Source organism: Telopea speciosissima, chromosome 10 (genome assembly GCF_018873765.1).
Source record: "Telopea speciosissima isolate NSW1024214 ecotype Mountain lineage chromosome 10, Tspe_v1, whole genome shotgun sequence".
Lineage (NCBI taxonomy): Eukaryota > Viridiplantae > Streptophyta > Magnoliopsida > Proteales > Proteaceae > Telopea > Telopea speciosissima.
The window spans coordinates 11,146,720-11,272,240 of NC_057925.1; the positions used below are offsets into that span (position 1 = coordinate 11,146,720).

Here is a 125,521-nt window from a genome sequence, read left to right on the forward strand (position 1 = left end):
CAAGATCAGTGAAATCACTCTCAAGAAGTGCAACCAAAAGGAGCAAGTGCCCATGGTAGGAAGGTGCATTGTTAATTGATTCTACCATGGTTGAGAATCTCTTCATTTACGATGATTTGATGCTATGATTAGACTCCTTGAACAATGAGTATCACCATTAAATTCAGTCAAAAAAATTTAGGCAAAAAGTTTTCCTTCACCGGTGGGAGAGGAAAAATCCCCATCTCACTGACATGCGACCATCATGGTTTTAAGATTCCGTATCAAATATGAAATTGATCTCTACCGATATTGTTGCAATACTAATCCAAATCAGACTGTATCAGATATATTTACCTCTAGTTTTCAATAAAAATCATTTTTACCATTCTAGCCTTGTCCATATCAATCCATCGATATAGGATTACCCTAGAATTGATATCGCTAAATTAGGGAGAATTTCCTAGATCTACTAGATTAAAAAAAGATTTACAAAACTAGTAGTAGTAAATTATGTTTTACATTCATAAGTTACTTGAGTTAAAAAGATTTATCAAAACCCCATTAAGTAAAAAAAGTTAAATGAATAACCCAAAATGCCCCAACATCCTTCTCTCTCCTTCTTCTTCTCTCGACGGAACCAACCACTCTCTCCTGCAACCACTCCCTTGATCCCCCTCCCCTACAATCCTAGCCTCGAAATCTTTGAGCGGCGATATCGTAGGCTTTAGCTGCTTCTTCTTCTTCATTGAAAGTTCCAAGCCAAACTCGTTGGTGTTTCTCGTATATCTGAGCTCCCCATCGACCGTTTGGTTGAAGAACAACACCTTTCTATTGAGAGGAAGGAAGCTTCGTGATTTGGCTTCGATTCCGCTTTCTGAGTCTTGAACGACGCTTGCTCCGCTTTCGACTCGGCACAGTTTCTCCGGTGGTGAAGGTAGTACCGTTGTCGGTGACACAGATGCTGAAACAGCAAAAGCTGAATCACTTATGGTCTCATCTATGCAACTGCTATCCATTTTTTTGGATTCTCCAAACCGATGTGATGATCAGTTGAGATTAAGGAAAGAAAGAGAGTCAAGAGAGAGGGAAAAGTGAGGAGAGAATGAGGTAAAGATCTCTAATGGTTAACACGGAAAGGATTGAATAAAGGTTTAATATATATATATAGGAGGAACAGGTGAACCCAATTGGAATTAATTTTTGTTTTTGAATTTCTTGATTTTTATTGGCATATATGGGGCAACTCTGATGTGGGTCAACTCATGAGATGGGGTGAGAGAGGAAGGAAGATTCAATGCAAGAGAGAGAAAAAGAGAGAAGTGTTGTGGGAAGTGCCGCTGGTATATGGGAGAGAGAAGGGTTGGGGGTTGGGGGTTGGGGGTTGTGTGTGGGTGGGGTGGGATTGCAGGGGAGGGGGATCAAGGGAGTGGTTGGTTCCGTCAGGAGAAGAAGAAGAAGGAGAGAGAAGGATGTTGGGGCATTTTGGGTTATTCATTTAACTTTTTTTACTCAATGGGGGTTTGATAAATTTTTTTAACTTAAGTAACTTATGAATGTAAAACATAATTTACCGTTACTAGTTTTGTAAATCTTTTTTTAATCTAGTAGATCTAGAAAATTCTCCGTTAATGTTAATTGCCGATGCCGATACAGAAACGAAAGCGGACGATTCCGACGTTTCAAAAATTCAATGTCGATCCCAATTCCCAAACAGTGGCGATGATTCGATACCGGACGAATTTGAAAATGGTCAAGTACCGATTGTCATGTGGAATACCATTTTACCCCCGAGAGACAGAGTTGCTATAAAATCTGCAAAATTGTGCCGTTCTGCTTAATTCGAAGGTCAAATTCCATTCTGTATCTCATCGCTCAGTAGAGAGAGTGAGAAAGAGTAGAGGAAGAAAATAGTAACAGAAACCCTTTATGGCCATGGAAGGTGACACTCTGAATCTATTGTATAATCTCGAGCAATGGCGAGAACCGCAAACCCAAGGAGACGAAGAAGAAATCCAAGACACCCCTTCTCCATCTCTTGCTTCTTCTTCCTCAGAGACTTACATGGTCGGCTTTGTTATTGCCAACATCGTCGGACTCCAATACTATACAGGTAGAATCAGCGGCAGGGAAATGGTGGGTCTGGTTCGAGAACCACTAAACCCTTACGACGGCAATGCCATTAAAGTCCTCAACACACGAAGCGTTCAAGTTGGTCACATTGAAAGGTCCTGTGCTGCCGTTCTTTCTCCTCTAATCGATGTTAATCTCATCGCCGTTGAAGGTATCGTTCCAAACACTCCTTCAAAGGGTGCTCGGTATAAGCTTCCCTGTCAAATTCATATATTTGCTCGGATTGAAGCGTTCCCAACTGTTAAATCGGCGATTTCGCGAGGTGGGTTGTATTTGATATCCGATTTTGATCATTCTTTTGGCCTCTCTGAGTCTGTCATTGTTAAAGAGAAGAAAGCCAACAAAGAAATTACGAATGTGGATGAGATTTTCAAGTTGGTTGCAGAAGAGGACACAAAGGGTGTAAGGGAAGTATTGGAGCCGTCCAAGGAGATTATCAAGTCAGAACTGTTTCTGCATCAGAAGGAAGGGTTAGGGTGGTTGGTCCACAGGGAAAACTCACTTGACTTGCCACCATTTTGGAAGGAGAAAGATGGGCAATATGTTAATGTGTTGACGAACTATGAGACTGATAAGAGGCCAGAGCCATTGAGGGGTGGAATCTTTGCTGATGACATGGGATTAGGTAAGACCCTCACTTTACTTTCTTTAATTGCTACTAATAAACTTAGCAGCACTGTTCCTTCTTCACTTGACACTAGCAGTGGAAGTAAATTGAACAATTTAGAAGAGGAGGAGGAAGAGGACGAGATTTGGCCAGCTTCAGCTGGCAAGAGGTCTAAGAGGGGGAAATCTGGTAAAAAAGTTGCAGCAGGTTCGTGTAAAAAACGGAAAATGAATGATAACACTTTGGTTAACAAAGGAAAGGGACAGTTGAAGGGTGCTAAGGATGATGGTTCATGTGTTTTGGGTGTGAAAACGACATTAATAGTCTGCCCTCCATCAGTATTTTCATCATGGATTACACAATTAGGAGAGCACACTAGATCTGGGAGCTTTAAGGTGTACATGTATTATAGGGAACGGACAAGTGATGTTGAAGAGCTTCAGAAGTTTGACATTGTGTTGACAACTTATAGTACACTGGCTGCTGAAGCCAATTGGGCTGGTTCGCCTATTAAGCAGATAGAGTGGTGGCGAGTTATATTGGATGAAGCACATTTGATTAAAAATGTGGCAGCCCAACAGAGTGAAGCGGTGATTAATCTGAAGGCTAAGAGGAGATGGGTTGTCACTGGGACACCTATTCAAAATGGTTCCTCTGATTTGTTTTCTCTCATGGCATTCTTAAAGTTTGAGCCATTTTCAATCAAGAGCTATTGGCAAAGCTTGGTGCAACGCCCTCTAGGTCAGGGAAATGAAAGTGGGCTTTCACGTTTGCAGGTAAGCTCATGTTACACAATTTTCCTTTTCTGTTATTAAGAGATATTTACACTCTCTCCTTTGAGGAGGTTGGACAATGGTTCATGCTATATGTTCTAATTTGGGCATATTATACTCGTGTGGTTATGGTCTTGGAATTTTGAATGGGTTCTTTTTCTTTTGCTTTTGGAATTTACAAAGTTTTTTCTTTTCATCCAAATATTTCCTTCCTGAATAAGCATTTTTGGCTCTTCTATTAATCTGGTAGCTCAAGGGCTGGACATATGTAATTTGTTACTGGTTTAATAAACAACTGAAAATGAATGCACTACTAAGTTTCTTAATAAAGATAACATAAGAAAGACGGGCCTTGCAATTCTACAACCCCACTGAACATTTTCTGAATATTTTTTCATTGAATGATGATTAGGAAATTTTCCAGAAATGATGGTTAGGGAATTTGCCAAATTTGTAGTAATATGTTTTTTGCAAGATAAATTGTACATGCAACTCGAGTTACTTGTTGTGTGTAATTTTGTAGTGGAATTTGATTTGTATACACAAAGAAGTCAAAGTGCATTATGAACCCAATTTCGATGCTCAATTAATGTACCCAAACTGTTTTTTTTTTTGTGGTTCATTTCATTGGGCTGGGACTCTCTGACTTTGTCATCTGAGATTTTGGATCCAAGCTTTATTTTTATCTTCATGTTGGCAACATGTATTTTTATTCAGACAACTGCTTCTGCTGCCCAATCAAAGACCCATAGAATTTTTTGGGTTAGGTCAGTATTTGGTCTGAGTTTTATCCTTGCCCTAATGCATAAATTAAAATACAAATATGGCAAAATGAGAAGTGGTTTAATTCTTCATCACCGCATCTGGCATAGTGTTACTAACTAACTCCTGTCTGATTAAAATCTACACTATCCTCTGTGAAACACGTGATACTTTCAGTGTACAGGATTATATGAGCAAATAAAGAACCTATGCACAATATTTTCTTCAGGCTTCAGCTGTGACTAACTGCTCTAACACTGCACACACAGTCTGCCATGTATGGGGCATTGTAACAATTTGAGTCAAAAGTCCTGACAGAAATTATTTTGTTATCTGCTGATGATATAAACACATTGAGAGATGAAATTACAATTACAACTGTTTAGTGCACATATATGAGCCTGCTCAACTCTGGAAATAATGGAAGCTAAGTCTTAGGTATCTGGACTGTGTCGACTTGATTGGAGGAATCAGCTTGGGTTCAGCTGTGTCTAATCCAGCCAATTCCCGGGTTTTTCCTTTCAATTAGGAATAGGCCAAACTCAGGTAAATCTGCCAAGCCAACTTGAGATCATTTTAAATCCTTGACTGGAACTTTTAAGTTTCTTTTTGATATATCTTTTCATTCTTCCCCCGTTTCTGGTCAAGATGCAATTGTGTGAAGAGGTTCTCTGAGACACTTTCCTGATCGAACCTGAAGTCCTCATGTAAAACCAATCTTTTGTTTTGTTACGCCTTCTTTTACCATTACTGAAATAAAGAAGTAGAAGCAAAGGTTTTCAAGACAGGCGTCTTGATTGGCTTAGCATGACATGTGGTTTGATTTGAGCCATATGGAAGACTTTATTGGCCGCCCTGTAGTTGAATGATAGAGGACCCTTTGCATTTGCCACATTTAAATTTAATGACCCTCCTCAACTGTGAGCCTACTGTAACAGTTGAGATCTAGAACAATCAATAGCAAGGAATAAAACTGTAGAGAAGAAAGAGATTAGGGCAGCAACAAGAGAGCACTACCGATTGGAGAGAATAGAATGAATAACAGGTATAACCTCAATGTATCACACATTTGTACACCTACTTAATGTACCATTCACATGACTTAATGAACTAAGCCTTAAGGGTATGCCAAGTATACCTATCCTTGTAGTACAACATCATAAACTACTTAACAGTCCCCCTCAAGCTGGAGCATAAATATCACCCATGCCCAGCTTGGAGCATCCTTCAAGAAAAGAGGTCGAAATAGTGGCTTAGTAAACAATCACTCAGTTGATTCCCAGAATTGATAAACAGAGTAGAAATCAATTCTCATTATGACATCCTTCACAAAATGACAGTCCACCTCAATGTGTTTTGTCTGCTTATGGAAAACAGGATTATTGGCAGTAGAAATAGCTGTCTGGTTATTACAAAATATATCAATAGGTTTGGTGATACGAAACCCAAGCTCTTGAAGAAAAGACTTCATCCACATCAATTCTGCTGTAGTATGAGCCATATCTCTGTACTCAGCTTCAACACTAGACCACACAAATGTGGTCTGTTTCGTACTCCTCCAAGTAACAAAACTAACACCAACAAAGGTACAATATCCAGTATTGGATCACTTATCACCTTGAGAACCAACCCAATTAGCATATGGGTAGTTGGGTACCTAACAAGATCAATATTTTGATTAGTTTTGTATATATCTTTCTTGGAGCCTCTTCCAGCTTTCTTCTTGTTCAGTTTTCCCCTTGAGATGGTCTGCCTCATGTAATGATTTTTCAATTATTTGGAATCTTCTTGTTGATCTGCCATTTGGTATAGTGTTTGTTCAGCTCCCATATCAGCGGTTGTTGGTATCTCTGGACTTTGGGCCTTTAAGGTATTGCAAACTTTGACAAGTTGCCTTCCAATGGGCCCGTTTGGGCGTCTCCATAAATGGACTAGTAACTCCTATTGCAAAGAAATATCTAGCCTTAGTAAATCCACACCGAGTAACAACCATGCTCTAGGAAAATACTTTTAGAGCTTAAATTGCTTTATGAAGTTTGTAAACTTTGCTTGCACTCTCCCCCTGAGCAACATTGATGCAGGCTAGCACAACCAAATTAATTCCCCTAATCCTAACCGGCCTCTCTTAGACCTAGCCCAACCAGCCCAACCCTCCTAGCTAGCAACAAGTGGACCCCACCAATGACTTAGCATCCACCCCTTCACTTTTCAAAGTCTTCTCTTAGTGGGTAAAGATGTGGAGAGTCTTAATTGCATGTCCTTTTAATTACCCTTGTGGAAAAATGGGGAAGCAAAGAAGATGATGTGAACTCTGTCAAATTTAAAGTGCTTGATGATTTGGCAGCCATCTACACATATATTCTCTTGAAGAACTAAAGTCTTCCCTTGAAACAAGAATTAGTGCATTGAAACAAGAACCAAGGTCTTGGAGAATTAATAAAGACATAGAAGAAAGAATCAAGGCATTGAAGTAAGGACTAAGACATGGGAACTAGAATCTATGTGATGGCATATAGTGTTGGTTCAACCCACTAGATAGTGGATTTTCTTTATTTGAAAAGTCATTTTCTTTTCTTAGCAAATTGTGTAGTGATTTAATCTCAACCCTTGAATCTCATTGTAAATGGATGATCAAGATATCGTAAGAGCTTTTAGGGTTTAGCTATGTTTTTTTTGCCTATAAAAGGCCTACCTATTTGTTTGTTAAAAAAGTTGAATTTTGATGAATGAAAATCATTGTTGCTCCATTAAGTGCACACTTGAACTATGATGAGTTCTCTGTAGAAACCAACCTGAGTTTCTCCCTTCCTTGAAGAGTTGGCCTTTCATTCAGCCTTGAGGAGCTGTACACCTTTCAACCTGGAAGAGTTGAAGTCATCACCTTAAAGATTCAACCTTTAAGTGTTGAAACTTGAAGACAATTTCATTCTTTTTATCTTTTTCTTTTATCATTAACCTCAATCTCAGAAACCTTTATCCCTAAACACAAACCCATTTCACCCCATCTTCATTTCCCACAAGTTGCTTTATTTAATCACAACCAAACCCTTCCCAAATTCGGACATATGCAGGAACAGTCCCTCAACGCCTTGACGGCCCATTTTTTACCCTCTTCATTGTAGAATTGGAGAAAATCCTATTTCACAAAAGTTATAGGCTTATAGTCCCGTTTCTTGACTTTAAAACCTAATTTGAATCATTTCAGTTCGATATTTGAGCAGAGAGATATCCCCAATTTATTGACTGAAGGTCTTTCTACCATAAATATGTGTTAATTTAAAAGTGCAAGTACTCTCCCGGTCCGAGTTTAAGCGATCCTATAAGGGTGATTGCATAATTACTGATGTACTAAGGGTTGGGTTTGTAATCTTGATTATACTTGTAATCTCTATCAAGTGGGTGCTTGGTAGTTTTTTGGATTGTAGCCCTTAGGGTTCCTTGTGGGTGTAAGAAGTAAGAACCATTGTAACGGGAGTTGGTGCTCCTAGGTCGTTGTAGCGACTAAAGTGTGGTAGCGTATTGAGTAGTATACAACCCTGCTTTAGGCATTGCCGAACCACGTAAAGACTTTGTGTCGTGGTTGTACTTGCTAATCGTTTTGCATATTGGGAGTTTGTTTGTTGCAGAATGGGTGTGCGCACATGGTAGACCTTATTGTGGTAAAAAGGTCAGCATCAACCAATTTGCTCGTCTGTTAATTGAGAAAGGGCCATAGTAAGGAAAAATTTTTGAGAGTCATTGATTCACGCCCTCTTAGTGATGCACTGGGATTGTTAAGGATAAATCTAGGGTTGTGTGAAGAGAAGGATACGAAAGGAAGAGGAGATCGTCATTGATTGGAGATGTCTGAGCTACAGCATCTCCGAAGGTTATTCAACGACATAGGTAACCAGTGTGTGAAATCCCCATTCGTTTTGCATCTAACAATAGGCTAGGTGTGTGGGAAATTTCCTTAGTTAGTATTTGCATTATATTGGGAGGGATCTACATATGTATTGAGTTTGTAACTAGGGCAAATTATATAAGCCCATTTCTTATCTATGTTTAGGTGTCCTGTGGGTGTTGGACAGAGAGGGGTTGTAGCTCCTTGACGGTTGTGACCGCCTAAAGCTAGGTGCGGTTGCACATTCACAGTTGTGGCTGTGTAAACAGGGGTTGTGGCTCTTTGGTCGTAGTGGCAATCAAAATTGTGATTGAGTATTGAGCAATATACGAAGCCTAGTGAGGACATTGCTCCGTGGATGTAGGCACACTTCCGAACCACGTTACATCTGGTGTTATATGGTTGTGTGGATGCATGGATATATTGGAGTGTCTTGTCTGCAGAATGGGTGTACACACTGGGTAGATCTTGCCATAGAGTTGTGTGAGTGCCTGTGGTTGAGAGGCAAGGTGTGTTACATGATTGTGTGTGTGTGTGTGTGTGTGAATAAGTATGCATGCCTGTGTGGTTGAGTAACTGTGACGTCGACGAACGAGTGAGTTGAGATTGAATTTTTTATGGTCACCGATTTACCCCCCTCTGAGTGATATGTTGGGACCAACAAATAATATCGGAGCGAGAGCTCTGTAGATAGCTTAATAGCTCAGAGTGATCTAATTGGTTTGGAGATGACATAAGGTGAATGTCCCATCCTTTCTTCTACAGGAGCACTAGTATTCAATGGGTCCAACTATATATTTTGGAGAATAAAGATGGAGACCTATTTGAAGTCTCTTGACTACAATGTATGGATAGTTGTTGCCAGTGGTTGTGGAGGTTCTAAGAAGAATTCCAAGTTTGACTCAAAAGTGAGAAAGGCGATTTTGGATAGCTTAATAGCTCAGAGTGATCTAGTTGGTTTGTAGATGACATAAGGTGAACGTCCCATCCTTTCTTCTACGGGAGCACTAGTATTCAATGGGCCCAACTATATATTTTGGAGAATAAAGATGGAGACATACTTGAAGTCTCTTGGCTACAATGTATGGATGGTTGTTGCCAATGGTTGTGGAGGTTCTAAGAAGAATTCAAGTTTGACTCGAAGGTGAGAAAGGTTATTTTTAGATGGACTAGTTCACATTGTGAGTTTCAAGGTCAGTGCATGCAAGTCGGCAACGGATTTGTGGGACAGACTATATAATCTTTATGAAGTGGGTCATGCATCAAGGTTGGGCAGTCAACAAAGATTAATTCTACATCAGAGACATGTGTCAGATCTTCAGATGGGAGTTCCTGCAGTGATTCTGAAAATGGAAGTAATGATCTGTTAGCTATGATGTCCAATGAAGAGGATGAACAAGTGATAGATACACTTTATGAGGAGTTTGATGATGAAGATGTGGAGGCACAGGTTGACTTGGAAGGAGAATTTCAGCTCTGGATGGTTTGAACTTAGAGTGGAAGAGACTCAAAGTGACCTCCATAGATCTCAGAGAGGCAAATGAGACTATTCATGGTCTGAGAGCTCTAGTGAAAGGGTCTGAATTCATCATCGAAGAAATTGAAGCTCATGTCATCAGAAGAGATTAAAGGTTCTGCAACCTTGAGGAAGAGACCATTGTTCTAGAGCGCACAACTGTCAGAACTTAAGCAGGCCAGTACCTTGCATGTGGCAGATGAGTGATGTGAGCTCCATGATGTAGAAGCACTTGAAGCTCAACTCAGAAAGAAGAGTGAGGACTACTGCCAGTTGGAAGATGAAATAAAAACTTTGAGGTTACAGGTCTCGAACTTAAATCAAGAGTTATGCAATCCTCGTGTATTTGAAGAGAGACCTAGTGTGACAGGTATGACTGAGGATTATCCGAGACATGTTATTATTAGTACTGGGTTAGTCACAGAAAAGGGAGAACTTTAAGCCATACAACAACAACTCAGCCTTATCCCAACTAAATTGGGTCGGCTAAGCCATAAGTAGTCTAAATGTATAGCCTGACTTCTTGAGGGTCAGGGTCTATAAGAGTCTAATACAAGATTACAAGACAAATTGATGCTATGGATATATTAAGACCAGCAGTTTTAGTGCTTGCTTCCTATGCTGGATAGTCTTTGCTAAATTGATGAGGCACCTGTATGAATCTTTATGGACAGTTTAGTCGATGCAGAGTTGTTCTTGGGTGTGGAAAAATTTATTGAAAGCATAGAAACAAGGTGAAGCCATTTGTGAAGTTTCTTATTGTAGTGGTCTCAAGGCTTGCCTTTGGCTTATCCATGGGCATCTCTTTGAAGTCCTAATTAATAGATAAGAGTGATCATATTCGATATGTTGTCGGGTCAGATAGGATGGCTCTTGTCAATTCGGTTATCAGAGATGGGGAGTTGGACCCATGGCCATTGATGCAGGACAATTTCAATGGATTGATCCGAACCTGTTTGTGAACCCAGACCAAGATGAACTAGACCAGATTTGGGTCTTTCAGATTTAATAGTATTTTAGGAATTTATTTTATTTAGCAAGATAATATCTTTTATTTTATTTTATGTTATTTTAGGAGATTGGGTGGATCACGTATTATCTGGGTAATTTTAGATTTGATATATTTCCTAGGATATTTAGTTTTCCATTTTTAGTTGGGTTTCTATTTTCATATAAGGAAGTTTTCTTCTTTATAAGCATGTAATACAGGAGAGATTGGAATTAATGAATGCAAGAATGAATTAAAAAAGTGAGTTTGGGCGTGTGCACACCCCCTCCCCCCTTTTCTTCTTCTTCTCACGGCTCCTTCTTCCCCTTTCTTCTGTGTGATTTCTCCCCTCCCCCTCTGGTTTCTTCTTCTACCTCCTTCAATCTTCTCGATTTCTGTCCCGCATTATCTGGTATCAGTCCTCTGGTTTCTTCTTCTACCTCCTTCAATCTTCTTCTCGATTTCTGTCCCGCATTATCTGGTATCAGTGCCGAAGGATCCCATCTTCTTCCTTCGCTTGTGATCTCTTTTCCTGACTCTATTCTTCTTCTTTCTCCTTTTTAATATATTCTAAGACCTCCTCTGTTCTGCGCTAAAATTTGCATCAGATTAGCGTCAAAAGAGAGCCTCGCTGACTGATAAAGCCTGGTCAATTGGCTCCAAAATCTGGATCGAAGGAAGCCCATCTACTGACGATTGTAGCCCCTGAATCTTGGCCCCATATACTTCTCCCTTTGAAAGCCTTGAAGTCTGGTTCATACTGGGTTCTGTTTTACCGCCAGATCTGGTTTCAGGTCTCTTCGGTTCCCCTGCTGCTACTTTATTCCCGCTGGTTGCTGGTTGCTGGTGCAATTGATAGGCCTTGGGGTGTAGTTGCTACTCTCAAAATTTCAGAACGAAAGACCTCTAGATGTGAGAGATCTCAGAAGAATCGTGAAGCCCTGCTCCGCCTGGTTCTGTTTCTCAAGGTTGAAGACAGCCAAAATCAGATCGTGGGTTGTTTCAACCCTTATTTCTTAAGTTTTTTTTAAAGGTACCCTTCCCTTCTTATTATATTCCTCTTGTCCAAAATTTTTATGTCCTTCCAAGTATTCCCCTCCCTCTCACGGTTCCTTCCTTTTATTGCTTCTCCATTTTCCCATATTACCCCCACTTTAGTCCTTTAGTTTATTTCAGTCCTTTCTTATTTTAATTGCCCCCCCATCTCTCACGTGTCATTCAGAATTTTAATTGACTCTCCTTAATTACAAATCTGCCATCCATTTAGCAATTTCAGTTTAATTACAATTCTGCCATTGATATCATAAATCTCATTGTATTTACAATTGTGTCATCAATGCTCTATACTTCACCATATTTACGGGAATTGACCAATAGTAGGACTCAGATACAATGCAACTGAATTCTCTTGGTTACAATCCATCACCTATTATATCCTGTAACAGTGGAAGCACTGCAGTAGGTATTTTCTCCTTATGGATTTGTGGAAAAGATCAGGACAATATTTCATAAATCTGATAGTTCTCAAGCCCTTATCCAGTATCAATCACTCCTGAGTGCCGTTTCAACAAGGAATATTCTTCAAGGCCGTAATATTTATGATGACTGTTGTGCACTTTACATCCAATTTTCATGCCTAAGTGAGTTACAAGTGAACTGCAATACTGAATAGTCATGGGATTTCACGAACAAATCAACATAGGATGAAGAGCTCTCGAGACTTGAACGGTTGGATCGTTTGTTTCAACAGATTGGAGAGGTCTTGAAAACCCTTCCAGTTATCCATGAAATGCAAATGGCTGCCCCGCTTGCTAATAGGACAGTCCCTGAAGAGCCTGACATTGAAGCAATGCTAATTGAGAATGTAGAAGTATCAGTAATTTCTGTCTTCAAGGAAGATCCAGCCTGCGAAGTTCCTGCTGCCGAGACTCATGTGGAAGACGTCGAAAGCAAGATGGTCACATTAGTGGACAATGAGGTCGAGACCAAGGAACTTGGCCCTTTATCAACTGTGATGATCTTGACCAGCCAAGATGATCCTAAGGAGCTTGAGATTGAAACTATGGAGGTCAAGAACACAATGGAAGGTGACACATATGGCCCTATGAATATGTCCGACGATGTTAAGGTTGGGCACATAGAATTCGTCATCCCCTTGAAGTACTTTGAGGAGTGTCATCCTTGTCTTTACGCTTACACCCATACGTTCACCCCATCCAAGCTGTTGATCGAGTGGTGTTGATCCTCTCCTTTTTTAAAACTCGTGGACGAGTTTTTCTCAACATCGGGAGAGTTGATGCACAACAATTTCGATGGATTGACCCGAACCTGTTTGTGAACCCAGATCAAGATGAACTGGACCAGACTTGGGTCTTTTAGATTTAGTAGTATTTTAGGAATTTATTTTAGTTAGCAAGGGTTTCTATTTTCATGTAAGGAAGTTTTCTTCTTTATAAGCATGTAATACAGGAGAGATTGGAATTAATGAATGCAAGAATGAATTAAAAAAGTGAGTTTGTGCGTGTGCACACCCCCCCCCCCCCTTTTCTTCTTCTTCTCACGGCTCCTTCTTCCCCTTTCTTCTGTGTGATTTCTCCCCTCCCCCTCTGTTTTCATCTTCTACCTCCTTCAATCTTCTTCTTGATTTCTGTCCCGCATTACCTATAGATTCAGATCTCATTGAAATATGGGCTGCCCTTCCAACTAGAAGGAGATTAAGCTTGGCAGATCTTGATAGAGTTATCTGGAAGGCTTCCCAGTCAGGGATGTTCTCTTATAAGTCGGCATGGGACTCAATTTGTCGGTTTGCTCCCGTAGTGGGATGTGCTAAAGCCAAGCGATTCCGTCTCAATATCCATCGGCAGCCCTTTACATCTTGGAGATGCATTGTTTGATGCTCTTCCAATGACTGACCAGATTATCAAAAGGAAGATTCAGGTCGTCCCATTTTGTTGCTTCTGCTGGCTAGGTTTGGAATCTCGAAATCACTTCTTCTTAGAGTGTTTTTTGTACTAGCCACATATGGACAGATATTTGTAGTCTCTGCTCCCCTTCCCACAGCTTTAATTCCAATATTGTTTTGGAAGTTTAATGGGTGCAAAGGAGTTTGTTGGAGATCTCATTGGTTCCATTGGAAGGATGACTTTACATTATTTTTATATGAATTCTGATCTTGTGCTATGTTGTTCTGTTACATATATGAGGAAGCACAAATCTAGAAACCATATGATTGATAGGTTACAATGCATGAGAAGGGGAGAGAAGGTAGGGTTCTATCCTAATCTAACTATAATGAGGGAACCTATCCTAATCTAATTGTTGTTACATGGCACCTGTATGGGACAAATTCTTGGTTTCCAGCACTCTAGACTCTGGTGTGACAGTCTAGGTTTACTTTCGTTTTGTTTTGTCTTTCTATTTTTTATTATTCTTATTTTCATTTTTCACAGCCTAATATTTGTATCTAGTAGACAATATTTCTTCCCCATTTTCCTGTAGGGACTCCATTTGTTAAAGGTAACATTTTTGTGTTTGCTTTGTCCTTCACTATATGCATATGACAACTTATAAGGAGAGGAAAAATGCTAAGTTTTTAGCTTCTTTTTTTCTTTCTTTTGGGGGGGTGGGGGTGGTTGAAATTGAGTTATGAGCTCAAATCCTGTCTGTGGTGCAACCCTTCATATACCATCTACAGCTGGGCTTTTGGGCTGGTTTATCCAATTTCACCCAAGCCCAATCTTGTGAACACTTGTGTTTCATTTTGATTTTTTGCATGGAACTAAATCTCAGTCAAAATTGACTGAAATCTCCGAGTTGTCTTGGTTTCAAACCTGTGGCCAAAACGAAACCCAGGGCCGAAACCTCGAAATGAGATCCAACATATCTCGGCTTCGGGCCTGATTCAAACCAGGTCCAAAACTCAGATCTCGATCCTTGATTTTTTGGGTATTGGGCTGCTAGGCTTAGATTTAATTAGTTGAGGAATGAGCTATGTTTTCGATCCACACACATGGGCATTACAAAACAGATAATCCTTTGCATACTAATATACTATATACTGTATGGAAGGCAATAGTAAAAAAAGAAGTGTTAAAAGGTCATAGTTCTTTCTTTTCTAATTTTGTTATTTACCAAAAAAATCCATGTTAAACAGTACATTAACATATACGAAATAGGAAAAGATTATTAAGTTACCACCTCAAGCTAAAAGCATATGCAAAATAATCTACCCTTGTAACAAGGGGAAACAACATTTATACAACAACAACAAATTCAGCCTTATCCCAACTTAATGGGGTCGGCTTCATGGATCCAAGCAAAACAACATTTATACAACAAGGACCATAATATCAAGTTATACTTCAGGTTAAAGAGCATATGTAAGATGGTCAAGTGATGATGTTGCACTTGTCAATGACCAGTTTGTTTGTGTCGCTTGACCAGCCACTACACCCGACTAGTACCTAATTCAGTTGATTAGTTGCTTATTATTTACACTAGTATTAGCCCTATATGATGACATGGAAGGTCTATTTAATGCTAATTTTAATTGATCATATACAGCCACTATTGTCCTCATATATATAATATTGTTCCTTTTCTTATTCTTTGGCTAACAATTGAATGCTTTGCTTGCCTAATACTATAAGGCTGAAAAGCCCATCCAAGCCCAACAGAAGAGAGGAAGGGGGGGGATGCAACCTGTGAAAAAGACTCAGTTTGGCTGTGGGCCTGAAATATTTTGCTTGGGTTGGGCTCAGGCTGGCTAGTAAAAACTCATAGTTAGTTTTGGTTTGGGCTTTTGTTTGCTTGTTCTTAGGTTGAGGTCTAACTATTCTCTGCCCAGCACGCCCAACCCCACTGATGCTCACCTTCATACCATTTTAAAAAGTTGGGAACATTGTTGCTAATCATATTTTCCATTTATTAAAATATGTAATGCTTGTAATGTTATGTAATTATTTATTTTCATCTACATAGATGTACTTCAACTCCAATTTGACACCCCTTCCCTTCTCTTGTTAGGTTTTGCCAATTCATACACTCAGTACCTGTTATATTTTGGCAATTGCAGCCCTACTGTTGCAATGAAGCTTGCTTTTGAATCTTGTGCTAGTGCCAAATGGAAAGTTAGACTATAATGAAGCAGTACTTTTTCTTATTACTGATAAGAACTTCATTGTAGGGAAAGAAAAGGATGCTAGAAAGAAACAGTAGAGTATAGAAGAATACTTATGTCACAGTAAGGGCTATGAAGGAGCCGAGCTTTGCTTGAGATCATTACTTCTTTATTATGCTCAGGCTCAGCTAGTCAGCTCTGATTGTTAAGCCCATTGCAAGGTCCACTTATTGAATTTGTTCCTCCGATATCTAGTAAACTTTCCGTCTCCTGGCCCCGAACACCCCCCCCCCCCCCCCAAATAAAATATTGAACACCTCAACCCTAATTGCAGACAGCAAAACCCAGAGCTGGATTCCTTCCAAAATATAGAAAAAAAAAAGAACCAAAAAATTGGAAGGGGAAAAAGAAGGAAAATTTCACACAAAAACAAGAGTGAAGAAGATGGGATTAAGTGGCTACTTGAGAGCAAACAGAAAATATTTGCAGTCACAAGGGTTTAAGAGAATCAGAAGTGATTTCAGTCAATGAGTTTACAGTGCAAAGGAGATGAGAAAATGAGAATGCCAAGTAGAATGCAGAGCCATTTCCTCTTTATAGACAACCTAGATCTTAAACTGGAGTTTTAAAGGTGAGGTCAGATGAGAGAGGAATGAGTTTCAATTGTGACTACTGATTCCATGCTTACTGTATTGCAAATTAGAGGGTTATATTTACTCTAGAGGTAGAATAAAAGAGGGCTATAACCTTAAATTTCCCAGATCAAAGAACTTTAGTTTCATAGTTTGTTTTTTTAAATACCTTACATGCTCAATCTTGTATTTGTTTATAAATTAAGGTTTCCTAGATCAGACAGCTTCTATTTATTTAATATATCCCATAGACTTAAAATTGCCTTGCGTTATGTAATTCAATAGTTAATAGCATTGTTCAACCAAGCCAAGTTTGACCTAGCTTGCTTTCACTCAGACTGACTATACATCTCAGGCGGAGCTGCATGGTTAGTTTGGGGTTGGCTCAAGTGAAGCCGAGTTGTCAGCTTGCTAATAGCCGTAGCTGCAGCACACTAAACTTTTTTTTTTGGAAAGTGAGTCGATTATTGTTATTGATCATGGATTGCGATAGAGTGACATGTTTGTAAAAGCCATCAAGAATTGGAGCCTCCAAGCACCTTTTCTAAAGTTTGATTCACTATTTTCTTCTCGTCACCATTAATCACAAGCTTGTGTACCTTGTGTACTTTAAGTGTTTCAGAAAATTCTGATCATTGATGAATTGAAAAGAAAATTTTTCCCTCTTTGTTCAATGGGAGTTTAAAAAGATAAAATGTGACTTGGGAGTTAACAGATGTGTGTCTATCATAATCTCTGAAAGGCCATTGATGTTTTAAATTCTTGTTCAAATAAGAGACATATTTCAGTCATTATAATCTCTGAATGGTCATTGATATTTTAAAATTCTTGTTTCAAATCATAGGCATATTTGAAACTAATTCATTCCTATGCCATTTGGGTTCCTGTGTTATATTGTCATTCTTCTTACAGCTGATTGACATGCTATTGTCACTAATTTTTTACTTCCTTTTTTTTTTATTAATTATTTTAGATCTTAATGGCAACCATTTCATTGCGAAGAACAAAGGACAAGGGTTTGATTGAACTGCCATCTAAAACTTTTGAGACATGTTTTGTGGAGCTCTCCCCTGAAGAACGTGAACAGTATGACCAGATAGAAGCAGTCGCCAAGAAAGTGGTCGGGGAGTATATTCACATTGATAATGTCATGCACAACTATTCAACTGTACTCAGTATTATTTTACGACTTCGTCAAATCTGTGTTGATGTGGCCCTGTGTCCTCCTGATATGAAATCTTTGCTTTCGTCTAACAGCTTTGAAGGTAATGTACTTGCAATCAACATTCTTTCACTTAATTCATAAAAAGCTTCCTTGCATTTTCCAATGGTGAGGTGTTTATTTATGCTTATTATCTTCTATTTTGTCTCTAGAAAACTGGAATCACCTGGTATTTAAGATCTTATTCGAGTTGCTATTTGTTGGAATGTTGATAAGAACCAAAGTGTGCAATTTTCATTTCAAGATAGTGTCTAAGCATGACTTAATGTAGAGTTGACTCAAAAATGGTGAATCTGGGTTTGTCTAGCTGAACCCATTTAGTTGAGATAAGGCTTAGGCTATCCGTGGCATAGTTTATATTTATATTTATGACCTATTTATGAATAATCAATTATGATAATTGGTTATGGACTATAAACAATAATCATTTGGTTACTACTAGACATGATAGATAATATAATGAAAAATAGGTTTGCTATGCTTAAGTGAAGAATATAATATGTATTCTGGTGGGGGCAGGGTGGGGTTGGAGAGAGAGAGAGAGGGGCAAAAGAAAGGCTTTGTTCTAATTTTTGTTAATTTTACCAATTTACCCTCACTTAAGCATAGTTATTAAGGCGTCGCCTTGGGCGTCCTGGCGGTTTTGAAGAGTCAAGGCGTTTGGGCGCCTTGGTGGAAAGGCGCTACTTCATTATTTTATTAATTTTTTTACATTTTATTCTTTTTTCTATGTTCTTATTGGTTATGTGTATATGATTTTCTTACATTGCGATACACCGAATCATTTAAAAACAAAACAAAATTAAAATATGTAAAGTTTTATTCTATTTCTTATATTTTCATAGGCTTGTATACATTATTTCTGTATATTGTGTTACATGGAATCACCTAAGCCAAACAAAAACGAAAAAAAAAAACCAAAGTCCTCCTCACTCCTCACCGTCTCACCCATAACCAAAAGAGAAGAAAGAAAACCTGCGAAAGAGAAAAAAGAGAAAAAGGAACAGCGGCGAAGGCGACTGTCGTGACTCTCTCAGACCTCACTCCTCCCTCTCAGTCCCCATTTTCGACCGACATCCGATGAGGCGACGACATCTCCAACCTTGTAAGTATTTTGCTTTTTTTTTTTTCTTCTTTTTTCCTTCAAAAATCTGAACCCCTTCTAACTTCTTCACTCTCCACTCTCCACCGACATCTCCATCTCCAGCCTCAACCTCCACCGGCGTCCGGCGACATCTCCAGCCTTGAAGGTAAGTATTGTGCTTTATTTTTTTTCTTTTCCCTTCTAAACCTCTATCTTCTAAAGTCTAAACCCTTTCTCTAACCATCTCCAGCCTCCACCCCCACCGGCGACATCTCCATTACCCTGTCAACAGTCTCCACCCCCACCGGCGACATCTCCAGCTTCCACAGGAAGTGTTGTGCCGTTTTTTTTCTTCTTCTAAAGTCTAAACCCTTCTTCTAACCTTCTCTATGTTTCTTCCTTTTGCAGCGGTGACCTTTTACATCTTCTGGCACCGCTGTCTTCCTTTACTCAGGCATTCCGGCAGCATCTTCCGGCCAGCAGCAAGTGTCCTTTTTTTTCGGTTTCAGTTCTTCTCTTCTTCCGGCCAGCAGCACTTCTTCACTTCTTCAGGCCACTGGCCGGTGGCTTTGGCAGCTGCATTTTTTCCTTTTATTCTTCTAGCTTCTTCCTCTTCTTTGTTCCATGTCTGACCATCTATTTTTTTTATTTTTCTTATTCTCTTATACCTTATTCTTCTGTGGCTGGCTTCTACTAGTGATGGCCGGTGGCTTTGGCTGCTGCCGGAGTGGCTGTTGCTGTAATTTTTGCAATTCAATGTAAATTGTGCATTCCTTAGTATAATTTATGAAATGCATGTGTTATTGTAAGTTATGCAATCTGTGGTTATGTAACTATTTATTCGGTGATTATGTGAGTTTATAATTCTAACATCATGTGAGTGAGTAATTATGTGATTCATTGATTTTGTAATTCTATGATTATGCTATTTTGCAATTCCTTGATTATATACTTCAATTCTTTCATATTTATTTAGTATATAAGTAGAATTATATAAAAATTAATATGCTATTTGTGCCTAATAAAATGGTTATATAAAAAAAGAACACTAAAACGCCTTGTTCGTCAAGGCGACGCCTTACGGCCGCCCTATCGCCAAGGCACTTATGAAGGCCCTCAAACGCCATGGTCGCCTTGCCGCCTTGATAACTATGCACTTAAGTAGCAATTGTGCACATGTTCATTAGTGGTACCCACATAAACAAACATTAACAATTTATGGGGATAAATCATAAACAACTCTCGAGCTGTTTATGAATTTATGCTTATATTGATTTATTTTAATGAGAAATAGGGATCATAAATCATACCAAACACATCTATTTATGTTCATGTGTCAGATAAACATAAATTTAAACTATACCAAAGAGAGCCTTAGTTGAACAGATACCGTCTAAAATTCTTCTTAGCTTTACAATTTTAGGATTGCTGAAATTTTTTGTTGACACTTTCCTTGAAATTTAGTTGCTTTTCCATTTCTTTTGGTAAGGTCAGCATGAAGAAAAAAGACCTCTCCCACACCTGCCACTACCCCAACCCCCTCCCCCTTTCTCCAACCCACCCTTCCCCCCCTTGAAAAAAATAGCGATGGAACGACCCCTCCCCCCTCTTCTCCCCCCCACCCCCCATAAAACAAAAAAGAAGCTGTGGAAAGAATTGTTTTTTATTTTTACTAGGAATTCTTGATATTTCTTATGTCGGTCTCTTTTTCCCCTGTAAGATAAGTCCTTGTGGACAAAGATCAATATGTCTGCCCCATTTCTTTTGAATACTTGACTGTTAATATTTTTTTGCTTCAAGTTCCATTGGAAATTGTTATTTATTGAATTTAGAGAGCTTTGCAGGCAGGAAATCTTCCCATCTTTCCATCATGACTTGAGTACTTGTGAAATAGGTTTGAAAAATATACATTTCCTTCATGAGAACCAAAAGCATCCTCCTATCAATTGCATTGTCTAAAACATCAGAATCCAAATTGTATGGCACATCTACTTCTGGATACAGTTGAGGATTTTAGTTCTTCTTGTGCATTTTCAGAACGTCTTGGTAACTGTAATGAGGGTCATATTACACATCTAATTTTCTCTAATCCCAACTCCTGGGTTTCTTCTGAACGAGATAGCTTTGGTCAGGCAACTAGCTTGGAAATGCTCACGTTGCATTATTTTTTGTCTAATTTTTGTTCTCTTTTTATTTTTTGTCTAATTTTTGTTCTCTTTTCTACTTTTCTCTGTTAAGGCAGGACATCACAAGCCATGTTGTGGATGAATTTGCTATATTGATTGAGAACTACTCATCATAAGAAGCATTTCAATCGGGTGTCTCTGCAACTGCCCCTCTTTGAGAAGCTATTTGACTGACATTTGATCTTCTATAACTTTTTTTGATCAATCACAATGTAGTTCTTTCACTGATTATGGTAGTACAGTACCTTGTATTATGCTGTGTTGTGTGAATGTAAAAGCGTCTGATGCTTCGTTATTTAAAGTCAATTATCGTTAATGGTGGTTACTTATATTCGAATGATATATATGCACCTAATGTAGATTTCTAGTGAGGAGGGAACTGATACTATCTCATGGTAAGGTCACCCCTATATTCTAACATATATTCCTCAATAATTATAGGATGACTGGTCTTATTCCTAGTAGATTGTGTTTAAAATCCTAATGTTCTCTTGCCTTTGTTGCTTTCACTTGGTTGGATTATTACTAATGCATTATAATAATCATTCAGATGTATCAAATAACCCAGAATTGTTGAAAAAGATGGTCACTTTGCTACAAGATGGAGATGACTTCGACTGCCCAATTTGCATTTCTCCACCGATCCATACCATCATCACACGCTGTGCTCACATCTTTTGTCGGGCATGCATACTTAGAACTCTCAAACACCCGAATGCCAGCTGTCCTCTCTGCCGCCGCCCACTAACAGAGGCAGACCTCTTTTCAGCTCCACCAGATCTTTCTGACAGCGACAACCTGGGGAGTTCTTCTGGGGGAACCCTCTCGTCGAAAGTCTCTGCCCTGTTGAAACTCTTGGTGGCATCTAGAGCTGAAAATCCTAATACGAAGTCAGTGGTGTTCTCACAGTTCAGAAAGATGTTGATCTTACTTGAAGAGCCACTAAAAAAAGCTGGTTTTAACATCTTGCGATTGGATGGATCAATGGCTGCAAAGAAGAGAGCACAAGTGATCCAAGAGTTTGGAGACAGCAGTCCAGGGTCACCCACTGTACTTCTTGCAAGCCTTAAAGCTTCAGGTGCAGGAATAAATCTGACAGTAGCATCAAGAGTATACTTAATGGAGCCATGGTGGAACCCAGCAGTTGAAGAGCAGGCCATGGACCGAGTGCACCGCATTGGACAAAAGGAAGATGTGACAATAGTGAGGCTGATCACGAGGAATAGCATTGAAGAGAAAATATTGGAGTTGCAGGAGAGGAAGAAGAAGTTGGCACGAGAGGCTTTTGGGAAAAAAGGTGTCAAGGATCGAAAACAAATATGCGTCGATGACCTTCGCAAGCTTATGTCATTGTGAGCTTTTCTATCATTTCGATTTTTTGCATGGCCTCATGTAGGGTACCTATACTTACATGTACATATTTTGTATATCGTTAGATACATGTATGGGAGAGCGCCAATTAGCGACGGTGGAGTGTATTGTAGTCTAGTAACCCTTGGGCCATAGAGCTTGAGTTGGATCTAGGGCCCCCTAATATGTTATCTACATTTGCTTCAAGTTGGAAGTTTCTAATATGAGATTTGGTTTACCATCCAAAAAAATACAGAAATATATGGTTGGGATTAGCATATAGAGCTGAAACTTCCTTGGTTAATATGTTAGGTATAGCTTACTTTTGAATAGTAATCTGTTAATTGTGGCCCACCTATAATTGGGTTTAGATACATTCTTTTTTGAGGTATATAGGTTTTTTTCATGTGAAGATAGAATTCCTCTGAACTATGAATACTGCCCTCTCTACTAATAGCAAGTGGTACTGTGGAGATTATGATTTTTAATCGGGAGAGTTATATATGTTGTCCGTTTATCTTGATATCTTACACGTCAAGCCAAAAGTAGGAAGCAAAAATATATATTCAATGAGATGGGAGAAGAGGACATTATTATCCTAATTCCTAAAGTGTGGCAGTACGGCAGTGCTAGGTGGAGATGTTGACACTTGGCAGCTATTGCATTCAACGGTCCATATTGTGTCGATATCTCCACCTAGCACTGCCACACTACCCCACTTAAAGAAATTGGAGAGGATAAATTTCTTTCCCCTTTTTTATTAGGTTATGTTTGGAACCGGAAAAACCAATAGGGAAAAGGTTCTTTGCGCTGCTAGGGCAGGGCATACTGACCTCTTTCTCTCCTTCACACATGAACTGGCTTCTTTGACCTCTTTGCTTATAATGGGCCGGACAGCTTCTAGCTACTCACACAAAAATCAGTCAGTCCATCAATTGTGCTAGAATGACTTCTAGACTTTTATGTGTGTGAAAACCACATTAATTCTAAAAAGTAAGAAATTTAATTTTAAAAAATCTACCTTATACTACTCTTAGGCAAAGCATAACGTGACTTTTGTAAATGTAACTATTCTTAGTGACACTTAAGCAGTTGATGACTAGCCATGTATGTGGTAAGACCGTAGGACATGAGTAGGGATGTAAATGGATATCCAAAAATCCGAATCTGATCCGCATTTGTATCCATTTATAGGGACATTTGTATTCGTTTAGAGATATCTAGAAAAATATCCAAATACTTCGATAAAAATTTGTCCGGAAAAAAAAATCTAAATACTTAATAATAAAAAATTAAGTAAATAATAATCTTGAGGGTTTTTGAAGATTCAAAAGGCTCTAGAATATGAGGAAAAAGGAATTATGATCTAAGAGATATGGATTGAGAGTGAATTAAGGGTGTCAATTGGGACGGTTCCCAGTATTTGGGACGGGACGGTACCAGTACTGGTACCAAAAGTGTCAATCCCAGTACCGTCCCATTTAGTTAACATGACCAAATCTAGATCCCAGTCCCGATTACTAGCGGGACGGGATGGTACTGGTTCTTAAACGGTTCTAGGCACTGTAGAAAAAGGACGAAGAAGTTTAATTGTTTCTAACGAGACGGGTTTATTAGTGTTGTGGAATTTTTTCACTATCATGAAATCTAAGTTGTCTACTGCTTTTAATAAAACAACTTAAATTATGAAATCTTAAAACTTCAAACTCCCTAAGATCACTATTACCAAAAAAAAACTCCCTAAGATCACATGTAATAAGCTTCTCATTTTTTTAAATCTAGAGAAGTCCTACAAAATGGACGAATCCCGTTGTGCAAAAAGGAAGAACCTGGTAAATGTAGTTAGTCGAGGGAGTAACACTGTAGCAGGTTCTGTGAAGATAGACTTCAAGCTACGGTTGTTGACCTGTTATTCCTCTTCGTATTCAAAAGGCAATTAGTGAAACCTTAATGAGTCGTAATTCTTATACCCTTTTTTTTTTTTTTTCAAAAAAAAGATCTTATAAACTCTTTTCTTTTTAAACGGTACTAGTAGTTTCGGTACCATCCGGTACCTAATTGGTATTTCGGTACTGGTCCCATTGGGAATCCCATCCCAAAACCGTTCTGTCCCACTTATCATTCGGTACCAAAATCAGATACCAGTACCGTCCCATTAGTAAATGGGACGGTCCGGTACCGGGTTTTAGCGGGACGGTATTGGGACAGTTCCCGGTTCCGATCCCAAATTGACACCCCTAGAGTGAATTGTATCCGCTAGGGGGAGGAAGGTCCGGGTTACTCAAGGCAGAGATATAAACGGATGGTTTAAAATCCAAATTCGATCCGTATTTGAATCCATCCGAATTCGTTTAGCGGTAACTGTATTCAGTTAGGGAATATCCGAATCTGATCACATCCAATCTATATCCGAACTGAATCCGATCCATTTACATCCCTAGACATGAGTGGATCCATTTGATATACGATTCTATACCATCATACTAATAAAATTTCTCTGGCTGTGGTTCTACACTTTGCCAACGGGAGAGAGGAGAGACGGACTGCTGGCATATTCTATGCCGGTAGCTGAGAGAGACTTTTCCAAGAAAAATGACTATAAAAACACAAAGTAACATTTTTGCAGTTTTGAGATGCTCCTTACTCATTTTGGCTGAAATATAACACTAATAATTATGCTAAGTAATCCTCTATCCCATATACCCACTCATGTCATGTCATGTGAAATTCTATACGTCATAAGGAATAAGGACATTCAGTTTTTCATTACGAAAGGGAATGAAATTAGCATCCCACCATTTTTACAATGTCTTTAATTGATAACAAAACTTTTCTACTATGCCTCTTGTTTTCTAAGTAAGTTAGATAAAAGAAGTGATTGAATGACATCTCTAAAGGTCTATTTAGAAATTGATATCTTTTAATTGTCCATTGTATTATTCAGAAAAATTCTTACAGAGCAAAGAATAAAAGGGTTTTCAAAAATAAGTTAAATGTGACATCATTATGCTATTAAGAATATGTGCCGTTGTCATGCACATTTTTTGAGTACACATGTGAAATTATACTATTATTTTCATTGAAAAAAATGTATAACATTCTAAAAAAAAAATAATAATAAAGATACAAATTATTTGACTCCTTAAGGGATGTGAATAAAAAAATCCCTTAGATAAATGACAAATTATCTGGGTAGTTGATTGTCTATTTTTGTTGTTTACTTGACACATTAAATTTTGAGGTGATTTTCTTTCACCCACATTGGATGACGTATTCTTTTACTGTGAACCCTGATGCTCATAGAATAAAGGTAAAAGAGTAGAGATCTTTGCATAATTTAATCAAGGTCAAATATTCTCTGTGCCGGGGGTGTAGGCTGCGTCCAGACACATGAGGGTGATCGAAATGACCATCCTACCCCCCTTGAATGGCAGGCTCATGTGTCTGAACGCAGGCTGCTTTGCGGCACAGAGAACGTCAACCCTTTAATCAATAGAGAAGTAATAATGAACCTAGATTTGTGAGTTTTTCTTCCGTGGTAGAAGAAAAACTCTCCTTAAATTTTATGCACTTTCCATGTTCATTTGAGGTTAAAACTTACCATTAAGATAGATATAAACAGGGATATCCATCCATGAATTGGTATGATAGGCTCAAAAAAACAAAAAACAAAACAAAACAAAACTTGACATGTGAATTCCAAAAATATTGACCCCACCTTTTCAATCACTTTTAGAGCATATACAAATGCAAAGGAGAGGGCGTAAGTTTTATTTTTTATTTTTAAAAAAAAAATCGACATTATTAGTATTGGATCGATCGATTTGTATCAGTATCGATCTGTATCAATACCGTTCATATGAACCAAAAGTAAAGATTAAAAAAATATAATTATTTGAAGAATACAAAGGTAAATCTGTCTGATCCAAACCAATAGAGAATGGATCATCTGCATGTACCGATAGGTGAATGTACATCTCAAAGTCAATCATATTTTAATTTTGTTTCCATAAAAACCCCTCCTCCCCCTTGTAAATGACAAAAATAGGACCGGTGGTTGGCTCTCACATACACGTTCACCTGTTGGTACGTGCAGAGGAACCAAACTCAACCAATACGTATTGATCCAAATCAATATCAGATTAGTATCAGCTGAGAAGCCCAAGACTGATACTGATTATTAAAAACTTTCGCTACATTACCACATGCACAAAATGGTTCTTTAAAAATAATAATAATAAATAAAGAAAGGGGCGCTATTCTCTGTGCCGCAGTGCAAACTGCACCTAAGCACATGGGGGTGGGCGCAATGACCACCCTATCCCCTGAGTGGCAGACGATGTGCCTCGACAGAGCCTGTGTTACGGTACAAAGAACATTCTCCCATACATAAATAAATAAATAAAACCAAGGTGTATTCCTCGCTTCCTTTCCATTGCCCTTTATCTTTTCTGACCTTTTCATCTTTCTTGTCTTTTTCAAACACTAAGTCCAATTAAGAAAAGAAAGTTATATTCCTAGCGGATCTTATAGTCTATCCATGCCGATAAGGTTTTGATACCATGGATTTGACTCTCAGTCTTGAACGTGTCTCTTACAAAGATTTTGTTGGATCTTTTCTTACATAAGAATGGATTCTTCGTGATCTTGTCTTAAAGGACATTTCAACACCGAAACCAACATCTTTTCCTTACACCTTCTTCCTCTCTCTCTCTCCCCTTTGGTCATCAGGTTTTGTTTCACTTTGACTTATTTTTTAAATATCCTACCAAAAACAAAAAAATAAAAAAAGATTTTTTTTAAATAATCTATTGTGAGATAGCGAGATAGCGAGATAGCGAGATAGCGAGATATCTTGGGAATAATTCGATACCTAAATTTTATTATTATTTTTTATGATAAACAATTTTAGAGTCAATGCTTTTTATGCCACAGTTCAGACTGCGTTCAAACACATGGAGGCAGCATTTCCATCATTTATGGGGGGTGGGGCACTCATTTTGTCCATCACAATGTATTTTGTATTTGGGCGCAGTCTGTACCTTGAGAATATTTTCCCACAATTTTATTACTCTTTTACCATTGGTTTTGTGCAAGGGAAACTAAAATAAAGGAAAATGAAAATTTTAAATCTTTTTTTTTATTTTAATTATTACGTATTTCCCCCAATTTCCTCCGATCTGGAGATCATTTTTAGATGAAGAAACTATTAAGAAATTGTTGCAGGCGAAGATGGATTCTACCATTGCCTTGGTAATCCAAGGACTTTTAAAAAATGAAAATTGCAATGGAAGAAAAAGATGAAGATAGAAAGATATTGATATTGATTTAGAAAAAAAAAAAAAAAAAACAAAAAAAAATGGTAGATCAACATTCCATTTTTGGCTTGCTGATGTTGATAACATGATGCTAATGACCTGCTGATATTGAACATGATGTCCAGTGTTTCAAACCTACTAATGTTGATAACATGATGCCTCTGGCCTACAGATGTTGGTAGATCACATGGTTGCCTTGGCCTACTGATGCTATAATATGATGTCTTTGTTTCTGGCCTGCAGATGTCAATATGATGTCAAGTAGCCTGCTGATGTTAAGAACATGATGCCTCTTTGAAATGTTCAATCCCCCTCAAGTAAAAGATGAAAATCTTATATATAGATTAAACTTGCATAGTATTGAGTTGTGGGTAGTTCCAACAATTTCTACTTTTCATTTTGAATTTGAATTTGAACTCTTTAAGTGGTTACATAACTGTTCATAACCTCTTACACCACCTTCCCACTTTGTTGTGTTTTTTTTCAAATTCAAAGGAATCCATTTCATGGCATACCAAGTAGTTTCACAACTACCCACTTCTTTGAGAGTTGGTTGTAACCACCCTGTTGACCGTTTACCGGTCACTAACCGTTCGTCAGTCGCTGACCGTTTATTGATCATTAACCGTTTTTGGTCATTGACCGTTTCTGATTGAACTGACCGTTTGCGGTCATTGACCATTTTTGGTCAGACCGTTTCTGACTGTTTTCAGTCACTGACCGTTTTTCAATCACTTACTAACAATTCAGTCTTGACATAAATAGATTTCGATCTATTTGTCTATTGACCGAAATAGACCGAAAATAGGGTGTAGACATTACATATTTGTTCATAAAAATCCACTTTACTTTGCATTTAAATCTCTTGGATTTGAAAAATAAAATAAATAGATAAATATCATGTGCACGGCCAAATAATAAATGCTATGTGTACGGCCGTGCAAGATGCACGGTCAAGCACAAAATCGTTGGATGAGTACGACTGTGTGCAATACATGATCGTTCAACCTCATCCAACGAAGTTTGTGTACCATGCACGGTCGTGCACAAAACTTCTCTCCAAATAAATATTACATCTAAAAAGCATCATAACTAAATATGATACAAAAATTTATGTAGTTTATAAATTTATATTGATTATTGATTACTAACATTTCCTTTTTTGGTTTACAAATCTTTACTTCCTTTCTCTTTAATTTTCTTTGCAACCAACTAAAGCTTTTTTTGATAAATCATAATTAAGGTACTTAATAAAAAAATTACGTTTAGGGTATGCAAGAACAAATGGTATTAAAAAAATGCAAACCTATGATGATGCAATGCCCAAAATGTCCTAAGATTCTACATTTATCAAAAAGATTTTAATTAAAAGGATTCGGTTAACATCACATTTTTATAATTTTTTACTATTGATTTAGATCATGGTCATTTATATATAAACCATGGAAAACATCGTGGTACAGTCTGATTTAAGTTCATACCCTCAATAACTTCAAAAAGATTCTAATTGGAATGATAAGATTCATCTATAATGTTTTAATATTTATAAAAGGATAAGGTTCTCTGTGCAAATAGTTAAGGAGAGTGCATCATTAAGGTGCAACAAAACGGTATCGTATATTGAAGGCCAAAATGGTCATTCATGTAAGGAGGAGAGAGAGATAAAGAGGTGTTAGTGTACCCTGTCCCAACAGCTTAGAGAACTTTTTCGCTTTTCGTATATTTAATTTGGATCGTGACTCTTCAATTAGCATTTTAAATCATTACATACAAACTTGATCTAAAATCAGACCATCATAAAATTTAAAAAAATCCTAATTAGAATGATACAATTCAACCATTCAGCCATGATGACTCCCAAATCAAGTGAGCAGTAGAGAGGGAAAATAGGAACATACTATCATGGAGCATCGCCATTGGTTGTGCTCTTTAAAAAATCTGATATTTCATCGGATTATTAAAAACATCCAAACATATAATTAAAAATACTAAACTAACAATCAATGATGCAAATCAAAGGTCCAAAAATGTCAAAATAGAATTATTAAATATATATTTCTAATTAGAATCTTTTTAAAATTTATGATCGTCTGATCTTAGACCAGACTATACAATTGTATTTTATCACAATTTAAAATATTAATTAAACGATCATGACCCAAATAAAAATTTTAAAAATATTAATTTTTTTGGTTGAATCTATTTTTTCTAATTAGAATCTTTTGAAGTCATTAATGGTACGATCTTAAATCAGATTGTACCATGATTTTTGTCATGATTTAAACTACTATATGAATTTTCACCAAAAAAAGACTACTATATGAAAATGGTCATTGCCTAAATCCAAATATTTAAAAGGGAAAAAGAATGCTACTTGGTCGTATAGCCACTGTGCCAGCGGCTGGGCTAATGGCAACGCACACATGAGCATCAACTAGTAGGTATGGGATGGTCTTTTTCACATGCCCATGTGAGAGGGCGTAGGGGGCACGACCAAGTAGCATTCTTTTCCCCTATTTAAATTTATAAGAATTAGAAGTTGTAATATATCCTTCTAATTGAAATCTTTTTATGGGTATAGGAACTTATGACATATTGATCGTTTCATTATATGTTTACACCTCCTTAACATAATTCATGTTTGGGTACCTTAGACTTAGCTTTATTACGCTAGGTATCTTAAACATATTTTCCTTAAACATTGGGTTCTTCATGTGTAATTTATTTTTTTGGGTGGAGATCATCAATTTCGATATACTAAAAGAGCATGACTTGTCCTTATCATAAATGGGCTAGTGAATCTCTATATTATAATAATAATTTAAAAGATACAAGGGCTTGTGACATTTAAAGCAAGACCAACTATGTAGATTAGTGTGAGACCGAATTAGGATGGGTCTCCTTGATACAATTTTAACCCGAAATGACCAAAGGAAGTGGCTCAATATTGAATATCCAAATTCATTTCTTTCTCATGGTTATTCATAATTTTCCTTGGACTGAGTTTTCCTTAAGCAACAGTGAAGAAGGAATTCCTTCATCGATGGCCATCATTACGCTAGGATAGGTACCTAGGAATATTGAAGGGTATTTTAAACCTCTAACAAACGGAGTTATGCCTTAAGTCACAGTGAAGGAAGAGGAAGAATTCCTTCACCGATGGCTATCATTATGCTATGATAGGTAATTGAGAATAGTGACGAATATTATAAACCTCCAACAAATAAGAGAGTAATGTTTATAGTAGATTTATGGGTGAATCTTTCACCATGGTGAAGAAAAACTTTCCCCATTTTTACAAACTTAATTTTATTTGAGCAATAGGCCTAAAGGGTATCTCTAGATTGACATCAAACTCCGTCACCTGGAAAGGTTGTCACCTGGAAAGGTGATGTGTCAATGGTAAATCTGAAAATAGTCTAAACTTACCACATGTTATTTTTTGTTTACTATAACAATATGTTAAATTTCAAGAGTAGATTTAATCCTATACCCTTTCATGATTTGCATGTTCTTTTATGCATGGGATTTTCTTCCTAAAACGTCATAAGGTATTAAATAATTTGTAACTTTACTTTTTTTGCTCCTTTAATATGATACACATTTTTTTAATGAGGGTAGTAGTATTATTTCACATGTATACTTGAAAAATATGAATGACAATGACACCTTTGGATAATTACTTGTTTTTTATGAGAACACCTTTTGATAATGACACAATGATATGTCACATTCAAATTATTTATGAAAACCCTTTTATACCTTTATCTTAAAGATTTTTTATGAATATGACAGGGTAATTAAAAGAAGGGAAAAAAATCTCTATCCTGGAGTATGGCCTACGCTAGCATTCCCATGAGTGTATCTCTCTCCTCCCCATGTGAATGTGTCAAGTTCTACATACACCTATAGTGGTGTCATTCAAACACTCCCTTTATGTATAGATAAGTTTCGTTTTTTCGTTGAATTATTAAAACTTTATTTTCTATTTCAACAATCAAAGTGTAAACCTGTTAAACTAAAAAACTTCTCCACAAACTTTAGCATTTTCTTGGGAATATGCTAAGTCAAGGTTCTTGGATGACAACTCGTATCCTAGTTGGTCTCTCCAATTAACAACTTAAGTTTTTGGATTGGATAATTCAATATTCCTAGGCATGCTGCAAATATGACCCCATTTTTGCACTTAAAGTTTTGTTGATTTAGTTCAAGTTGGATGGGGGACACTAAGAAAATAAATAAAAGATGACTTTGTTTTTGATATTTTTTAATTAGTGGATAGGAAGATACTTTGAATCAGGATCATGAGAAATTACTTCTTAATCATTTCTACACTTCAAGCTCTATTGAAATTCCATTTATGTAATTCCAACTTACAATATCTTTATTACTGGTCTTTTGTGTACCTTGGTGTTCTTAACCGTCCACTCTTCTATGTTTGATCCTTGATATAGTAATACATGCAATATTAAAAACTCTATACATTTGATCTTTTCCACCCTTGATCAACGATTAACTGAGCAACTTACCCTGAAATAAAGACGCTTATAAATTGAAAATGAAGTTTCATAAGAATGTTACTTCATTGTAATAGAATCTTGTGGTATTTTAATTTTTTTTTTTAAATATTTGAGTCATTTTACCTGCCCGGTCCATTTTCCCAAGTTCTTCTAATGGGTTCTCATGACCCAAATCAGCCAATCCACCCGTTCGTATTCCCGATATTCTATTATAAAAAAACAAAACAAAACAAAACAAAAAAAAGAAGAAAAAAAACCCCAACAAATGGGCCAGGTAAGGTTTAACATTCAACTTGGGCCTTATCAGTTTGCTCAAACCCAACAAATTTCAGCCTAAGTACCAGATTAGGGTGTGTCTTCAACTCGATTGATGGATAGGTGATACCTTTTGTGGGACCATTAAGTTGCAGATAATTATGAACCAGTTTGAATGGAGTTGCTAGTGTTGTGATTTTGGAAGGGAGTATGTCACTACATGATGAATAAACGTCATGATCCACATTAATAGTTTAAAATGTTCATACAAGGAATTATGATAGTATTAATATTAAGAGATTGAGTTATTTATATTGCAATATGATGTTTAAATTCAGAATTATGTTGAGATTACTATGGTTATATGGTTTAAGTGGAAGATTGTAAGAATTAATTTTATTTAATTAATTAAATATCCCACATGACCAATTACTTGTTGGCCAAGTACATCTCAATATATACTTGGATTTGTATTAGTAAACACAATCCTTATTAAGGGGATGGAGTCCTTCACACCTTGATGGGAGGATGCATTGAGATCTATACAAAGGACTCTACGTCCTCCCTCTGTCTATGTACGTTGTATTTACATGTCATACATGTGAATGTACATATATGATATACATTAATCTATCCAAATATGTTGTATAATGGACGGCTATGATCTTACTCTGATCATTGGCTTTTATAATAGAGTAATTATATATATTGTAAGCCATTGAATGAGAATCAAATTTGAATAATATTATTATTTGTATATGAAGAGTTTTGTAAGTCGTATATCTTTTAAAGATGCATCTCATTGCTATTTATATGTAACTTTCTAGACAAAATTATCTCTTCAAGACATAGTCATGTCTCTACAAGACAAAGAGACATGTGTTGTGTTCATTAAAAACCATATATATCATCCGTTGTAGCCTCATAAATATCCTTTTGGGATTTCTTCTCCTTGTTCTTCTTTTTTAAAACCACTCTCATTACTTTGTCTTTTTGGGAGCTGTCAGTCGCATTGGAAAACTTGTAATATCTATTTTTCAAGTAGGTTTTTCTATGTCATATTTAATTTTAGGTAAGAATAATATTTAAATGTAAATCTGTGATGTTGATAAGAAGTGCAGTCTTATTTAACACTTGTATGAAGGGCATTGTATTTTGGAAACAACTTTTTCTGAGATCATCTGCGTCATCTTATTCTTACAAGATAATGGGGGAAATCGCAGTCTTAAATGATGCACCTTGCGCCCTATTTCTTATTTTATTCTGTACTGTTTATAACCATTTCTTCCTATTTTCTCTAAGAATAACATGATCTTGCTTTCTTTCTAGGGGAGCCTCACCTTATTTTACAAGTACCAAGGGCAAAACAAAGGGGCTTAGTTTTCCTATTCTGTGCATTTTAGGGTGTTTTTCCCAAACTATGATATGGTTTTTATTTTATAGACAAGTAGATACTATCGTCCTTTGTTCACATCGCAAGCTACAGTGAAATGAAGCGCTCAAATGATCTCAACAATCGAAATTATTACCATATCATCCTTCCATGTGATTGAACGAAGTATAATCTAGAAAAACTCATCAACTCCTCTAACTAGGAAAGCTTTTGCCAAAATAAATATATTAAGGTAAAAATGTGATAAGAATGTTTGTATGAATATCTATGGAACCATCACCAAAATTCAGAGAAACATTTTATTTGTAGTGGGAAGGCATGTCTTCCATTCTTCCACCATTCTTCCACCATATATACCTTGACCCCTTTCGAACATATTAACCAAAAGAATGGAAATTCAAAGAGGCATGTCTGAGCCATTATTCCACTTTTGAGGCTTCTTGGAAGACTAGATTCCTTTGGTTGGCCTTAAAATTTTATTTTCTGTTAGCTCTTCTTTTCTCATTTTATTATTTGAATGTGGAGGCTCTTGCTCATAATCAATGTGTGTGTCACTAACAAATCTAAATAATAAATGTAACACAAGTGATTCACAAAATTATCTATCATCATTAAATTCACTTAACATGTGATCCATAGGTTAGGTAGCTAAACCCAAGTACCTAGTTTTAATTCATTTTGAACAGAAATTAGTTTGATTAGTGAATAATTTATTAAGTTTGGGGGTTCAAATTGTTATAAAGTTTAAAAGTGTTGTCAGTATAATAAATTTTTATGGTCATTAATCTCACATTTGTTATATATAAATAATAAAATCCTAAATTATTCAAAGTTTTACCTACCTTCTGCTTTTTAAAAAAATAAAAATGAGAAAGAGAAAGATGCTTATTTATCACAACACCCATTAATAAATTAGTAATGCTTTTGTGGAGGAACCTTAGCTAGGTGACCTCGTTTTCACCTAATTGCTTCAGCACCATGTACACTCTCAATCTCAACAATCATGTTTTCTCTCTTGTTTGTTGCTTGATGCTATCTCTCTTGTTTGGTATTTTAGATATATTTATGATTTTATCATTATCTTTTAATTATTAGCTATTGTCATTTGGGTGGGTCCATAGCGAATCTAAACAGGATTCTTCGGACCTGGGGTCGCATCATAGGATTAATTTTTTAGATGCCATAATTGATTAAAAAAAATGAAGAATTCTTGAATAAATAAGAAATGCTTGAATAGAGCTTCAACCTAGAAATTCAATAATATAAGTTCAGGGTAACTAAAACTTCACGATAATTGAAAACAATAAATAACAAGGAATAGCATTTAAGAATTGAGAATTGTAGTTTTCCTATTTGTTTATTATTTTTTAGCCATTAATTCCATTCCCTCTCTATCAAATTTTTTTTTTCCATTCGATTGACTTCATCTTGCCAAAATAAGCAAAAGTGTCTAATAAGGTCAATCGGACTCGCCAAATCCATTTCGAACTCGTTGACATGCTCGCCAGTTCTCTCTATTAACAAAAATAATAAACTCCAGAGACAACTAATCTACATTAAACTTCCATTCATTACATCATCTAACTCTTCATTTGAAAATCAAGAGTTCTAAGGTGATTTTACTTTAAATCCTCCTTCAAACACATAAATGCTGAGTGATATGATCAAGCCACTCTCAAAGGTAACCGATTTCTCTTTCCTTCACAAATCCTTGTCGAAATCTTCAACTTCTCATGGATTCATCACCTTGCATGGCAGTCTTCCCCCTATCTCTCTTTCTTCTTCTCAAAAGATTTGTTCAGAAAATTCTCAACTAAAAGACAACTATTGACTTTAAATACATGGCCCTCGCTAACCCCCACTAAGCCACTAAAATCTAGGTCTCTAATTGGCCCACATGGTTCTCTACATAGACCACACGAGCTCCACCCCACTTAAAACACATGTCCCTTTGATAAATTGTCACTATCCATATAGTGCATAGGCTTATATAAATAATGTAGGGTAAATTACTCCTCCCTCCCCTCGATTATGTCCGAATGATAACCCCACTCCTAGGTATTGAGTAATAATCGAGGGGAGGGGGGAGTATTTTACCTAATAATGTATTAACTTACTCATATGACCATAGTGTATAAGGGATAGTGCAGTTGGCAAGGGGCGAGCCCTAAGGAAGCTAAAGGTCCTAAGTTCAACTCCACCTCCCCTTTGGGGTCACACCCGCTTGAGACAAAACTCCTTGGTGAACGTGGGGGCCCTAGTACCTCCCAATTCGTGTGTATTTTGAGATCGTGCACGAGTCCTAGGGAAATTAATCGGCCAAAAGTTCAAACACCTCCAATTCTTAAAAAAGAAATCTATAAATAACAGTCTATACCAAAAATAATGAAATAATATCCCATACTTTATAGCACTTATTTATATCATGGAGGATACACCAAATGTACAAAATTATCATTATTAATATAATATCATAATATACATAGTTTTGAAAGGAAAATAGTGTGCACATTTTAGTAAAATAAAAAAAAAAACTAAATAAATAAAAAAGGGGAGAGAGAAGGATCTTGGAGGTATTTTTGATTGTTCATTTAACTTTTTTTTTTTTTAACTCTAGTATGGATTTAATAAATCTTTTTGAGAATGTAACTTGTAATTATAAATCTTTTTGTTATTCTAAGAGATCTAGGCAATTAATTTCCCCTTTATTAATTGAATTTGATTTGAAATATTGGAAGATTTGATTTTGATTTGTATCATTCACACTTTGAATCTAATTAAAACCAAACCGATTAACACTCTTTAGATTCATTTTTCCCATCAAATCCAAGAAAGGAATCTTGTGGTCGGTTGTTCGCCTAATGCCAGTGAGCGATACCGTGTTTGTCATTCCTTTAAAATGTCAAAATGTCGGAGTGAGTCCGGTCAATGAATTAATGTGGTGGGTATCAATCATAGCCATTGGATAGAGATGAGTTGTACGGATGATCGAAAAGTATAGTATATATATGTGGGCCCATATAATTTTACAATATTGTACACCTGTACATTGAGAAAGGTCAATAGCAAGTGTGCCACACGTTAACGGACAGGAGGAAGTCCCACAAGTTTTTTATACGCCTCTGACATCTCTCATACACGTACACGTGCTTCGAAGTACTACAGAGTGGGACCCACTTTTCCCATTCTTATCGGAAAATTTTAAAACAATTTTTCCTCACATGGGTCCCAATTCAACACGTGTTCCTCGTGCAGTAGTACTAAGGGATCCAATCACTTACGTTGTATATGAAATGACTAAACTACCCTCCTAATAATTCCTTTAAGGCAGCTGATAAATACAAGTAAATGTGGGGGCTTTACGGTCCTTTGATACGCATGGGGATATAGACAGCGTCACTACCTGAGCTGACGTTGGATTTTAGATAGGATCGAAGGAAATCCAAGATCCCTCGGAGTCACCGGTTACTTACCTCCCTCAGACAAAAGGATGTGACAAAAATAAGTGAAACAGTTTTCTATGCGGGAGTGTGGTCTATGCCAATACTTCAATGTGTCTATATCTACTATTTAAAACAAAGGGGCAGAGATATCTTTTCACATGAAGAGGAGAGAGATAGACTCAAGAGAGTGCTAAGACCACACTCTCAGACAAAGATCTTTTTTCCAAATGTTTTTTCTATAAAAAAAAACAATAAAAAAAATAGAACTATAAGTGCCCTCTTGGTAACGATCCACGTTCTTTACTCTATTTGGGAACAGAATATTGGAATAAAGTGTTTGATAAGTTGAAACCATTCTTTTGTACCCAAGGATCAAATCGGGTCCAAAACTTCTCCAAAGCTTAGTTTTAGAAAACATGGTAGGTAACACATGTTTCTCACTACAAGGATCATTTTAGGGTAACAAATCTATTTTTTGGTTCGTGAAAACCCGATGCAAAGGAGAAAGCGAAGCACATCGCCGCTGCACATCAACCTCAGTCGTCTGATTCAGACATGGCGCAGGAACCCTCTCCGTCATTGCCATTCTCTTTCTTCTTCCCTAGGTGAGTGAGTAGAGAAATCATTGTGGAAACTATGTACGCTCACACTCTTCTACTTATTATTATTTTTTCTTCCATTTGGGTTTAGGATTTAGGGTTCTCTCTCAACACCGGAAGTCATGAGACCTTTTGAGTTCATGTGGTTTTTTTAAAGAAAATAGGAGTGTTGCATCAAGAAATCGTCGAGCGGTCCTGCGAGTGCCGTCAGCTGCAAGTGAACCAAGGGGTCAACAGAGAGAACCGATGTGGTCCTGGCCTAGGGCTCTCCGATGCCAAAGTTGGATCTCCTGGCGCAAACAGATGAATAGTGATTATTCAATATGAGTTTTTTTTTGTCCCCTATGGGGTTGTGTACCTTGCCTTTTATAGTAGCATATGGCGGTGTGGAGAGTCCCAGTTTGATGGTGATTGTGCCGTTGAGTGGATAGAGGCCCTGGGTAACGGGGCTCTATCCTGATTGGCCATCTCCCCGTGGGAGGGAGTGTCCTGGTGGCATCAGGATCCTTGGTGGATAGATACCCGCGTGTGGTGATAACGTCCTTGGTGCTTGAATCCGTTTGGGTGACGTGACCTCTAAGCGGCGGTCTAGAGTCCTGATAGTGACATGAGTCTTTGCGATACGATCCAATCGTAGATGGGTAGCCCCCACGTCACGTGCCCACGATGCTGTGCCTGGGTGCAGGCCACGCCTGGATGTGTGGCCGCGCCTAGGTGAGGCCGCGCCCGCCTGGATGTGTGGCCGCGCCTAGGTGAGGCCGCGCCCGAGTGGTGGCCGCCGCCTGGGTGAGGCCGCGCCCCGGATGTGTGGCCGCGCCCGAGGGGTGGCCGTGCCTGGGTGAGGCCGCGCCCGGGGTGGCCGCGCCTGGGTGAGGCCGCGCCCGAGTGGTGGCCGCGCCTGGGTGAGGCCGCGCCCGGGTGCTGGGACCCCGGTTCGTTCCCCTTGGGAGCGGGTCGTCTGTGACACGTGGCGATCGTTGATTGGCCCGGTGAATATTGGATGTATCAAGGAGATTTCTAATTAGGGTTCTCTCTTAATACCAGAAATCGTGAGACCTTCAATAGGTGATCCCATGGCCTTATTATGAGATCCCATGGAAATTGATTTAGGGTGGTTCTCTCTCAATACTTACTGGTAAGTCGTGAGACCTTTTGACTGTGGAGATCCCATGGCCTTATTATGAAGTTACATATATTGTCAGTTTTATTTGGTTCATATTTGTTGCATTCATTGTGTTGCTTGTGTTAATTCATTTTTTTTCTACAATTAAGTTATATCTTCATTGTTAATTATGTGCTTTCTCTAAAATTCGAATTAATTGACATTGGAAGGGATTAACATTTCCTTTTAATTTTGTTTATATGCTATTTATATTGGGAATTAAATCATAGCAACAATCCTTCTAAATAGACCTTAGGGATATCCTGTTTTTAATCCTCTTTTGTTAGAAACAAGATTCATTTCTTAAATTACTTTAAATCTGAAGTTGTGTTGACTTCAAAACCTTCAATCTGGGAAATTATTTTTTTTTTTTTTTTTTTTTTGGGGTTTTGGTAGAATCTAGGATATTTATGTTATGTTATGAAGTTTCAACATGCAATGCACATGATTATTTAATAAGAGTTTGGAACCATCTGAGATATATGTGTTTTGTTATAAAGTTTCTCCTAAATCTGATTGTTTGATCATGTTGTAAAGTAATTTCTACTATGCTATTATGGCCTAGAGACATTCTTTTTTAAGAACCCCATAAAACGGCTATTATTGGACACCTTACACACACTTGTTCAATCCAAAAACGGCATTAGTGCAGTTTAGTAACAGTTTAGATACCTTGGCTAAACATGTTTGATCAGATAAGAAAGAAAATCATCAATAAATTGGTTTAAGGTCACTTGTCCCATCTTCCCACACCCTCCTCTCTCCTCCCCCATTAAAAAAAAAATAACATCATGATTTGTGATGCAAAATTGCAAATGTTTATTTTTTACATGACCAATCAATCTTCTCTGCCACAACTCAACCTCCCTTGATGATCATAAAACCAGACTAATTTTCTAGTTCATTTTTCTGAATGATTATGATAGTAAAAATTAATGTGATGTTTATATTATTCTTCTAATCTTTGAGTGATTTGACATATTCTTGATCTGAAAATAGATATTCTTGAGTGAGGACAAAAAGGATATTCTATTCAGTCATATATTCCAGTTACATATAACCCATTTGATAGTTGACCTCCCTACATATGAATACTAAACTTGATCTTAACAAAGGTGGATATTAATAGTAACTCCAGAAGTAATGGCATCTCCTATTAATTTAATGAAACTTTGATTTTTTATTTATTGTCTTTATGATGTAATATTTTAACTATTAGGAGACTAGTGATGTTTTTGTAACTTTTTGTTATGGGGTCAGATGGATATTGATGAAAATGGTCCAAACCTTATAGCCATTATTATGCATATGGATTTTATGTAAGTAATGAAAATAGTATTAAATTGTTGTTCTAGACCATGTTTTACCAAACACCAGTTGGTTCAGGAATGATCTCGAGAACATTTCCAACACAGGTTTACCAAACACCCAACTAGGGGTTCAAGTTTGGTCTTGTTGGCTCGAACCCGCCCTGATCCCGAACAGAGCTTAGGTTGAGATAGCTAGCCCTGAGGGAGGGTCAGGGCTGGACATTTCTAGCTTTGAGTCAGGGTCAGGTCGGGCTAGGGTTGAGGCCTTGGGCTGAGGCCAGCCCAGCCCAGCCCGGCTCGGCCCAACCCAACCCAACCCTATTTTAAGTTATATTGTAAAATATATATTGAAATACTATATATATTATAAAATTTAAATGTCACTCACATTTTGTTATATAATATATTATATATGAAGATAATTAGTGATAATAAATTTTATTATAGTGTTATTTTATGTAAAATTGATAATTTTTTCCCTGATCCAGCCCAACTCAGTCCAGTCCAGTCCATGCATCTCTCCCTTCCCCCACTCCATGATCAAGGCCAATCAGGGTCAGCTCGGCCCGACCTTGAGATCGGGTCAGGGTTGGATTTTCTAGGCCTTGAGTTAGGGCGAGGCCTGGGCCATATGAAGGGGACTCAGAGTTGGGTAGAGGTTTTAAATAGCACGGCCAAACCCGACCCTGTTGCAGCCCTATGCCCAATAATAAGTAAAGAATGATCTTTCCATGGAGAAACAACAAAAGATCATTTTGTTGAAGAACAACATTCCCAGAACAAAATCGTTACCAAAAGGGCTCTAAATAAACACAGGAAGAGTGTTCTCTAGGGGAGCGCATGGGTCACGAGTGCACGACAACCAATGAGAGTATGCACGCTGGCATCTCGGGGTAGACTGTTTCGCCTTTCATGGGGGGTGGGGCAATCATTTCGTCCCCCCACTGTGTCTGGCGTGGCCTGGCCCCCAGATAACACTTCTCATAAACACGTGTCGAATGTCAACGTTTTTCGTACTCGTACACGCTCGCATCTAAATTTTAAAATTTGGACAGCAACATGATGCTTAGTTTTTTGGGGGTGTTTGGGAAGACCCCTAACTTATCCATTGTAACTTGTAAGTCATTCTCTGACCCCCCCCCCCTTCCCTTTTGAGGGGGATATATTATGGGTCTTAAACCCTTATCTAGGTGGCGACTCCTTAAAAATAAATATTCATCTCTCTTCTTCGACTATCTAGGTTGGATCGAAAGAGGACAGAGGTATGAAAATCCTTTGTACCTACAGGGGAAAGGGACTCAATACCTTTAGATGGAGAGAGAATCCGCCATTGTAGTCGACTAGGACCAGAAACGGAGAAGATGAAGGGCATAGGGGGCTCAATACCCTTAGATGTACACTCGTCGATCGTTGTTGTAGTCGACTGGGAATGGAGAAAGAGAAGAGGAAGAGGGCATGGGGCTAGGGTTCCAAAACTAAAGAAAACTAAGAAAGGAAGAAGGATTTCCTCGATTTGGGATTTGAATTTTAGCTTTTGATTTCATTTTTTTTTTTAAGCAATGTAATTTAAGGCATTTAATACGTTTAGAATGTATAATGTGTTTAATATGGATTTTGCGCTTGGTCTTCCTAGTCATTTTTGGAAGGAGTTATGGAGAGAGCTTGGAACCGTTCTCAACTAATGGGCGGACGGAAGTGGTTAACAAGACAATGGATAACATGTTGAGAGCACAGCTAGCTGATGACTATGAGCGCATACAAGACCACCCCCCAAAGGTGTTGCGATAGAGGATCAAGTGACTGAACTAGCATGAGGATTAGAACTAGCTAAGGAGTGAAGATCTTTCCCTATTTCCTCACTATGGCAAGTTGGTTGTTTGGAATGTCTTATTTTGTTTCACAGTTTCCTTTTTATTTTAATAAGAGATGTTATTAGTTTCTAAAATAAGTAGATTTAATTGAGATTTATTGGGTATATTTTATAGGGGGATATTTAATTATTGGGTTTTACTAATCGATATCGATACCAATACCAATTCGTATTTGTATCGGTGGAGATTGATATCGATTCCTGACCAATCCCATATCGATAGATCAGTACGAGCAAGGGTAGAAATGTACAATAATCAAATTTTTCAAAAGGCATAATCGATTCAGATTGATATGGACCGATCCAGATCAGTATCGATATCAATGCCGATTACTCAAACCCTAGTATATAATATACGTGACAAAGAGCACTAACCGGTGTTGCAACATGGTGTGTACCTGTGCTCAGGCACAACAGCGCTTGTAATGATCCATGTACCACCTGGAAAGGTGGAAAGGACCAGGGTGCGATGATCATTTTGCACATGGTTGTGTCGAGGCGCAGGTACATATTGCGTTGCAGCATTCCTTTTCTCATAATATACATCGACAAGCCCTCCAAATGGAATTTAGCTTGTCTCTAGGGAGCCCAGCACATTCAGGATACTGTCAACCGTTGGGTTATGCCGCACACATCCCTAGACATGCACCAAAATGTGTATGGTACAGTTCAATCGTTGGATGCCTCTTGACAGCACCTGGGCACGCCTCCGTGGAGACTTCTGGTTTTTTCTTAAAAAAGAAAAAACACGTGTACAGTTCATATCTTACAGAATAACCCGCGTCAAGTTCACAGACGATCAGGTCTCACTAACCCAAAACTCGAAGATTCTATTTCCCCAATTTAAGGACGAGATCTTTTATTTACAAAATGCGTGCTGACGTGGATATCACAATTGTCTCCCTCGTAGCGTTTTTCAGGAATTATTCCAAACAGACACCGCCCTAGTACGCAACATCTCGAAACCGCGGACAGTTTAGATGCGGATGCCACGTGGCACTCTTAGAATTGAAATTACATCGAAAACCAAAATCTCCCGATCTAAGCGCGAGTTCCCGCGTGTCCTTGGCGCCAAAAAGAAGTCAGTCAAACAAATTTTAGCATGGGCAACATTATGCAGTTACAAAACTACCCCTTCCTTTAGTATCTAAACCAGCAACGACACAAAAGTCATAAAACCAAAACCACTAGCGCAGCTTTCAGTATTCCTGTCACCTCCACTCCACCAGTGGAGCCCACTTTAATAATCCCCCCCACGATTGATCAATCTTAACCATTCAATCATGGTCAGCACTTTGAAGTCAACAAATGGACGGATAAGAAGACGTAGAGGCCAGTCATTGACGATTCATGGACCGATACGAGACGGTTTTCTCACACAACTACTTATCCACATTGATAGACATAAAATAAAAATAAAAATATTGAAATAAGTAAAAATTAATCAGAATAAATTATGTTCTAGAAAAATTTTAATAAATAAAAGATAAGAAGATAGAAAATCAAAGTCTCTCCAATAAAGATTAAAAACCGGATTCGATTAACCGGTGCTTCGGTTCCAATTCAATATATTTCTTTTTTGTTGTTGGGTTACCTGAATTAGTAGGGTTTTCTGAAGAAATAAATACATATCTAGAGAAAATCCTAAGTTTTTTGGTGGGAGGAGGATTTTATTCCCCGCTTCTTCCTCCCCTTCCTTTGAAGGATCGATGTCGATGTACTGCCAGGTTGGGATTTTAAGCGATAATCTATGATACCCATTTGGATAGTTTTGTTGATTGGGTTCAGAAACTTAAGTTCTTGGGTAAGTAACTGGGGAAGTTTTGCTTTTATCTGAATTCTTTTTTCTTGTTTGCATGACGATCAAGATTTTTAGCTTGAAAACCAAGTAACCCATTAGCGTTTTCTGCATAAAATTTGATCGGAGATTCACTTCTGGGTTTTTTTTTTTTTGAGTAAGCAGTTTCTTGTAGTTGAATTTTTTTTATCTGGGTAAGAGTTAATTTCATCAATTCATTACTGTAGTTTCTTTTGTTTTTGTTTTTCTTGATTGGAACTGTATTTGATAATTTTGATTTCGAAAAAAAAAAAAACGTAACGGAGATTGAGATAAGATCTTCTCCTTCTGATTCTTGGACTTCTTTCTTTTCGTTAATTGGTGCAGAGAAATCTGATCCTCGGCTTCGATATTTCAAACATGGCTACGGAAACTAGTTCGCTTGATTACTGGCGCAAGTACTTTCGGAGTACGAATTCGGATATCTTTAACGTCATTGAGTATGCAATAATGGTAGCTGCTTCAGATTGTCCTAATGAGCTTAAGAAGAGAAGGGATGGAATTGCTGAACGGCTCTATACCTGTAAATACACTCGGTGTTCTGGATGTGATGGTGTGGAGCTAGCTGTACGAAAGGAGGAAGAAGGGGATGATAGTGGTTGTAAAAGTAGTGGTGATTTTGTGGGTTCTGTTGGGAAGGAGAGCAAAGTTAATAGCTCTACAAATGATAACACTGAGAACGATATCAAAAGGGTGAGCAATTTCAGCTACGATGAAGCCGAGGCTCTGACAGAGGAGATTGAAGAGGAGAGTCTAATTGTGGGTGAGGTCTTGAGGATCAAAGAGATTCTTGTCAATAGTCAAGATCAGGTTTTTCCCTTACTATACCACCACTGCTCTATCAATTTGTTTTGATAATTTTGGTTTCTGTTATTGCTACTGTAATGGGATTTCCCTAGTTTGAATTTTCAATTTTATGTTGATCGGATAAAAATGGCAGTATGGAATGTGTTGTTAAGTTGATGGATTATAGTTTAGCTCTTCCGGTGTAGGTTGAAATTTCATTTGAACTTATGTTTAATCTATGCATGGTTGTTTTGATTGTCAGTTCCAAAGGATTAGTTTGAAGATCATTTCCATCTTTAGATCTGTCCTCAAATTGTTTGGTTACAGTCATTGCTGTTTTTGGAATGTGGATTATCAGATTAACCTTGCTTCAATTTTCGCAGTGTTGTCAGTTCTGATTGGGTGTGTGTTTGAAGTTCTGCTCCCATTATTTAATAACTTTGTGCTTGGAGTGTCCAATTATAGTTTTTCTTTTTATTTCTGATTGTCTGCTCCTCAAGTTTTTGTGGGTTTTCCAGTTCTGATTATTGATGCTTTGATTACTGCTATTTACAGTCTGGTGGGATATTGTTTGAATCATTAAGGCGGCTTCAATTGATGGCACTTACTGTGGATACATTGAAGGTTTGAGTTGAATCTAATTCTATCCTGTTTTTTTTCTATTTGTGTCAAGCAATTAAAATTTCAATTTGCATTCGTTGTTATAATCATACTTCCACTCTGTCTCCGAAGTAGTCGGAATACATTCTCTATTTAATGTGGTGTGCGGTTTCCTCTCTGTCATTGCAATTTGATAGCCTTCTTTGGAATTTGTTTTCCACAGGCAACAGAAATAGGAAAGGCAGTAAATTGCCTCCGGAAGCATAATGATAAGCAGATTCGTCACCTCACAAGAACTCTCATTGAGTATGAAATAACTGCCCCTGGCTATTGTGTTTTTTTATTCCATTACTTCTTTTCTTGTAGAGTGTAGAGCTGTGTGACCTGGTCACTTTAAAATGAGTGCAATCTCGGATCATATAGTAAAATTTTCAAACGTTCATAGCAGAGTTATCTTAATGCGAGTTCTTGCCTCTTCTGGTTGAAATTGGGATTTAACTTAGTAATGTGCACCTAAAATTTTCAACTATTATTATTTCACAGCTCATGTCAGCTTGTTTTTGAGCTTCTGCATTTGTAAGTTGACTAATATTACCCAGTCCTTCCTTTTCCACTTACGAACAGATAACAACCTACAAACCTATTGCTGTTCTTGACGAGGCCTAAATAGCAAAGCAGACCAACTCATAACTTCGTTGAGTTAGAGTCTACAAACCACTCCCAAGAGGAAGCTCCCTACCTTCTTGGGTTGTTCGTTGATATAATAAATTAGTGATGGATTCCTTTTATTACCTCTTACCTGATCACAATTATTTTAGTGGACCCATTTTGATTCTTGTTCTATTAAGGTTCTTAGAATAATTCATTTCCTTTTGTAGAAACCATAGTGAAAATTATTGTGGTTTTTCTTTGTTCTGTTTGTAGATTTGCTAAATACATCTTACTTGCACTCATAATTTCTTTGTCAAATGCAGTGGCTGGAAGGGTATGGTTGATGAGTGGGTGAATGCAGCAGCTGCAGTTGCTGGTACGGTTAGTGTAACAGAAGGTTCTCCAGATTCTATCAACCCTTCTGTTGTTGTTGATGAAGAAGAAGGGCTGCCTTCGCCTCCACTGGATGAAGGAATATTCTTTTCGACTCAGACTACTTCAATAGAGCTCTCTCAGGTAGAGAAAATTTTCTTTCTTATTTGAGAAAAATATCCTGTTTGAATTTTTATTGTTGGAAACTGATTGGGATCTGTTGTTTTTTTGTTCTTTTTGGAACTACTTATCTGGACCTATGAAAAGTTCTTTGATGGCATGGATGAAGATGGAAGTGAGTCAATTTTTTTCTCTATTCTGCTTCCAATATATTATTTTCTCTGGTATATTCTTTCTTGCTGAATTCTCCCGTCTTTAACCTTGTTCTGGAAATGTTTGTGCAGATCCTCGAAACAATGGGGAATTCGACAAGAAACGGGAGAATGGGAGAAAAACGACAATGGAGAGCCACAATAACCCAAAGAGGAAACCACTGCTTCCGGATGAGTCAAATATGCTCACCAAGGATAGCAAGGGCCAGCCAGTGAGGAAACCTGAAGCTGTTATCAGGCAAACGAAGCCCTCCAATACTGAGTCTGGGCCAGGGAGACCTCCAAAGCAAAGTTCGGTGCCCAAATCCAATAGTGAAACAAAGTTCCAACAGAAAATGGATATCAATGGAATACAGAAGAGGCCAGAGTCTGGTCAACAAGATGTAAGTGTCACAAGTAGTTTTCCTGTAGTTTAATGTTCAAGCATTGTTCTCTATGTCACTGAGATTTATTGATTTATTTCCGAATACTGATCGTCTTAGTTTCTCTTATTAGAAATTAAAGTCATCAGATGAAATTTCAGTCCGAGCAAAACTTGAAGCTGCTAAGAGGAAGCTTCAAGAGGGATACCAACAAGCTGAGAATGGTTAATTCATCCCCTAACTTGGTTACATTGCTTCTATGTTTTAAGTAGGAAGTCTTAAACTCAGTCTGATAGGCCACTGACATTTCTTGTTGTTGTGTACAGCCAAGAAACAACGGACAATACAGTTCATGGAGTTGCATGACCTCCCTAAGCAGGGGCTTGGTCATAGACTTCCTCATGTTAAACCAGGCAACAACAACAATTGGCAGTGGGCAAATGGACGACGGCACTGATTGTACTGATGTTACACCAAAGTTCATGGAACTGGATGTAATTACACCTTGTTTCTTCCATCGTGGAAGCTGATGATGGGCGAAACATCGAAACCCTTCCTGGCATTCCATCTCTTAATCCAGTCAGTAGTGTAGGAATTCAATGTTAGATACCCATCAATTTTGCTGGAGAGGAGAAGATGGGGTTGGGGAACAACTCAAAGTTGGGTTAAGGTCTCTTAGACTCTTTATCTGAAACATTCAAACGGATGATTACAACAATTCAAGTACATTACATGGAGGTAAAGAGATAGTATGATAGGATTCAATATAGAGAAACTTAAGTCGAACATGTTCATGATATTAGTTATAGTTATACCCTTCAACAATCTTGTTTATTCTTCCTTCAATTAAACTCTTTCTTGACATTTATAATGCACTTTGTGAAGTGCATTCCCATAGAATCATTTATCTGTATCATCTGTTGATCCTGTTCTATAAAATCAATTGAAGTTAGCAGGTTTTGCTGATCTGTTCAAGTTTATTCGATCTTGTCGAATTTTCTATCTAACTTGCCTTCCTAATCAAGCAAGATAGAAAATTGTAATCTAAATATGGAATTGTATATCATGAGTTAATGTTTTAGTCAATTAAGGGATCTGCAATAGCGCTTAGTACCGAATTATTGTGGTGGCAAGCTCGATCAGTTAAAAGTATTCTTCCATATCCTCTGATACTAAGTGATACTAAGGTATTATGTATTGAAATAAATTGAATGCCCTTGTCTAGTCGAACTTTATTTTTCTATTTATACATATCTTTTATAGGGTTTTATGCTTTGAAATTATATTTTGCATAGATCTCAAATATTTTCATATGTTTCTTAACCATTTCTATACGTTTCTACCTGATTAATATCAAACCTTGAATGGGTTCCACTAAAATCTACAACAAAACGTCATGAAAGACCTCAGCTCAGCTCACAATTGTTTTTAAAAAATTTACTCTTTTGCTTTTTAATAATTATTGATTGATATTTGTTTTAATTATTTTTTCCCATGTGATGAATAACTAACAGGGTGAGGAGGTGCACTGCATCCATAAAATATGAAAGCCAATTAAAGTGGGAAGCTGGTGGGAAAGGAATCCATAGCAGCCAAAACTTGTTTATATGGTCCACACATTTGAACAGTCCAGTGTGTGTTTTAAAATTACATTCTTTAATTTTACTTGCCATGGCATGACTTGAACCATCAGATCAAACGGTCAAAATTGATGAACAATTGACCATCCCCTAGTCTATGGTGACAAAAACTATGTAGAAGATCTATAAGACTATTTGTTGGGTAAGAGATTTTTGCTAATGCTTATTCAATTTAAGTGGGATCCATTTGGGCCCCATAATTCTGAACTTTTTCGTTAACTCGTTAATAAAGCAAAAATAATTAATTCCTCATGAAGTTTGGTGGGGCCCGGTCCGGTGCACGGCGGGAATAAGGGACGTTGCTTCCACGGGCATCGGCCCTGCCCTTTATTATTATTATATACTGTTGACCACGAGTTGTCGGTGTTGGATCTGGGTCCCACACTACCAAAACGGTCTTTAATCCTCTTCCAGTCTTTCTTATATTTTATATTAATAATATTTAAGAATTATGTAAATAATAGGGAGAAAGAATGCTACCTGATTGTGTGTAGTACGTGCGAAATGACTGCCACATCCCATGAAAAGGTAGAAATCTCTGAGAGCAAGATGGTCATTTGGTGCGATACTGTGTCTGGGAGCACATCACACGCAACCAAGTATTTCTTCCTAATGATATAAAAAAAAACAGTGGGGATTGGAGGATGATGGAGTTAATGGAGAAGGTTTGGTAAAGAAGCAAGTTTAGACTGAATGAGGTGATATGAGAAAGCGAACGTGGTTGAACTTCATTCTCAGCTTCCTTTCATAGTAGTATTTTTATGTTTTCTTGTTTTAAAGAAAGGAAAAACTTTCCATGTGGGGGAGCACAAGGGCCATGCACAATAGTCAATGAGACCACTGGCATCTCAGGTGCAGAATTTTCTCCTATAATGAGGGTGGGGCGGTCATTTCATCCCTCACCCTTTTCTTGGGCATGCATCCCTCAACCCCCACACACAACATTTTCCCTTAAAAAAGTTAAACGATTAATTAAATACCTCATTTTCTACCAAAAAAAAATTAAATACTCCACGTGATTTGTCCCCGCCAAAAGCTCATCATATCTGATTGAGATTTAATTGATTTGTCTTTCTAGTGTGATTTGATTTTTGTGATATCCATAGAATCTTGCTACTTTCTGTACTACTAATCCAAAATTTGCATAAAATACGCAATTAGGGGAATTAAAATAGATGGATAAGTACTAATTAAGTACTTTTTTGGCAATTTGATTGAAAACTAAATGATGGGACAAGTAGGGATGTAAACGGATCGGATTTGGATCGGATTTGGATCGGATATGGATCGGATTCGGATCGGATTTGGATTAGATGTGATCGAAGCCGGATATTCCCTGGCCGAATACGGATACCTCTAAACAGATTCGGATGCGGATCGGATTCGGATTTTCAACCATCCGTTTACATCTCTGCCTTGTGTAACCCAGACCTTCCTCCCCCTAGCGGATACAATTCACTGTCAATCCATATCTCTTAGATCATGATTCTCTTTTCATCATATTCTAGAACTTGTTTAATCTTCAAAAACCCTTAAAATCATTATTTACTTACTTTTTTATTATTAAGTATTCGGATTTTTTTCTAGGATGATTTTAATTGAAGTATTTGGATTATTTTTCGAATATCTCTAAATGAATACAGATACCCCTAAACAAATACGGATGCGAATTCGGATTCGGATTTCGGTTATCCATTTACATCCCTAGGAATAAGGTCTGAGACCCACATGACTTGGCTTCTTCTGACTGAAACGAATGGTGTTCAGATGGGCAAGTCCACTTTTATTTTTTTAATGAAAAACAAAACACTTTATTGGAAGAGAGAGAATTAGAGACACCTAAAGGCAAAAAAAAATTAAATAACAAGACCAAGAGAGGTTACTTAAGAAATCACCACATTGTTTCTTCATGGAACTTTCAGATTAGGCTTTCTTAAGTAAATATGTGGTTGATGTCTTCCACAACATTCTAATATAGGCAACAATTTGGAATGCTAATATTCTTATGCGGCATAGAGTCCTGCGTGGACAGGGTACAAGTCAGAGCACGCCACATGATAAAGCTGTGTCTTGGTATAATGTTTAAACTAGACAACATTCCACCAAAGGGCAAGACTAACTTTGGAATGGGCAAACTCCCAAGTAAAGATCGATGTGAAATACTTATATGATGATAGAACCCATTGAACCTCAACCATACTGGTAGCAGGTCAACAGAAGCAGAGGGACTTAGAACCCAAGAGCCATCAAATATTATGGAAGATACAAGAGTCATTCTATTTTTTGAATCTGCATCATATCTGATTCTCTCATCATGCTAAAAGAGAAGAACTCCAAATGAAGCCCTAGGCACCGGGCTTGCTGGAGAGAAGCCCGATCCTTGGAAAATAGGTTACATATCATTTGTCATTTGTGACCAACATAGGTTAAATTAAAGGGTAAAGTACACGTACCCCTTTATAATGCACTCAATATTCCTTGTACCCCCTAAGCGGCTCAATATTCCATATACCACCTCTCAATATTCCACGTATCACCCTTGATTTACATCCCAAATGCCAGATAGGTCCAATCCGTTAAATACCATCATTAGATGCCAATATTTTGATCATTTTACCCTTTGCTCTATTTTCTTAAATCTGAAAAGACTTAATTACCCTCACTTATTTGTTGGATTAAACTAATTGAAAATGACCATTTTACCCTTTGTTTTATTTTTATAAATAAAAAGACTTAATTGCCCTCACTTATTTGTTTTTAAGAACCTAACCCAACCTAATTACTAAAATGCCCTTATTATGACATAATTACCAAAATACCCTCATCTTCCCCAAAATCCATCAACCCTCCATCGTCTATGGTTTTTTCTTCTTTTCTCACCGAATCTGGTTCTGTCTCTGAACCAGGAAGGTCTATACCTGCAACAAGTCAAGCTGGGCTTCGATGATCCAAACGGAGCACTCTCCAACTGGAACGACAGAGACGAGACTCCATGTAACTGGTATGGCATCAAATGTGACTCGGTGACCGGTTCCATCAATTCCGTCGACCTTTCTAACACCAACATCGCTGGTCCCTTCCCTACCCTCCTCTGCCATCTCCATAACCTTTCTTTCATCTCTCTCTTCAACAACTCTATCAACTCGTCTCTCCCTGAAGAGATCTCTGCGTGTCGGAATCTCCAGCATCTAAACCTTGCCCAGAATCTCTTAATGGGTTCCCTTCCATCCTCCCTCTCCGACATACCAAATCTCCTTAAGTTTCCCTCGAAATTGGGAAAATTTAGCGAAATATTTGTCTTTGAGTGAATATCAAAATCGAAATTGAGAGGAAATGGAAAGAATAATGACTCCACTGAAATTTGTAAGGGTATTGAAATCTGGCTCTCACACACACAACAGTTTTCATGGGGCCAAAACAACAAGACTCCTTACGAAAGTGCCAGATTCCATGTATGCTTGACCTCACCGGAAACAACTTCTCCGGAGATATTCCGGAGAGCTTGGGCCGTTTTCCCAGGCTTGAGGTGCTCTCACTTGTTGAAAACCTCTTCAATGGAATCATTCCATCGTTCCTCGGAAACATTTCTACGTTGAAACAGCTGAACTTGAAGACGATGGAGGGTTGATGGATTTTGGGGAAGATGAGGGTATTTTGGTAATTATATCCTAGTAAAGGCATTTTAGTAATTAGGTTGGGTTAGGTTTTTAAGAACAAATAAGTGAGGGCAATTAGGCCTTTTCATTTATAAAAATAAAACAAAGGGTAAAATGGTCATTTTCAATTAGTTTAGTCCAACAAATAAGTTAGGGTAATTAAGTCTTTTCAGATTTAAGAAAATGGAGCAAAGGGTAAAATGATCAAAATATTGGCATCTAACGGTGGTATTTAACGGATTGGACCTATCTGGCATTTGGGATGTAAAGCAGGGGTGATACGTGGAATATTGAGCCGCTTAGGGGGGTACGAGGAATATTGGGTGCATTATGGGGGGTACGTGTACTAGTAGATGATTCCTAGCTAGATCATCTACTGTTATGTTCAATTATCTGGAGGAAAGGACTGAATCATATTTTGGCGTTGGGGTTGGGGGCCAAGCACTTGGGTTTGAAAGATCACAACGACCTTTTTTTTTTATTTCTCTTAGGAACCACAACAACTTCAATATCCATTCTCTCACAAATGAGATTTAATTTTGGGGTTTTTTTATTGACGCCCCTTAAGGTGTCAAATAATTTGTAAAGTCATTTTTTACCATCTTAGTACTATATACATTTTTTGATAATATGTTACTTCTAAATAATTTTTGAAATTTCTTTTATATCCTTAACTTAAAGAACCTTTTGAGAATAAGAAAGAGGTAATTAAAAGGATATGTCCCATAAAGGTGTCATCCAGACACTCTCCTTAGTTTTTACTTTAAAATCTAGAAAATCTTAAGCTTAGACCTATACAACTTTAACTGGGTGGGAATGGAAGCCGTGCATCAACGGGCTATGATGTAAGAGCCCAGGGCTAGTCTCGCTTAATGGGCTAATTTCTGGTGGATGGACTAAGTGGTCGACCTCATCAAACACAACTATACTGATCTAAGTGCAGTAATGACAATATGGGACACTACATGCATGTGCTATTCTATTGGAATTATAATTGAATTAATAATATCACATAGACATCTATCAGAAGATTTTCACGTTAACTACATCAATGGCGATGCGAAGAACAATATCATCCACATGGGGCTCACATATCCAAAGCAAGAGAGAGAAAATAATAAAAAACCGAATATGAGAGATACCCTGACGCCGAGGGAAACTTGCTCCATCAAGCAATGCCCAATTAAACTTGTGTACAAGACTGGCTAATGCAAGTTCAACAAGAGTGATCGCAAATTGGGTTCCCGGGCATCCCTGCTGACCTGCCCCAAACGGAATTAGTTGGAAATCATGGCCCCTGAAATCAATAGAGCTAGTAGCATCATTCAAGAACCTCTTTGGATTAAACTTCTCTGGTTCATCCCATGACACAGGGTCCCTTCCAATGGCCCATGCATTGATTATTACTATTGTCTTGGCCGGAATATCAAATCCTTGCATTTTAACATCTTCCATGGATTCATGTGGAACCAACAAAGGGGCCGGAGGATGCAGTCTTAGTGTCTCTTTAATCATTGCTTTCAAATAATGCATTTGTTCTATAACATCTTGTGTAATATTTTCCTTACCCCTTGCGATCCCCCTCACTTCTTCTTGAATTTCTTTCATGACTTCTGGATGCTTTAAAAGCTCTGCCATTGTCCATTGTAGGAGTGCATTTGAGGTATCAGTTCCACCAGTAAACATATCCTACAAGATATGAAAGAGGATAATGAAAATTTTAAGTGAATTAAGAAGTTGTAATTATATTTTTTTTTTTTTGCCCTCGTGTTATTCCTAAAAGTTAATAAAAATAAGGGTCAAAAGGAGTTTTCAATACAAGTTAAAAGTGACTTATCATTACAAGTTATCATTGTCATAGGTGAAATGACAAGATTTACCCTTGTGGGAAAGAAAAAAGTTCTTTTAACCTAAAAAGACAGTAAAAGTAAGGTTACAATCTGGATCTTTATCTCCTCCAGTTCTCTGTCTGGCCCAGTTCCTCTAACAAGGGGCTGGAATAACCACCTTACCCTTGCTCAAACACTCTACCCGGGTGGGGTCCACCACCCCCTATTAGAGGAACTGGGGAATTGGGCCGGGCAAGGACCTGGAGGAGATAATTTTCCTTACAATCTTGCTACAACAAGATTTTCTCAGTAATTCTTTTAGGATAATCTTCGATATACATGTGTAAAAGAAAACTTTGTCCAAATGAAATTGAAGTTCAGCCCAAATTCAACCGCTCAATTTCCCTCTAAATTCCTATAGGAAATGTTTGGTTTAGTTAATCTGAAGAATTAGAGTCTACGAAATCTTGATTCGTACAAACAAAGATTGTTTGGTTGATTTGAGATGGATTCTACAGAATCTACATGATTCTTCATTTCAATGTCAAATTGACTCGTAGAAGAATTCACCTCATGAGGTGAAATCCAACGAGAAACTCACTTTTGAGGTACCCCGTATATAAATCGAAAAGTTATGTGATTCCAACGTACCCTAAATCTCCAAATCGCTACCCTATTTCCAAAAAATTAGGGTAACTAAACAATTTTTTAGGAAAATCAAGACAGAGAATCAAGGTAACCAATAAGTTATTCATGATGATTCATGTTACAAAATCAGGATAACCAAACAGTTAAATTTCAAAGTTATGAATCCACAGAAACTGATTTCATGAAATCTGATCCAGAATCAAAATCTAATTCTTCAAAATAACTGAAACAAAACACTTCCATAGAGTTTGTGGGGAGAACAATCCCACATCGATTACCCTTGAGATCTTCTGTTACCTCGTGTACCTGAGAGCTTTTGGGTTATGGGACTCTCTAGTACACGATAGGAATAACATATTAACATGGATCATAACCAAATGACTTCATTTTTTTTTTTTGGGAGGGGAGGGGGCAAAAATAAAAAGGAAAAAAGGAAAAAATAAACAAAAACAAAAATTACTTACCAATACAATGCTTTTGATGTTCTCTATGCCAAGAGCAATTTCAGAGTTCTTATCCCCTTGAATCTGAAGGAGGAAATCCACAAAGTCTTGGCCACCACTATAGCCCTTTGTCCTCTTTCCATGTGTATGGTCCTGAATTACTTGATCAAGAAAAGAATCTACCTCTGCATAAGTTTTCTTAACCCTCTTCTCCAACCCATTTACATAATTCACCCATGCAAGCCATGGTATGTAATCTGCTACATTAAAAGATCCTACCAGGTACCCCATTTCCCTCATCATCTCTTTAAACCTCCTACCACTACCTTCCTCCCCACCATACTTCTTCCCTAGAGCAACCCTACAAATTTAACATCATTTGTTAAAGACATGAGCACCTCACTCAAGTTCACCAAAGCTGAGAATGAAGGTGAAGATGATCAAGAACTAATGATATTTTCGGTCATTGATCTCGTCTCTTCTTCCCTTACCGGCCGGAGCGATTGAACCCTCTTCGAATTTAGAAGCTGAAAGGACACAAATTCTTCTTACTTGTCTCCAATACTCACCATAAGGTGTTAAGGCAATGTCTTTGAGATCATAAGAGAGTCTCCTACCAAAGCTTGTATCAGGTCTACTTGAGAAGATTAGGTCATGGGTTTTCATGATTTCACGAGCCATATTAGCTGATGAAACCACAATAACTGGTTTGTTTCCAAAGTGTAAAAGCATGAGAGGGCAATGCCTTTGAGCCAAGGATTGGAGTTTTTGGTGTGGCAAAGGGCCTAACTGATGGAGATTCCCTATAATGGGGAGCTTGTATGGTGAAGGTGGTAGGTGGTGTCCTTTGTTTCCTACTCTATAATTCTTGAAAAAGAGAACAAAGAGAATGAGAAAGCAAAGCAGCAAGAAGGCATCAAGTAACCATTGCAGAATATTAGACATCTTCACTTGTTGCAACTCTATATAACTATGTAGTGCAGGGGATATGGAGGATTAATACCTCACTCATATATATATATGGAGGAAACGATATTGGGCTTTGATGTTTGGTGATGGAGGATGTAATGTGCCTATTATCCACTTGACCCATGCACCAAAAAGGATAAAAACCTATTATCCAAAATTCCAAGTTCTAACTAATCTTCCTGTTCTAAGACAACCAGTCCAACTCAATCAATCCAAAACACAGTGACCTGGACCACTGAGCATAGTACTAAATCTCGCTTCGGAAGGTTATTTTGGTCAGATCAAATTTCTGAGATATCAAAATTTCGTTGAAACATTGTATTTTTTTTTTTTTCTGAGTTTTGCTTGGTCATTTTGGAGTGCAAAATGCCAAAATGAACGAAATACCTAAATTTCAACAAAACGGTGCATTTTTTAAACCGAAATTTTCGAAACGAGATGATCTAAATTTTCAAAATATTGCATTTTTTATTTCGACAGACCATCTCATCTTGGACCCACCAAAATTTTGGTGAGATTTTGAACTATGTCATTGAGTAACCTGGTGGATCAACCCAACATACACATTCATGGCCTTCCCTTGTTTCAACATAAAATGCTAAGGAGGAAACAATTTGTTCATTGTTTTTTTTTTCTATTTTACATTGAAACAAAATCTAAAATTTTGATTTACCTGCTTTTATCAGTCAGGTTTTGAATGAGATTTTTTATTTATTTGTTTAGTGTAAAGAGGTTTTCAATGAGTTAGAACAATTTAATTGACCGGCCGGTTGAACCAATTTTCAGTCACCCAGTCACCAAAACGGATTAATTGGAACTGGGCCAGATTGGATTATGATTATATAAATTTGTAGACAGTTTCAGTCCTAAAAGTCTCCCTATGGTGATGGTTATGTCTTGATGTTGACCCCAACTTCCAACCCTCCAAAAATGGGATAAAGGGATGCAAATAATTTTATTCCCTTGTTTACAAGAACCAAAGTGGATTCCATTTAGGGAAAATTACATGATTAGCTACTTGTGGGTTTTTATTTACAAAACTGTCCACTCTATGTTTGAGTTAACAAAAATAGACACAAACAAGTTAAGGTTTACAAAACTGGACAAAATAGTGTCTCTCCCTCCCACACTTACTTATTTAGACATTTTTATCCTTGTCATTGCCTTCTCGCCCAGGCATCTTCCGTTCCTTGCAACCCTACCCTTGTCCCAACCACCGCCATTCTCTGCTACCCCAAGTAACAAAGGACAAAAAAAAAAGAGATTTTTTTAGAGGGGAATTGCCGAGGAAGGAAGGAGAGTTACTGTTTTGTTTAGTTTTGTAAAACTAAACTTGTTTTTGTCTATTTTTATTAATTCAAACATAGGGTGGATAGTTTTGTAAATAAAAACCCAAAAATAGCTAATCATGTAATTTTCCCTTCCATCCATGCGCCTAAAATAGGTACGAGATGGTTCTTCTACGTGAACCTGAGCTGGTCTCCAATTTATTGGCCTATGCACGTTATCTGTGGGGGCCAATAACCTCTCTTTCCTACCCTATTTCTGTAATTTATTGGTCTGTGCATGGTGCACTCAATCTATAAGAAGCAACAACCTTACTTTCCTACTCTAATTTTGTCATTTATTGCCAATAGCCTTTCTTTCCTATTGTATTTTTAGTCATTTATTGAACCGTGCACGCAAGTAACCTTTCTTTCCTATTCAGTGTATAGGTTTGTCCTTCATAAACACTGGAATCTTCCGTAAGTCACTAAGAAACAATAAATCAGTAAACATGTGAAGGCATAAAAATCAAGTGGGTTAAACACTTGAGGGTAGACAAGTTGCAATGGTGGGTAGGGTAAATTACACGTTACCCTCTGATTTTCAAACGAAATTCATATCACTCCCTGATTTTTGAAAAAACTCAAATTATCCCTCGGTTTAGACCCCAATGTGACAAATTAGTCTCTACCGATAGTTTTATACTGTTAAGTGATGATGCCAGCTAGTTAAATAAATTTAAATTTCTAAACTATCCTTGACCAATGTTGAAGATGATGGAAGGGTAGTATTGTAAATTTAATTGTAATGTTTTAGTACAAAGGTAAAATAGTCTTTTCACACAAATAACTAACAGCAGACTAACATCGTTACTGTAGAGGAGGGTAATTTGAGTTTTTTAAAAAACCAGAGGGTGATCTGAATTTCATGTGAAAATCAGGGGGTGATGTATAATTTACCCTTTCTTTTTGGGGGGGTAGGGGTGGGGGGGTTCTATCTTATATCTTAGCACACAAAAAATTGGCACCATTTACGCACTTAGCAAAGATGGGTGGATGGTGTGGGTCATGTTATTGTGGGACGTCCCAAACAAACATGGCCAGAAATTGTTTGAAATTAAATTGATTACAAAGATCAAGAAGCCAAAGATTGCAGTAGAGGATCCGGATCACACTTGATGGGGAGTTATGCTAGTTATTGGGTCAGCTATGTGTTTCCCAGAAGTTAGGGAGTTAGTGGGTTTCACGTGTAATCGTGGACTATCATCACATGGGGTATTTTCATGTATAAATGGAAGCTATGTGAATGAGAAAGATCATCAGACGAATTACTATCTTCTACTACTCTTGAGTAGGGAGGTCAGCGTTCCTCGATAAAGGCTTTTATTTTCTCATCTTTAGTTCTTATAATTCCATAGATCTTCTACCAATTCTCTCAACATCATAGGTGAAAAGAAACGTTCATACTCTTACAAACCAAAAACTGAGTTCAAAGTGATCGAAAAGTACATATGTACCTCGAATTTTTATTATCTCCAATTCGTTGCCCACTCCAATTGCTCACATAGGAGCTTAAATGACCACCCTACCCCACCTTGGGTAGTGTATTCGGGCAGGGAATAGGCCGGTCATTTCTGCTCTAGTGAAATAGTATTTTTACAATTTTTATGAAGCTTTAGACACCCTTCTTAACCATTTTTCGTAGTTGTTTTTGTTGAAATTTAATTTATTTTTTTTTTGGTAAGGATTTGTTGAAATTTAACATGTGAGATGTGTGTAAGTAAGATCTACATTCATATGGACCCACTAACATTTGCATCATGCATATATCCATGTGGTTGACAAAATCTAGGCGTTACAATTGTGATGACATTTAGATTTCTCAATTAAAAAAAGAAAAAAATCATTAGAAAGTTAATTCTAGAGTGAATACATTCTCATGAATCAAGTCATCCCTGACACTTCAAGTGTATCAATACAATGTTGAGGATTGATGTCTTGTATTATGTGGTTTGGGTTATGGGACAGCCTCCAAATGTTCATTGTAAACAAGGAGGTGTGAGGAATAAGTGTGCGATTGAATTGTTAAGTTGTATTGTGCATCATACCGAGGTCGGATTTGGGTTGTACCCTAAACGATCATTTGCACCGTGGATGTAGGCACACTGTCGAATCACGTATTCATGTGTTGTGGGTTGTATTACTTTGTGGATATTTTGGATGTGTACTATGCAAGAGCGAGTATACGCATGTGAATGGGTGTTGTGATGTGTGTATGTGACTATGTGCTTGAGTGTCAATGATTTTGGATACAACTAATTCACCCTCCCTATCTGAACTCCCTTGAAACCCTAGCATTACTGTGTCTATTACAACTTCAAAAACTGAGATCCAAGAAAACTATGTCCCCATAGGTCTACTAACCTAGCTGATCTTTAAACCATTCTTTTATCACCTTCTTCTAAATATTCAGATCTTGAATGAGAGAGAGAGAGAGAGAGAAGGAGGAGTCCATAGATGTGCTATATAGATTTAGCCATAAATCAGAGCTACTCCCACCATAGTTCTAATGTAGTCATTTCTTACTTTGTCCTTTCTGCTTTTGCCACATCCATTTTAACATCCTCATGTCCTCTACTCATAGTTTATCTATATTCTGCTTCTTAACTGGCCAACATTTTCGCACCATACATCATAACCGATCGTATGATAGTCTTCTAAAATTTTCGTTTAAGCTTTAAAGGAATACGCCAATCATACAATACTCTGTATACACCTCTCAACCACCCTATTTTAGTTCTCTGGACAAAATCATCTTTTATATCACCTTCTTTACATATGATTGAGCCCAAATACCTAACTAATCACTTTGTTGAATCTTCCTCTCATCAATATTTACCTTCTCATTATATGTCATATTATAACTAAAATGACACACCATATACTCCCTCTTTATTCTACTTAACTTAAAATCTTTTTTATTCCAAAGTTGATATCCATTGCTCTAACTTGGCGTTAATCACTGTTTTTGTCTTGTTCACCAACACAATATCATTAGTGAAAAGCATACACCAAGAAGTCTCATCTTGGATGTTTCTAATTAAATCATCCTTAATAAGCACAAACAGATAAGGGCTTAAGGTTGATCCTTGATGTAACCCAATTGTAATTGAAAATTCACTAGTACCTTGGCCCCCCACCGTTTTTACGCTAGTCACTACATCTTTATACATATCTTTAATTATATCCACATATTTACTTGAAACCCTTATCTTCTCAAGGATATGTCAAATTATATCTCTAGGGACTCTGTCGTAGGCTTTTTCTAGGTCAATAAATATTATATGAAGATCCTGATTCTTTGACTTTTTATATCTTTCCATGAGCCTCCTAAGTAAGTAAAAAGCTTCCAACATGGATCTACCTGGTATAAAACTAAACTGGTTATCTAAAATAAGATATTCTTTTCTCAAGTGGGTTTGTATAACCCGCTCCCATAACTTCATAGTATAGCTCATTAGTTATTAAAATAAATATAAAATGACATCATTTGTAATTTTAGCTACTTAATCTATTCATTTTAAGCTGGAATCATGCCAATGAGATGCTTGCTTGATCCTCTATCACATAGACTATCCCCTGTACTTCCATGTGACAAATAATAAAGCGTTATAATTCACTTGGCATAGTGACAGAAAGAAAAGCCTCATATTTAATTGTTCGGCCCCCACCGCAATCCTCCTACCCAGTGAAGTAGGAGAATCTATCCCATTACTTCATAGGACCCCTAATACCTACCAAGCAAGGAGTACCAGCAAATGTACTAATTAGTTGATGGGGTTGCCTCTTTTCTTTATGGGTGATGTTAAAGGCTCCATTGGATCGACCACTTTCAAGGTGGCCCATTTACCATTACCATTTGCTTCTAATTTTGGTAAGAATTTTTGGAAGTTTGATGTTTTTCATCCTCCATTGATGGATGTATTCTAATTTTGTGGTTCGTTTTTAGTTTCTTCATGATTTTTCTTGTAAGCAAAAAGAAAGAAAGGGAAATCTCATAGACTCAAATTAGATTGGCAACTCCTTTATTAAAGAGAAAATCCTTGAATAGGGGGGTGTAAATCAGTCTGATTCTAGTTAATCGGTCTGGTTCCTAATCGGCCCAGACCGGAACTGACCAATTAAATAATCAGTTCTATATATTTAATTAAACTGGGATCAAATATCAATTCGCCTGGTCATTTCTTATCCTTAAATCAATCCCAATTAAACAGTTCTAAAATTGGTCCAATGACCAAAAAAACCGGTTCATTAATTCAAAAGAGAGTGATTTTTAGCTTATATGTTCCGTCCATACTAAATTTATGATAAAATTAGATCATCTAAATATGATTAAAATCCGTGGACCTTTTTTTTTGTTGCAAAAAAAATCCATGGACTCAATAACCCATTATAAAATAAGTATGCTTGTTTGGCCCAGGGAGAGAATAGTAGTTAGTTGAAGAACACCGGTTCCTAATTAGTTATAACCAATAATTCAGTTTAGCTTGTTTCTAGTTCCAAAATATATATTTTTCACCAAAAAAAAAGTTCCAAAATATATATCACTCTATGTCTAGGACCAAACCCGACCAATTGATTAATTGGTCCAGTCGGTTCTAATTATAATGGGTTGGTTCCACTTCAATCGGTTTGGTTCCAAGATTGACACCCTTACTCTTGAACATCATGTTCAAGCAACATCTATGCCTCTTCCTCCCTACTCCAGTATGGTGATGTGTTATTGGTGAAACCTGATCTCAGTTTTAATCTAGAAAGTACTGTTGATTCTTCGGTTGCTGTTTCGCCTTTAAAACGCGTTAAAGCGGCCAAAAAGTGTATATGTCAGAGCCAAAGGCCTGTCACTTGAAGCGCTCGTCAAGATCTTTGATTCGATATATTATTCGTCCTATGTTGGTTTGTACCTCGGACCAGACCGGGTAGACTTCTGGGGGCAGTTTTGTACTTTTATGGGTTATAGGGTTTTCTCTATATTGTAACGCATGAAAACGCTATATATAGTGGTTATCACTTTGAGAGATGTTGAGAGGTTTTGTAATTTTTTTCATTGAAATAGTAGATCTGGACTATCGCTCGGACGTGGATGTAACCTACCTTCTTGGGGGTGAACCAAATAAATCGTTGTCTTGTGTGTTTGGGCTTTCTCTTTTTCTGTTGCAAATCGTCATTCTGCTACGTTGTTATTTCCTAACAAGATGGACGTTGCGCAGCCGTTGGTTGATGCCAAGGCGTCGGGTATTATCTTCTCGCTGGGATCCTCGCCACCCCCTCCCCCCCCCCACACACACACACACACACACACATATCCCTCCGATCCCCAGGTTCTCTATGGTTTTTTTTTTTTGATGAGAAAATAAAATATATTGAAAGACTACTTAGAAATAATGTACATAGATTGAGTTACTTGAGCAGATTTAGCTAGATTACTAGCACCTGCAATACAAAAAGAATCTCCCTTAAAAGTATAGTAGATATCAGGACCCATGTCGTTTATGTACAACAAATCTTTTAAAAGAGACCATGGCCAAGGATTAGAAGATGGAGATGGAAGAAGACCAGCGATCTGATCTTCTCTATGGTTATGAACCCCTTGCTTTGAAGTACTTACCCCACTTATAGAAACATCTATAAATAGGGCTGGGCCAATGTGAGCTCAAGCCCAGCCCATAATCTATTTTAAACACGTGAGATTTAGATGATATCCATCCCATTAAGGTTTGGAAGCTAATGTTCCTTAGTCTCATCCAGAGACTATCAAGGTTAAGTAGCTTTTGTTGCTACCCATGGTCGTGGATTGGCTGAGGTTCTTTGATGAGTATTCATGGTTGGCATATTGGTCCAAAATTCCCAGACAATAACACAACAATTCCTCATCTTAAAATTGTATTGGCCTGACCGGCTTAATCAGATGAAGAAGGAAGAATGTCTGATGTCCATCGACCTGACTGGCGGTCCATCTGGTTCTGCATGTCTGAGCAAAGTGCACATCTCGTGATTTCAAAGAATTTTTGAGTGGTGATACAGTTGGATTGGACTTTGGTCAAAACATGAAAGTTGTATTTCTTTTAGTCTAGTATCATCTTCAAAAAAAAGCAAGCCAATCCAAGCTATTCAAAAACCTCTTATTTGTATTTCCCACATGTACATATTAGAGTGTGGGCAAGACGTTTGATGAAATGCATAGCCTAGTTTGAGCTTTATTGGGACTTATTCACTGTCCACTTTTTGTAATCAATTGAATCTATCGAGTAGGCACTGGATTAAGGGGTTGATGCTCCTTAGTAGTGGGTGCTTCTTTGTAGTTGCAGTTACATAAATCAAGGGTTGTAGCTCTGTTATCGTGGGTGCCATATAAACTGGGAGACGGTGCTCCAGATTGTGGGTGCAATCAACTTCTTGTAGTGAACATTATACGGAGGGTAAATTTGGGTTGTAGTCCAAGCAGTCATTTATATACCGTGGATGCAGGCACACTGTCGAACCACGAATTCACCTATGTGGTGGGTTGTATTGCTTTGTGGACATTGTGGATGTGTTTTATGCAAGGTGGAATGGATGGTTGTGATTATATGGTAGACCTGGCCACATGGTTATGAATGCATGTGGTTGCAAGGTAAATGCATGTAATTGGGTGTTGAGATGTGTGTATGTGTGTATGTGTGTATGTGCTTGAGTGTCAATGACGCCAACGAAAGAGTTGAGGAAACGAACAAGTTGGGAAAGTTTTTGGATACCACTAATTCAAGGACTTAACTCCTCTCAGGTTTCCCACCCAGTCAGGTTCGTAGGTTCCTCTCATAGGGGATCGGAAATGACAACTTCACCCCCTGCCCGAACACACTACCCAGAAAGGATGAGGTCGTCATTTTCACCCTCCCTATGAGAGGAACCTACGAATTTGACCGGACAGGGAACCTGAGAGGAGAAAAATTCCTAATTCAACCCCCCCCCCCCCCCCCTACTCACTCAATGACCATCTTAGTTCAATAAATATACATAATCAAGGACAAACATGGGAGATCCAATTAATATCCAGCCTATTTATTAGCCAAGTGGATGGTTTGGCAACTGAGGCTTCATGTGCTATTGGTGGTATTTTGAGATAAGTTGAAGTCCTTCTAACAATTATGTGATTATAGAGGACGTGATATACGCATCAGTGAAGGACGTGACAAACACATCAATACTTTATAAACATTGAATTTTAGTGATTGTGTCAACATCAGATAAGTCAAAGTTTGTACTCTTTATGTTATTAGAGTAGCTCAAAGCAAGATTTAATAGCTACTAAGATCTTTCATTTTGCTAGATAGATCAACATCAAACTGCAACCATTGGTATGTTGGGGTTGGGAAACAACCTTCTCTTTCTATGTGAGCAATGTACGAAAATGATATGTGCAAGATCAACAAGAACAAAGAAAAAGAAACAAAACAATCACACAAAAAATGAGATTTACATGATTCGGCAATACCGCTTACATCCATGGAGTGATTCGGTCTTTCACTAAGAACAAGAGAAGAAAAAATATACTGTTGTATTATTATTTCAAATGGCATTTTTTGCGTCAATGTACTATTTCAAAAAAACACTTTTTCAATGTGAGTCAAAGTTTCAAAAAATGTGTCTTTTGTTCATTCCCTCCTTTTTACTTCCCTCCATTTTTTTGTTTGAATTTGTTGTGCACTCTTGTGTGCAAGAGGTAATATTGAGCTCAAGAATAGTCCCACATTGGTTGTGGGAGAGTAGCTTGAGGGGTATATATATATATATATATATATATGGTTGGTTCCTTAAGGTGTGAGCCCTTTGGAGAGGTGGTCACCCTATTCTCTAGTGTGTGGGGGTCCTTGGGGTGCTTTTGAATCGCGTGCGAGCCGTGGCCGAGGTCGGGGTCGGGGTGTGGGTATGGGTGTAGGCAAAACCTTATTTTTAGATAGTATAAGTTTTGCACTTTTGAGTTTTAATTTTTATATTAAAACTCGGTCGGTATTGGTTCACCCATGGTTCATCTATATGGTTGAACCGTACATGCCTATTCGTACATGTATACAGATAGATACACCCCCTCCTTGTACGTGAAGGAAATATGTACTATCATACCTCATTTGCAAGAGTTGCACCCTGTACGTAGGTCACTTGTATTTGTATGGATATATCCCTTCATGAAAGGGTACTCCAGCACTATATACAAAGTCTTGTCTGCCATTTGATATACACAATAGAAACGAATTGTCTCTGCAACAGTCCATTCCAGAGACCAGTTTTTATTATATTTTCTTTTATTTAAGAGAGGGCTAGTATAGCCGTTTGGTATCCTTAGTACTCGTATCTGGTTCTGCAACCTATACGTTTAGGAGTTGTTTCATCTTGGAGGGTAAGGTGCAAGGTCAACTCCGTTGCAGAAGTGGGGGCATCTAAATCCTTAAGGAAAGTATCTTTCAGATACGACTCAACTCGGTTTGTTCATGCTTGTTCCTTTCTGGTTCGTTTCTCTCTGCAACTGTTGTGCGATTACAGGTATTTTTCTATCTCTATATACCTAATTAGTCTTACAGTCTTTGCCTTGTATAACATATACCCAAACCCAAATCCCTTATACACCCTTGTTTCTTCCCTTTTCTCACTTGGTCACTCACTCACTTCCTCTTTCTCCCTTGGTGTCTCTACACCTCTTTCTTCTCACTTTCTTCTTCTTCACTCTCTTATTCTAGCACTTTCTCTCTCCTTAGAGAGAACACACTAAGACTTATTTCAATGAGTTTCTTGGAAGACTCCACCTTGCATAATATCATCAACTACCAAACCACTTCCACTTACTCAGAAGTTGCAACATTGTTGAAGACTCAATTCCTTTACTTGAAGGCTCTTCACCTCCCATTCAAATGGACAACTCAAAATAGATCATTGACCAAACCCATCAACCGGCCTAGATAAAAGCCACCAAATCCAACATGGTGTAGATTGATGACTGAGAATATCCCCCAAATAAACTATCGATCTAATGGTTAAGTGACTAGATGGCAACACAGCTCTGAAATTAGCAAGGAGGAACAGGTTAGAAGGTTAGTAAGTTGTAGCAAATCTGGACACTGGATGGAGTCAAAACTCAGGTCGAAGGAGGGGTTCCAGCATCGAAAGAACTCTTCAAAGTCTCACGAGGATCTGTAGGATGGATGGACAAATGCAAGGGGACTGAATGTTGCTGCAACAAAACTTCACAGCAGGATACCACAGGGAATGTAGTTGAAACAACAACACTCCAACAACTCCTCTTGTCAACAACAATGATTCCTTCCATGTTAGCACAACAGAACAGTATTCCCAGCTCCAGTGAAAGATACTAGATAGCTTCAATAAGACCCCAAAGCATGGTTTTAAAAATCCGGAATTAGATCGGTTAATTGGCCGATTCGGATCAAAATCGGCTGACACTGATCCCGATTTCCACCATTCCTAATCGTTGCTTGCTGAGTCGGAATCTGATCGGTCAATTCTTAGTCATTTTCTTTATAAACCATATTGAATCAAACCGATTCATGGGTCAATTGCCAATTCCTGAACCAATTCGATTTTCACCATAAAGTTGCTTAGAATCCCGATTCCTGAACCAATTCAAGTCGATTCCGATCCGATTCGGATTGAAATCCTCTCTGACCGATTCTATTTCCAATTCCGAGTTTTAAAACCTTGCTCTAAAGTTGTAGAAAAACAAAACAGAAACAAAAGAAAGAAAAAAAATAGAAGGAAAAAGAAATAAAGGAATGTAATGAAGGCCTCTCACTTGCAGCCTTGGTCACTCTACACTTCAAAGGAAGTAAAGGGCCTTAATGGGTCCAAAATTGACCCATTAATTGGGCCTAGAACTTAAAACATAAGTGACTTGAACTGCTGGCTCGATGGGCTTCATTGACTGGCTCTTTGGTACCCTAAAAGACTTGGTGTCTCGTGGGGCTTAAGGGCCCTTCCTTCTCTTCAAGCTCGATTGACTTGTTTTAGGTACTTAGATGGATTTTTGGTTATAAGATGAGATTGATATTTTTTTTAAGGACGATGTTCTCTGCCTGGGAGTGCACGGGGTGCAGGCTGCGCCCAAACACATGGGGTGGGATGGGGCAGCCATTTTGGTCATTCAGGGAGCGGGCTGGTCATTTCGCCCACCGCCATGTGTTTGGGCATATCCTGCGCCCCCAGTGCAGAGAACATCTCTCCCTTTTTTAATGGCTATGAGTTATATCCTGGAGTTCAGGGTCATGGTATTTTTTAGGATGCCGCCAAGATTTAATGTTTCTTGCTCTATACCTTCCCTAATTCTTTCTCTTCAGCCATTCTTTCTTGGTTCTTGAATTAATAGTCCATCTTCATTGAATCTTGATATCTATTATTCTTACTGTACTAATTTCTTTGATCAGATTCATGTTTTGTTCAAGAATTAGTCCATTACTAGCTATATTCTTGAACTGACACCTTCGTGTCTGGGCATGGGAGGTACAATCCCCCCCTCCCCCAGAATTTTCTTCCAAAAATATTATAGAAAAGGAAAAGAGAAATGACCATCGCACCAATGGAAAGGCGGACTTTCCCGTGGGTGCATCGGTCATTTCAATAGAATTCATAAACTGCAAGTATATTTGTTCTTGCATCTTTTTTAGATCAGGGTTACGAAGGTTCTTTACTGTGCTTGGAAGCAGTTCAATGATTATGAGTGGACCAAAATTTATTTGGGAGCAAATAGCCAAAAGTATTTGTGTTTTTTGGGAGAAAATAGGCAATCTTGACTGAATGAATCGTCTAAATTGGTCATGTGTCAAACTATGAGCTTATTTTCAATCATATACTACCCTCTCATGTATTGACATACTCCTTTACATAGTTACATTTTTCAAGGAATAATGTGAGGAACTCGACAACCCCCCCCCCCCCCCCCCATTTTTTAAGGAATAATGTGAGGAACTAGACAAGTACCCCCCCCCCCAACACTATTCTTGTGAGGAACTAGACAACTCCCCTCCCCCCCCCCCCCCTAGTTTTCAAGGAATAATGTGAGGAACTAGACAAACACCCCCCCCCCCACCACCACCACCACAACCACAAAACAGTTTCTTATCCTTACCCTCTTCAACTGAATGAAAACAACGCCTACCAACCAATTCGAACATATGGGGAACCATATCTCTCAGCAGTCAATGGGATTAAAACATCGAGGATTCTCATTATCTGCAGTAAGCCAGTAACTACGCAAATTCTTTTATGCTCCATATGTTTGCAAGGGAAATTATTGGAAAGGAAAGTGAAATTTTTTTGGAAGTAAGAGTGCAAGAAGAGAAATTAAAGAGAAAGAAAGAGATTTTTAAAAAAAATAAAAGACTTTGGTAATCATAATCCAACATGATTCTATAACTATGTAATTATTATTTTACTTTTCAAATCCAAAGTATTTAGATGCAAAGTAAAATCAATTTTTATAATCAAGTATGGAATGATATAAAACTAATGATATAATCATGTGGGAAGACAATTACAAAAGTTTCTTTTCAAGGTTTGAAAATTGCACTTCCTTTCCCTTGCAACCAAGCAGAGCCTAAGGTTTGGTTGCTTATTAAACAATGAAATCTACAAAATCAAAATAGTGGGAAAGGAGATTTAAATCCAGAAGCTATATGAGTAATGTGTCTATCATTTAGGTTCTGGTTTTTCATTCGTTTTTGGTTTGATTTAAAATACAACACGTATAAATCGAAACCAAAATCGCATATTCGTGATAACCTCAAACCAAATCAGTATTGTCTCTTTTGATTCTTATTCAATTTTCTGTATATGTTGCACAATGACCACACCCTGCCCCCCTGAGTGGCAGTCCCATGTACCTGGGCACAGCCTACGCTACGGTACAGAGAACATTCTCCCTAAATTTTATTTCAGTTTTCCTGGACACAATTGTTCACACAGACACCCTAATTGCAGTAGAGAAGTAAAGAGAATCAATACTCAATGACGAATATAGATAAGACAATGCAAACTGAAATCTTAGACCTCATGTTTTAGTCTTTTAAGACTTGATATGGATTAAAAGTTCAGGTTCGGTATAATCAGTTCTTTTAAACCTAAAGCAGCTATGCTGAATGAAATTTCAATTTCCAAAATCAAAAGGGAACTGAATTTTTTTAAGCAGCCAATTTAAGTTCTGGTTCTAAATTGACATACTTACATATGAACCATCAAAGACAAGGATGACAAGAGAAATCTAAAGATGTTAAAAGAGCAATTTACTAGTACATACAAATGCTAGAAAAAGAAAGCAATCAAATCATAGATTTCACCATATTTCCCTCATCTTCCTTCTCACTAACATCTGTTGCTAAGTAAACTAAGCAAGAAAATTAGGGATTTCCCAAGCTTAAATATTTATACTAATAACCATCCCTTCACAGAGTAACCAAAACTTGTCAAAGCACAAGCAGAGTAGCAGATTTTTTTATGTACCCATCATCATCCACTGCAATACAGAACTGGGTTTTCACACATGTTCGGCTTCATAGTCACCTTCCTCCTCGTCTTCATAGTCGCCTTCCTCATCAGCGGTTGCATCCTGGTACTGCTGATACTCGGAGACAAGGTCATTCATGTTGCTTTCTGCTTCAGTGAATTCCATCTCATCCATACCTTCGCCGGTGTACCAGTGCAAGAAAGCTTTTCTTCTAAACATGGCTGTGAATTGCTCACTCACCCTCCTGAACATCTCTTGAATGGAGGTTGAGTTCCCAATGAAAGTTGACGCCATTGACAGGCCCCTTGGTGGGATGTCACAGACACTCGATTTGACGTTGTTGGGGATCCATTCAACAAAGTAGGATGAGTTCTTGTTCTGCACATTGATCATCTGCTCATCAACTTCCTTGGTGCTCATCTTGCCCCTGAACATGGCTGAGGCAGTCAGGTAGCGGCCATGTCGTGGGTCAGCAGCACACATCATGTTCTTGGCATCCCACATCTGCTGGGTCAGCTCCGGCACAGTCAGGGCACGGTACTGCTGTGATCCACGTGAGGTCAGAGGGGCAAATCCCACCATGAAAAAGTGGAGTCGAGGGAATGGGATCAGGTTCACTGCAAGCTTCCTAAGATCAGAATTAAGCTGACCAGGAAACCTGAGGCAGCAGGTGACACCACTCATGGTTGCAGAGATCAAGTGGTTCAAATCTCCGACTGAGACAGAATAAAGAATAAATGACAGTTAGCCAAGGCACTAGAAAAGAAAACAAAAATTAAGTATGCAGTACTTCATATGGAATGTAAAATCAGCAATAGCAAGGAGGTAACAGCAATATCAAAGATTTAAGTAATTCAGAATAATTATCGGGATGCTACAACATGATATCATTTGAAATACAACAATAGTGGCTGAATGAAATACAGGGCAACAAATTATCAGCAGACTAAACATGGATCTGGCCTAGTTGACCTGTAAGTTCAAAGTAAGTTAATTCAGTGACCCCTCCAACACCTTGGATCGCCTAGATGCCGCGACAACTATGGGCTCAACAAAACCTTTAATTTCTAAACCAATTGGATCTATCATAACTGAATTTCTGATACAATGAACAACAATTACCATAGAAAAATTTTATGCAAGGGAAAAACTTAAATCCTCATTAGGCATGACATTAGTAATTATGTGTACATGTTGCCAGTAAGTAGTCATCATTCCAAGAACCCTGAAATAGCAATTGAAACGCCCTGTGGATGTTCCAGGAAGACTAGCCTCAACAAATTTTAATGTGTGATTTCAATCACAGTTCGAACAATTTTTAATTTCCCACTAGTAACCATACAAGCCATTGATTGCAAAGCTTGGCTGTAACATGAACCACCAAGTCCAAACACAGACAAATTTAATTGAACACGCAATTTATTGGTCCTGCAAAGGAATAAGGACCAGTGTTCCTAGACCCAAATTTTAAGCATAACCTAGAACATCTAAATTATATAGATCCTAGACAACAAGCTGTCATGTTCTCAAAAACATGACATAGAAATTGGACAAAACATGGGTTGTTATTTGCATATTCAATAACAGGAGCAGACAGTGACCAAACACTGGTTTTCCATTAAAAAATATCAGCGATCCGATTAATGCCGATAACTTATCAGTTTTGAAGGTGACCAATACCCGATCCAACACAGTATTGGGCATGTATTGGTATCAATCACTTTCAAAACCATGTAGTACCGGCCGTATCGATCCAAAACCAATACCTCAAACCATGTAAACAAGTAACTGTTAACTCAGCAAAGTACCTCCTAGACATATAAAATAAGGAAAAAAGTTGCGTGCACTTAAGAAACACTTCACAACCTAAAAATCACAAAACCCTAAACAATTTTTCACATCAGTCAAGATAGAATGAGATTCTGCGCAAGATATACTTACAGCTAGGAGTTGTTAGCTTAAGCGTCCTGAAGCATATATCATACAAGGCCTCATTATCAAGCACCATACACTCATCTGCATTCTCTACCAACTGATGAACAGAGAGAGTAGCATTGTAGGGCTCAACAACTGTATCGGATACCTTTGGGGAAGGAAAGACAGAGAATGTAAGCATCATGCGGTCAGGGTATTCTTCCCTGATCTTAGAGATCAACAAAGTCCCCATTCCAGAACCAGTTCCTCCACCGAGAGAGTGGCATACTTGAAAACCTGCCCAAATTTTCAGGAAAAGAAAATTAGAACACTTATAGCTAGCTAAAATTTAAGTCCAACTTGAGTTCTCCTTGGGAAATGAAAAGCAGGTTCAAAAAATTGACCTATTCAACAAGAAAATTGCCCAGTTCAACTTTTGATCCTTTGAAGATCTTTAAAAGAACAAGTTACATGAGATTACTTTCACGAAGAAACAACTAAACATGGAAAAATAGGTCAACGATTGAAAGACTACAAGCAATACTATCAAAATTCCCAGTAGATACAGTAACATAGGTCCATGAACCTCCATAGAACCTTTCAAGAACAGTTAGATAGATCCATAAACCTCCATTTTTTCCTTAATTACATACACCAAAACAAGAAATCAACCAAAAAAAAAAAAAAAAAACACTCACCAGCGCAGTAACATTGAAAGAAACCAAAGTGAAGTAAGATAAAAGTCACTAAATCCAATCAATACCTTGAAGACAGTCACAGTTCTCAGCCTCCTTGCGCACGACATCAAGAACTGAGTCAATCAACTCTGCTCCTTCCGTGTAATGCCCCTTTGCCCAGTTATTCCCGGCACCAGACTGTCCAAAAACAAAGTTATCTGGACGGAAGATCTGGCCGTACGGGCCAGTCCGAACACTGTCCATGGTTCCAGGCTCCAGATCCATGAGCACTGCACGAGGAACAAACCTCCCGCAAGAAGCTTCATTATAGTAGACATTAACGCGTTCCAGTTGCAGATCTGAGGTACCAGTGTACCTTCCGGTTGGATCTATGCCATGCTCATCACAAACAACCTCCCAGAACTTCGATCCGATCTGGTTACCGCATTGCCCACCTTGAACGTGAAGGATTTCTCTCATTTTTCACTGAAATCGTAGAGAGTTAAACCAAAATCAGAACCAAATAGAATAATATTCACTCAAAATACATCATTGAGAGGGTAGATTTACCTGCGAAGAGTGAAGAACCTTGAAAAGAAAGGATTGATTCAGAGAGATCAAGCGAAAAAACAGAGCTTGCTTGGGAATTGAGAAATGAAAAAGAGTCCTAGAAATGATTATATAGAAGAGTGAAGGACAACGGAGAGATATCGGACGGTCGATGTTCTTTCCCTCCTTTTTCTTAGTGGCCGTTGGATGCCGTTAGATGGTAGAATTGGACGGTAAGGAAGGTCTTAAGTTTAAATTAAATAACTTCTGCTTGGATTCAAAGAATGGGATGTGACGACAAATATATCCTGAAAGTGAAATGACAAAATTGTTCTTATTTATTGTTCTAGGGAAAGTAACTTTATGATTTTGAAATGACAAATATATCCATAATTTGTTCAGGAATTTTCAGAATTACCAACCTTCTGGGTCCTCCGTGAGATTTTTTTTTGGCTTTTGGTAGTTGTGGTGGGGTCCACAACGATTACTAAATAATTTGAATGGGAAAACAACACTATCTAGTCCTGTGACTCCTACGCCTCGACACAAGAGCACATAAAAGTACCGCACTACCCTCATAGAAAAATGAAAATTCCATCCAAAATAATTCTTGTGCATGTGTTCCCATTGATTAATGCACATGTGCAAGCTCTAGAGGCCCAGGCAAGGATCTCTTTCCCTAATTTGAAATTTGTCAATGAGAATAGATAAAATGGATCGAAGTTGCACTATGGTTTAAGGAATTGGTATCAGATTGGTCAATTCGTATTGGTATTGCTTTAAATCGATTTTTAGTCGATCCTATATCAGTGGATCGGTACAAACAAAGATAAAAATATAAAAAAACCAATTTTTTTAAGAAAACAAGGATAAACCTAATTGATCCAGACCGATATTGATTACTAAAACCCTAAATTGTACACTTAAGATCATACATTTTTTTTTTTCTTTGATAAAAAGTTAAGATCATACCCTTGAACCAAAGTCTTCAATTCATATTCAATTTAATTCTAAAAGATATAGTTTATTCCATCAATCCGAATAAAGATATTCCATTATAATTTGGACCCAATCAATAAAGTTTAAAAAGGTATCTAGGTTTGGACTAGCTTGATAAAAATTCTTCTATTTTTAGGAGGATGCCATGCTGACAAATTGGGAATGGGCATAGGGTATCCATTTAGAAGGAACCTTGGATTCCTTCTTTACTGGATTCCTATGTTTCAACATTCTTTTCTCATTTTCCTTTATATGGCAGGGTATGCAATCGATCTCATCATGATTACTTCCTATCTTATGTAGGATATCAGATACCAGGAGTGAATTCAGCAGGATGGTCTTATATATTTTTGTTAGATGGCAAGTTTGCTTTGCTTGCTGCAGGGAGTTTTAATTCGTTTCGTCATATGGAACCAGAACTAGTTAGTATTCGGACAGGTCTCCAGCATGCGTCCAGTCTAGGGATGAAGATGAAAGAAGTGTGGTGCTCCAATCAACGGGTTGTCGAGTTTCTTCCAACTCCAACACATACTCCTTGGCCTTGGCCACTTCTCAAGGAATTTGTGTATATAAATACCATAGGACAAGACATTACCTTTAGTACTAAGGGGGATCCTTTCTGTTTTGCGGTGGCTTATGATCTAGCTAAAAATGCTTAAACAAGGAACTATATCTCTGTATCTTTTGTCTAGTTGTAAAAAAAATAAATAAAGATTGAAACTATTCTCTAATTTCTTCTATTTTCTCTCCCTCAATTGCTAGAGCTATTGTTAATATTAAGCTAGATAAAGCTCTAATTCAAGATACTCTTGTTTCTTTCCTAACTCATAAAGGGAGTTTGACTACTTGTGAATATTTGATCATATTTTGTTCTTTACCACGAGGCTGATAAATCAAACTGGCACATCTTTCTATCCTGTAAGTTTTCTAAATATGATTAGTTTGTAGGGCCATTAGGTTTGAGGACTGAAACTCTCCGGGCTTCATCTGTGTTTGATATTTTTCACTCATTCATTATTAGTAAAACTTTTCCTACGGATGACTTGCATCATAGCTTTGTTATTGTCTCTATTACTTTAAAATTTAGGAAAGAATGATCCATTTGAGCTTTGTTAGTTTCTAGTTAAATCAATTATTTAAGGTGACTTTTTTAATCCGATAGTCATGTTGACTTGGTGCAGTTACATGGCCTCTATGAATGAGGGATTGAGATATGGTATGGGTCTCCATTGATTCCAATCCGAATCAGTCTAGATCAGTCAATTTTATCTATATTTATATATAAAATTGAGTTTTTTTTATTTTTTTTTATTTTATGATTTACCTTGATCTGATATCAATACTTGATCCAGGATCTACTAGGTATCAGTATCAACCTCGACCAATAACGACTACCATCCAGCTAATCCGATACCTATACCTCAATCCACGCTATGAATTGGGACGAATGACCACATTTTGTTCAATAATTTCCTCTACTAACTATTAATTATTTCAACCTTATGGCCCTCAATAAAGAGCTTCTCTTTATTTTAACAACGGTTTTACTCTATAAAAAAAAATTTCAAAGGAATTTTAAAGAATTATTAGGCATAAAACAAAAATATGGTTGAAAACCAATATAAGTAGATAAGGAAATTAAATAAAAAAATTTGAATATGACATATACGAGAGAAAAAAGATAAAGAATGTGATAGAAAAACAAATTCAATCTTAAAATCCCATGCTTTCCCAACAAAACTAAAAAAGAATACTATATTTTTTAATTAGAAAGTAGGATCCTAAAAAACAATTTAATAATTAATATCTCATAAGTAGTATTTAAATAATAATAAATTTGTTTGTTTCTATATATAATTTAGTCAATTTAATCCATCCACTAGAAGTTTAATAAATTCATTGGTTAGGTCCTCCAAATATCCATCCTAACGATCCACTCCTTCCAATATTTTTTGGATGTTTATGTTTTGGGTAAGAGATCGTTGTTTGGGTCTCTAGAGCCTGCACGTGCATGTTGGCCAATAAGAGCATATGTGCAAGAATCATCTTAGATAGATTTTCTACCTTTCCATGAGACAGTGTAGTACTTTCACACACTTCTTGTGTCTAAGTGCAGAAGCCACGTGAAGCATGCAACCGGATAGTGTTCTTTTCCCCGTATGTTTTTGTCGCAATCCCCTTCCTACTAGGAAAGGAACCACATACCATATTCAAATAAGTGATTTTTTTATAAGAACAAGTGACCTTTTCTTTTCATAAAAATTAAAAAAAAAAACAAGTGACCTTTCATTATCATAACAAAAATGTCACTTACCAGCACAGAGGAGTATATATTTTATCAATAACAAATTTCTACAATTTTGTCAATGGGGCCTATTAAAGATATGGTTGGTAATAGAAAGGGAGACATATTTGCTACCCATTTTATTATTATTATAAAAAAGGGAAAATGTATAGATTGCAAAAGAACAAAAATTGAGCTATCGTATCACAATGAAAGGTAATAGTTTGGCAGGAATTTTGTAATATGTATATGCTGATAAAAAGGTACCTCACAAGTTTTATTTGTTTCTAGTAGTTCGTTCTAAGCAAGGTTCCAAAACTCGGGTTTCGACTAGGTTTCGATCAATCAAAAATCAAGTTTGTCTCAGTTTCGACCAAATCTCGGTCGAAACCTGGAACTTTCTCCAGGTTAACTCGAACCTTGGTTTCGAGGCCCAGAAGTTATGTTTTTTGCCCTGATTCTTGTTGTGCTGCCTATTTTTAACGTTTTAAATCCAATCCATGCATTAGTTTCACATAAAGAACACTAAAAATAATACTTGTGGTTTTTATCCAAATTTGATATTATATATTGTTCTTGGACATGGTATCGAATAAGGTTTGACCGGAACATAACACTTTCAATATAAATCAGAGTTAAGCAATCTTGGATTTGTTAAAAAGCTTTGTTTTGACAGCTTTCCAACAAGTCCAAGATTGCTTAAATCTGGTTTATATTGAAGGAGTAATGTACCGGTCAAACTTAATTTGGTGTGCGCAAATATTGTCAAAATTGCTTTGAATGAAAATATTTTTTTGGACATCAAAACAAATGAATATTTTGCCGCACTTTTGGGTATTAGTAATGTTTTACCATATTAAGATTTATGGAATTTTTAGATTTGAGAAAAACCCCAACATTAGAAAATTGAAAATTGCACCTACCGTCGAAAATCCAATTTTTGTTCTTGAACTGGGGGATTAACTTTTTTTCCTTTTAGAATTTGATTTTTTAACTATTTTTATTGGATTCGAATATGGGGGTATTTGTTTATTTATGAATAATATCTTAAGTAAATGAAAACATTTACTTAAATTATATTAAGCATAAATAAGTGTTTGTCTTGGGTTCTGGCTTGATTACTGGCATACTTAAGTATCTATACTGGTTTCGAGCCAAGTTTCCTCAAGTTTCGATGGGCATAAGTGTCGAAACTTTCGAAATTACCAAAATCTCAATCGAAACTGGTCGAAACCATCGAATTTCGATCGAAACCCTAGATTTTTTAAAATCACCCCTCAACTCGTCTCGAAAACTTGCGAAACTGAGTTAACTCGGTGATTTCGACAGGTTTTGGTCGAGTTCTTCTTCCATGGTTCTAAGATTAACATGATACTTGTCACGGAGGTCACATCTTTTTAAGGGTTGATAGGGGAGGGATAATTTGGATCGCCGCTTTTTTATCATTATATTTATTGTCAGTATATTTGGATTATTTTAATACAACAATTTTTATCTTTCATTGAGTGGAAAATATCCCATTGTTTTAGAGAGGCAAATTCGATTGCGGATTATCTTGCCAAGGAAGCAATAAAATAGGGATATTCAGTAGAAAGATGCAATCTGTCATAGTTTCACCTGATTTCGTTTTATCTAAGTAGCGAATTATGGTTTCCCTGATGATGGCAGTGCCGAAGGTGGAATTCCTTTTTCTACTAGTTGTATTTTGTTTCCGTCTAGGTATGCCTAGACATTAATCCTATAATTTTTTCCTTTCATTAACTTATACTTGGATCCTTATGGGGAAAAAAAATCTCAGTAATACAATAAAAACGTCCCAAAAAATGCAGAAATTTCTTTTTAGTAAAAAACAACACTTTTTTAAAATTGAACTTTTGATTTCTAGTAAATATAAGCTTATGATCCACACATCAAATATTAATATTTGAGGCTGATTGAAACTAAATTGTCATACTGAGAGGAGACTTGTACACCAAGAATGAAGAACTGGGCAAGAGAGGGGGTTGGAGTAGACTCCAACGGAGACTCTCCGAATCCTACTCATAAAAAAGCACGAACTTGAGAGAGTAATTAAGGGCCTAGAGGATGTAAATGGATTAAATTCGGTCGGATATTGGCATTATCATTTGATTATATTCGGACGGATTCGGATAATATCCTATCAGTTTTTGGACGGATTCGAATAATATCCGGATAGTGCTTTTTCAAATACAAATTCTCCTAAATGGATATGAACACGGATCGATTACGAATTTTCAACTATCCATTGACATCTTTACCATTTTTATAATGAGGGTTAAGGTTGAGACTTGAGAGTTTAGCAACTATCCTTTCTTTTACTCTTCTTAATCTTTGATTTTCTTACATTTTTTTTTTACTTTTGATTTTATCTTGTATTTATTTTAATAGATATATGATTCCATGTCTCATATTGCATAAACAATATATATAAATCAATAGCAAATCTACAAAAAGAATCACATTATCTTAGCTTATAAATTTATAAAATTAGATAACAAAATTCAATAAGGTACCTTAAAAGGATAGACAAACACAAAGATATATTTCAGATATTTTATTATTGTCGGATTGCTAAACGAATTGGATAATAATTGATAGGATGGGGGGATTATCATATTCGTATCCGATTAGTTCGGACGAATTCGGATTCCCCAAAACGCAAACGAATGCGGATCAAATACGAATTTTCGAATATCTATTTACATCCCCAATGATAACACTTCTGTTTTTATATTTCTCTATTTTTTTGTTCCTGGGAACAAATAAATAATAGAAATTCGTTTGCTAATACCGGTTCATTTTTTTGTTCCTGGGAATGAACCGGGACAAAAAGTTGCTAAGAAATAGAAAAAAAGAAGCCCCAATTTGAAGCTTCTCTGTCCCAAAAATAAAAGAAAGAAATAAGGGGGAAATTGTACTTTAGTTAGCACATAGTTAATTTGAAGGGCAAATGTTACACCCGTGCCCAAAAACCCAGGCTAATTTGAATTTTGGTTGTAAATCCGAAACCCGAACCCTAATCCGAATTCGATTATAGATCCGGAATCCGAAGTTGTGGCATCGAGTACATTATGAAACTTTGGTTGGGTGTTCGATCGGGTAGATGATGAAGAAAGAACATTTTTGGCAATGCGTCACATACCAGTAAAATAACGGATACCTCCTCTGTGTAGTTGCAAGACCCATCAACAGATGTATGGATCGTGGTAAATTCCACTAGCTGACAAGCATAAGCCGTGTTTGATATTTTAAACTTAAATATTTTTAGCGAGAGTGTGTTAGAATAAGTGGGAAAGATCCTTAGAGAAGAGCCCTAGGATTTCATGAGCGAAAAGCCATAAATAAGGCATCGGAGGCAAGAAAGGATGCAAGCAGAGTCTTGGATCCGGCTTTGAGTTCAGTGTGGGCTGAACAACAGGGTACATCGGATTCACGCACGAATTCACACCCAGGCTTGGATCCGACCTTGTATCCGATGCGGGTCGGATACGAAATTTTAAGAATTCTGTGTACTACATTAGTAGATGTTATTTAAATGGATTATATTATAATAATGTTACTATAATTTAAGAAGTATTATCATATTAATTTAATATAGGTTATATACAATATAATAATATGATGTTTAAATTTATATATATATATATATATATATATATATATATATGATTTATTTATTCATGTAGCACATGGGTAATATAGTATTACTTAAATAAATAGGGAAATAGGAGGTAGCTAGAGAAGTAAGAGGTGGCTTGTTGGACAAATAGTGAAGTAGGAGGTGGTTAGGGAAGATGAGGTGGCTTGGTGTATAGTGAAGTAGGAAGTGGTTAAAGAAGCATGTGGTGGCTTGTTGGACAAATAGTGAAGTAGGAGGTGGCTAGAATGGAAGAAGTGGTTGGAGGACAAAGCCACCTAGCCCATGCAAGGTGGAAGTGTCATTTAATGGGATTTAGCATTACTTTCCTAACTAATCTAGAGACTCAACGATTGAATCAGTTTTGCAAAATTGAAAGGAAAAAGAGAGGAAGGAAAAGAAGAAGAAAAAGAAGAAGAAGAGGTGGAGGAAGAACTTGAGATCCCATTTTTTATTTGAAGGTAGGGACTCCAGACTCTCTTCCATTTTTTTTTGTAAAGTCTATAGCTGATTTGTTTAACCTATTCTATTACCCAATATTAATTCTTGATAGTTCCTTTAGGAATCTATGAAAATTGAGCTAAATCACCTCTATGGGGAGCTTGATGCTCACCTCAAAGACTACTCTTGATTTTCTATTTAACCCTTCACTTGAATCTAGGAATTTTAATGGCAAACCCTATATTTGAATCTTATTGGATGATTTGTTCATTGAATCCAACAAATCCCTTGATAAGAGTATGGTATAATGACCCTAGGTGGCTTAGTGACCTTTTTCCCCAAGCCCTTATGGCTTAAAACTAGGGGTGTCAATAATGCCCGGTTGGCCCGAACCCGCCCTGAGCCCGGCCCGAACCCGACCCTGATCTATTGGCCCGAAGGGCGGGTCAGGGTTGAGTTTTAGTCTGACCCTGACAGGGTCGGGTCGGGTTCGGGATAAGACCTCGGGTTTAACCTGGCCCGGCCCGGCCCGGCCCTGTATTAGTTATAGGTATATATATTATTAATGAAAAGACAAAAAAACCATGGCTAAACCCTACATCGTATTTCGTTTTTTCACTTTTCCTCTAGATCCCTTAACTCCGTAAGGGAGAAAAGCCGCCGCCCCTGCGACTCCTGCCTTCCTCTTCCTCCTTCCCTCTCTCTCGTTATCTCGTCGAGCCTTCAAGTGCCGTCGCTCCTTTGCAACCTGCAAATCATTAAACAAGGTATGGCTTCTTCTTTGTCCCTCTATCTCTCTCGTTATCTGGTCTCTCTCCCACTCTCTATGATTTAGGGTTTTTTTTCAACAAGTTATGGCTTCTTCTCTGTCCCTCTATCTCTCTCGTTATCTCGTCTCTCTCCCACTCTTAATTTTTGACCTTTTGCGCTCTCATGATTAACCGGAGTTGTGTTTGATTGCTTCTTTGTAGTGATTTCTTTTTTCTTTGGGTGGGTATTGCCCGTAGTGATCGATATCCGAAGTTTATTCTCTGTTTTGATGTTTATATATTCTGCATTTGTTTCTATTAAGTTTTTGGGTTAGATGTGTGGCGGAACAAGGTTGATCTATAGGAAGAAGCTGCTTGGCTTTGGTGATGGTTGTTGCCTTTAATTTTTTCGTTTTTTGGATTTTCTTTTTCTTTATCATGTGATTTTTGTTTTACAGGTTTTGCCATTTGAATGGAGATTTATTTACTGAAGAGAAAAGCTTTGGATTCCTATTATGGCTTCAGATCGAGTTCTAATCTATCCCCTGGAACAATTTGGCACTGCTCCAGTGAATCTTTCCGACGCTGGATGAGTGGAGACGGTTGATGGTGGTGGAGTTTTTTTACTAGGTATATTTTTCATCGGTTGCGCAACATTGTAACCCTTGGTTGTGTGATCTGCTGTTTTTGGGTTGATTCTTCCATGTTGCTTTGCTTTTTATTTGTGTATGAATTAGGCCTAGTATGAATATCAATAGTTGAATCAAATGTTGCAGTGTTGTAATTTGATCTTCTTCTTACTCTGTTCAATCATTGAAGTGATATTTACAATCTGATCAACTTTGGCATAGTAAAAATTACAGGCATAAGAAAAACCATTTCCAAAAAAAAAAAAAATTAAAGTCAAGGTCAGTTCAGGGACAGGGTCATTCAGGGCCAACCCGACCCTGCCCGACCCTATCAGGGTCAATCCGGGCCGGGCCGGGTTAGGGAAAACCCTGGCAGGGTCGGGTCAGGGTTGAGGGTTTCTTGGCCCTGCCAGGGTTGGGTCAGGGTCAGGGTTTAGGTTAAGGCCTCTAGGGTCAGGGTCAGGGTTTAGGCAGGCCCGGCCCAACCCGACCCATTGACACCCCTACTTAAAACCCAAGTGAAATCAAGTTGGGAAGCTTAAGCATTAGAAATTTGGATTCAGCAGAGGTGGACCCAGTGGTGGACTCGCCCAGAATTCATAATAAGAGCCCACACCTATTCTGTTTTCAGATGGACTCAGAGGTGGACTCAGGCCAGAATCTATAACAAGAGTCCACACCTATGCTATTTTCAGGTGGGCCCAGAGGTGGACTCAGACCAGAATCCACCCAAGAATCCGGTTCAGGTTTTTGGAGCATTTTACCTCGAATGGACCCAAACACTGTGTCTCCACATAAATGGGCTGAAATTCCACTTCAAGTTCGGTAACATGTTCTGTCTTCTATTTTGGGAGATTGACCCTGTGTAGTAAAAATGGTATAATTCCACCATCTAAATTTTATTTGCTCTGATTCTAATTTTGTTAGAAACTAGACTCATAGGGCTTCATTTGTTAGAAGAAAACATTACCCAGCTCTGCCTCTAAGTGATCCAAAATTTTCATACAATACCCCATTCTTCCTTTAAATTTTTGTAGATATTGTTAAACTTGAATTTGATTCTAAACCTGTTCTAACTTGACCCTAACCTACCCTAGGACTCCAGTATCTCTTGGACACCTCCTAACACATATGTATGGTTGATTAATCATAGGACATAGCTTCTCGGTCTTTAAACCTATCGACAATCAACTTGTGGACTAGTCCGACTTCGTAAACACAAGTAATACAAGGTGAGTGGGAATATGCCATACATATAGGTGTAATACAATTGTTGTGCTATAATATGGTAATTGATTACGTAAATTCTCACTCTTATTTCTTATTATTGTTATGAGAGTCAAATGAAAATTATTGAGGTATGATATTATTGTTGGCATGCTTTGATATTATTGCTGGCATGCTTACATATGATTGTTAGAATAGATGCCATAGTCGGCTTGAAAATGAAATGTATGGTGTGCCGTAGTATGGGATGCAGGAGCACCGTACACTTCATACTATATTCATATAGAATGGCATGTGGCTAGGGATCAACATCACCCATACTATGAACCCTTGCCAACAGGGGTTAAGGTGTTGGATACCACAAATATGTGAGGCTAATGCCCTGAAGGGGCATTGCTCGGTCAGTAGACTCATCAGGTCATTAGGACAGGTGGTGTCGGTTGTCCCATCAGCCAATAGGGCTGGTGGTAGCATAGTGGTAACTTAAAGGGCTAGTCGGGCTGACCTTGGGAAGGGATGCTGGAGCCAACTATTTTTCTCCGACAACTCAATGGATGTATCGCGGATGGGATTAAAAGCCCGTACCAGGGATACATGTATTGAGATTGTAGTAGTACCTACTTACCTGGACTTAGTTTTGTTGTTAGGTGGATTTAATAATAAAACTGAACCTCATGCATATAGGATCATATTTGTGTTGCATCTGCATGCATGGTTTATTTTTCATTCACGAGGCTCAGTGGAGCTCACCTCTGTGGAATATTTTCTTTTAGATTATCTTGTAGATGGATGTGATGGAAGCAGGAACGATTACTTCGAGGCGGAGGCTGATGGCCACTGTGAACGTACTGGTGCAGACCCAGAGGGTTGTGACCCCAATCATGCAGATGATTAGAGTGTCATTGGAGAACAAGGACTGATGATGTGGTGCTATCTTTATGTTCTATTTTGCTAAATACCATCCTTTTTTGTGGATGAGTTTCCACTGTTTATATTTTAGAATAGTTGTGTGTTGACTCGATGGTCGTGATCTTGGGAATATCAAGCCGTTGAAACTTTAATGTAAATAATATATATATAAGACTTGTAAATATTTACTTTCTCTGCACTCTGATCAATGTATCACTTGTTATCTCGATATCGTGTGGTGCTTGTGATGTGTATTTACTGCATCTGGATCCTCGAGGTGTCTGAATACTTTGAGTATTCGGGTCAGCCATCGGAATCTTCCCATGGGGTGGTTCTGGGGTCTGACAGCAAAGCAGTAATTTCATGTTCAAAATAAAATAATACCACCTCCAATGCAACTTCAACCACCACCACCACCTCCACCACTACCACCCCCACCGCCGCCGCCACCACCACCTCCACTTTCGTCACCGCCACCGCCACCGCCACCGCCACCACCATCACCACCACCACCTCCACTGTCACCACCACTACTTTCGCCACCGCCACCACCTCCACCTTCGCCACAGTCGCCACCACCACCTCCACCACCACCACCACCGCCACCACTACCACCACCATCACCGCCACCATCTTCACCTCCACTTGCACCTACACTGCCACCAATTTTTTTGGGTATTTAATGTCTTTTTTGAAATTTTATAGATTTCTAGATACAAAAAGATTATGCACAACAAACGCATTTCTATTTCTTTTCTGGCCAAGAAATAGAAATAGAAATTATTATGCGTTACCAAACGTATTTTTTGGCCCAAAAATCTGGCCTAGTACCAGAAATACAAAAAGTCATTTTTGGAATAGAAATGTAACCCCAAAACAGAAGTGTTATCATGCAGGTCCTAAGAGTGTTATACCTTGTATCCTACCTTCCCGTTAATAGGATGGGCGGTGGAGAAGTCCAATTCCTAGTAGGAGATAAAAAAAGGAAAGTCGTCCTTAAGAAAATCTCTAACCTCTTTGCGACCGCTGCATGATAAGAGAGTTTGAGTCTCATTGGATCACAATAGTTTTAATCCTAATCTTTCACTTTGACTTGGTCTTCTACCATGTGTTTATCACCCATTAGTGGGTCGTTTTTATACATATCAATATTTATATAATATGACATGAGTTGGCCACATAACTTATATGTATATATTGTCATTTTTTGGCCTAATATTTTTCAAAAACGTTTAAAACCTATATCATCCGTTTTTATTTTATTTTTTTGTCTTCTAAATTTTGATTCAATTTTTTACCATATAGTTCAAATTTTGAGCTCTTTTAAACGAATTGTTTCGAAGAAAGTTTTTTTTTGTACTCCCATTTTAACTATGGGTTAAACTCGCCCCAGCCTCACACCATCTACCTACCATGCACTCCTAATGATTCAGGTAGTCCATGATCCTTGTCGGTTTAGAGTTGGAATTTTGGAGAATAAACCCCAAACAGCCCCCTCCCAAAGTCCTCCATGGGCGGTACGCCTCTGCACCGCCCCCCACCACCCTGCATCCACCCATCCCCCTGAAACTCCTACCCTACCCCACCACCACCACCACCACCCATGCACAACCACTCCCAGCCCTCCCCGTCCTAATGAAACTCTCTACCTTACCCCAACAACACCACCACCACCACCACCACCACCTGCCCCCACTGCCCTCTACTGCCTCCCCCGCCTTTGTCTCCCCCTCCCCGACCTTTCTCTCTCCCACCCCTACTCTCTTCCCCTGAAACTCCTTGCCCCTTCTATAAATGAACCTAGCCCCGAGCGTGGATCGTGTCCTTGTACAAATACTGTCCAAGGCCCTCCAGGGCCACTCATATGGAATCCATTCCTCCTATGGGTCCCAAAGTAGATTCCATGTGAGTGGCCTTAGAGGGCCTTGGACAGAACTTGTACAAGAACACGATCCGGTCTCCCTAGGCCCCACCCCCCGGCCCCGCTCTCTCCCCCCTCCCTGTTCTATAGCCCAACCCTAGTTCCCTTGTAATCCCCTTGTAACTTAACTAAGGGTGTGAAAGCCAAACCGAAATCGAATACCAAACCCACAACTGAGCCGAATTACTAGAATCGAACCGAACCAAATAAATTTGGTTTGGTTTCAATTCTGGTATATGAGCATTTTATTCAGTTTGATTCGATTTCGATTTTAGTTAAAAAACTGTCGATTTGAACCGAATACCACACTTAAATCCAAAACCCTATGTATATTTTTTCTTTATGGTGTTGTCTTTCCTTTTGGAACTATAATTTTGATGTGTTTCTCTCACTTTATTGATGAGTAAGTTGAAAGATAGAATCTGAAAGTGGAGAACTCACTTGGGATTTTTATTTATTTATTAATATTTCTGGTTCCTTTAAGGTTTTGTGAGCATTTTATTTCTACAAATGGAGTTTCATGAGTACACGCAACAACAATTGGCAGCCTAGCAGAATGGAACCGTATTGGAGAACCGAATTAGACCCGTATTGAAAAACCAAATTAAAACCGTAATCGAATCGAACCAAACAGGTTCAGATTCGATTTCCACTTCTTGAACTGACTCGGATTTTGGTTTGATTTCGGATCACACCATCAAGGCATGAAACCGAACCGATTGACACCCTTATTTACCTAACCCTAGCCCACACACCCCACCCCCAAAAATCCATGCCCCCACCATTGTAACAACCACTTTCCCATCCCACCCACCTATAGATTCCGTGCACAATACATGAGCGGCATTTCCGTCACAGGGAAGAGGAGTGCACCCACAAGAAGCACAATCCCTCCTCTGCAACTCACCGTCCTTGTCTTTTTCCTCTCATAACCAGAATTCATTTGACCTTGTTGAGCCGAGTGGATCAGCCCACCTTACCTCCCCAACCCTGACCTGCACACACCTCGCTCTAAGGATCGAATGCAACCCAAAAACTAATGAGTCCTTGCAAGCCATCGGTGTTTGAAACCCCATCATCCAACATACTAGGTCCACTAGGATATCACGTACCATCTGCCTGATTGAAGGGTGATTTTGAAATTTCACTCGGCAGCCAAGTGTCGGTCCAAACAGAACTGAAGGATATATTAGTAATATAGCATAAAGGGTAATTTTGTAAATGTATTCTCACTTGCTATATTTTATTTTGTTTCTACCACAAAAATTAAAAAGAAAACGAATATATTTTGTGAATGGTTTCTAATTTCGCACCAGGTTTTTTTAATTAGTTCCACAATAGGGAATTAAAGTTAGCGGGAGAAGATGACAAAAGTGTCGGAAGCTTTAGCGGCAGTCACATGAGAAAGCGATGTCAGCATGTGACCTGCTATCTATTCTATTCCGGATTCAAATACTGATGTCGTTGAGGTTGACACGTGTCTTTATCTTGATGCAACGGTCAAATTTCAAATGCTTGAAAAAGTGAGGAGATCTGGTTTATGTTCATATCAAATCCAAGCTGATCGGCCACGATAGACCAAACCCGACCGGTGGACTTGGGTTTCAAAACAAAAAGAAACGTAGGTTCTCTTGTGAACTCCAATCGTGTCTTTTTCCTCTCCTTTGCAACCAGTCTTCTTCCTCTCATTTGTAACTTTTCGTCTCTATGATTTCAAGTTGATGTTTGTTGATGGTTTCTATTTTTCCCAAGTGTTACGCAAGAATTTCTGTCAGAGAAATCCCTTGCTGTAAACACAGTTCTTTAGTTAGTAAAGAAAATTGAAAGAAATTGAGAACGAAAGAGAGAAGACAGAGACATTCTCTTTATTGATTGTTAAATACCATCTGATCTCGCTACATGAGGGGCCAGCCCTTTATTTCTATAGATGGCTCGGATAACTCATTCCTCGTTAGCAATGGTCTTCCCTAGCAGCACGGCTTTTCCACACTCCCATTCTTGATGTGGTCCCCTCTTTAATCCCGAGATTCCCGGTCCATGTGGGATTGATCATGAGTGGTTTTCTAACCACCATGGTGGGAGTTAATTTTATAACCGTTGGGCACGTGAGATTCTCCAAACGTGCTTCTGAGCCTTATTTCCATATGAGTCCACGTGTACGATCACGATTTGAAGTAGAAATTATGGTGTATCATTTGCCCCCTACTCCCTTCACCTCGGTTGAGGCTTCTCGGTTGAGGTGTAGGGTGTAATTTTTAATGAAATTTGGAGAAGTGCCTAGGTGATCTATCCAGAGTTCATGTCTACTACCTGGGGCTGACTAGCACCAAGTGACATCTTGGCGATGATTTTTTCTTGTTTGGACATATCTACCCTTTATAGGTCATTTATAAATGCATCGTCATTGGCCACTGTTAGCAGGTGGGAGCAAAATATCTGTCGCCTTTTCGCGCCTTTTGAGGGAAGATGGATGGAAAGTTTATAAAATTTAACTTTTGAACTTCCTTACTTTTCCCGGTGTTCTCTAATGATAACGCTCTTATTCCCAGGTATAGGTTCCTTCGTCTTCTCCACTATCTGGTCCGTCAAAAAATATTTGAGTAGTTGGATCTAACGAGTGTAATCAGTGTTGTTTCCAAGGGTATAAAATATTTCAGTCTTTCTCTAGTTTTCCATTCCTTCATCTTCAAGTTCTTCCGTGAAGGATATTTCTTCAGGTTCTGCCACAGCGTCATTCTTGTTCTTTCATATCTTTTCCAACCGTAATCTTCTTCATTTCAAGTAAGTGCTCTTCTTTTCTTCTTCTTTCCTATCTATAGTTCTTTTCTCTTCCGTTTATTTTTACTTTTGGGGAAATGGGGAAAATCAAGAGAAATTATTCATCTAGGGAGGACAGAGAAGTGGAATCTCTGTTGGATGACGGTGAGCAATTATATCATGGGATTACCCAGGAAAAGAGTAAGGAAATTTCCCCTCGATCATCTTCAGTTGGGGATATAGCCCTTAGGGTTTCAGCGTTTGTCCCCAGAAGTTCTACTGGGGCACTGGCCAGTACTTCTAGTCTTGATTTTGTGAAACAACTTGGGAGAAAAGGTTATCGAGTTCGACAACCGCAATTGGATCCTACTATTGGAAAAGGAGTTGATGAGATCTCCTCTGTTCTATCTGAATATAACCTCTCAAAAATTTGAAATGTTTACGCGATTCCAGGGGAGATCATTCTGAGAGTTCCTTCACCCAAAGATAGATTGAATTAGCCCCCACCTCAGGAGGTGGGTTTTATCCTTGATGCTTTTGAAGCTGGTCTTCAATATCCCTTCTCTCCTTTTGTGGGTCGACTCCTTAGGCATTACAAGATTGCCCCCCAGTCAGTTGGTTCCTAATGGTTGGAGGTGTATAGGAGCCTTTTTGATAAAGTGTTTCCGATTCAGAAGGTGTGCTTCTCCAGCATTGTTCATTAGGTGTTTCACCTTGAACCAGAATAGTGGTCACCCCGGGTGGTACTATTTTCGCCAACGGAGTGGTATTCCCATAGTGGATTCTCTTCCATCGTCCAACCACGGTTGGAAATAGAGATTTTTTTGGGCGGTTCATGTGGGACCTGAGTGTCCTACTGTGTGGGGTTATCCTGATACTACGGCTGGGAACAAAATTCCTCGGTTGGACTCCGTGGATCAGATAACCTTGGGGAAGTTGACAGCAGACAAGAGTCGCATTAGGGGAGAAGCCATTGATGTCTAGGACATAGGCGAGTTGGAACGGGGTGAGCATCTCGAGAGTTCCTCTCCAAGGTATTTTATGTTATAAATTTTTTCTTTGTCTCATATGTTTCTTTTGTTGGTTGCAGTGGAATTCAACTTGGACTCTCTTACATCGTTTATAGAGGAGGAGGACCTTCAAATTGCCGGAGATAAGGTTGTTGCCTCCTCGGATAAGGGCAAGAAGAGAAAAGCACCCTCTAGCGAGCTGAACAAGGATTCTTAAAAAAAGGGATCGTTTAAGCCTCCCCCTGCGCCTCTCCGAAGTTCAGAGATTGTCAAGGCTTCTTTGGGTAAAGAGAAGACTCCTGACTCGAGCTTAGTTTCTCGGGATGAGGGGTCTTCTATGGTCCCAAAAGATCTTCCTCCCCCCACCAATGCCAAAAAGGATAAGGGTAAGGGCAAGGCTAATCTCGATGTATTTGTTCCCCAGTGGTCTATTACGAATGATCAGATGGTGATTGGTAATGTTGCGGTGGCCAAAAATATGGCTTTGAATTGCGTTGCTCCAGCAGATCAAATCTGGCTTTCCTAGATGTTTGATGATGTTTTGGAAAAATCCGCTCTTGCCCGGGGTTATAAGGTGACATTCTTTCCTCAGTTGGTATCTTCACTTATTTCTTCCTGCTTGCTAATATAATTTTCATTTTATTCTAGATTTTGGCCTTTGCTTCAGAATTGGTGGAGCGAAGGAGGAAGGTGGCTAAGGTGTATTAGAAATCCAAGGAGGAGACGAGGGAAATAAAAAAGGCTGTCAGGTATTATGAGGAAGAGTCTCCCCGTTTGAAGAAAGAATTGGCCAATTTGAAGGCTGAAAAAGAATCTGTCGAGAAGGCGTTGTCGGAAGCTCAGGAGAGTCGGAAGAAAGCTGAGGAGGAGGTTCGATCTTCTAAAGCTTCTTATAAGAAAATCAAAAAGTAGTTGAATGAGAAGAACCAGTTGCTCGATGAGGCGCAGGCTGAAATTGTTAGCTTGAAAGCTCAGGTTCAGGAAGCGGGGCTCAGGGCCCTTAATGATTATCTTAAATCCAAACTTTGCAAGACCCACCATATGTCGACAACTTCTCTGATCATGTTGAAGACGGCTTACTCCATCTGGGATCGCATAAAAAGGAATTATCCAAATTTCAGCTTCGAGGGGATAACCGAGGTGGAATATATGCTTGTACGACTAGAGTCGAGTGCTTATAAACCCGGCTCCCCGGTTGGGAAGTTGGATATTCCTTGCTCCTCCAAATTTTTGATTCCTCAAGGGCTTTCTGATAAGGCAGGTGGGTCTTATTCTGACGGAGCTGCTGTTACCGGACCCGAGCAGGCTATGCCTTCCATCTCCTCTGAGACTGCTCCCGAGGAAAATGAAGTGCAGATTGTAGAGTAGGATACTGAACAAGGAAGGGAGCAGGGAGAAGAGAATCCTCCTCCTGCTTCGTCGACCACGCTAACTGCCCTCGCGAGCCCTGAAGAAGCCGTAGATGCCTCTACAGTCTAATTTCTCTATTCTGCCAAATATTTGTGTTTTGTACTGTTTGACGCTGTTTTCATTTGTTGTGTTTTTTTTTTTTTTTTTTGTAAACCTATGTATGCTTGATTAATGGAAAATTTGTCATGGGTTTTCTTAGCTACTTTGAATTTTTGTTTTGTTGCCTACCCAATTATGATTCCCTACTACTTGTTGCCTAAGAACACCTTCCTTTGGTCGATGTCATTGCTCAAGAAGCTTCAGAGCGGGAGAAAGAGTTACAATCTCGGATAGTGGCATTTGATAGGGCCAACACCATACTGAGGAGGCTTAATTCTCAACTAATAGAGGAATTGGAAGACTATAAGTCTCTAGAACGTTGGGAAAAAGATCTATTGGCCAAGTTGGAGTTTGCCCGAGATATTGTGGATAATGTGAGCGACTATCTTTGGGCAGAGAGATACGTTGCAGCGAACCTCACGATTAACCACGTGATTCAATCGCCGTGTTTGAGCGTTTCTGTAAAGATAAGGCTTTGGAGGGTGGTCAATGTCTATATGATTGAGGGAGGGAGGTTGCCCCCCAGTTTAGTTGGAGGAAGATAGTGAATCCCATTTGGTAGAGTAGTCACCTTTTGATTCTCAGAGTTACTATGGAGCAGGTGGTTTTACTTCATCATGGTCGAGCTCGGTATCGATCATTGTGTCAATGCTACTCCTGTCTCACACTTCCCCATCTTCGGGTCATGGTTTTCATCGGCCTTCTTCTACTCGGAGCGTTAAGCGGGCTTTCTCCTGGCGGTGTGGTTGGCCAATTAGTTTGCCACATTTTCTCCTTATGGAGGTCTTGTTCTGAGACCGAGCATAACTTCATCATAGTGCTTGTAAACCTTACTGTGTGCTTGTATTTGAGAAATGTAATTACTTTGTAAGCTTGTACCTGCATACTTGTATCAGTGTACTTGAATACTTAATAAGAAAATCTTGTTATCCGAGCAATCTTCTTGGCATATTTTCCTCTTTTTGTATGTGCAATCTTGTATTCCTGTAGTGTATTTTCTTCTGTGATCAGATGATCGCTTCCTTTCTTTTGTGGGATCCTCCTTGTAATGCAACTCATCATTATGTCTGTTTGACCATCATCCTTGCTTTGGGAAAGACGCCCATATGGTGCAACTCACCATTTTGGTCAGGTGACCATCATTTTCTTTGGGAAAATGCCCCTATAGTGCAACTCACCATTTTGGTCGGGTGACCATCAGTTTCTTTGGGGAAACGCCCCTATGGTGCAACTCACCATTATGGTCGGGTGACCATCATTTTCTTTGGAGAAATGCCCCTATGGTGCAACTCACCATTATGGTCGGGTGACCATCATTTTCTTTGGGAAAATGCCCCTATGGTGCAACTTACCATTATGGTCCGGTGACCATCATTTTCTTTGGGGAAATACCCCTATGGTGTAACTCACCATTATGGTCGGGTGACCATCATTTTCTTTGGGGAAATGCCCCTATGGTGCAACTCACCATTATATTAGTTGCTGGCACATTATTAATAAAAACAATAATATCCGTAGAGAATTTTAACGCTTGCCTTCAAGTTTATTGAGTAATCATTGATTTTCCACAAATGACATATTTGAAATTCAAACAATTAACAACTTTGGAATTTAATTTTAAAATTCTAGCAACTGAGTACTACCAGAATTCAAACAACTGGGAATTGACCTTTATTGATAAAAATTTTGCAAGTTTTCTGCATTCTAGGATCGTGGTATGGGTGCCCCCTCCAGGGTTTACAAATGATAAGCTCCTGGGGCTACTTGCTTGGTGATTCTATATGGTCCTTCCCAATTGGGTGATAACTTTCCCATAGAACTTGGGTCAGAGGCTTCCAGTTTGCGTAGGACCAGTTTACCTTGATGGAATCTTCTAGGTTTCAACTTAGTGTTGTAGTGGCGCGTTGTCCGCTGCTGGTGTACTGCATTTCTTACCCGGGCTATTTCTCAGATTTCTTCCAACAGATCTATGATTACCCTTAGCTCTTCATCATTAGCCTCTGGATTATATAGTTGTACCCTTAGTGAAATATCTCCTATTTCTACTGGGAGTACTGCCTCAGTTCCATATGCTAGCATGAAGGGTGTCTCTCCAGTTACTAATCTCGTGGTTGTCTGATATGCCCATAGAATGTTAGGCAGTTCTTCCACCCACAATCTTTTGGCTGTTTCTAGCTTTTTCTGGATTCCATCTAATAGAATTTTGTTCATTGCCTCTGTCAGGCTGTTGGATTGGGGGTGGGATACTGAGGTCTTTCTTAACTGAATTTCATATTGGTCACTAAATTCCTTGAATTTCTGTTCAAACTGCTTCCCATTATCAGTAATGAGGGTTCTCGGGATTCCATACTTGTATATAACTGAATGTCGGAAGAATTTCCAGACTTCTGCCGCAGTGATGGTTGCCAATGCTTTTGCTTCTACCCATTTGGTAAAATAGTCAATGATTACTACTACAAATTGCTTGCCTCCAGATGCTTTGGGAAAAGGTCCCAATATGTCAATTCCCCATTGAACAAAGGGCAACAGACTGGAGATTGAAGTGAGTTCGGTTGCAGGTTGACATGTGATGGGTGCAAACTTCTAACATTTCAGGCATTTGCGGACAAAACTCAATGCTTCTTTTTGGATATATGGCCAAAAGTATCCCTGTCTAATGACTTTGTGGGCTAGTGCTATGCCCCCCCAAGTGTTGTCCACAAATGCCTGTGTGTATCTCCCGAAGTACATACTCTGCTTCAGATGGTCGGAGACATTTCAGATAAGGCATTGTAAATGCCTTTTTATATAGTGTTCCTCCAATCATCGTGTATCAGGCGGCCCTCATTCTGACCTTCTTTGCTTCTTCTTTGTCGATGGGTAGTATGCCCTCCTGAAGATAGTTGATTAATGGATCCATCCAGCAAGGTTCCATCTGTATCGGCAGCACCACCTCGGATTTTTCTATGCTCGGGGAAGTGAGTACATCAAGATACACTGTTCGGCCCAAATCTTGAAAATCTGAGGAGGCAAGCCTAGAGAGGGCATCGACAGATGCATTATGTATCCGAGGTACTTGAAGTATCTCAAAATAGCTGCATTTCTTGATCAGATCCCATACTTTTCCCAAGTATTGGGCCATCCGCGATTCTTTAGCTTCATATTCTCCTTTGACCTAATTGACTATCAGTTGCGAATTACTGTGGACGGTGACACATTTTACCATCAGACTTTGTGCCAATTTTAATCCTGCAATCAACGCTTCGTATTCAGCCCCATTATTGGTTGTCTGGACTTCAAATCTCAGCGCATATTGTACCAGGAACCCTCCTGGGCTAGTCAGTATCAATTCGGCCCCACATCCTTGTGCATTGGAGGAACCGTCCACATGCAACGTCCAAACTTCTAACCTTGCTTCGGGTTCCCCTATGTTGGGGCTTTCTTCTTTGGGAAGCATGTTTTCTACCACAAAATCTGCCAAAGCCTGTGCTTTGATGGCAGTTCGGGGTTTATATCGGATGTCAAACTCCCCCAATTCCACGCACCAGGCCACCAACCATCCTGAGTGGTCGGGTTTGGCTAGTATCTTCTTTAAAGGCTGATCAGTGATCACTTCAATAGTATAAGCTTGGAAGTATGGCCTTAATTTCTGAGCTGCAGTTACCAATGCGTATGCATATTTTTCAACATTACTGTATCTGGTTTTGGCATCTAGGAGGACTTTGCTGACATACTATATCGGTTTTTGGGTTCGCCCATCTTCTCTGACTAATACTGCACTTACTGCAACAGCTGAGATGGCCAGATATAGTTGCAATATATCCCCTATTTCAGGCTTGGCCAGAAGGGGCGGTTCTGCCAGATACCTCTTTAGCTCGGTGAAGGCGGTATGGCATTTTTTTAGTCCATTCAAAGGTGAGCTTGACTCCTTTGGTTTCCCGTTCCTTTGCTCAATTCTTGAGAGCCTTAAAGAAGAGGAAACAACGGTCCCTCGAGGTCGAGATAAATCTCCCGAGTGTCGCTATTCTTCCTGTAAGTTCTTGCAATTCCTTAACTCTTCCAGGTGGAAGCATCTCAAGTATGGCCTTTATCTTTGCTGGATTTGCTTCAATCCTTCTTCTTGAGACCATGAAACCAAGGAACTTTCCCGATGTGACTCCAAAGGCGCATTTAGCTGGATTCAACCTCATCTTACTTTCTCTTAGGACTTGAAATGCCTCACTTAGATCTGTAATATGATCTTGTGCTTTCAGGCTCTTCACAAGCATATCATCTACATAAACTTCCACGTTTTGGCTTATTTAATGTCTGAAAAGATAGTTAACCAAACGCTGATAGGAAGTTTCAGTTATTTTAATTCGAAAGGCATGCGAATGTAACAATATGTATCTCTCCCCGCGATAAAAGAAATTTTCAATATATCAAGCTTATACATCCGGATCTGATTATACCCGGAGTAGGCATTCATAAAAGAAAGTAATTCATGGTCTGTCATGGCGTCTATCAATAAATTAATATAAGGCAAAGGGTAGTAGTCTTTAGGACAAGCTTTATTCAAATCGGCAAAATCAATACACATTCGCCATTTGCCATTTGGCTTGGGCACCATTACAACATTAAAAAGCCATTCTGGGTAGATAGCTTCCTCGATGAAGCCGACGTCAAGCAGCTTGGTTACTTCTTCAATCACCTTGTCTTATTGTTCTGGTGCAAAGGTTCTCTTCTTCTGGAACACTGGCTTGGCATTAGGATAGACGTTGAGCCTGTGTTCGGCTATCTTTTTGTCTATTCCGGGTATATCAGCAGCAGACCAGGCGAACACGTCTACGTTGGCTTTCAGGAACTTTATAAGGGAGGTTTTTCTTTCACCACTCAGCCCTACACCTATCTGGACAGTGCGCATCGTATCTCCTTCCACTATCTCCTCAGGGACCAGGTCCTCGGCTGGCTCACTCCTTTCCTAGTCTCTGACATCTCGGTTGTCATCTAAGTGGATCAAATGCATTTGGGGCTCTTTTCCCTTAGTCCTCAGGTATCCTTCATAGCAACGTCTGGCGGTCACTTGGCTTCCTTGGCATTCTCCAACCCCATGGTCAGTTGGGAATTTCATAATGAGGTGTAGTATTAAGACCACCGCTTGCAGTGCATTGAGTCCTGGTCGCCCCAATATTCCATTGTGAGTGGAATTCACCTTTACTACCAGAAAGTTCAACATCACAGTAGAGAGTTTGGGTTCCGTCTCCACAGTGACCAGTAACTCCATTGATCCTTCCACTTGCACCGGGTCTCCATTGAAACCGTATAGGGGAGACCCCACCCTTTTCAGCATCTTGGGTTTCAGGAGCATCTTTTCAAAGGCATCGTAGTAGAGGATGTTAGCTAAACTCCCATTGTCTACCAGGATCCTTCCCACCATGCAGTTGCCTATAACCATCTTGATCACCAAGGCGTCATCATGGGGGTTTTGAATATCCGCCAAATCTTCATCAGAGAAGGTTATGGGATAACCCGTTCTCCTCCTTTTGATCGTGGGGTCAGTGTGCATACACTCCAAGTATGCTGCTTTTGGGAATTCGAGGTTTCTCCTGCCACACCAGGTCCGCCAAATATGGCAGTTATTTCCCTTAAGGGCGTATTCTCAGTATGGGACTTACCTCGGGGGAGTTCTCCTTTATCAGCTTGTGTGGATGACCTTTATTTTTTTTCTGGCTCTCGAGCACGGTAATCCGACTTGCGTTCATTTTCTTCTTTCTTGACAAATCGACCTAGGCGCCCTCTTTGAATGAGGGCCTCAATCTCATCTTTCAACTGTCTGCACTCCTCGATATCGTGACCATGATCTTGATGAAAGCGGTAGTACTTGTTTTTGTTGCGCTCATGCGCCGGCTTAATCATCTTGGAGGGCCACCGTAGGGTCACTTGATCTTTAATTTCATTTAATATATGTGCTCGGGTGTGAGTCAGAGCTGTATAGACCTGCTCGGATCCTAGATCAGTAGCTCTGGTAACCCAAGCTTTCCTATCATCTTCCTTTCTTCCGCCATCTCTGTCATCTCGATGATACTTCATACCAGCTTCGTGAGGGATTCTCTCCTTTTCTTGGACTTTCTTCTCAGCTTTATCTTCTTTCTCGACTGCAAGAACTTCAGCCAAATTGATATATTTTTCACATCTAGAAAATAATGCATACTTATCTCCTAGTTCATCCATGATCAAGGATTTTTTCAATTCGACATCTCGTATTCCGCTACGCAGCGCCTGGAACTTCACTATTGGATCCAAATTTCATACCTCCAAGGCCTCTTTATTGTACCTGGTAAGGAAACCCCTGATGGACTCATCGGGGCGTTGCTTTATGGCCAGTAAATTAGCAGTTGTCTTCTTATGAACCCTGCTGCTCACAAAGTGAGCCAAGAAGGCTCTTCTCAAGTCTGTGAAATTGGAAAGGGACCGTGGAGGGAGCCGAGAGAACCATTGTCGCGCCGCTCCTTTCAGGGTGGAGGGGAAAGCCCTGCACACTATAGCATCAGAAGCACCTTGAAGGTTTCCAAGTGATCTTCTGGATCCATGGTGCCAGCATATTGTTCTACGGTTGGCATCTTGAACCCTTTTGGGAGAGGCTCCAATCGTACTTCATCCGTAAATGCTAAGTCCGTAATGAAGTGAAAATTATGAACTGGAGCTTGGTTCTTTCCCCTTATAACTTCTTGAATATGGTCTTGGAGCTCCAAAACTTTGTCGTTCAGAGCTTGTTCAACCTTGGTCATGTGTGAATCTTGATTCTTGGTGTTTCCCTGTGCCTCTTTATTCTTCCGTCTGGTGTTGTTTGCGTTGCTATGGTTCTGGCTGTGCTCCGGTGAATGAGATCTTTCCCCATTTGGCAGTGGAGGGGGGGTATTGGGATCCCCTACAAAAGACCGCGTTGCATTTCCAGCATCTGCTCTATCTTGTCATCCCAGCGGGCCTGCATCGCATCAAACTGTTCCACTGTAACATAACGCAGAGGGTCTCCTGGGAGTCTTGGTTGGGATTCCTCCTGACGCGGCGGCTCCTGATCTTCTGGGATGAGATTTTCACCTTCTTGCCGGGAAGCAGTCGGTCATGGCAAAGTTCCTCCCTGAGCTACAACAGAAGGTCCTGGGGGAGGGATGGCCGCTACGGTGGCAGATCGAGTGATTCTTGACTGGTTTCTTGTATTGGTCATGGTGGGATCTTCGTAGGTCTTTCTTCTTCGTTCCCACAGAAGGCGCCCCAAATGTTATGCAAGAATTTCTGCGGAAGAAATCCCTTGCTGTAAACACAGTTCTTTAGCTAGTAAAGAAAATTGAAAGAAATTGAGAACGAAAGAGAGAAGACACTGGAGTAAAATATTCTCTTTATTGATTGTTGAATTCCATCTGATCTCACTACATGAGGGGCCAGCCCTATATTTATATAGATGGATCGGATAACCCATTCCACGTCAGCAATGGTCTTCCCTAGCAGCAGTGCTTTTCCGCACTCCCATTCTTGATGTGGTCCCCTCTTTAATCCTGAGATTTCCGGTCCATGTGGGATTGATCATGAGTGGTTTTCTAACCACCATGGTGGGAGTTAGTTTTATAACCGTCGGGCATGTGAGATTCTCCAAACGTGCTTCTGAGTCTTATTTCCATATGAGTCCACATGTACGATCACGATTTGAAGAAGAAATTATGGTGTATCACCCAGAAATCAATTTGTCTTTGCTTTACTCTCTCTCCAACAAAGCTCTCTCCCTCAGATCCACATCCTCTACTTCCATCACTTGTACTTCCATCCTACTTCCATGATTTCTGGGAGCGACACTTGTACTGACAACCATCCAGCGGTTGTTAGTCCAAAATTTCAAATGGGTTTTGAACCTCATTAAACCCAAAAACAACCCCGACCGACCCAGACGACCCAAAACCAAACCCAACCCATTACACGCAAGTGATAAGGTTTCAAAACGATTTGAAATCCCAAATTTCCCAAAATTCGACCTTCTTCTTCCCTCACTCTCTTCTTCTCCAAATCTGCCTGAACCACACAGGAAATGGGTGACATTGTAGCGTCCATCTGAGCCGCGGTAACCATCGTGGAGAAAAAGTAAAACCTTACTTCGCAATCCACCCTTCTCCCTTCAAAACCCTTCTCGAACGAAATGCCCTAAAACTCTGTGTTGCAGAAGAACTCCATCGCTCCAATTGTATTTTTTCATTTTACTCCCTTTCTGTGAATGAATAATCTCTTCGTCTTTTTTTTCTTTTTTTTTGATATGTTAAATTGAAAACCCAAAAAAACCCCATCTTCTTCTGCAAACACGAACATGCCCTTATGGCAAAACTCTGGTTTGCCCCTTTCTCCATCCGCTCCGCCATCTTCCATTTGTCTTCTTCTTGTTTTTTTTTTTTTTTTTAGGATAGGTTAAACTGAACACCCAAAAACCCCCATCTTCTTCTTCTGCAAACACGAACATGCCCTTGTGGCCTTGCCCTCATCTTCTTCTGCAACCCAGCCCCACCCCTGTTCTTATCCTTGAAATTAAATTATGGTAAGTATTAAACCATTAATAAATATGATTATCTTCAATGCTATAGTCTAAAACTTGTTCTGGGTTGACTAAAGGACGGGCCAATTTCCAGTGTTAGGATGGTTATGGTTTATTTATTTGTTCCCTGTGAAATGGACAATGGTTGTGATATAGTTCCTCTCACACCTACAAATGCAACTTATGTGAAGGTCTTGGGTTGAGGACAAAGCGAGGACAAACCAAGCATGTGCAAAGGTTCTTGAGGAAGGTCAGATGGAGGTGGAAATGGGATGACTGAGGGTGATTTTTCTGGTTCATGCTATCAAGAAATTGAATTTATGGTTACACTAAACAAGGTTGATGAGGGTGTCGAGAAGGGTCCATACTTGATCCTTTTGGTTGTTGGGATCAAATCTGTTCAGTTTACTTAGAATAGAAGATGTGATAAGAGATTGCAGCAGAGAGATCAGAATTTACAGATTAAAAAACATGAAATTCCAGATAACAGAAACAAAGGGTAAAGGGAGATGATTTTTTCTATTATAAGTAGCAGCAGCAGAAATAGAACATAAGAGATGAGAGAACTGGAGGGGAGAAGAATAAGAGAGTAAATTCCAGCCCCTATGGTTGATGACCCTCTGCAATCTGTGTGAACTAAACTATTTCTACAACTATGGTTTACAACTATTTTTCCTCATCCTGCACCTGAGTGGAGCGATGGAGTTCTTCTGCAACTCAGAGTTTTAGGGCATTTCGTTCGAATAGAAATGGGGATGAGTGGGGGTTTAGTTTGAGTGAAAATGGTTGGGTTAAAAGTGGGTTTAGTTTGAGTGAGATGAACCGGTTGGATTGGGTTGTTTTTTGGGTTTATGGTGCTCCAGATAGGTCTCATCAGGTTTTTAAAAAAGTTTGAATTAATTCAAGTACAGTCGTTCGATGGTCATTAAGACAGGTGGTATGCTGAGAAATCGTCAAAGTAGGATGGAAGTACAACACATGGAAGTAGAGGATGTGGATCCCTCTCCCTCTCTCTTTCTCTATGTGTGTGCGTGGAATTTTTCTCCTCTCAGATTCCCTGTTCGGTCAGTTTCGTAGGTTCCACTCATAGGGAGGGCGGAAATGACGACCTCACCCCACCCGGGTAGTGTGTTCAGGCAGGGGGTGAGGTCGTCATTTTCGGTCCCCTATGAGAGGAACCTACAAACCTGACCGGGCAGGGAACCTAAGAGGATTTTCACTTTAAAATCCATTAAAAGTAGCAGTTACTCTATATTTAAGACTGTGTGTGTGTGTGTGTGTGTGTGTGTGGGTGTTTGATGTGTGTGTGTTTAAAGGACTTTGATGCTGGAAAATTAGTTATTTGTATCAATTGTTGTATGTTTGTGGTGTGTGTGTGTGTGTGGGAATTCAAATCAAGGTTAATCCTAGATTTTCTGTGGTTTCAAATCCAACTTGGAAAGCATGGAGAAAGGACTTGTAGGCTGGAAAATTAGATTTGTATCAATTGTAGGCAGGGTTACTTGAGCCAAGTAGGACTTGTAGGCTGGAAAATTGCAGAGGGTGCAGACAAGAGGAAGAAGACAGGTTGCAGAGGAGATGAAGAAGAGGAGAGGAAGAAGACGCGATCGGGGTTCACACAAGGAAACGTAGGTTTCTTTTTGTTTTGAAACCCAAGCCCACCGGTCGGGTTTGGTCTATTGTGGTCGGTCGGCTTGGATTTGATATGAGCATAAACCAGATCTCCTTACTTTTTCAAAGATTTGAAACTTGACCGTTGGATCGAGATAAGGACATGTGTCAACCTCATCTACTCGGGCAGGACGATGGCAAGACTCTCCATGGCAGTAGAGGATCTGGATCCTTCTATCCCTTGGTCTCTGTCAAGTGTATCCGATTCAACCGGCACCATGTAAAATGGATTTGATTGGATTGTTAGACACTTAGACATGCCTGACCCGGGTCTAAACCCTAAGTCCGGATCCTCTATCCATGTGGGATACCACCCCACATAATGAGAGCTACTCAAGTGAAGTCTTCACCTCATCTGACACAAGGGTTAGAAGGGGTGATACGAGTGAAAATTCAACTTGGGTGGCTCTCACCATGTGGGGTGGCACCCATGTGGGTAGATGATCCAAACTCCTGATCCCTAGGGATGTAAATGGAGTTAAGCATTAGATTTGGATGTGGAAGGTTGTCCAGGGTGGAAATTATGCAAGCACGATGCATTTAGATCCTAATCTTTATTAAAGTTGAATATCATGTACTTTGTGTTTTACCCTTCTCTATTTATAGTATAGATGATGGAGTAGTTCGATTTCTTATAGGAGGTTTCAGGAAGGAAGGTGAATCCCAATAGGAGTCCTAAATGGTAGAGATAAGCGTAGGAAAGGCTTCTATGTAGACGGTTTCCTTGCCTTATGGAGAGTCCAATCCCAATAGGTATGTTCCCATTATGGGAAGTTCGGATCTTAGTTACTCACAGTGGCTTTGCCCTAGTCTAAAGCCTGGTTCAATCTCCTCTGGCATGTGTTGTCCACCCTTTGGTGGGTGGTTTTTATACATATCAAATGCCTCCACTCCCTTGGATTTGAACAGAGGCGAGGGAGTAGAGAGTTCTTCTAACAATGGGAGCTTGTCTAGCTCTGTCCTTGGTCTATGCACCAAGGTTGCAACCTAAGGTTTGAGAGGTTACCCTAGTTCAATTACTTCGATTTGAATGTTGATATACGAGCTAAGATTTAGTCCGCCACCTTGGTTGATATGGCCTACACTGAAGATTGGGCTTTTGAGGTGCGTCTTTTGTTGAGTTGAGTACCTGGGGAGTCCGAGAGGCACCTTGGAAATCCGCATGATCTCTCGAGAACCCAAAGCTTCTGATGGGACGTTTTGAAATGACCTTTTAGGCAGGTTTTTTTCGTGTTTTTTCTCGTGTGTAATTCTTTTATTCTTTTTAATAAAGTTTCCATTGCTGATTCCTAGCCCAAAAAAAATTCGGCGGACTTTAGGCCTACTAAATCCCCCTCCTGGGTTCGTACATGACCCCCGCACCACGCACAAATCGAAGCTTCTGTGTCCTAGTCAACGTCAGGCGGGTGGCCCCAAAAAATTATGTAGCAACGAAGGTTTGATCATGAGACCTCGCTTCCTGAGGTAGACTCTCATGTCCCCTCCAAACCAACTGCGCTAACCCCTTGAGGTTCGTGCCCTAGATTTTATTTTTGAAATATTTTATAGAACACCATCTCCATCTAGCCCACTTTCCTCGCAAGACAGTTAAACAAGTCATAATGAATGAGATCTTTCCATGAATGAGAAGGATTCTAGTGCATCTTATAAGGAATATTCGGTGTTTCTAGGAAAAAAAAATTTAAGGAAAGTATTGATTTATGAATATAAAACATATATGTATTTATCAAAATGCCCTTATCTTCCCCAAAATCCATCTTCCATTTCTCAAACTTCTCTCAAAAGGCTCAACAACCCTTAATTTTCTCGCAAGTCCTATTCTGTGAAGGGTCATCCCTGAGAGATGTGATTTCCCACATGAGAAGGGTCTTTCAGGAGCCCAATCGTAGTGCTCTCATTGCATATCACCATTGCGAACAAAGCCCTAGAATTTTCATCTCAGTCGTTTAAGGGTGAGCGTAGCTGCAAGCTACTCTGCACCATCTTCTCACTCACTTGACACTACAAGCAAAAGAGGGATTTCCTTACCAGTCAGTGGCTATTTCCGGAGAAAATCCCAAAATTTTTTGTGGGTGAAGGATTCTGTATTTTTGTTCCTCCGACCGATGTCCAAGAACGGCCAGGTTGGGTATTTTAGCGATAATCTTTGGTAACCATTTGGATGCTTTTGTGATTTGCAAGAAAAATAGATGTATTAGGTCACTACTCTCTCCACGACCTGGATTGGAGATGCCAAGCTTAAAAGCTGAAAAGCATTTCAATTTTTCTGCTGCAAGAGTGGGAATGAATTTAAAATTAAACAAAAGTCATGGATTATCTTCAGCCACAGGACAAGAAAATGTGACATAAACAAAAAAAAAAAAAAAAAAATCAATCACAAAACGCATTCATAGGTAATCCAAGCACCGAAACCAAGATGGAGGGTGGGTTTGGAAATTACACAGGGAGTCGTCAAGATCATTAGACTTGTCAAGCAAAAAATTGTCTTTTTCTCTGTTCTGCATCTCGTTGAACAAAGCAAGATTATCATCTTTTTCTTGAAGGGGTAAACCAATCTCAAGACTTTATGTCCATACTTGTAATTCTCTGATCTGACTGTTCCGGATGGAAATTTGACTATTCGGGCCTTCTCAATTCGGATGCATTTGGGTCTGTTCTAATATTCTCTTCTCGAAGGACACTCTCGGGATCTCTACTGGTGAAATTCTAGGGTTATGTAATGGCGGAGTTATCAAGGAATTTGAGGATATCTTCCATATCTCTCGCTGAAAGTGAGCAACTTTGTATTCGAGATTGCTCTTCTGCCTTCATAACGTAAACTCCACAGATTTTTCAATGTCGATGCTTAGGATGTTGCTGGGGCATTAACGAATTAATATTCCAGTTCGGTAATTTACGTGGATTTTAAGACTAAATTGTTTGCTTTTAGTAATTTCATGTCACTGGAAATGGTTTTAGGCATTGATAGAAGGGACACATTATTCTAACTTATTTCCGATTGGTGATTACTGAGCATGATCTGCAATTCTGCACAATGAATTATGGGAAGCACTGGAGTTTGATTTGGGTGGGTGGCAGAGATCAGTGTGAGATATCTGTGTTGGAAACTGGTATTGATTGTGAAGATGCCTCCTCCAGCATTAAGATGCTCTCCTAGAAGGAGGAGTTGCAGAGGGTGGAGATGGGACCCTAGCAAGGGCATTTTGGTAATTAGGTTGGGTTAGGTTATTAAAAACAAATAGTGAGGGTAAAAGGGTCTTTTCATATTATGAACAAATAGGTCAGAGCAATTAATTAAAATAGAAGAAAGGGTAAAATGGTCAAGTTTTTAACACTCAACGTCTAAACTTAACTGTTTGGACTTGTCTGGCATTAGGGGTAAAGTAGGGGTGGTACGTGGAATTGTCAGAACATTAGGGGATACGAGGAATATTGGGTGCATTATAGGGGGTACGTGTATTTTACCCTTGATATTATGCCATAAATAAAAGGGTAAAGTACACATACCCCCTATAATGCACCCAATATTCCTCGTACCCCCCTAAGCCCCTCAATATTCCATGTACCATCTCTCAATATTCCACGTACCATCCTTGCTTTACCTCCCCTTAATGCCATTTAAGTCCACACCAGGTATTAAATGTTATAAAATGACCAAACTACCTTTTCTTTTATCTTTTTTAAAATTTGAAAAGACCTAATTGCCCTAACCTATTTGCTAAAATTTGAAAGGACTAAAATGCCCTCATTTTCCCCAAATCATCATCTTCTTTTACATACCCCCACCCCCACCACCACCACCATTAACACCATCACCACTGTGAAGCCCCACCTCTAGCACCACCGCCACCCACCACCATTAATACAAATTTGAAGTTGTATTTGACATGGGTGAAGAGGGAGAGGAGGATGCGCTTACAGTGAGAAATTAGCAATGTAGTACAACCCTGGGTACACCATTTCGGATTGTGAAGAACCTTCGTGTGTGTAGTGACTGCTACTCTTTAACTAAGTTCATCTCCAGAGTATACAACATAGAGATAATATTGAACCGAAACCGAAGCGAGTTTGCAGCAGGGGCAGTAGCAGGGTGGCCGATGGCAGGGGAGGGGTTACACAGCAGGGTGAGGGCAGTGGGGAAGATGAGAGGAGATCGGGTGGGCGGCAGGGGTCTAGGGATAGGGATGATGGGGAAAGGAGAACTAAGGAAAATCCAGATTCCAGAGATTAGGGTTTAAAAAACGGATAGAGAGAGAGGAGAAGAAGGAATTCAAATCGTTCAACCCAATGACGAAATCGGCGACAATTTCAATTTAATCCAGGTCGACGGAGGAAGACGCAGTTTTGATAAGGACACATCCAGCACCCATTATCGTGTCTAGCCATCACTTACATATCTCTGTTCGTAGGTACCCTATCTTTAAGGTTGCTTTCCAAATTCTACTTCATTCATGGCGGTTCAATCAGGTGGGTTTCCACTTGGGTCCAATCTGCTGGTTTTCCTCTCCTCCTCCTCCCCATCTACCTCCCTCGCCTCTTTAATTCCAGTAAAACACCATAGTCAGCCCTTCTCTCACTTCACCCTTAAGCTTCTCGTCATAACCGTGGTGATGGGCACCCCCCAGTTGGGTCCAATCTGCTGGTTTTCCTCTCCTCCTCCCCCATCTACCCTATCTTTGTCTCTGCATTCTATTTTACTTCTGAAATTTTGATTCCTCTGTCTCAAATGGGTTCTTCTTTTTCTCATATTTCACACCCCCAACTCAACAAATTTTTTTCCTCTTTTTTTCTTTTGAAGAATTGGAACTTTTTAAGTGATTCTCACAGGAATTCCCTTTTCTTGTCTTCTCGAACAGTTACATCAAACAATAACAATGGCAACGAGAGTGGGTTTTCGAGCAATACCGTTACTCAGAGCCGATTCTCTGCATCCGGAAGCCTGGATGAGTCGTTTCCCAATGGTCACATCTTGCCTCCAGTGAGGTGGGGCTTCACGGTGGGATGGTGATGGTGTTAATGGTGGGTGGTGGTGGTGGTGTAAAAGAAGATGATGATTTGGAGAAGATGAGGGTATTTTTGATCTTTCCAAATTTTAGCAAATAGGTCAGGGTAATTAGGTCTTTTCAAATTTTAGAAAAGATAGAAGAAAGGGTAGTTTGGTCATCTTATAGCATTTAATATCTGGTGTGGACTTAAATGATATTAGGAGGTAAAGCAGGGGTGGTACGTGGAATATTGAGGGGCTTAGCGGGTACGAAAAATATTGGGTGCATTATAGGGTGGTACGTGTACTTTACCTTAAATAAAAAGATTTTATCACTACATATAAGAAGGGGTCCTCAAACTAGACTTCGACAGACAATTCAAACTTCTACTCTAGAGTATTAGTTATTGACATCGTTAGCCTATCTCGGGTGCTTCTTGTGTATGTTGATTATGTGAATTTTTATCCACTATTATGCACTGTAGCGCTGCAGTGCCATCGTGCGATGCAACAACGGCCATGTGTGTACAACGGGCCCCACTGTGCACACATGGCCGTTGTTGCACCGCACGATAGCATAGTAGCTACGCAATGCACAATGATTATGTTATATAATATTTGAGCTGTTCGGGGAAAATTATCACCTCAATTTGCATACCCATCAATTTCCTCAATTTGTTCTACTAGCGGGAGGTGGATCCCATTCGGGCAGTGTATTCAGGCAGGGGTTATGGTGGTTATTTCTACCCCCTATTAGATGGAACTGAGGAAATTGAAGGGCAGGTGACTTGAGGGGATAAAGAATGAGGACCTTTCCCTACTCATGTTAATGGAAGTAGACCCTTGGCTAAAGCATCAGAGGGTCACCTACCAAGCAGTTTCTAAAAAGCTTTGCGAGACAATATTAAACTTTTAATGTTGAATCCATCTGCAAATATGGAATGAACAACCACAAATCAAGATTTCTGAATTTAATGTGTGAGTAAAGACTTTTCATTTCGTTGTTTTTCTAGAAACTAACATATGATAGAGACAAGCTAATAGAACTAAAGGTAAAACGGTTGTTCAACCCAATTCTTGTTGGGTAAACGGTTTCGGTATTGACACCCTGGCATCAACTGGATCCAAGAAAAGAAACACTATTTTTGCAATATCATGGGCACAAACATTAAAATTCCTAAAAATATACAACAACTCAAACCAATGAATAACCATATATTATACTATTTTAATATATTTTTTTAAATGATTTAGTCATCAAACAACAATGATCAGTCCTTAAGCCACTTGCCATTGGGAAGGATAAATTTGTATGCAAAATTAATATGAGAAGGAGAGGTTGGGATGGGGATTCTTGTAGTGCAACACCACGTGTAGCACAGATTGGACGGCCTGCAGCGTTTGGACATGCAATCCAACACTCCACCCATGTGTTGAGTTACGTGTCCAAGCACTGCAGGTTGTCCATATTGCACTATAGAGGATCCAGATCCGAGAGGTTGACCTTTCTTACCAGTGAACTGCCATCTGGCAGAAAGTAATGTTGCATAATAGACATAAACCATCGGTGTTTGTTTGAAACCCCATCATCCAACATACTAGGTCCACTAGGATATCACGTACCATCTGCCTGATTGAAGGGTGATTTTGACATTTCACTCAGCAGTCAATTGTCGGTCCAAACAGAACTGAAGGATATATTAGTAATATAACAAAACAAAAAGGATTATTTTGTAAATATAATCTCACTTGAGATATTTTATTTATCAAACGAAATATATTTTGAGAATTAGACTAATTTCCCACCAATCCTTGTCTTTTAATAGGAAATAGGTTAAGCGATGTCAGCATGTGACATGTGACCTGCCATCTACTCTAATATTCGAGTTTGGATCAACTACCCATATGGGGACGGGTGGAGATAGATCTAACCCCTCTAGGGTGTGGGTACACCTATGGACTCGATCTGTCCCCATGTGGGTAGTCGATCCGGATTCCTAATACTCATCCTGTCTTCAGTACATCTGATTAGCTGATAGCATGTAACATTGATTTCATTGGATCGAAGACATGCCCGACCCGGGTCTAATCCCTGAGTTTGGATCCTCTACCCATGTGGGGTGCAACCCCACATAGTGAGAGCTACTCAAGTGGAATCTTCACCCATCTGACCCCTTCTAACCCTTGTTTCAAATGAGGTGAAGATTTCACTTGAATGGCTCTCACCATGTGGGGTGGCACTCATGTGGGTAGATGATCCAGACTCCTAATCCCTAGTGATTTAAATGGAGTCAAGCATTAGATTTGGATAAGGGTGTCAAAACTTAGCCTGAACCGATAAGACTAAACGAAATCGAGTGACAGAACCTGGATTGAATCGAATCGAATCGATCCTTACCGGTTTAGTTTTGGATTGGGGTATGATGAGATCGAATGAAAATCGAAACTCACCAAACCAACCGATATCCAAACCAAAAATCGAACTAAAACCGATAAAAAATATTGAGTATAAGGTTATGAATATGTGAATTGATTATCCATTGATTTTAATTAGTGAGAAAATTTCTGGTTGTAAAGGGAATTGTTACAAATCAATGAGTATGATGTTATAAATAGGGAAATTGATTTGTTACAATGTTTCCATTGATCTCCTTGTTCACTATACAAAATTAGTTAGATAGTCAAATGAATGATTTGATAGTAGGGTTCATTTCGTGATTTCAATATAGTTGGATACAAAATTATTCATTGATTTCAATATTAGTTATCCTCCCCTTACAATTAATAATAAATAATGATATGATTTGTAACAATAATTTTGCTACGAACTCTATTTTTTCATTGATTTCAATATTAATTATTTTTCCCTTACAATTTATTCTTGTTTGTTAGGATTACAATATTCATGGTTGTTTATTTTGAGTAAATAGGAAGGCTTAGAATGTAATGACTTTAAGGGAATTTATCAGCGACACCCCCTCCAATAGTCCGTTAAATTATTGCAACCCCACTAAGCACCAAAATTTCAATTTTGGCCAAAAAACTAACGTGGTTAACTAAGTTGAATGAAAATGACTAAACTACCCTTTACACTAAAAACATAAAAAACCTAGCTCCCACCTCTATTTTTTAACACAAAAAAAAAAAACTTCAAACAAAGCTGTAAACGAATTAAAATCCTAGATGATTTCTTTGGATTAGATCGAGTGTGAGCTATCGAATGTATGTGATTCCTTTACCTGTTGAGTTTCTTTGGTTATTCAGACTTGAAAACTAGGAAAAAATCATGGGAATTAAGTCTTTTCTTGCTCGGAGAAAGAAATCATTGTCAAAGTCGTAGTTGCCTGCAGGGTCAAGCCATGGAAGTCGATGAAACCCTTTTGAATTTGGACCGGTTTCATTCACACAGGCAAGGGCCCCATATCGACGAGCTCGAGAATGTTTTCAAGAAATTTGATGTGAATGGCGATGGAAAGATTTCTTCATCTGAGCTGGGTGCGTTCTGTTGGATTTATGTGTCCATCAAACCCGGTTCGGTCCGGTTCAATCCGGTTTTACTTTGTATTGAACTTTTATACATTTTGATTTAATATTATCACATGCGATATAAACTTTTTGAGCATTATGTGTCCGTAAGTTTTACTTAAAATGGTAGTCACGACTAGGGTTTCGGCTGGGCACCCTTATCATATAGTCGTCGCATTGGGTATGCCTAGACATGTGATGTCAAGGTACAAATGCGAGTACTCACATGATTGATGTGTGTATTGATAAAAAATCTACTTTGTCGATTCTCTCATGTATTACTGCCAGATGTAGGAATGGTTAGACATGTGTCACCGACACCGTTTACCTGAAAGAACCTTGCCGCTGCAAAGTGTGATCGCATTCTTTGGTTCATCAATGGCCGAAAGACTCAAGTGAGTCAAAGCCGGTGTTCTGGAAATGTGTGAACACTTTGTGAGTGAAGGAGTTACTCAACATGGTCACCACTGCCCGATTGAGGAAACACCAAGATTGAGACTATCTGTGTATGGTTGGATCGGAATCTGGATCCAGTGCCGTTTAAGAAATGGTTTTTTTTTTGCAAAATCTATTTTCCATAAAATAATGTATTATATATATTTATTTGAATAAAGTGTTTTATCGAGTTTTGCGGGACCCGATCAGATGCACAAACACTCTTATATGGACATATACTATGGAATGGGATTTGACAGTACAAGTGTACATGCCTTAGATTCCATAATGATGGCGTTGATTAGTGGGGGGGTTGTACATGATAATTTATTATCATGTAGGGAGTTATTTGGAATTTGCTAAAATAAGTGGTTCATAGACATGCACGACCCGGGTCTAATCCTTAAGTCCGGATCCTCTACCCATGTGGGGTGCAATCTCACATAGTGAGAGCCACTCATGTGATCCTTCTAACCCTTGTTTCAAATGAGGTGAAGATTTCACTTGAATGGCTCTCACCATGTGGGGTGGCACCCATGTGGGTAGATGATCCAGACTTCTAATCCCTAGGGATTTAAATGGAGTCAAGCATTAGATTTGGATAAGGGTGTCAAATCTTAGCCCGAACCGATAAGACTAAACGAAATTGAGTGATAGAACCCGGATCGAATCGAACTGAATCGATCCTTATCGGTTTAGTTTTGGACTAGGGTATGATGAGATCGGCTGAAAATTGGATTGCACCAAACCGATCGATATTCAAACTAAAAATCGAATCGAATGAAACCGATAAAAAATCATTGAGTATAAGATTATGAATATATGAATTGATTATCCATTGATTTTAATTAGTGAAAAAATTTCTGATTGTAAAGGGAATTGTTACAAATCAATGAGTATGATGTTATAAACAAGGAAATTGATTTGTTACAATGCTTCCATTTTTTTTTTTTCTATGTAAAAGAAATATATATATATAAATGACAGAATTACAATGAGTCTAGTACCTGACCGTCACTTCTATACATATGAAAGGTTAAATTATGAAAATGCTTCCATTGATCTCCTTGTTCACTATACAAAATTAATTGGATAATCACATGAATGATTTGATAGTGAAGTTCATTTTGTGATTTCAATATTAGTTATTTTCCAGAGTGACAAGTTGGATACAAAATTATTTGTTGATTTCAATATTAGTTATCTTCCCCTTACAATTAATGATAAATAATAACATAATTTGTAACAATAATTTCTGCTACAAACTCTATTTTTTCATTGATTTTCGCTACAAACAACTAACCTAGATGATTTCTTTGGATTCGATCGAGTGTGAGCTCTCGAATGTATGCGAATCCTTCATTTTCTGTTGAGTTTCTTTGATTATTCAGACTTGAAAACCAGGAAGAAATCATGGGGGAAAGAAATCATCGTCAAAGTCGCAGTCGATCGCCTGCAGGGTCAAGCCAGGGAAGTCGAGGAAACCCTTTTGAATGTGGGCCGTTTTCGTTCACACAGGCAAGGGCCCAGATCGAGGAGTTCCAGAATGTTTTCAAGAAATTCGATGGGAATGGAGATGAAAAGATTTCTTCGTCTGTGCTGGGTGCGATCATGGGGAGACTTCGGCATCCTACAACGGAGGAGGAGTTGGAGAAGATGATTAAAAAGGTTGATTCGGATGGAATTGGGCACATTGATCTGAATGAGTTCATTTAATAAAAAAACAAAAATAATAAAAAAAAAACCTCTTACCACAGTAATACCATTGTTCACAATTTTTTACATCTTGAGCGTAAGTCATTGTTTAAGACGCTATAGTTTTAAGAAGATCAGAAAGTGGTGGGAAAAACTTCCTCCAATTCTTATACTCCGATTACAAAATCAAACCTGTCGTTTGTCCATATCTTATTCATAAATTGATATCTACAATGTTTCTGTTTCTTCAGCTCTGCCGTTCAAACTTTGGTTGAGATCATTCTCTGTTTCTCTTTTAGTTTCTAATCTTGACTCCTATTTCATCTCCAATCTTAGGATCTTCGATGAGAATCTCTGTTTCTCTCTTGGGTTCTGGATCCCCATTTTCTTTTGTTTCATCTCCATTCCTAAAATCTTGATCAAGATTCTCCTCTGTTTCCCTTTAAGGTCTCGGATAAGACTCTCCGTTTCTCTCTTGAGTTCTGGATCCCCATGTCCTTTGGTTTCATCTCCATTTCTAGAATCTTGGTTGAGATTCTCCTCCGTCATTAAAATGTTTGGATTCCTGATCCTGAGTCCTTTCTTTTGCATCTCCTTTCCTAGTATCCTGGCTGAATGAGTTCATTGAGTTGAACCCGAAAGGGGTTGATACTGTGACGGTTCTTGAGGATTTGAAGAATGCTTTCTTAATAAGGGAAATGACATCAATGCCATGTTAGCAGGGCTAAATGGCCATGGCCATGGTTCTGGTGTTGGCCTTGTAGGTAATGGATTAGGGTTTCAAACCAGATGAACAATGGCTTCCTAGGGTCTTCTGCTGGATTAGAGTTTCAAATCCAGATAAACAATGGCTTCCAGTGAGAAATTGGATCCGAAGAAGATGATTGAAGAGCTGGATTTGTCCGATGTGGGACGGGGGAGACTAGAGAGGGTGCTGGTGGTGGTGGCAGCGGCAAGGCAATATGTTGTATGGGAATAAACAGCAGAAGGAGAAGAAGAAGGAAAGAAAAAGGAATAAAAAAAATATAGGTATTGAATAAAACAAGGGCAAAAATGTCTTTACAAAAATACTAACATGCTGACATCACTAATTAACGGTTGCAATTCTTTTTCCATTAGTCTTTGGGCTAAAATTGATATTTTAGTACTTAGTCGGGTGACATTAATTTAACAGGCTATCAGAGGGGGTGTTGCTGATAATTCCCTTACTTTAATCTCATCAAGTGTTAAATGCCATCAACACCTTACAAAAATTTAGTTTTCTACAATAGTTCATACCTAAAAGTAAGGGTGTCACAATCAAACCGGAATCAATTTGAACCATTTATAAAATGGTTCAGTTATGGTTTCAAAATTAAGACTGTTTAGTTAAGCAATTTGAAATGAATCAAACCGTTTAACCAAATAACCCGTTTAACACTCTTAAATGTACATAAATGTAACAAAAGCAAATAGAAACCGTTTACCGAATCGAACCATTTAATAAATGGTTCGATTATGATTTCAAAATTGAGACCGTTTAGTTAATTGGTTTGAATCAAATTAAATCGATCAACACCCCCTAAAAGATAGGAAATCAACCGTTATCACACGACGACCCATGAGGCCCAGCACGGCCAGCACCATACCTTTTATCTAGGTTAGGGGTGTGACACATGGCATGCAAAACTTTATAATATCAATGTAGCCAAGTTGTCACACTAGCAAAACCAAATAGTGTAACATGGAAACAAGCAAAGTAGATAAGTTAATCTCTAGTATATATTGATTATCATCATCTTATCAATCTCATTTCCAAGGAGGGTCTATCATGCGAGAGGGTTAATTAGAAAGAGAGCAGCATGGTAAAGGAAAGGTATGCATCAATAATGGGTGACATAGACATTATACTCAACCACTGTATCCCCAGTCTTAGGATCTAAGGAGTAAGTTTTGGCCTGAGCAAAGCCTCGAGCAAATCGGAAAACCCCGCTACCACCGACCACCGGCATCTCTCTTACCTTAAAGAAAACCCTATTTCTCCCAAGTATGCTAAGTGTGCTCCCATTATACTTCCCTTCCGTGAAAGCAAAGTTGATAGCCATTAACAAACCTGCTTCCTCTTTCGAAGCCAATGCATATAACCCTTGTGCTCTTCCAACAAGTTTAGAAGCCATCTCCGGTTGTTCGGTTAATGGATCATCGATCATCACAACGGCACCAAACCCAGTACTAGATGAATTTGTAGTTGGAGCTGCAGCAACTCTAATTGCAGTTGGATTTGGACCACTAACTATGTCATGGAAGTAGAAATGAAGGTGGCTTATCGTCTCTTTCTTCAACCCTAGATTCTTTGGCGATAAGATTCTAGAGAAACTCTGAGATTTGGCAGAGATGGTGATATTTGAGAAGATGAAGATGGCTAAGAAGATGATAGAAGAAGAAGAAATGATTTTAGGGTGAGGAAAGGCCATGGGAACCAAAGGGATGAGATAGAGAAGTCGTGCTTTAGGACTAAATAAGGAATTTATGGATAAAGAACGTTAACTGGTCACACAGCGCGGCATATATGTATCCGTGCCGCCCAGATACAGCCACGCACGAAATGACCAGTGCACCCGATCATTACATGTACGGTTGCGTCTGGGTGCAGGTACACACCGCGCTGCACAACCGGTTAGCATTCCTTTTCCCTTCTAACACGATTACACATCATTTCCCCATAACCCCCATAACCTTACATAACTCCTATTAACTTCTACTAACCCCCAACCTTATATCCACTATAGGATAACCAACCATAACCATCTAACTCCTAACAACTGCTATCTAATTGAACCACTAATTAATTACCCACACACATTAGGACTCTTACTACACCCAAGTCAAGCACGTAACATTCTACCCCCTTAAAATTAATTACCCTTGTCACCAAGACAGATAAGGTAGAAATAAAATTAAAATAATCCCTTGGGTCCTAAATCTTGAAGGAGTTTTCTTGGACTTCAAACCTCATTTTGAACCATGGTAGAAGAGATTCATCAACATGTCGTCTTAGTAGCAAAAATCCACCATAAGTGCTAATAGTATTTGAGGTCGTCAAAGTCTTACAAATCGAGTGCACATGAGGATGTGGATGAGGAGAGGGAAGCATCTCTTTCACTACGGTGTTCTCATCTTGGTTTGCTACAAGAAGCAAAATCACTTGAGTGAACACCTCTTCGGTGTCTAGTTCGGCCTTCAACTTATCATCGTCGCCAATGAAACAAAGAATACCATTCTTCTTCCCTTCTTCTCGCACTTCATCGCCAGACTCGAAAATCACAAGATTTAAGCAAAAATCCAAGCATTGAGTTCTGGATCCAAAACTTGTATGATGGTGATGCCCCTCAACGTGAGAGGGGGTGTATTTATAGTTGTAGAGAGCTGTGTGTAATCCCAAATTCGTGCTAGACATTGAGTTTGATTCAGATTGTCGGTGAGTAGAATGAGTGTCTTTGCATCGACGGCGGGTGTTTGATCAAAGTTATGGCCAATGGGATGTGGGAAAGTGGTTTACTATCAAAGGAGGAGTTACTTAGGGCTTAGGAGAGTCAAATTTGCATCCAAGTTGCCAAATATAAGCTTGGGTGTGAAAGGAAGTGAAATTAGAGTTAAACAAAGTAAGTTTGGGCTTCTCGGATTTACACAAGGTCAACAGGGTCGAATTGACATCGAAGAGGGGTAGGTCGACATCGAGCTACTATTGATGAACAGCTATCGACGTCGATGAGAATGCTTCGGGTGTGTGTATAAATGTTCTGAATGTTGATATGAGATAGACATTATAAGGGTTTTGCTCGACATTAAAGGGAGATGGGTCGATGTTGATGGAAGGTAAAGAAACCCTTGTGCTCTTCCAACAAGTTTAGAAGCCATCTCCGGTTGTTCGGTCAATGGATTATCAATCATCACATCGGCACCAAACCCAATACTAGATGAATGTGTAGTTGGAGCTGCAGCAACTCTAATTGCAGTTGGATTTGGACCACTAACAATGTCATGGAAGTAGCTAGAAGTGAAGGTGGCTCATCTTCTCTTTCTTGCACCCTATATTCTTTGGTGATACGATTCTAGAGAAACTATGACATTTGGTAAAGACGGTATGTGACATTTGAGAACATGAAGATGGCTAAGAAGATAATGGAAGAAGAAGAAATGATTTTAGGGTGAGGAAATGCCAGGATCCGATTCCTCTATTTTCGCCTGTTCGGTACTGCCGTGCGCCCCCACACACAAGCGCGGCGGAAAGTATCGCCTTACCCCCACTTGGGCAAGGTGCTTTGGCAGGGGTAAGGCGGTACATTCCACCTTGCTTGTGTATAAGGCACACACGTCAGTAGGAGCAGACGGAAATAGAGAAATCGAATTGGAAAATCCCATGGGAACCAAAGAGATGAGAATTGAGAAGTCGTCCTTAGGACTAAATAATAATGTAGCAGGGTTTTTGGCTATATAATCTCAATAATATGGGTTTGGTAAGGTCGACTATATATAGCATGCCATGGGGTGGTTGTAATTGATTGGTTAATCTCTGAGTGAGCTGGGTCTCGGGCTGGCCCATGTTAAGTATTTGGACCCCATATGGGCAGGGGGCTCGGGCAGTGGGTGGGACAGTCATTTCACCCCTTGCCTGTGTGAGGCCCCATGCCGTTCGCACAGCTGCCCGGCAGTAGAGGATCACAATCCTTAAAATACTCACATTTTTTTTTTTTTTTTTGACGCTTCAATAGAATGTGATTTATCTTCTAAATTTTCAATTGTACAAATTCGTTTTCTTTTCTTATTTAATTTCCAGTCATTTTAGTGGTTTCATCATCTTTTTTTTGTTTTTGGTAAAAGGCTTGTGCTTTTTTCTGATAAAGGTAAAAGCCTTGCGCTCCCAATTTGAAAATGTTGTACTATAATCTAGGGCTGCATTAGGCCGGGCTGTGAGCCGGGTTTTTCAAAACCGCAGTCCCACTTTGTGTCTTCTTAGCTCAATCCAAGCGTAGCCCAGCCCAGGCCCAGCCCAACCATGATTCTTCTTAATTGGGTTGGATTGCTGTTTGATGCTGACAGCCCCTTACAATGAGCAGTACGGAATCTAAAGCTTTATCATGTACCATTGACGCATGTTTTAGTGTTTTTTTTTGTTTTTGTTTTTATGAAAGATATATCTACATCGTTTCCATGGTAAACAAAAGATTGCCTTTCCGGAACAGCATACTGTGCCACCTTTGTGGCCATGGAGATAATAGAAAACTTGTGGAACAAAAAAAGAAATTCCATCGGATAAGTCAATGATCTTCAAAAAAAGCTGGATAAGAGGCCGTTGCCATGCTATATGGATAGCAGCACAAAGAAAGTTTGGAATCACCTTGTGGGTGCACCAAGCTTCTTTCACACTGAGTCCAAGTTGTAAAGCATGTTTGAGACCTCTGGCTATGCTAAACACCTCTGGTTACAAAAAATGATTAGTAGTTAGAAATCCTACAACGACCATATTAGCATATGAGCATTCCATTAATCACAAAGGTTTAGGGATTACCTGAACCGAATGGAATCGCGGCGAAAAGGACAATCGAAGGCGACTTGCAGTTACGAGCACAACGCGATCTCTACAGGCTTCTCCTCAGAGAACTTCACACCACAAAACCCTAGGCAACGATGGAAACCCAAGGAAACACAGAACTTGACAAGAGGGAGAAATCTAATTAAATCATGCACCTAGGGTTTATGCCTTATGTCTATATATAGGCTAAACCCTAGGATTGGCCAATCAAAGGAGGGATCGGTCACTTAAGTGATCGTCCCTCTCTCTCTCTCGTTATTGGCTCGGCCGGTCTGCCCCATGTAGGCAGACCAGTTGGGCCTCTGGCCCATCACTGATTTACATCTCTCACTCGCCCACACAGGGCGCATATATTATGCATTCAAGTTTCTCTCATTCCGCATTATCCTCCATACAAGTAATGGGGCATATGACCTATAGAGATGATACAAGGTAGGAGTACTATATCAAACTTCCATCTAGCCAACATAGTACATCACTCTCAAAAAGTCTCGAAATACCCCAAACAATCCACTTACACCCGATCTAACACTCTCGACCCCTCATGATGAGCAGTGTTAATTAATCCTTGGTAAGTAATGTACTCATGATTGTGTCGATCACAAATACGACACGTCGCCCGAGCAATGAGTCACATAACAAAGGTGCAACGTCCAATGGTTTTCCCTGAGCCCCTCATGTCAATCCAAATATCTCCAACAGCTTTTCCAATCGCTTCCCGCTTGACCGCATCATCCATGGTCCTAAGGAGAATGTCAAAGTAGCGTCATTGGGTGTCTTTTTCATGACATTGTCTCAGGTAATAAGGGTACTATGGGATTAATATAATCCACATGGCTCACATAGTGACGAAGCAGGCCATTCAATCACTCTCACAATCGGCCATCATGAGCACATGCAGTATGATGTGCATGCTATGGTGTAACTCCCACTAGGGTGGGCATGTCACTCGCAATAAATAAACGCCATACAGATCTTAGTCTAGTCGCTTTTCTAAGCGCCTAACCTATGTTTCTAGCACAGTCACCCTTATGGTCCCTGCCTAGAACCCCACATCTGGCTTCCAACAGGCTACTTAGAAGTGTGGTATCTTCCAAGTTGGACCATGTAAAGGTCTCATCTTAGCTCTAACTAAGGTGCCATAGAGCACACATGCTCATGGGCTCATCTCGCTCGCTACACCCCAGCGTCGAGGCGAATCACCCGTGTGAGTGGGTCGATTCTATGCCTGGTGACATCTTTACAAACAATGAATGTATACACACTAGATTACTCAAACAAATATATGCTCATCAATAAATGTAAGAGAAATACAGATAAATGTCCATCACAAACAAAGTGTTCTCAACGCAAATATATATCAGATCCGCCTGAGTCCCAAGTTCCTAACGTGAACAAGGAAAACATCTCTAGCAATAGGCTTAGTCAATGGATCAGCCAACATATTGCCAGTGGAGATATGCTGCAGAACCACTTCACCTCGCGTTACCATGTCTCGAATGTAGTGATATCGTATGTCAATGTGCTTGGCTCTACCATGGAACTTGGGGTCCTTCACAAATGCAAGCGCTGTCGTGCTATCACAGTGTATAAGCACAACGTCGTCTGAGTGAGCAAAAATGCTAAGTCTCTGCAAGAACCTCCTGAGCCAAACGGCCTCTTGTACAGCTGCCGAACATGCGACATACTCCGATTCCATCATGGGCAGGGCGATGCAGGTCATTTTCTTGCTACTCCAAGTGACAGCCTCGCCTCCCAAAACAAACGCATACCCCAAAGTGGACTTGCGCTCATCTCTATCACTAGCCCAATCAGCATCACTGTAGCCTCTTAGTCTCAAATCTGAACCACTAAAGGTGAGCGAGAGGTCTGCAGTGCCACGTAGGTATCGAAGTATCCTCTTAATTGCCTGCCAATGAACTGGCCATGGGTTATTCTGGTAACGGCTCACCATGCCAACAGCAAAGCAAATATCTGGACACATGCACATCATCGCACACATCAGACTGCCTACTGCCGCTACATAGGGTATTTTGGATATTTGGTTTCTCTCTTCATCACTCTTAGGGCATTGATCTAAGCTCAAAGTGCATGCCTTGTCCATTGGAGTGTCAATGGGTTTCGAGTTGCTCATATGGAACCGCTCTAGGACTTTCTTTATGTAAGTCTCTTGAGACAAATTAAGAAGTCTCCTAGTACGATCCCTCACAATCTTCACGCCCAACACAAAATTGGTCTCACCCATGTCCTTCATCTCAAAAGTGGAGGACAGCCACTCTTTAGTGGCGACAATCATTTCAATGTCATTCCCAGCCAACAAGATGTCATCAACATACAATGATAGGATGAGAAACCCCGCCTTAGACCGTTTAACATACACATAGTGGTCCTCTTCAATGATGTCAAAACCGCAGTGGTAATGGCATGGTGAATCTAATGTACCACTGCCTGGACGATTGCTTAAGGCCATAGATGGAACGTTTGAGTCGGCATACTTTACGCTTATGTCCCTTCTTCTCAAAGCCTACAGGCTGAGCCATAAAGATCTTCTCGTCCAGTTCTCCATTGAGAAAGGCAGTTTTAACGTCCATTTGGTAGAGTTCCAAATCCAACTTTGTGACAATGGCTAGAATGAGGCGAATTGAGGCCATTCTCACCACAGGGGAGAACGTCTCATCATAGTTTATACCCTCCTTTTGGGTATATCCCTTCGTCACAAGACGTGCCTTATACTTGTCAATTGATCCATCTGCCTTTTGTTTGACCTTCAAGATCCACTTGTTCTAGATGGTCTTGTGCCCAGGTGGAAGATCAACTAACTCTCAGACTTGGTTATTGCTCATAGAACTCAACTCATCTTCCATAGCAGCTTCCCACATTTCCTTAATCGGAGAAGAGAGCGCCTCACTCACTGAGGCTGGCTCATCCTCATCCCTCTGGACACAGACGAGGGCAGCGCCCCCTTCAATCTCAAAATGACGTCAGGGAATGTGTCCATATGCGCTCTCATGTACAGAGGGTTCTTAACTTGCGGGTTGTACGCTTTTAATAGGTAGCACACGCCCACTGGGCTGATGATCACTCTCACCCTCTCTGGCGATCTCTTGATGAGTGTTTAATTTCTCACCCTCGCCAAGAGTAGGTGAGATGCTTTCATCAGTCTTTATCTCAAAAAGATCAAGGCTCTGCCAACATCACTGATGCTAGGGAAATCGGTCTCAAGAAAATCCACATTGCGAGACTCACTCTCTGCCATTCCTCCATCTTGATGTTCATCGTATACTATATAGCCTTTCGAGGTATCGGAATATCTTATAAAGATACTCTTTTTAGCTCTAGGGCCAAGTTTCCCAAACTTATGGGAGGTACTATGAACAGATCCTGCACATGCCCCAAAGTGGGCTTTGTGCCTTTTCACAATTCATAGGGAGTAGAGGAAACTGACTGTGATGGCACGCAGTTAAGGACGTAGGCAGCGATCAACATAGCATCCCCCCAGAAAGATATTGGGAGGTTGGCCTGCGCTATCATCGATCTAACCATATCTAAAAGTGTCCTATTCCTCCACTCTGCAACACCATTTTACTGTGGAGTGTGGGGAATGGTCAGCTGCCTAGTGATTCCTTTTTCCTCACACATCTCTTTAAATTGATCGGATAGATACTCGTGTCCTCGGTCAGTGCGTGGAATTTTTAACCCCTTGCCTTGCTGATTCTCAACCTCTGCTACAAAGCGGTTGAAGCAATCTAGTGCTTCATAGCGGTGAGCGATCAGATACACATAACCATATCGTGAATAATCATCGATAAAGGTGAGAAAATAGGAAGCACCATAGCGTGCCTTCACGTTCATTAGTCCACAAATGTCTGAATGGACAAGCTCTAGGGTCTGGGTTGCCCGTTTAGCCTTTCCAAAAGGCTTCCGGTGGGCCTTACTCACTAAACAGGCCTCACATGTCAATAGGTTGACTTTAGCAAGTGAGCCAAGAAGGCCTCATCGAGCTAGCCGTCCCATCCTATCTCGACCTATGTGTCCTAGTCTAGCATGCCATGTAACTGAATCTAGACTGGTATTAGAATCAACTACAAAAGATGAAGAGGAAACAACATGAATTATTAAATCTAATTTAACAAAATCATTCTCAAGTCTACAATATCCAAAACTACTACCATCCAAATGAATCTCAAAAGAGTCACCATAAAAAATAAAGGAATATCCTAAAGTCAATAATGCAGTAATTGAAAGTAGATTATGCTGGATTTTTTGTGCGTATAGCATATCATGAAGTAGTAAGATGCGCCCAGTACGCAAGGTGAGCTGATAGGTACCAACTCCTCGAACTGCTTCAGTAGTGCCATTCCCCATGTAGATATTTTGGGCGCCATCCAGAATCTTTCTATAATCTACAAACCCTCCTCAATCTCGCGCTATGTGTCTTGTTGCACCTGTATCCACAATCCAATCAGATTGGATTTGGGCAACCAAAACGTGTGTACATACAAAAGTATAAGGAGAGAGAGGCAAAAATGGTGCCTGCTTCGCTTCAGTGCAATCACAAGCGAAGTGCCCCATCTTCTGGCAATTATAGCACTTGACCTTGGTGATATCTTTCTTTCCACCTCGCTCGCCACGTCGGCGCTTGGTGGTCTTACGCCCAGTTGGCACAGCTTTCTGAGCTTGATTCTGATTCCCAATGTTTCTCTGTCTCTTGCGCTTAGACCCATTCTTGCGCTGCCCCGCTTGGGCGACAAGGGCATGTGATTAGGTCGCCTCTAGTTCCACATGAGCGATAATGTCATTAAATGTTTTGACAGTGTCGTTATGAGTCAGAACTATCTTCATTTGCCCCCAGGAATCAGGCAACATCCTGATGACGACCTATACTTGCTGCTCATCGATAAGGTGTACCCCAACATCATCCAATTTTCGGATCATATCTTTTACGACCCTGAGGTGTTCAACCATAGTGTGCTTGGGGTCCTTACAGTACATCTCAAACTTCAAGGTCATGAACCTAAGTCTGGTCATGGATGTACTGCCACAGTCGAGCCTTACCTAGTCCCACATGGACTTGGCAGTCTCGCATTTCTCATACTAACCAATGAGATCATCGTGCATCGTGCTTAACATAAGAAAGCGCGCACTACGATCTCTCTTAAACCAATTGTCGTAAGCCCCTTTTTCTTGATGGTGACGAGCGGTAGTACCCACTTTGGGTGGGGCCATCTCAGTGGTTAGGTGTTCAAAGTAATCTTGCTCATTTAGCAAGAACTTGGCCTTTCTGTGCCACATGTCATAGTTGGTGCCATCCAACTTATTACCTTGGTTAAGGTCGGCAACAACACTCTTAGAGGTAATCACTATAATGTGCAAGGGAGGACATTTAATATACATCCATAAATTCACAATTTGTTCAAGAAACCCTAATTAAAATTAATGGTACCCTTCCCTACACGGTGAGACCAAAAACTTCTCTAAGCTGGTAATCAAATCTCACAATGTGTGGGTCTGGGGACGTATACCTTTAATTGATTTCGAACAAATGTAGGAGAAAAAATAAGAATCTCCTAACCACAGTTTAATGCGCCATACACAGGGGTGTGCAAGGGACTCATACAAGATACCTAAATTTGGTACTCGAAGTGATATGTCGAGTCGGTACGTGGTTGTGATACGCAGTGCAGTAGCTCCCATTACATGGCTTCTAAAAAAATATTAAAATTACAATAGACTCTTTATATTCAAGATCCTACTACAAACTACTGGCGAGCACTGCATTTTATATCACTTCCAGATACTAACTCTAACGCACATCTATCCAAACAAACACGTCACTTGACAAGTACCAAATCTATCCATAAAGATATAAAAAATAGCAAAACACATGGTGTGCATGGGATGGGGTGTTTGACAGCGATACCCTAATGGCAGCGTCAAACAGGTCTGTACCGCAATGGGGGGAATCGCATGTTTCTTTATTAACAAAGTGGCCTTGGGCGATCTCTAATACACATAGGAAAAATATGGGACGATTTAGGGCAACACCCTATCTCCCATTTTTCTCCCATGGATCTCACAAAATGATTTCTCACTGATGGAGATGGAGGGGGGGTGCACATGAAATAAATAAAATATCCCCCAAAACGAGAAACCCTACAGGGGAGATCCCAAAAAATTGTTGGGGGCCACAAGAACAAATCACCAATACATGATATTCTAAACATACATGATTTGCAAATAACTGCTAGCTCAGTTGGTTGGTGGCATTGCAAGTTGGTGCATGCCCCCCCAGGAGGTCAAGGGATCGATTCTCCTGGATTGCATATTGTACCAAAAAAAGGAACCTTTCTCCCCCTCCCCCCTCCCCCCTCCCCCCCTAGTTGTAGATTGTGGGCTTGTCTTAGCCTTCCCCTTAGCTTGTAGTTGGCCTATGGGCCCTTGAGTAGGATAGTCCAAAAAAAAAAAAACATACATGATTTGTTCAATAAAGAAACCACATAAATAGTCATATCATTGACAAACCCCAATGCATGTATAACAAATCAAAGCACATGCAGATAGTTGTAACTAGCCAAAACCATATCACATATAAACCCATTAGGGAAAAAAGGTAAGGGGGTGGGTGAAGGGATTCCCACTTCACCCATCTCCTTCTCCCAAAAAACCCTAAAAAAAACTTTTTTTTTAAAAACGCCCACTGCCAACACAATATGGCAGCAAAAATTATTATTATTTTTTTATATATATATAACCGTAGGGTTATAAACTCATAAAGCAGATCAATTTTGCCATAATGCATAATGATGAGATCTTTTCAATTGTTTTTTTTTTTTTAATAAAAAAACATAATCATTACTCCATTATGATGGGTAATAATGAACCCTGCATATTTTTTTTTTATAATCATTCTTTTTCCATTCTTCTTCTTTCTTCTATAAAAAGAAACTGGTCGAGCATGGCTGCTGCCCCCTTCCTCGTTTTCTTTTTTTTTTTTTTTTTTTTAATAAAAATACACCCCCAAGTATATAAAAAAAGTATCCACGAAGGCCATTAAGTGCCAACTACTGTTGCCGCACGCGGCTGGCCCTTAGTAGTCGCGCGCTACTGCCGCACCGTGTGCCAAGGCCGCACGGCCAAGGTGGGGCCATCAAGAGGGGGAGAGGAAGAAGAAAAGAAAACATAATTCTCTGAAGAAAAAAATTTGCGAACAACAGACCCAAATCGGCTCTGATACCACTGTTGGCATATGAGCATTCCATTAATCACAAAGGTTTAGGGATTACCTGAACTGAATGGAATCGCGGCGGATGGGACGATCGAAGGCGGCTTGCAGTTACGAGCACAATGCGATCTCTATAGGCTTCTCCTCAGAGAACTCCACACCACAAAATCCTAGGCAGCGATGGAAACCCTAGGAAACGTAGAACTTGAAAGGAGGGAGAGATCTAATTAAATCATGCACCTAGGGTTTATGCCTTATGTCTATATATAGGCTAAACCCTGGGATTGGCCAATCAGAGGAGGGATCGGTCACTTAAGTGACCATCCCTCTCTCTCTCTCGTTATTGGCTAGGCCGGCCTGCCCCATGTGGGCGGACCAGCTGGGCCTTAAGCCCATCACCGATTTACAGACCAAGATGAGCTTACATTTTAACATATTAAAAAATTCTGATATGGATTTTAGGCTTTTACAACACAAAATTTTGGTTATTTTAATTTTTGATCACTTTCATTACTGGATCTTCTCGGTGTGGATGATGTTGGATGATGGCTACACACGCCAATGGTTACATTACATATATATAAACTATAGAAAAAGATAGCGAAAAAAATAG

At 39.1% G+C, this 125,521-nt stretch overlaps 3 protein-coding genes and 1 pseudogene across 3 annotated transcripts; 2 read left to right on the forward strand and 2 right to left on the reverse strand.

Annotated features, from left to right (window-relative positions):
• The first annotated feature begins 1,827 nt into the window (after positions 1-1,827).
• Positions 1,828-22,315, forward strand: LOC122642656 (putative SWI/SNF-related matrix-associated actin-dependent regulator of chromatin subfamily A member 3-like 1). Its single transcript, XM_043836194.1, has 3 exons — positions 1,828-3,495; positions 17,366-17,657; positions 21,435-22,315. The coding sequence occupies exons 1-3, from the start codon at positions 1,909-1,911 to the stop codon at positions 22,238-22,240; spliced, it is 2,685 nt and encodes an 894-aa protein (XP_043692129.1). The 5' UTR covers positions 1,828-1,908; the 3' UTR covers positions 22,241-22,315.
• Positions 22,316-44,268: 21,953 nt separating this feature from the next.
• On the forward strand, positions 44,269-47,937 carry LOC122644166 (probable mediator of RNA polymerase II transcription subunit 26b). Its single transcript, XM_043837780.1, has 8 exons — positions 44,269-44,751; positions 45,283-45,351; positions 45,551-45,633; positions 46,302-46,494; positions 46,618-46,645; positions 46,755-47,065; positions 47,178-47,268; positions 47,371-47,937. The coding sequence occupies exons 1-8, from the start codon at positions 44,302-44,304 to the stop codon at positions 47,499-47,501; spliced, it is 1,356 nt and encodes a 451-aa protein (XP_043693715.1). The 5' UTR covers positions 44,269-44,301; the 3' UTR covers positions 47,502-47,937.
• Positions 47,938-53,363: 5,426 nt separating this feature from the next.
• On the reverse strand, positions 53,364-56,205 carry LOC122643223 (annotated as a pseudogene).
• A 13,626-nt stretch (positions 56,206-69,831) lies between these two features.
• Positions 69,832-73,350, reverse strand: LOC122644201 (tubulin beta-4 chain). Its single transcript, XM_043837820.1, has 4 exons — positions 73,203-73,350; positions 72,719-73,118; positions 71,983-72,252; positions 69,832-70,757 (listed from the first exon to the last, which is right to left on the reverse strand). The coding sequence occupies exons 2-4, from the start codon at positions 73,110-73,112 to the stop codon at positions 70,072-70,074; spliced, it is 1,350 nt and encodes a 449-aa protein (XP_043693755.1). The 5' UTR covers positions 73,113-73,118; positions 73,203-73,350; the 3' UTR covers positions 69,832-70,071.
• Between the last annotated feature and the right edge of the window lie 52,171 nt (positions 73,351-125,521).

Bases quoted from the DNA above. Each gene is read 5' to 3' on its own strand.
- LOC122642656 (XM_043836194.1), top strand. From the start codon at position 1,909: ATGGCCATGGAAGGTGACACTCTGAATCTATTGTATAATCTCGAGCAA. The intron at 3,496-17,365 runs GTAAGCTCATGT...TAATTATTTTAG, and splicing joins GTGGGCTTTCACGTTTGCAG to ATCTTAATGGCAACCATTTC. The intron at 17,658-21,434 runs GTAATGTACTTG...ATAATCATTCAG, and splicing joins TTCGTCTAACAGCTTTGAAG to ATGTATCAAATAACCCAGAA.
- LOC122644166 (XM_043837780.1), top strand. From the start codon at position 44,302: ATGGCTACGGAAACTAGTTCGCTTGATTACTGGCGCAAGTACTTTCGG. The intron at 46,646-46,754 runs GTGAGTCAATTT...ATGTTTGTGCAG, and splicing joins TGGCATGGATGAAGATGGAA to ATCCTCGAAACAATGGGGAA. The intron at 47,269-47,370 runs GTTAATTCATCC...TGTTGTGTACAG, and splicing joins ATACCAACAAGCTGAGAATG to CCAAGAAACAACGGACAATA.
- LOC122644201 (XM_043837820.1), bottom strand. From the start codon at position 73,112: ATGAGAGAAATCCTTCACGTTCAAGGTGGGCAATGCGGTAACCAGATC. The intron at 72,253-72,718 runs GTATTGATTGGA...AAATTTGGGCAG, and splicing joins GAACTGTGACTGTCTTCAAG to GTTTTCAAGTATGCCACTCT. The intron at 70,758-71,982 runs GTAAGTATATCT...ATTCTGTCTCAG, and splicing joins TAAGCTAACAACTCCTAGCT to TCGGAGATTTGAACCACTTG.